The 123,629-nt window shown below is 40.9% G+C and overlaps 1 protein-coding gene across 1 annotated transcript; it reads right to left on the bottom strand.

Annotated features, from left to right (window-relative positions):
• Positions 1-25,452: 25,452 nt before the first annotated feature.
• st6galnac3 (ST6 (alpha-N-acetyl-neuraminyl-2,3-beta-galactosyl-1,3)-N-acetylgalactosaminide alpha-2,6-sialyltransferase 3) lies at positions 25,453-112,364 on the bottom strand. The gene is made up of 5 exons (XM_047590448.1): positions 112,095-112,364; positions 78,981-79,175; positions 70,857-71,266; positions 30,007-30,114; positions 25,453-27,424 (listed from the first exon to the last, which is right to left on the bottom strand). Exons 1-5 carry the CDS (start codon positions 112,110-112,112, stop codon positions 27,235-27,237), a joined length of 921 nt encoding a protein of 306 aa, XP_047446404.1. The 5' UTR covers positions 112,113-112,364; the 3' UTR covers positions 25,453-27,234.
• Between the last annotated feature and the right edge of the window lie 11,265 nt (positions 112,365-123,629).

Here is a 123,629-nt window from a genome sequence, read left to right as displayed (position 1 = left end):
TGAATCCACATCACTTATTTCAGTGGCAGACAGGTTTATATTGTATATTGTATAGTGTGTGTGTGTGCGTGCGTGTGTGTGTGTGTGTGTGTGCGTGTGTGTGTGTGTGTGTGTGTGTGTGTGTGTGTGTGTGTGTGTGTGTGTGTGTTACAGGTGGAGTCTTCTCCAGACTCACGCATTAGCGTCACAGTAGCTCAATAGCTGGACATTTTTATGGTTTACAGCCACAACGCTTCTTAAAAGTTTAGAACTGTGCAGCTTTAACCTCTGAGCGGAGCCGTTGAAGTGATGCATGTTGTGTTTTAAAGCAGCAGAAAGACACGTGTAGCATCAATATTAATGCTCTTAACACAGAGATAACTTAAAAAGAAAAGAAAAAAAATCACAAGGCTTCACTGAACTTCTAAAGGAGAGAAAACAACCAACTACACCAGAAAGACTTTTTTAGGACGCGGGCATTACAATCAAAAGGACTTTTATGTTGGAATAGAATTTAAAGCATAGTCTGATGTATTGTTTATTTTGCACCTCTGTGTGTTACTGTGTGTTTACTTTGAAAAGCAGCTATTGTTGTTATTCTTCTTACATGTTGACTTGTTGGAAGTTGAAACAAATGTGTCCAGTTTGTGGATGATACTTCTAAACTACACAGACATTTTCAGGACATGTCTTAGGAAATAATCCTAAATTTACATAGTAATTTCAAATGCGATGATGCAGACCCCGAAAACAAAAGTATATCCTTAAAAGAGACATCCAGATATTCCCAGATGAATTCAGTATGCTAATACTAATACATAAATATGCAGTACACACACACACACAAAAAATAAATCCCAAATTCGTGAGATAAGAGAAACATAAAATACCACAAAAAAAGAGAAGTGGAAACAAAATTGTAGCATCACGTTAGCAATGGATCCGCCTGTAATAAGATGGCGGTGGAACAAGCCTGTCAGATTCATCCATGCTGCTGCTGTTGAACCCTCACAGGAGGTCAGAGCTCCTCAATTACAGCCTGAGCTCTGGATTAAGTGAAAGCAGCACCCAGTCCTGCCCATTGATTAACAGCTCAGAGATGTTTGCTAGGTGCCTGTGCAGCACAAGTCTTGGAAAGTAAAGTGAAATGTACAAAATGATTGTAAAGTAAAGCGTGCAGTTGGCAAAAAAACAAAACAAAAAAAAAAAACAGGATGCAGTGCAGTCGAGTCCTGGAGGTTTAGTTAAAAGTCTTCTGCAGCTTGTACCAACTGAATGGAGGAGACAGGATTCACATCCAGACAGAAGTTTAAAAAGTACACGATTTACAACACTGTTAACGGGTCAGAAGGAGGAAGTATTTTAAAGTTTATTTCTTGTATAGATCGGACAGAAATAATTTAAGTGATGAACATGATGACTGATTAAAGGAAAGAGAACCTCAAAGTAAAGTTTCATAAAGAGAAGAGTGAGCTTACAAAAAAAGTTAATTACAAAAGTCCCAAATGAAAGACAAAGCGTAAGATATTTAATTTTCTTATACACTGTCATTGGTTCTTATGAATATCTGAGATATGCTAAAACACCAGTATTATTCATTTATGTTTTACCATCATATTACCCTTAAATTTTCTAACACTTCTTATCATTGGGTTCAATTGGAACCCAACTGGAGTTTTAAAAAAAAATGTATATGTGTGAGGTATTTGTTTGTTGACTACCTATATAGCTCTTTAAATAAAATAAATAAAAATAATAACAATAATAAAATTTTAAAAAATCACCCCACCCTACATATCCATCCAGAATACCCACATGACTACAGATCACCATAAAATCTCACCAATTCACATTAAACAGGATATGTTCAAGTGGCTTGAAATCATTTCTAAGTACACATTCTTGTTATCTGTAACATCTGGTTTGAAAAACTACTATCACAGCTATTATCATGAATAATAACATTACGTTGGGGCCAGCGTCTGTGACAGTGTCCCCGTTAAATTAGGAAAAGTCATTAAATGTGAAGCAAAAAAGAAAAAGAAAAGTTTATCATATATTTAGAGATATTAAACATTGAATGTGAAGGATAATATGAGGGTTAAACAAATATTATTCAAATAGCCATGCATAGTAATCCTGTGAACGTGTTTTGTAACTGCCCTCATCATTTGTTTATGTAGAACCTAGAACAAGTCAGTGAGCTTTAGTTAAAGTTTGATTAAATTCAAAACAAATCCCTCATCCTGAACAACTTTTTCAATTTTGTTGTCTTCTCCCACTCTCGACTATAATCCATAGTATATAATATAATCCATAGCCGTAGTGCACCAGTGGCACAGGATAACACTGTAGTGGAAGTCTGGTCAGGTTTAAACAAAAAAAAAAAAAACTTGGGAAAGAAAATGGTTTAGGTAAAGATAATGAACCTCTCGCATTAATAAACACAAAACCAGTGTTATGGATTTTATTCGACTGAAAATTGTCTAATGCTTTCTTGACCCATCCATCCACCCCAACCTCCACCCACTGCTGCTTTTAGCTGCATTTCCGCTAAAACATGAGAGAGCATCCCATAACATTTCTTAACAACTTTGAGATATCACATTTTAACCAAAGTAATTTTTTGTGTGTGTACATGACGAAACAAAGCAGCTTTAACAAAGATTTAATGTCGTAGGATTCCTTCTGTGGCTTCACGCTGCTTTTATTGAAACTTCTTTTCAGTCCATAGGTTTGTAGTGATGCCGCAGAACTGAATCAGGCAACACCATGTAGTGTATTTTATGGACGCTGTCTAGAAGAGACTTGTTGGGTGTAAAACAATCGCCGGTTCCTGCAGTGAATGACGACTTTTAACAGCTGACCTGTTTTTTTTCCCCCATCATAGTTAAAGTGTCCTGGAGCCCACCACCACAATAAATCCAAAATAAATCCAAGCAGAAACATGTGGGGAAGAAAACTGAAGCCAACGAGAAAGTAGTTGTTCAAATGGCCCCTTGATGCATCGAGTCAATCACAATAGACGTCCACTTTATAATGTCAAACAAATATGTACGATTGACTTTTTGGTCAATTATAGTTAACTTTACAATTTATTACAACAGTACAAGGATGAGTGTTCTTATAAGTTCCTTATTAGGTACACCTTCCTTGCTAGTAAAAGTTTGGTCCCCCTTTTGCCTTCAGAACTGCCTTAATTCTTGGTGTCATACTTTCAACAAGGTGTTGGAAACATTCCTCAGAGATTTTGGTCCATATTGACATGATAGTGTCACACAGTTGCTGCAGATTTGTCGCCTGCACATCTATGATGAGAATCTCCCGTTCCACCACATCTCAAAGAAGAAACCATGTTCAAGAAACCAGTTTGAGATGATATGAGCTTTGTGACATGGTGCATTATCCTGCTGGAAGTAGCCGTCAGAAGATGGGTCCACTGTGGTCATAAAGGGATGGACATGGTCAGCAACAATACTCAGGTAGGCTGTGGCATTTAAACCATGCTCAGTTTGTAGTAAGGAGCCCAAAGTGTCCCAAGAAAACATCCCCCACACCATCACACCACCACCAGCATCCTGAACCACTGATACAAGGCAGGATGGATCCATGCTTTCATGTTGTTTACGCCAAATTCTGACCCTGACATCTGAATGTCTCAGCTGAAATTGAGACTCGTCAGACTGGGCAACGTTTTTCCAATCTTCTATTGTCTAATTCTGGTGAGCCTGTGTGAACTGTAGTCTCAGTTTCCTGTTCTTAGCTGACAGGAGTGGCCCCCGGTGTGGTCTTCTGCTGCTGTAGCCCATCTTCTTCAAGGTTGGACGTGCCGCTCACTGGATATTTTCTCTTTTTCAGACCATTCTCTATAAACCCTAGAGATGGTTGTGCGTGTAAATCCCAGTAGATCAGCAGTTTCTGAAACACTCAGACCAGCCTGTCTGGCAACAACAACCAGACCACGTTCAAAGTCACTTAAATCCCCTTTCTTCCTCATTCTGATGCTCAGTTTAAACTTCATCAAGTTGTCTTGATCACCTCTACATGAATAAATGCACTGAATTGCAGTCATGTAATTGACTGATTAGCAATTTGTGTTAACATGCAACTGAACAGGCATAAAGTTCACCTCAGTCTATTTTTAGATCAGTCGAGATTTAGGCGGATTCATTCACGGGTAAAATGGCTCGAGCCAAAGCCCTCTTCAAGGATCCTACGAATCTTTTGTCCATAAATCATGTCTCAGTTTTCCAATAATCAGCTTGAACTAACAACTTATGTGATCCTTCCCCGCTGTAAATATGACAAGTGCATATGGGATTGACTCAAGATAAACTACAGCAGCGTTCACTGCGGTGTGGGAACATGTCAGCTAGTGCAGCAGTGCGGCTGACTGATGTCTATTTAATATCTTTTGGACAACAGTGGAGCTCTGCGGCACAGAGGAAGAGTCTATATCTGGCTTTAGCTACACACATGGCACTTGTTGGATTTGATCTTTGTTTGGATACATTTACGTACGTGGATTATCATTTAACGTGTTAGTGTGGCGGAAGGATGTGACCAGTCTCCATGACTGCAGCTTTGTGCCCACAGCCCGCACGACACAAAGCACCAAATCCAGTACAAAGCATTAACTCTAGAGTGGAGCTGCTGCATGTTTCACCCTCATTTTGCCCGTGATTGTGTATAATCTTCTTAGGAGAAAAAGAAGAAAAAAACAGGTTCCTATGGGAGACGCAAGAGAGACTTCCCCGAAGCAATAACTCACATATGTGTTGCCATCAGAGTCACTGGGGAATAATGTGCAACAACACATTGTAGGATCAACAACAGAATATAAGAAACAACATTTTGGGCTATTGTGAAGTGTGCACTCATTGTAGGGTTTGTGGATCTCTAAATGTCCTGTACATTCAGGAAATTTGGCAATATTTTACAGGTTCATTATTTTACTCCGCAGCTTTTTTTCCCACACAGCTGTTGTTAATTTCTGGTCACAGTCCAGATAACACCGGTGACACGGCTCGGAAATATTCCCCGACCATTTCAGAGCAGCTTCCTGAGGCTTAAAAGAGAACACAGTCTGTGTTTACGTTCACATCTCCTCCCGGGAAACAAGACAGAAGTGCAACAAAAGTCTAAACAAGCACTTAGCAGAAAACAGGACTTCTACATGGCAACACCTCCACTCTAATTCCCCCAGAGAAGCTTTTTATCTACGGTCCCTCAACAGGAGCCCACAAACAAAATTGGAAGCCGGAAAATAATCCGAATACACAGTACAATACAAGCATGAGTCTGATCCGTCCTCACGGATGCATTATTATTATTCTGGTAATTAACACTTCAAAAAGAATTTAAATGTTTCCATCTTACTCTGATTAATACAGCCTGAATGTTTTCCAGTGTTGTTAGAAGTCACATCTGCTTGTTTTAACGTATTTTCCCATAAAGTCAGCTCTTGTCATTTTGCTTGTCAGAATTCAGAAACCCACAACTTTAAATAAATAACTGAACAATAATAATAATAATAAAAACAAGATTCTCTGTGGGTATTCGTGAGGGGCCAGAACAGATCGCTGCTCTGTGGGTGGCTCAGCTCTATATATTCTTAGCGCGACCGTTCGGGCCGTGAGCGGTCATACAAATTTAAAGCGCAATCGCCATGGAAGCGATCTAGCACGCCAACAGCAGCAGGAGCAGGTTGATTGATTGTAATGGTCCTCGTAACACTGAGGTTATGGAACAGCCTGAGCGCCAGGGCCAACTCGATGATGATGATGATGATGATAATGGTGATGATGGTGATGGCGAGGCTGCATATGAGAGGAGCGTGCGGACAGCGGTGGATGCTGCTGATCAGCAGGTGCGTGCCGCCACCAACTTGTAGGCCATTACATGCTTGATTGTTTTATATTCCTCCCTTTAATGTTGCTCCTAATCCGCTGCAGATCCGTCTCCGGCCTGTGATTTACAAGAGAAAGCCGCTCCCCGTGGTGCTGCAGGACGGGGACCTTGACAAGGGAATCTCACTGGCTTTTTGTCCTTTCCATAATTAGAGAGTACATCCAATTCACCCCGTTCATTACCCCTGGGCCCAGTGACAAATGATGAGCGGGCCTGTTTTAATGCAGGCTCACTGGCTGTCCCGTTCAGGGTGACTGAGCAACAGTGCATACAAGAGGATGAGAGATGCATTCACAAGACGTTAAGCGGGAATTCTTCTGACGTCCCACTTAGGGAATAGCTGAAGACTGAAGACAAATGAAGGGATATATGTGTTACTTTGAATGTTCAGGCACATTTATTATAAACAACATGCACTCAGATGTGCCATGTTAGGACGGAGCAAGCTGCGGCTGATTTAAAGCAGGAGGTTTGAGGCCATTTAACCAAAAGACGCGACCATCACCATCACACTCCACAAGACGGATTCAAAAAATAAACAATGGCAGCATGAGGTCAGAGGAGCAGCGGCAACATCATCAACAATCCTACTCCTCTACAGGCCACTAAGCCCCGGCAATCCACAGGAGGCCTCTAAATAACAAACACACACATACGTATTGCTATTATCGCTTACCAGTACATTTCATTTACAAAAGCTGTTACATACTCCTCCAGAAGAAAGGAGTTTGCTCTGGGTCCTCGGAGTTACTGCTGCGGGTCGTGAAATTTTGTTGTTGGCCAGCAATTATTCTGTGACTAGTTAATGCAGGAAAAGCAGAAGTTTTAGCAGGCTCTCTGTAAGCTACCAGATGTTAATATTCACTGTGTGACCCAGTGTTTCCTGGATAGAGTTCGGCATGCTGTGTGTGGGTGCATTTAAAATAAAAAAATCATGGAATCACTATATAACCCAAAATATATTCTAAACTTTGAACTCATCACAGTAACCATCTTTAGATGATTTAACATGTGAACACACTTGTGACAGTCTTTCTTTCTAAAACGGAAATCAGATATTTTTCAGAGACTTCTTCCCAGTTTTGTGGACGAAGTTCCCAGAAATGTGTGTCACTTGTAGCTTTCCTTTCACTCTTCTGTCCAGTTCATCACAAACCAGCTCCATGGGGTTAAAGTCTACACACTGGGCTATGATCCACTCCATGTTTTCAAGCTTTCCACCTTGTTTTTATCCTGAGGTAGTTCTGGTACAGCTTGGACTAAGGTCATTATCTTGCTGTAGGATGAAACCCTGACCAACTATACCAGAAGATAGATAAAGTGCATTTATTAGTGTTTAAATACATTTTTGCTTGAGTCCAACATATTGAAGCAAATTGATAAATGGAGGCAGAAGATGTTATCTCTCAGTCTGAAATGCTCACGTTCAGCTGCACACACTCTCAAGCTTATCTCTTTGATGAGCTATCTATCATTGGTGCCCGCATTACCCACAATGCAACTTGAGACGGCAAGACATAGATGGCATTATGTAAATAACGACTAATGTTGCTAGCCTCAGTAAATGTTCAGTGGAGGAAAGAACGTTAAAGTTATGTGACAACTTTTTCCACATTCGTAGACCTTCATAGGTAAAATCATTCCCCGTCTGAGGGTCTAAAACCTGGCCTTGGTCCTTTAAATGGGATTTGTGGAAGGTAAAAATGAAACGCACAGTTGGAGTTTGACCTCTTCCATCACAGCAGGAATGTGAGGTTGGCTCTTTGTGTGATAAACACATTGTTAACAGGATAATAACAGCTGACAGGCCATTAGAGGGGAAATGAATGGATTGTATTAACAGATGGGACAAAAAAAATGAAGCCTATTCATGTTGGACTGCAGGTAAATTAGAAAACAGATAGGATTTCCAGGACTGGTTTCAATTAAAGGACATCAATCACCAGGACTACTCTCATGAAAATAACTAGAAGCCCTAACAATATTTAATCCTGCCCCTTTAGCCAGTAAATTACAGTCATTACACAGCAATCTGTTCACTTGGTATCTATTTACTGTTAGTGTAACAGGGCTAGGACATTGACCACGAGGGGATTCATTTGTTTTCCATATTTGTTGAAAGTGGATGCATCCAGAATAGGGTGATGGGTGTCCTTTGCTCTGAGCTGGCCTTTAATTAAATTGCTCCCTCAGGCATGATGGAAGAAGGAATCTAGTTTCAGGGGTGACTGGTCCATGGGTAAAAAGAGAGACCCGCCGCTTTGTGAAGGCCCAACTTTGTTGTGTATCTCGGCTGGAGGCGAGACAAACTCTTTGAGTTGGACTTATCGAGATGTGAAAGGAGTTCTCTTGTGATGCATCAGTGCCACCCCTCCACTTTGGCATCCTACAAAACTCAAGGTACACACTGAGGGTATATAGTGTATATTTTTCATCCTCTTGATCTCTAAAAGCCCCGTAGGGATTTTGCTTTGCAGCCACATGGTCCACAAACCAACTGAAAACAACAGAAAAACCTGTTTCTGAAAGGAAAATGGCTACAAGCAGGAACAAGTTGTTCTTTTTCTTGGGGAATACTGAAAACTTAAGGCATCTAAAATTGTAACAATGAGAAAGCAGATTTCTCTACATGTGCTGGTTTCATATGTATGCAGATGATACAATTTTGTACATACGTATGTGGTAGTTAGCTTTTCATATTTAAATGGGAATAAGATAGATTAGACTTGTTCAATTGCTTGTTAACACAAATAGCTAATCATCCTGTCACATGGCTGCAATTCAATGCATTTAGGCATGTAGAGGAGAAGACACCTTGCTGAAGTTCAAACCGAACATCAGAATAGGGAAGAGAGGGGATTTAAGAAACTTCGAACGTGGTATGGTTGTTGGTGCCAGACGGGCTGAGTATTTCAGAAACTGATGATCTACTGGGACTTCAATTCACAACCATCTCTAGGATTTACAGAGAATGGTCTGAAAAAGAGAAAATATCCAGTGAGCGGCAGTTGTGTGGACGAAAATGTCTTGTTGATGTGAGAGGTCAGAGGAGAATGGGCAGACTGGTTGGAGACGATAGAAAGACAACAGTAACACGAATAACCACTGGTTACAACCAAGGAATGTATAATACCATCTCTGAACGCACAACACGTCCAACCTTGAAGAAGATGGGCTACAGCAGCAGAAGACCACACCGGGGGGCCACTCCTGTCAACTAAGAACAGGAAACTGAGACTACAGTTTACACAAACTCACCAACACTGGGCAATAGAAGATCGGAAAAACGTTGCCTGGTCTGATGAGTCTCGATTTCAGCTGCAACATTCAGATGTCAGGGTCAGATTTTGGCGTAAACAACATGAAAGCATGGATCCATCCTGCCTTGTATCAATGGTTCAGGATGATGGTGGTGTAATGGTGTGGGGGATGTTTTCTTGGGACACTTTGGGCTCCTTACTACAAACTGAGCATGGTTTAAATGCCACAGCCTACCTGAGTATTGTTACTGACCATGTCCGTCCCTTTATGACCACAGTGGACCATCTTCTGACGGCTACTTCCAGCAGGATAATGCACCATGTCACAAAGCTCATATCATCTCAAACTGGTTCCTTGACCATGACAATGAGTTCACTGTACTCCAATGGCCTCCACAGTCACCAGATCTCAATCCAACAGATAGAGCACCTTTGGGATGTGGTGGAACGGGAGATCCTTATCATTGATGTGCAGCCGACAAATCTGCAGTAACTGTGTGATGTTATCATGTCAATATGGACCAAAATCTCCAAGTTTCCAACACCTTGTTGAAAGTATGACACTAAGAATTAAGACAGTTCTGAAGATAAAAGGGGGTCCAACCTTTTACCAGCAAGGTGTACCTAATAAAGTGGCCGTTGAGTATAATTAAGGAGGCCGTACTGTTATTGTTACCATCGCTTTGGTAGAAGAAACTAAAAACATTATGTTTTGCTCATTTATTCAAGACTCTACAGTGTGAAACATCTTGTGGTGCATAGCGACATTTTGGAAAACTGAATTCTTCCTTCCTTAATCAGGAAGCATCCTGTTTAGCTGACCATATTTGGTATTCCAGACTAGCTCAGACGTTAATTTCTGTTGTAATTGTTCTACATGATTCATGTTACTTCTTATACACAGTAACATTCATTCTCTAGTTGATCGCATCCACACAAAGACCCTAACCTGTGATGAGGCGTCACAAGGCGATCTTTCTCCTTTTCTCTTCTACCCTGGATTCTCTTTTTCTGCTTAGGCAGCATTGTGAGGCGTAATAGATGCCTATTGCTGCTACTTTTATTGCTTATTTCAGCTGTAGTGCACAACGGTTTTTAACCCAGTTCAGCTGGAGAGCAGCAGTTTTCTTCCTCCCTGTTAAACCCCACCTGGATATAATGCAACCCTTCACAAAAAGTTACCTCACTCGATGCCATTAACGTGTCCATCCTCTGGTTCCAGCTAATGGAAATTCATATTTGGTTTAAAGTGCCTTTTTCAAAGCACTGCACTAATGGCCCGTTCTCTCAGCCCCTTCCATTTGAATCTAAAGGAAAATTTCCACTTGATGGTTGGTGGTTGGGAGGCAGATTAGGTTGTGTCCAAGGTAATTTCAACACTCAGAGACTTTCTCTCCATCCTAGTTTCTCTGCGAACGGAACAACCTGGTCTCCGTCCAAGTCAGGAGATTGGAGGACAGACTCAAATAAATTAAGCCGTCCATTCTCCTCTCTAGTTCCACTCCCCAGTAATAACCGGCTGAAGTACAGGCCAGGAGCTTGTCTGCCTCTTTGGCTGACAATTGGTTTGGCAGAGTGAGTAATGGCTAATTAACTTCCTGAATATCATTGTTTATCTGACTTTATGATCTGACCGCGTGCCAGTTCGTCTGCCCGTGTGTCGTCGGTGAGTCTCTGTCAAAGCAGAGGGAGGACGGGGGGGGGTGGGGTCTGCTACTGACGTTAGCGCAAACCCACCAGATGCTCTGGCTTTAAGCTCTGCGCTTCAGTGCTGGCTGCGTGCCACTGCTCCTGCCTCACTAGGCTAATGTAAATGCACTGTCTCATCATCCGGGCCCTCGGGGAGGCACACTCGTCTGCCCCGACATGCTCGCTCTCGCTGTGGGAGAAACGAGTGGGCCGGATGCCAGGGAAAGCTTCCTAGGTGACGTGGGAGTCGCTGGAGGTCAGGCAGCAGTGAAGGACTTCAAAACACAGAGTCTGGAGACATTTATAACGTCGTATAACGGAGCGCAGAAGCCAAGGTGGCTCTCCAAACGGCAGGTGTTCTTTCAGGAACACTTAGTACTGAAATGAGTCACTCAGGATTTAAAAAATGTCGAATCTTCTTAACTTCACTGAACTCTCTCTGACTCAGAAATCGTGTCACCTCACCGGAGTAAACATTCCCATGGATGAGTATTAGGGCCACTCATGAGAAAAAAAACATTAGAGGAGGTAGAATTTTTTTTCATCGTGCACTTCGAGAAAAAAAGTTAAAATTTCAAGAAAATACGAAAAAGTCAAGAGAATTCATAGAGTAGACCTTCAGACTTGTTAGATTATTGAGTTTAATTAATAAGTAATATCAAGAATTTAAGATTGTATTGTGATTGTTGCATGTCAGCAGTGGCCTGGATATTGTCACACACTGTTGCCTTGTCTGTTGAGGATAAACTCCGAGGCTCAGGAGCGTGTCCCCATCCGGCCATAGAGTCCTGAAGCCGGGCACAGACGCACTGTGGTCCCACAGTTTATACAAACCGGCGGTACCATCTGTACTCATGGAGAACGTGAGGTCTTTGGCAGGATGAGCCTGAGCCTCCGAGTTTACGTCCCTCCCTCAGCGGACAAGGCAACAGTGTGTGACAATATCCAGACAGCCCAATTTTTTTTTCTAGAAATTTCAACTTTTTTTTTACTTTTTTTTCTCAAAGTGCATGATGAAATGGGTTCTCAGGGGTGACCCCAATACTATTCCATATATTCCTGCTTTCCTCTTAATAGTAGAATATTCAGTTATTATACCTTTATCTTTACTGAACCATATTTCTCAGACAGGAGGAAATTAGTTTGTGTTTACATGGCGTGTCCATATTTCCCCCAAGTAAATGTTATTAGAGTTCGAACAGTCTTTCTCATATACACTTATCAGGCATCAAGTAGTGTCATTGCTATGGGGTGGGGGTGTCTGGTCTGGTCTAGGTGGATGCTACATGTCTAAGTAACATCCACCATTCATCCAGTCTAAAGGTTTCCCAGCAGAACATTGAATTATCACAAGACGGTCAGTGTTATTTACTTCTATTGCCAGTGGTTTTAATGTTGTGGCTGATTGGTGTACATCTAGTACTGTGCAGTCATGATGGTACTTTTCATTGTATTTGTCCTGATTTCAATCTAACTGAGATCTCTGGCTTCAGTGGAGTACAATGGTAGTCAATACAGTTTTAAATATTTTTTTTTTTGGAAACTCATAATTGACGATCAAACTGGAACAAACAGATGACACCTCACTGTTTGTAAACGATAAACTAACAAAATGAGTAGCGTATATACAATTAAAGACCAACCAAATGACCATAAAACGTTTAAAATGTGCACCATCAGCACAATAAAACTGGCCATTTTTATTTTTATGGTAAAATATTAGCAGCAGTCCCAATAAAACTGCTGCCAAAACATTATCTCCGCTATATATTGCATCTGTGTGCTGTGATTTGGCTCTAGCAGCAAAAAAAAAAAAAAAGCTTTAACTTCTTCTCTTTTCCAACAAAGGGAATCAGTTCCTGCCAATCGTCATAAAAGCGGAGGTGTCATTTTTTTTCTTTTTTTTTTAAACATGTCATCATATTTTGTTCAGGATCACGGTGCAGATGTGCCAACTTGTCATGGATGTTCACATAGCTGCACGGAGTTGTGAGACAGATAGACAGCAGCAAACCCTTTCATTGCTCTGCACGTTTATTTTTCTTATTTTTCAGGGGTTGGAAGTATTCTTGCTTGATGTGTGATTGGTTTGGACAGATGTAATTTTCGGGAGGCTTTTCAAAGCTCCTCTGCCTCTGCGGTGCGAGAATCCCCAACCGAGATCAGTGCTCTCTCTCTCCGAAGGATTGGACGGACGAGCTCAGCATTCACGGCGGGTTTCTGAGGCAGGAGTGATAACTTAGCTCATATATAATATTTGGTTAGGAGGAGAACAACGGGTGCATGTGGCTGTGCTGCAATCTTACTTTGCTTCAGGGCTAAAAAGCTGCTGTGGTTGGCAGCATATTTCCAGCAGAGCAGGGATTCATCAAACTGTCAGTGGATTCCAAAAAATTTTCACCAAGTTGGCGAGTCGGTGAAATCTTTCATGTCGTCAGCTGCCTGCCGTGGCTGCAAATGCGCTGAGAACGTCTCCCCTCGCGGCCTGTAAAACCAACAGTCAGATGATTGGAGGTGGCTCTCCTCGGCGGCTTCACATCCGCGACAGCCGCGGCCGGCTAAGCCGCTGTTGTCTAACTTTAGGCTCAAGGTGTGAAAATCGAGTGATGCGAGCAGAGGTTCGTCCAGGTGTCATTTCCTACGGGCTGGAACGCGATCCAGAGAACAACTACGGACTTTTCACGTGCAACAATCCAAGGCGAGACTCAGTGAGTGGTTGCGCTTTAATGACGTAGTTTGTCATGTTGGCTAAAACGCTTTCTTGCAGAGAACCAGACAGATGCATCAATATCATTCTTGTGCTCACAGTGTGGCGCTAGCAATTAGCTAGGGTTAGCATGGAGCCTAGAAGCAAAGGTCTGTCCAGAGTTAATAATTAACACCCTCCCCACTGCCTGTAAAAGCATCACTCAGATGTTGGAGGCAGTTCTTTTTCACATCGACCTTTACTTGCAGAGCTGCAGTGGTTTGCAAAGGTTTGTGAAAATGTGTGTCTCTAACAGGACTACTAACTTGTCCAAGGTGTATTGTACGCAATAACCCACTCAGTGTTAGGTAGTTATATGCGTATCCGTACTGAGATATCGATGGCTCCGATACCAGATATTCATGCAGTAAAATCGATTCTCAGATAAGTATATCGATACTTTTGATACCTCAGTAATTTGAGGTAATATATATCATTAACACAGTAGAACGTATTGAGTTGTGGCAACACAACAAACCTTGTGAAACACCTCAGGTTAAACCACAACGCAGAATTCAAGACATTTGTGGTGAGGAAGACAGAAGAGGAGAGAAAAGAGTCAGAATTAAGATGCAAGTTTTCAGTTTCATAATAGTTCCTAATAATTAACCAATATACCACAAGATACCACAATATACTTCCGAGTTTAAAATAAATAAATAATTCTAATGTCTTGTATTCTTTATCAAACTATGATTTGAAATGCACTACATTTTTAGATTTAACATACACATCAGGTGTATTTATCCAAAGTATCAGTATTGGATTGGTATCGGCGATCGAAAAGGAAACTGGTGGTATCGAACATCTGTAGCATTAGGAAGGTGGTCGTAATGTTCTGCCTGATCGGTGCACTTCCCCACATATTCAGTTCAGTACGTACATGCTCCCACTACAGGATGGTCTTTGCACCATATATTGTGTCCCTGTATAATTCATAAGTGTCGAATTACTCCCTTCACTTGTTGATCATTCACACTTCATGTCCCGTCTCTTCTCCTTCAGTTTTGCTATATCAAACACAGATTCAGATTCAGATTCACGCAATAATTCAGCATTGCGTTTAGTGTATAAAGCTGTAGTTTTAATTGTCACCTGGCTCATTAGCTGTGCAGTCTCACTCTCATCAGGAACTGTTTTCTCTACATGAACAACCAAAAACTACAAACACCTAGTGGGCACTGGAGGATAAAGTAGCATTTAACAGAAAGCTGTTTGATCAGAAGTTGCTGTCATGACGACTTTCAGAATGTTTTTTTTGTAATTGTGTTTCCTGTTTCTTCTTTGTAGGTTTGTTTCTTGCTTTACTTCTCGTGTGTTCTCTCTATTGATTGTTTTTATGATTGGTTTGCTCCTCTCTCAGTCTCACATACGCCTCATTAGTGTCAGTATGTGTATATACACTGATCAGGCATAACATTATGACCGCCTGCGTTATATTGTGTAGGTCTTGTGGCTCCAAAACAAGAAACCCAGCGACTAGCTAATGCGTAGCTATAATGGTAACATTATATTATATACTTTTTTTTTCTCATTTTCTCATAAAACGTTAATATTAGGGACATTTTCGGCGACATCTTTAGCCCAAAGGACAGGTCATCCAAAGAAAATGGGGAGACCTGGTCACTCTACATTATGAGGTACATCCCCCTGCCCTTAGCAGTCGGTAACTCAACTAAAGCTAAAAAGAACTGACGAGCATCCAGGCTTTTATATGATTTTAGACCAGCAACTGAATGGGGACACACTGTTTGTGACATAGTGGGACAGATGGTGAGGACTGAACTCGGGCCGACTGGGCGATTAGTCAGGTCCGTGAACACGTCCATTGGAAGGAGGTATGGTTAACCCTGCTATCACGATCTTCTCCAAATATCGCTCTTTGTGCCATCCCACAAGGTGACTCACTCCTACGGAAGAGTATTAGTGCCACCCATGAGAAAAAAAAATAGAGGAGGTAGAGTTTTTTTCATCATGCACTTAAGAAAAGACATTTTTTGAGGAAAAAAGTCAAAATTTCCAGAAAAAAAAATAGAAAGTAGACTTTTAAACCAGAAATTGTATTTCAACGTTTTTCTCGAAATTTCACCTTTTTTCTCAAAGTGCGTGATGAAAAAGAAAATCTACCTCCTCTAAATTTTTTCTCATGGGTGACCCTCTTCCATACACAACTGCACAACATTATTCTGACTATTGGTGGCCATTGCTTAAATTTAAAATTTAAAATTGTTCCTGGTCTATCACTCTCTGCCGTCCATCGTCACGTGATAATTGTGACGTGTTTGCAAAGGGTCAAGAATCAAATGTCATGACATCAGATTTAACTAGTAAATTGTTGCTGCTCGGGAGGCTTCAACTGAAGACTGTGGAGAAAGTAGGAAGCGGAGGGGGGAACCCTAACCCCGTGAGTATGAAAATGAAGCTCTGAGGAGCATTTATTTCCGTAGCCACCTTGAAAGCAGCCGACCCCTCCCAGCAGAGCATTTGACAGCGCAGTCAATCACGGCGCTGACTCTCATCCACCAGCACTTCGTTGGCATAAAAACTGTAAATGCACATAAAATGAATAAAGAAAACTCGCGGCTAATGCATTTGCAGGGATAATAAACATGCATCAAAGGAGGGGATGACTGATTGAGGTGAGAGACGGGAGGCTTTCCAGAGATGAGACCTTTTAGAACAATTCAATTACCTCCAGGCCCACAGGAAATGTAAGATGTTATAAACGTTGATTACATCAAGGTTGATGAAAGAATGAGACGAGATCGTTGTAAACAAGGACACTAACTGAAACACTGTGTTGCCCTTTGGTCATATATTACACAATCTCTGACGCAAATTAGTTCTTTCTAGCTTTAAAGTGGTTAAATCATTGCATGGAAATGTGCAACTAGTATACGGGATTTACTGTAGCCGTGCATGACAATGCTGAGATTAATTTTGCCAGTGCCGCAGCTGCAATTAGTCACAGCTGAATGTTTTCTGTTGCCTCAGATAATCTGAAAATCGTTGACATTTAGTGCCAGCCCGCTCGCTTTATCAGTCAGACGCTCCTGATTCCTGACAGGCTCGATATGCTCTGAGAAAGTGAAGAAGACAGCAGGAGGATGGGCAACTACTGGAGGAGGTGGGTGCGATCAATATAAACATGAGGTAATTAGTGTAGCACTCATATTTCTTTAGGGAGGTGGGCGTAAAAAAAAAAAAGAAAAATGAAAAAAACATGGTGATCAAAGTGATGTCTGCTCCATGGAAGTCATTAATGAGGCACCAGAGCAGCTACAGGGAAATATTGTTAAAGAGTCTTTAAGAAACCTGCGCAGAATTAATTAAAACACAATACACGCCTCCATCTTTCACACCATTCGCGTTGTTATAAATCACCTGAAAAGTTAGCGAGCTGGGAAGAAAAAAAAAAAAAGAGGTCCGACTGCTCCAACGCCGACTCCCGCAGCTCATTTCTGCTTCAGACTGGACACAGTTTGTTGGCCGGGGCCTGGAAACCAGTGAAATACACCAATTAACAGGGAAACAAAAAAAAAACAAGTGCAGCGCCAAGTGGACGAGTCCAAAAAGCGTGACGCTCATTTGGTTCTCGTGAAACATGCAAATGAGTGGTGACAGTGATGCAAACATTTGAGGGCACAAACAAATAAACAAACAAACAAACAAACACAAACCGCGTGAGCCCGACTCAGCTGGGGCTCAGCGCTCCGGGGAACAGGATGTTATGATGTGTTTTGACTTGATGTCTCACGCACGCACGCACACACACATACACCTGACTAATTGGCTGCATCTGTCAACAAACAACAAGACGGTCATTAGTGCAACAGATCAGTAAAACACGGAGAAGATACGGCCGGACTGAATTAAGTGTGAGAAACAGAGATTATTAGGTCCAGTTATTTATTTAAAAACAGCTCTCAGATCCAGTTACAGATTTCATCTCATGCAAATGCAGATTTATACAGACGCTTGTAGTGCTTGCAGACTTCAACAGGCTCTCCACGGTAACATTTACCAGGGAACGACGCACAGGCTGCAGATGATTATTGTATATCGAAACTGTAAGTAGCACAGAGAGTGCTATATAGGTTAACTTGCGTGCCCGGAGTTCAATGGACCATTATACAGCTAGAAAGTAAAAGAAATTGTTGTCTCTTCATTTAGTTTGTCCATTTAGTTTTTGTGCAACACCTTTCATTCACCACTAAACTTGAAAGGAAGCTTTGATATTTTTGAATTTTACTTTTTGCAGGTAATATAGATCCAGTTTAGCTGGAATCTGAGCTTTTTCGCAACCCTTGCTCTCATTAAATATTATTTATCGGTGCACTTCCACTACTGACCAGAGAATACAGTTGTGATACATTGACGGTAGGGTGGCGCTGTTGAGCTTCTGCCAGCTCAGACCCTGTGCGGTGAAGAAGACCAGCAGCGAGTGAGAGGTATGTAGATGGAGCCTGGGGCTTTACTTGGTGGATTATCTGTTTTACTATGGACGGAGCTCCGCACCGATGGACACACAAACAAACAGGGGCTTGCCAGAATAAAAGTGGGGCTAGCGTGGTTGCTACTACACGGTGGAGAGTGGAACTAAATAGCGTTGCTAAGTTAGCATGCTGAGGCCATGTTAAACATGCTGCTGTTATTTGGCTGACTGACTCTTTCCGTGTGTCTCTATGTGTATGTTAACAGACTGGTGTTGTGTAGCTGTAGTGGTGTTGTCATTTATATTTTAGTTTAGTTTTCTGTTCCCACGTGCCCCACGTGCTACCATGGAACTGTAGGCTAACTGATTAGCCTGTTCTCTGCTAACAGGTACAGCGTTATTGTCTCTTTGTGTAAGAATCCCTGTTAATATATTTTTTCTATAGTCCTCCAATGCTCCAGAAGCTGCTCTGCTACTCTACCGATACCATGAACGCACAACCAAGAGACTGAATGACTACCTTCTTGATGCCAGTTCAGCTATGACATTGGTAAGTAAGTGCAAAAATAAATAAATCAGAAAACAGAAATAAAATAGACTGGTCCACCAATACATGAATAATTTTTATTGATAGTCTTTATTTTGCACATGCATGCTAGATATACCCATATATACAACATATTGAGCTTCAGAGTTAACATTTTGGCCCACGACCCTCCCCCCGATTCAATTTATGCCCTCCACTGGGAACAATTTGGGCACCCCTGGTATAGATGGAACAGTTTCCTTTTATGGCACTAGCTGTTAGCTAGGTTTTGGCACGTAATTTAGCTCGCAGCGTTGGACTGAGAAACCACCAATGTGTTTATTCTAACATGAGAAATGAAATTGTTTTAGGCTGCGATGCAAGAGAAACGGAGCAGCGCGGAGAAAAGGAAAAAGTTCCACTTACCCTCTTTCCTTCATCTTTCATTTTCTTTCCCCCATCCTTCGCATTTCATAATTACCAACACAACTGTCCCTGGGCTGCGATAATGGTACACGCCGCGGCACCATCTGGCCCTGGAGAGCACGTCCTCCCGCAAATACGTTCCAGAGGTCAAACACTCTGCAAGAACAAATTTGCAAACACGAAATTGGAAGTATTTCCAGTTGTCTCGTTGACCTTGCACGGCTAAGCTCCGCGCATAACAGAAAACACTAATATGTGCCAGCTGCCAGCAAAACAAAAGGTGAAGGCGGGGGGGGGGACAACACATAAGTACGTAAGTGGTCAGGCTGGAATTTAATTGAGTTCTCATGCAATCGGTGCAGCCGATGTGAAAATGATTGTTCCTCTCTTTACAAGGTGATGCAGCTTGAAAAAGTTTTTTTTTTTTTTACGGTTTACCAAACGACTCATTAGTTTCTCTGTTGTTGTAAGCTTGTGCAAATTACACCCCCTCCATTACTCCCGCTGCTCAGGAAAGCGAGCTCCATGTTCAGATCCACCCAGCGCTTCTAAGAAACGGACGGACTTCAGAGCTCTCGCTTACTTACTTATTAGTCAATATATCAGCCACGTTGGTACAGCGAGGCTTTCGGAAAAGAGACTGAAGAGCCTGATGACGTGATGTGGTCAGCCCTGAGTATGGACCTTGGTTAGTACAACTTACTTAGTACAATGGAGCTGAAGATCTGTAAGAAAATCGCGGGTGCTCGTCCGTCTCCTTGTTGTCTGTCTCTTCGTTTAATCTCCACGATGCTGAGAATCAGAGTTTCGTGAAGGTCGGACCATTGGGACTTGTTCTTGTTCCGCTTGTTCTTCTGGCTGAAGACGTTCTGGAGACTTTTCGTCCTGCTGTAGCATGAAATTGCGACTCCCTGTTGGTATCAGGTAGTGGATTAAGTTTTTTTTTTGTGCAGGGTTGTGTACGTTCATGCCTGCACTAATGAGGCTGAATTAGTCCTGCGGGGGTGGAGATACCGGTCAACTCAGGAAAACAGAAAACAACTAAAACTTTGAGTGAATAAATAAAACGGAGCGACGCACGTTCCCTGTGCCGTGAATTATTCAGATAAATACTACAAACGGCCATGTTGAAGTGGAAACTTTTATCATGTGTCTTTATATAGTCCTACTATAGCAGTACTACAGTGTTTACTGTTGTCTGAGGTCTCTCTAAAGGAGCTTTACCAAGCGTGAGAACATTTTTATAATTACGCAGGGTTATCTGAGGTTTAGAGCGAGCTCCTCCTCACTCCTCCAAATAATGTTTACATAGTCCTGAATGTTTGTAAAGGAACTGTAATTTCTCCACATGTTCACTCACAGCCAAAACATTCAGGTCTGATAATGACGTTTAAAATAACGGTTTGGCTGATCCCAGTGTTTCAGTTTGTTTATGTACGTATCTGTTCTTTCTCCTTCTGTGCCAGATGAAAACAACAAATATAAATAAGAAATAACTCCCTGTTTTTAAAGTCTTTCGGCTCATCACCACACTATCTGCGAATGAGCCCGAATTCTGTCACATAGATTTATGAAGCAGCCGTTTTTGACAAATATTCCTTTTATGCGAAATAACCGTCTGCTATAAAACTACCTACTTATCTAAAACAGCCATTTCCTGCCCAACACAACAGGAAGGATTTCTGCTCAACACAGTCAAATCAATTAGAATGGCAAGAATTAATAACTAATAAATACAGAAATAGGGTTATCTGTTGGGTCGCATGACTGCAAATGAGCAGATTACAATAAAAAAACACACACACCTCATATCACCTCAGGATTTTTCTGTTTTATCAAAGCCTGGTGAACCATCGAGTGGGTGAGATCATTTTCTTAATTTGCAGGTATAAAATCATAATCTTGCATTGCAAAGCGTATCTGCTGCAGGAAATAAGAGGTATGAGAATGTATGAATGTAGGAGAGGGGTATGAAAAAGATGCTTATCCCGTAGCATTATGGAAAAATGCAGGATTTTGTGGTTATTTCATCATGACAACTCAGCGTATTGTTTTTAAAAGCCTGTCGTTAACAGTACGAGCCCCTGAAAGTCACTGCAGCGGCCCTTCAATTTTCCGTCTTGATACTTTATTCATTACATGGACATTAAAACCACCAATGTGCGCATTATTATTTCAAGCCCGTGCTCATTTATGCGGAGGTTACATAAAAACCTGAAGTCAGACGGAGCTGTCTGGACTCTCTGCTTCTCCTCCGATGCTTTAAAAATCTCATGAGACGCGAGATTTAAGACGACAGCTCCTCTCTGGCTCCATTCATATAACATGAACACGCTTCAGGATCCTTATACTCACGTGCTGCTCACTCGGTTCGGTATAGAAAGAAGCCACATGGAGAAGTTTTACGTTTGTGTTTTAATTTCCAAAAAGACACAGAAGACAACGTTTACATCAGTAAAAATAAGAACATTCACAATATGTCTAAGATTAGCTAAGATGTAGACGGCGAATGACACGAGAATACACGTAATTACTATTAGTTTTTAAGAAAATCTACATTTCAGTGACCTGCATTAATCCATGCAGCATATTGGATGTTACTTTACCACCGCTAAGAGGAGCATGTTAGCGTAAATGACCTTTATTGTAACAACTTCAGTGATAAATTACATTCAATGCAACTCAAACACACCCAAAGTTACATGTTTCACAAGGACACTTGACCTGAAACTGAAAAGGAAAGTGCTTCACAACACAAAATAACCGTAAGACGTGCACACAGGGAAAACAGGTGATGCAACGGTGAATTCCTTCAGTGTTAAGAAAAGCACTTTGAGAAAAATGGCAACCACAGTGAGGAGGGAATGAATAAAACTGCCACATAAAGAACTGAAGAGGAATCAGCCGGCTGCCGGAAAATCTCAACTTCTTCAAAATGCGAACTCTCGGCTCCGAACTAGACAGTAATTACCTTGACTGATCACAGCGGGACAAACAAAGTGATGAGAGCATCCCTCGCCAACCAATAATTAGATTCACACCTTTGTTCTGCTCACCTTGAGACCCGGACGTTTCAATCAGGCCTCAGTTTTTAAGGGAGCTCACCTTCAGTTGGCTTTGTAACTTTAACGTTTGTTTTTCTTTTTTTTCCCCCCCTCCATTTGCATATATATATACAGCGAGCTACAAAGAGAAAACCTTTCAGGACGGATAAAAGCTTTTTTCCTCGAGCGAACTACGCGGCTCAGATAACGACATCTGGCCACGATGAGTAGAACCTGTGTACGAAAACAAAAGAGGCAAATTTAAAAAATTTAGAGCAAATATGCTGTCGAGATATTCCATTTAGAGGACACGTTTACTGTGAGAACAAAACCCACTGAATGCGAGAGTGGGAGAGTGGGAGGCAAAAAAAAAAAAACCCTTTCAACGAGGGCATTTTTTCAACTCGGCAAATGCACTTTTTATGTTCTGGTGGAAATGAAGATGAGAAGATATTTTCCTATCAGTACAGTATATATGAAGCTAGATAATGAGCCGTTAGCTTAGCTTAGCAGAAAGACACAGCCTGGTTGTGGGCGTCAATCTCCCTAGGTGGTCCGTGTAGGTACTGCAGGGGGTCACACAATCTTTGGTTGATTAGACATTTTATATATAGATATATATATTTAAATTTCCCCCCACAAATTGAAATTTCTTTAAATACACATTATCCAACATATTTTAGTAAATAGTAGGGATATCTTAATATTGAATACAAAATGATAATAATAATGTATATTTATATATAGCACTCGGCTGAGTTTAATATAGAACACATATAGTAGGTAGGGGGTCACTTCTTAATCTCTCCATCAGTCCTTGGCCTAAAAAACGTTGAAGATCTGTGATCTAAGAGGTGGATTGTGTTAACGATTTGAGACCTTTCCGCCTTGATATAAATTAAACTTAACCTAAAAAATGTTCATTCATGAATGGAGAAATTAACTAAGTAGACCAAAACTTTTTTCTGCACAGGGCTGTAAATTCAATTTAACGTGGACGTCTGAGGATTGACTCACTTCTGGAGCCAAGTGGCCAATTGAGGAACTGCAGTTTTACGCACCTCCTTGTTAGCATAATCTACTAGCCTCGTCTAGCATTAGACGTATATTGAGGCAATCGCTACTAGAACCATGGTTACTGTTTCCCAGTCTTTGTGCTAAGCTAAGCTAAGCTAACTAGCTGCTGGTTGCACCCAACAAGAAAATGTAGCCTGGATGTAACCAGACTCAATTCGGGGCATTTTTAACTGATGCAGAGAAGAAAATACTTTGATAATCTGGATAATCCTCCAACCAATCAGAGCCATTTTGTCGTAAACTAATTGATCTCCAGATGCTCAGATGACGTGCATGTATGACTACATCGCAGTTACTCCTCTGCCCAAACCGTCCAAACAACGTGACTGACCTGACAAATCTTCACAGCAGCACAATCGCATCCCAGTGGAGAGTCTCCATCATTTGCCTCCAACTCTGCCCACGTTATTTCTCATGACGTGACTACGGCTGCATCATCCTGTGAGCCACCAGATGATTCACGGGAGCTTAGAAGAAAGCGCATTCTCCATAATATACTGTGGAGTGCATCCTTGAGTGTTCATCCAGTGTGTTCCAGCTGAGAACAATGGAACGTTTGTTGCTCAGGCCTGAAGCAGCCAAAACAAATACTGCACACGAACCGCGAATAAAATAAAAATAAAGGCAACTGTTATTAAATTAAAAACACGCCACAAAGAGGAGGATGTATGATGAGCAGAAGTGATGTAGTACGCTGTTTCAACTTGTGAGTAAACACTTTAAAACAAATCATATTCTTTAAAACACACACACAAAAAAAACAGTTGTTATTCCAGAACAACATTCTCATCTCTGTGTGAAGCGCTTTTTCAGTGTGTAGTGGAGGTAAAACCAAGCTGCCAGGCGACTGCACAATCACAGGCTGAGAGGAGACGTATGAATGATGCACGGTAATCATGAAACACGCACGGCATAATGTATGAATCTCTCTCCGTTTTCACTCGGCAGCAGAAAAGAATTCCCAGCTTCTTCCTGTAACCTAATGCTTTACAGGATAAATCATGCGCTTTGATCCGCGGCCGCTCACGATGCTGGTGGGGGGGTGGGGGGGCCATGCCTCTGACCCCGCCTGTGTTGAGGCCGCCACCTATCCGAGGAGCTACATCGGGTGGAATTTAAAACAGGGCGTTCGTACATTTCTCTGATGCTCTTGTCTCTGAGCGCGCACCGACTGACAGGGTGACAAATGGAATATTGAGTTTTGATTGCTGGGACAAATCCTGATTTCCTTCCCCTGAGGCGAAAGCAGAGGAGCACAGAGGGGAAGGTCTGTTGTTGATTTGCAGGTCAAAATTTATCAACGTCTGAGCTAAAACTGGGCTAAAATTAAATTGATGAAATACACAAGGGGGCTTTCAGTCACACTGTCTTCACCGGAGGAAGCAGTAACACAGACTGATGTGTTGGAAAGTTCAGTCTTGATTATGAAGACACTAGTGTGACGAATAGACGCTCCCACTACAGTTTTAGAAACGCAAATAACTTAGCTCGAGGAGTAAACAGAAGAACTGACAAATCAGGTAAACTGAAAATATAATAAACAACAACAGCGGAGACTGATCGTGTTCATATTTTACCGCTTTAGCAACAGCGAATTTGCAGCGTAGTCGCAAAGGACGAACCTTTCAATCACACGTCCCCGAAGCAGCAACATCCGGCTGAAGTAAAAAGTGGACTGTGTTCGGTTTATAACACCTCCTATCGCTCTGGAGTCTTCACTGGTGCCGTACGAGGGAGGAAGCGTGGGTTTGTTAAGCCGTGTGGTTAAACCACACAATGCACCGCGGAGTGCAACGTGAGTGTGAATACGACCTGGCGTGCAAGAAAACTCCACGATACCTCAGCCACATCTTCTTGGTGTTTATAAGTGACTGAGAGATGAGGAGAAAAAGTTCTTTCTTCTTCTTATTTTTTGCTTTGAGCACAACACTCTTCACATCACTCACTCGTAGACAAGTTAAGACAAGTCGCGCACACGGCTGAAAAACAAGTGTTTCCGAATGTGTGAATTCAGATTAGTACCTGTGGAGGTTTCACTGATGTTCAGCACAAACCTCAGTCAGAAAGTTTCTACTTTAGACTCATTGAGAAGAAAAGAGTTACAAATAGACAATATATACCAATCAGGCATAACATTATGACCACCTTCCTAATATTGTTTAGATCTCCCTTTGTGCCTCCAAAACAGTTGTGACTCATCAGAGAATGGACATGGGTCTTCTGAGGGTGTCCTGGTAACAGGATGTTGTTAGTGGGGGGGTCTTTGGGTCCTATGGGTTGAGGGGAGGGGCCACTGTGGATCAGCCCATATATACTTGATCAGTTTAGTGAATTTGGAGGCCATTGCTATGGGGTGGGGGTGTCTGGTCTGGTCTAGGTGGGTGGTAACATCCACATAAATGCCAGGTCTAAGAGTTTCCCAGCAGAACACTGTATTGTCACACAATGTTATTCTGTTATTCTCTATACCTGTCAGTGGTCATAATGTTAAGCATAATGTAGGTAGGACCTGTGTGATCTGAGTTTAGCCTGGTTTCCAGATATTTCTTTGACATTTTTGATGCTTTTATTTCAGCCCAGTTTCAACCAATAACTCCTGACCTACAAATCACCGTATCAGTGTTGACAGAGAAACCGTAGCTCCTCGGCCAGCGGACAGCGCTCTGCAGCAGACTGCAGTATATTACAGATCTTCAGAGACCCCGCGCATCAAGTCGCATGAATTAGAAGACGTCTTTGAGTCCTTCCAGTCCTTCCCCCTGGCCCGTGGCTCTGAGCAGGACACTAATCACAGCTTCGGGGGTGGGGCTTGGGGAGTCGCGGTCACAGATACAACATCTCAGCCCTCAAACAGCAACCGGCCAACCTACACACCTCACTAATTATTCCTCCCCGACCCACCGACCCGACCAGAACAGAACAGATGCATTCAAACATAACGGCCCGAGCCAGGAGACACGAGCACCGCACCCAGAGACAAATGGTACGAAGCGTTCACACAGTGATACTTTACAGAAAGAGGCACAAAGCTTGATGAGAATACCATAGAGGAAGTGAAAGCACCTTCCTCCGCGTCTATACAACAAATTGCAGAGTATTGCAGGCACAGAATGATAATAGAATACAATTAACTTCAAATGGTTTCACCGCACACATAAATCTGTCCCTCCGCAGGGTCACAAACGACTTGACTCCCTCCGCAAAGATGGAGTTTTTAATTGCACACCGCTCTATGTGTTATGATGCTCACATCGTCAATGGCACATTGATCAAAAGAGTTATTTCTGCAGACTGAATTAACAAAGCATCCGCACATCAAGCCAACGCCACAACGTGTCCCTCAAAACTCAATTTCACAGCATTATACATGGAGAGGAACAGCTGACATCTTTAGGTTGTGTGAGTCAACACACGGCGACGAAGCAATGAAGCTGATTAGCGCGTAGACTGCTGGTTTACTCGTTTTTTTTTTGTTTTTTTGCGCGCTTGTGTTTTCTTTTTCAAATGACCTCTTTGAACGGAGCTGAGTAAATTGAAACCGACAGAGCATCTGCCTATGATACTCCCTCAGTCAGAGATGAAGGCCTGAATGATACTCGTTAGAGATTAATTACAGCCTGACAGGCGACAGACAGGCAGAGGAAACGGAGCAGACGAGCTCGTCAGGTGTCCGACGTGACTCTCCCCTGCTACGGTCCGGAAAGAAAATGTAAATTCAGCCTCTGTGATGTACTGAGCCACTGAGGTCACTGCGAGACGACGGACGCTCGTTTCTTCTCCGGCTTCTCTTTGCTGGACTCACAGAGCAGCAAAAAGGATCGATTAGTCGGTGCAGAGCAGCGAGCCGTGCACATTCTTAAGCTCTGAGATCCAGGAGAAGAGGGCTTCATATTCAAGAAGCAGCAGATGGGCCGCGGTTGGTCAAACATTAATGGGAATTTGCTTGATTCAGTGGTCTGATTCTGAAGGCTCCACCTGAGGCCAACCAGGACTTGACAAACGTTTAGTAATAGATATGGAGGGACATTTGTGCCAGAATGGATGCTCGTGTTCGTTAGTGTCAGCGTGGAGGTTCGTCGGGTCTCTGGTTGTTTGTGACAGTGACAGTGAGGATAATATTCCCTTTGCTGCGTCAGCCAGGGTCACGACAGCTGCCACAGCGGGTTGAAGAACTTGATGGCGTGAGACTTGGCCCACTTGGAGAAAACGGACTTCTCCGTGATGAAGCGGTGTCCGCCGTAGGGGGCGCTCTCGTGGAGGAGGTACTCGGCACACTCGTCCCGGCTGCCCGCCTCGTAGTAGTGGTAGGGGACCTTTCTGAGACCCTCCGTCCTAAAGGGAAGTGGAAAGGACAGTTAATTGGAAAGAAATAGTTGTATCCCTAGACGTGATCTGATGAACTGAGCAGTTGAGTCTGGTCCAAGCAGCAACATCTGGGGCTACGTACAAAACACCGTAGACTAAAGTACGTGGCTGCTTTATTCGTTGGTGGTCCATTTTTGAACTAGGAGCAACGCGAGGTCAGTCACTCAAAAGTCTGAACGCTACAAAGTTGAAAATCAGAAAGTGTGAATAAAATGAGCTCAACAATATCTGCATCACCAGAGTTACGTGTTGCTTTTAAATATTAGAATAATCTTCAGTTTGTGCAGTTGGACAATAAACTTGTCTCTGCAGCTCAGTAAACAACCTATTAAATGAAGACACTGTTCTGAATCGACCTCAACCCATTTCTTCTTTCTAATGAGTCATAAACAGATAACGATCTTTCTGCAATAACTTAATGTGGGCCAATACATCTGCTGACTAAATGTATCTGTCCAGCTTCCATGCACACTTGTCTGTTGTTGGTTCTAGACCACTACAGTAACCAGACTTTCCCAGTTGGTTGTGGATCAGCTGCATGCACGGCGTGCACCTCTGGGATAAAGTCGGCCGCCGCTGCGAGCCAAGTCACGCTTTATGCTGTGTCTAAACGGGAGTAAATCACTGCAGTCTGTCGTGGAAAAGAACAGAAAGTAAAAGCAGTGGATTGGTGTTTGTCTGCTTCTCAGTTTACAAGCGTTTTATCGGTTAAAGAAGGTGATTGATTGCTTCCCATTACTCCTGGAAAAACCTCTCAAATATCACTAAAACATCTTTAATCGCGTATTTATTTACTTTTTAATATAAAAGTTTATCGCGAAGGTGCAATGAAATACTTTTTTTCTCATTTCCCCGTCACTGGAGACGATGCAGGGGGTCATGTGACCAGTTCATTTGAAGTCCATCTTCCTTAAACTCTTGTGTGATGAGAATTTAAGAGGGATACTGTGAGACTAGAATTTGCAAGAGTTACAGCTCATTCACAAAACACCTTTCAATAGAAACACGTACAAAGAGCAATTAAAGAAATATCGCTTCTATTTACTTCTATGTTAATCTACTCTCATTAATACTTAAGGCTACTGTAAATATATATATAATATATTTTTAATGGAATAATATAATGTTTAAATCTCACTGAAGCAGGTGCATTCTCAAATTTCTTCCAGACAGTTTAGGATAACTTGTGTGCTTTGATTCACGACATCTTTCAAGGGTTTGAACTGTTGAAAGTTTCCCCTCGGCAGCAGACATTAGATAAATAACACAACATCGTGAGCGAAGCTACATCTGGAAACATGCAGCCAGCTTTGCAATGTACAGTTAAACCTCTCTGACCTGAATTTCACGATGAGTCACTCGGTTTTAGTGTTTGCATTAAGAGGAACGAGGAATCAATATAAGCAGGCGGCAGCACGGAGAGGTTCCTCGTGCTCTCCGCTGCTGGCCTGTAATGGCGAGCGACATCTTTATGAGATGACGAGTGGAACAATAGCACGGAGAGAATGAACGTGGACAGGAGAGAAACAGCCACCGCGGCGTCCAGCGGCTCCACAGCAAGGAAACGGCCGCGGCCGTCTGCCAGCCTCCGGTAATGCCCACAGCCCAATCATCGCCTCTCTTCTGTGTCACACGGTGGGGCGCGCCACCGTTAACAAATAAATTCAATTTCACCCTCTCTGCGGGACCTGTTGAAGCTCCATTACCAAACAACCGCTGAGGTCAATTCTGACTACAGCTCTGAATATCGCCACACAAAACTTCACTTTTTCTTGGTGAGTGGGAGCATCCAGATTCAGAAAGTGCTTTGTGCAACACTAAATTGTCAATTCGGAGGCTCAACGGAACACAATATCCCCCTGTCAATGAGAGACAGGCAGCGAGAGAAAACTGCCCCTTAACTGCCTCGTCGAATCATAAAATCCTCCGTGCTGGTTGAATTATCGCTCCTCTCTGCCGTGTGTCTGGGGCTGTTTTTATTTGAGCCCCTGCTGTGCTCAGGAAACACAGAGGATAAAAGGCAGGATTTTGGCCGCGCATTAGGTAAAAAGTGTTTGGAGTTTCGGGGGATAGAGAGATCAGGTAGAGCCGCGAAGCTCATCAAGGCTGAAATGACTCGAGACCGAGCAACCGTGCCTGAAGCAACTGCATCTTTGTTTGTCGTCCCTCCTTTGGCCAAACGGTAATCACTCACCCAGGAGTCACGGAGGAGACGGCGGGGCCGATATACTGTATACGAATAAAACTCGAAGCTGGAGCCGCAGCCCAGCCACCCACCGTGACACAGACTCTGCAGCCCGCTGGGTATTCTAGGCAGGAAAACATAATGGTATTCACACCGCAGAGGACCCAATATGGATTTCAGCACAGGAATCCAGCCATTAAATCCAAACGGAGATATTGGAAATGTAACAGCACTGTCCGCCTTTACAGGAGGCTGTGATTGGCCGGCGCTCAAGTAAATGTGGATGTTATTTTCGAAGTTTTGCAGGAACATCTGGATATTTCATTTTTCATTTTTCCGAGGGGCGTGATCGTCGGTGTCTTACTTGCAGTAGGTGTCATTTATCATGCCGTAGATGTGGATCTCTTTGCACATGTCCATGGCGAGGATGAGGGTGAACCAACCGGTGCTGAGGTACGAGCCGGACTGTATCCTGCAAACACACAAAAGTCAGAGCTTTTTACTGTAAAAATTCATTAGCATAAAGTTCTCGGAAGTCATTAGTATGAAATTAGAAACATCGGCAGAGTCTGAAGGACGCCGCTTCTCTGACCTCCGCACTCTTTGCTCTTGTGCGCTTGTAATGCAGATGATCTGGGAACTGAAATTATTCTAACAGATATTGTAGATCGCTCTGATCTGATCCTCAGGTCAAATGTAAATTCAAATGCATCTGCAGAGGAGCGAGACGGTCCTGAGATACGTAACCATATGTCAAGTTTCACAAGAGTAATAGGTCGTAACAGTAATACTTAGGTGTACGTATATAAAAACCTAATTGGGTCCAACAGCTCTCCACAACAAGAGCGCTCGCCCCCTGTGAGCGAAGCAAGAACCTGGCGAACCAATCAGCGCTCATAATCCTTCCACCAACACCGGACCAGAAGTGTGTGAGTTATGACCTATCAAAGAAAATGAATGAACCCTTTGATCATTCTCCAACACAGGACGCGGTGCTGAGATGCATCTTGACTCGAGGTTTAGCAAAGACGTCTGAAGTGGGTCGTGAAGGCAACACCCCCCGCCAGCCTCCGCTCAGCAGGGGGCGCCGCGCTCCCCGAGGGCCCTGCCGCTCAGCAGCGCACAACACCACCAGGAGCCTTAGACCTTGAGTAAATGAAATACAGCGCACAGCGTGATACTGATAATGATGCAGAAGAAATAAATAAATAAAGAGTGATGTGGTATCGGTATGAAGGAACGCAGGTGTATAGTCATAAAACCAGCCTTTTACGTTAAAAATAAATGTGAGATCTGACAAAGAGATATATTTTTTTTTTTTACTATTGATTCATTTTCAGATTGTTTAGTTTGTTTATAAAACTATAAAGAAAGAAGTGAAAAGTCCATAGAGAACTTGTCTTAAATGACAGACAGACATTCAGTTCAATATCATGTCGTACAAAGCAGAGCAAACAATCTTACAATTACAAGATGGAATTTATACTTTAAAATGACTAAAAGGATTTAAAATTTACTGAATAGCAGGAAAATAATGGAATTTCAATGTTAAGTTTTACTGTTAATTAGTACATTTGTAAAATCTTTCATTCATCTCCATTATTCAGAGTCCTTATTCATAATGAGTTTTATAATAATTTTAAATGACACATAAAATTAAGGTGAAAATAAGGAAGTGGTTCCCAGAATTAAACACAAAAAAAGAGCAAAGAGGTGACAGATTAAAATAAAACCAGTCAGGAGTCAGTCGCTGTCCAGGGTGCTGATTGTGAAACAGACCAGACTGTTCCAGGATCAGCACCCTGGACAGCGACTGCCCTTCATGACTCGTTATGATGTTTAAAGTTGATGTTGAAACAGCGTCAGAAAGGTGGTAAAATTCTGGAGGTTGAAGCTTGTGCTGCTGTTAAACTGGATTTATTTAAATATCAGAAAAAAGTAAAAAGTGCTATAGAGTTACTCACAACCCAACGAGAAACGTTCAGTTCAATATGAACATAATAATATTCATTATTTAGAGCCCAGTTTCATAAGAAGTTATGAATATGGCTATAAAAACAAATACTGTATATCATAATATGTATGGAGATAATATTTAGTGCATGATTGTTATATTTCTCACTTGTGTACTTATTGAGTGTGAGCGTATACAGTGGAAACTACACATTAATCCTTATAATATAGGTCTGTTTTGCAACGTGTATGAAATAAAATTGCGTAAGAATCTTTTATACTAACAGGAAATAACAACATGCAGGCACTGGATTTGTAGGCCAAACAAACAAACTCAAATAAAACAGTTTTATCTATTTCCTGCTTTGTACATCAGTAGTTTATATACTAACGTTTTTGAGTCAGCGTCTAAATTACCCTCTAACACCGGGGTTTTATTAAAAAAAGGACTAAAAGCTTGGAAGTATTTTGTTTGCTGAAGGGTGAAAATAGCGAGTAGCTCATGATTCATGAGGTATTTGCCCCTAAAGACAAAAGAAAAGGTAGAAAAGCACTGATTCGCTGTGCATGCGCTTATTTAAAGCAACAAACTATTGATGTTGGTATTTTAAAGTTGTGGAGCTTTGAGCTTTTCAGTAACAAAGTCAGGATACAGTTCAGCACAGTTTCCACTCGGCTTGTTTCTGGTATCGCTGAGTTTAGTGGGATTAACGTACAGTATGGATTCAGAGGGAGAATCAATGCGTCTCAGATGATTCCCTGAACACGCACAGCTGAACACATGAGAACATTTATCAGCTGATCACATCCAGACGCCTCCAAACAGATGCTCCCTTTACCACCTCATATCAGCACCATGAAAGCATTAAATCTTCACTTTAAGAGTAAAAATCTGTTAAATATATAATGAATGCAGATTTGAATGCTAACTAGAGGTTACGTTTCCAAGCTATTCTAGTAGTGTGAAGTATTTTTATATGAATAAAGACTAATTCTATCCTGCTGCTCATGATGTCTGTCATGGCACCTCCACGTTGCCAACGGTCTGTTTTTCATATTTCAAATCATATACAATTACAGATGTAGATGTTACTCAACCAAATAAAGACGGTGGAGGCGGAGGATGCTGCTCAGCTTGCTGCGAGAGAGGCAAACCGCCTGAAACCCTATGGATTTGTGCTTCAAAGCTGCGTCCAAAGTTCTGCATTTGGGTTTAAAATTTTGACCTTTTAGTAAATAACCTCACACCGGCGGGTGACTGCTCTGTAAAGATGCCACGTGTGAGGCAGGTTCAGAGTCAGCCTTACTTCTGTTACCGGGGGCCAGTGGTTTTGTTGCGGTTTTTATAGATCTGAAAAAGAGACAGATGATTCCGTAATGTGGGGGTGATTCACATCTGACACTAACTTAAAATGATTCCAGAGCAAACACATGCAATATTAAATGAAAGAGGGGTCAAATCAGCACCTGGGAGATACGCTGACATACTGTAGGTTTTACAGTGAAAGAGGAAACAAGGTAAGGTGGGAATTCTAGGATGTCATGTAGAGATCGACCGATAAGGAATTTCTAGGGCTGATACGGATTTTTATTTTTTATATCAGCTTTGGCCTGTCAGTTTTTCTGAGCCGATATTTTTCTCCCTCCATGTACATGATAAAAATGACATAATGATAACAAATGTAACAAGATTTATTGAACTCAAAGGATATTTAACTCTCTTATCCATACTGTCCATGGTATCCATGGTTTCTAGTTTTAATCAGACATTAAAAAGCAGCATATATCAACTATTCCACTGTCAAATTCCAGATGTTCACGGTGCCCAGAGGCTGAACTGTCCTGACTCTGGTGAATCTCTTCACTTCCTCTACCTGATTCCTTGAAAGACAAACAACCGTTTACATTCACGTCCACGTCTACGGGCTATTTAGAATCACCAGTGACCTGACAAGGACCTGGAGGAAACACAAGGACACAGGAACTGTCCCCTCGTGGCCTGAAGGCAGCTGTGAACATGAGCGCCGATCAAACACTTTTAGGCACGTTATCAGGTGCTTAAAGTGTGTCTAATGCATGAAGCACTGACAGACAGATAGCTTGGCTTCAAGCCTTGATATAGTTCCACACGTGAGTTACATATTAAGAAAATCACCACCTCTACTGTTTTCATGAATAGAGAAATGAGCTATTTCTTGTTTGTACCAGCCTGTAAACATGTTTGCTTCTCCTGGACGTTTTAAGGTGGAGCTCTATGATGATTGACTTTGCTTTAGGAGCGATTAGAGGCGCTGTGATTTTTGGCACGTTGGCTTCATTTTTTAAACGCAGAGCTCGTAGCTTGGCTTCAGATAGTCAGCGAGCTCTTGGCTGTGGACTCTTATTAATCTCGTCCTCCAAAGTATTGTTTTTTTTTGTATTTTTTTTTGGCTTAAAAATACTAATTAGAAAAGAGCTCTGGCAGACCCTTAAAAACACACAAAATTTGACAGCCAATAATAAAATGTAATATGCAATTCAGAGGACTATAAAACATTCATTACGAGGGTCAGAACCTCAATATCCAGCGCTCTCACTGGCTACAAAAACCAACACTTGGATTTTGATTCATTGCTCCATTGGTTGATTAAATAGGAGCGGACCCTCCAACACTGACATGCACTCCCATCTATCTATTATGTGACGAACCCAAACAAGCTGGAATCAATTCAGAACCCAATCAGCATCTAAACTAGATAGCCTAAGACGCATTAAAAAAAATGTGCAGAAAGAAGTTTCGCTTTTCGGGTTTCGGGTATTCCAACAAACTCCCTCTCTCTGTCACACACGCACACGCACACGCTGGGGTTGTGGGGAGGTGAAATTACAAAAAATGCAATTTGTTGTAATAAAGGAGTGGAGGAGCACAGACGGGAAATGGCACATTATCACTGATACACAGCTCGGCAGCTCTCAGCCGTCAGAGCTGTCAACACATCACTATTACCCTGCATTATTCATTAGCCATTTGCCACTCGCAGCAGCGGACACACAAATGCAGCACACATGCACCGCATCCCCAGTCGAGAGGCTGGATGTCCTGGAGCAAAAAAAAAGGCCCCAGCTGGAATAAATACAAGGAGGGTGGGATCCGCCGACCTGATAACTAACGTGGCAAAGTAGATGTCTGGAGGAAGAGACGCAAAGAGAAGGACTGAAAGAATTAAAGGTCTACGACGTGTTTACCTTTGACAATTACAATGGAGCGACTCTGCAGAAAGGATGCTGTTATTGTGTGGCCAATTTAAAAGAGAGATAAGGTACGGTGTGAAGCGGCTCTGGCAGGCGACAAATAACATCTAGAGCCCGAGGACAGGGGGAATGCAATTTGCTTGTTTTGTTAAAGCACAAAAACAGAGTCCTTTACTTAAAGACGGCAAACAAAATGTGTCATGAGGTCTGGCTCGACAGGGCCCGAGTCTTTTTAGTCCCCGCTGAGAAAGCTTTCTTCAAAATGAAACAATAAATTGCGCGGGGACACAAACAAAGCAGGACATCGAGTAAAGAGACAACATTCACATGAAATCCTCAACTTTTTTCCTACTCTCCAACGCGAACCGGAGACGAGTCGAGGCGGGAACGACTGGGACCGACGTGAAGGGTGATTGAGAAATTAAGTCTGAAGCTTTGAGCAGGGTCGAAATAAGTAATCCTCTAAATCTGACTGAGCTGCAGCTTGTTGTGCTGTACCTGCCAAGTATCAGAGGCTGTAAGGAGTGGGATCAGCGAGAGCCTCCTTCTACCTACGACTGTTCAATAACTCGCGCTTGACATTCACAGCGGGGGAGCTGTCCACGCGTGACAGAAAATCCACACTGACGACGACTCGCTAGAGCCGCGCTCCATAATGCCACCGCAAGTTCTACAAACATGACGTGACACCTGTGTGAAAGTACAGCTCGGCTCTATTGGGTGAAGTCGATCCTTCATTTACAGAGGAAATCATTTAAATCAATCAAAAAAAAAAAAAAAAAGTAAATGATGCAGCATTAGACAAATTCATACAGTCACAGTGTCATGGCTGCTTGTGGTGGTTTTATTGTATGTTCATTAGACACAGCTCAGAGTTCAGCTTAACACTGAAGATTTAAAGGACTAACGTGCCTACAGACAAAATGTAAAGCTACACCCACCAGCAGCCAATTAGAGGGTACGTACGTGACATCACAGCTAGCTGACGTCTCCATGGTTACGGCCACCAAGTGGTAAAAAGTTACAGCTGAGCATGGAGATTAGCAGCATTAGTTTGAATCACAGGCTTTAATAGCATCTAAACTGTAAAATGAATTTAAAAAAAGTTTTGATTTGTTTTGACAGATTTGAAAAACAGATGGAGATATATTTTTCTCTGAATCCCAAAAAGAGAAGTAAATGGATCGCTGCGTTAGAAGAAACAACTTTTGGTTCACATTTAGTGTCAATATATGTTGTATTTTTTAATCAAGTCATACCTTAAGTTACTTCTTAAGTTACGTCCTGGAGGGCTGTCAGATAAGTTTGTCGATGTTGTTGTTGTAGTTACGGCCGACAGTAACTATTTCAGTAACTATTTTAACGTCCGGTCGGATGCTACAGTATTTTATAGCTACTTACTTATTTAGCTACATTTATCATATCTGAAATTACCTAAAACCAACTGAAACTGAGGCTGATCCATCGTATGGATCATTGTCGAGTCCCACTGTCCTCAATTTGATCAGATAATCCACATTTTTTCCCTGCTTAGCTGTATTTACAACCACATTTCACCATGTTTTTGCCACTCAGGGGGCGTGGCCTCAGGCAGTGGTGATGTCAGTACGTACCCTCGACCGCACTTCCTCCAGACTCACTCACATTTTTTGTTTAATTACCTGCTCTACCTCCACCAGTGACAAAGAAATGTTTGATTATATACTGTACTCATTATATGTGTGTATACATATATATATATATTTTTTTTTTCACAACTCTCACAGACCCATGGGAACGTTGGCATAGCAACTACCAGTTGCCATTGTGTCACATCCTGTTTCTATAGCATCAAATAACTAAACTGGAACTAAACTTATACAAACAATTGACACTTGAACATACTACCCTTGAAAACGTCTTATAGCTCACAACTTGTCACAGGAAACCAACAGCAGCTCTGATAAAGCTTCTCGTACACTACGAGCACCTAACACAAGAAAAGGTTCGAGTGGATCAGCAACTTTAAAGACTCGTCCAGAGCCAGAAATAGTTGAACATCGTTGGGTGGCGAGTCAAGGAAAATGTTAAATTAATACCAGTTTAACATGCTCCTTCATTCGCAGCTTTTATTATATTCCTTTTGTGATTATTGCATGTAATTTCTCATTCTTTCCATTCATTTGGCTAAAACATATCTAGGCGTGGGTTAAAAATGACTTTTTTTTTTCGTTGTCTAGACTTTACGTAACCCAGTCAGTGTGAATAGTTTGGCAAAAGTTCAATCAGAGAAATCAGCACCCGGCAACATTCTTGTCTGTAAACACTTCAGATAACTCTTCCTTCTTTCCTCTGTGCACACCGCGTTATTTATTGAATCTTATTCAAACCAAAAGCCCATTAAGATATCACATGTTGTCTCCTTCACAAGAAAAGCCTGTAATCTTAAAATCAACTCACTTCCCAATAATCCAGCAGGTCTTAAATCTGAGGTACCCTTGTTTTTTTAAACAATAATAATAATAATAAAAACTGATTTTAGCCTCGACATCTAGACATCTTTTGATTTGCAAATCAGAAAAAATCATTCTGAGGAGCAGTGCAGAGATTTTTTACTCTGAGTGTCTCATTTTATCCATCTTTAAATGTTCTGTTTTTATAAAGCCCATACTAGCATTAATGCAGGATCAGTGCAGAACCTCCTGTTCCTCTCAACCAGGTCAGCGTGTGCTCCTCATGGAGAGACCCCCACCTTCCCACGTCTGTCCGTCCTCTATCAAGTTACTTCAGAACCAATCTGGTGAGAGTATTTCATCAGATTGTCACCTTCCTCCCCGAGAAGAGGGCCGGCATTATATCAGACATCTATCTCTCTCTTAATCTCTTTCCCTCCCTCTTTTCTGTCTGGCTCAATGAAATTGCCACTCGAGCTGAGCTTTACACATATATTGTGTGTGCGTGGTGGGGAGGGGGGGGGTCTACAAGTACCACCCAACTGGTGCACGGCAACACAAAGCTATTTCACCGGAGGACCTCTTCACTACACGTGCGGCTTTGAAACCGATGAGCAGCCGACACCGGCGTATTCGCCTCAGTCCCTGTCCTCCCTCATCCACGTCTTCTTTTTCTCAGCAGGATGTAGCCCGATGCAAATGAGAGTTTTGTTATTAATTGATTACTTCACACGGCAATAAGCCGCGAGACAAGCGGCTGCGTTCGCCCATGGGCGAGTTCTGTGTAGAGCAGCAACACGCCCCGTCTTTCGCTCTGTCTCCGGAGCAGCTGAGCAGCCCCTGGGATGAAACAGTGACAAATCCCGAGCAGAGCCGCGGGGTGAAAACAAGGTTTTTTTTTTTGTAACATTTTTCTTTTTACACAGACCACAGAACACGGCAATTTATTTTAACGAAAGGAATGAACAATGCGGCTGTGCAGGCTTTCTGAGGCGCCTCTTAATTCTGCCGGGAGGCAGTGTTGAAGCCTCGGGGATGACCTCAACAACCTGCATTATGAAAAAGACTATTTGCTTCCTTTAATTCTAATATAGTCGGCTTTTGTGTGCAACACTATTAATAATCAGGAAGAGAATTTCGGCCCTCGGAGAAAAGAAGCTCCATCTTTTGTTTGTGTGATGTCAGGACAGACAGAGCCGGTAATTCATTTTCAATCTGCTTTTGTCTTTTTCTTTATCTGCGGTGACTCTCTGACTCACAGCTAAGTCTGAACTCATTTCTGGCTCCGTTTTAATCTGCTTGAAAATGGATGTAAATTGTTTGTCTGGTTTCAGCCGTACTTCAGTGCAGCTGAAATATCAACTAGTGGATGGACTGCTATAAAATGTCCCTTCAGAATGAATCTGAAATCACTTTAAAGTTCCTTTCTCCTGCTATTCAGCACCTGCATCATCATAGTCTTAATTACTTCTTAATAACTTATGTATAAGCCTCTGTATTTTGTACAGGTTTAGCATTCACTCTGAACCATAATATGACTGCAGGGATGATGCACTACAACCTCCGCCCACTGTACAAAAGACCACCAAGTCACCAGGCTATCACAAACAACCATTTGTGCTCACACTCACACCTAGCGTCAATTTATGGTCACTAATCAGCCTTGCTAGCATGTCTTTGGATAGTGGGAGGAAACCGGAGTAGGGAAAACATGCAAACATCCCCCTGAGTGACAAAAACATGGTGAAATGTATCAGTAAATACAGCGAGGCTGAGAAAAATGTGGATTATCAGATCAAACCTGGACTCGACAATGATCCATACGATGGATTAGCCTCAGTTTCAGAACGTAACTTAAGAAGTAACTTTGAGTCTGACTTCATCAAAAAATACAGCATGAATTAATATAACCTGACACTAAATGTGAACCTCAACACCAGGTTTCTGTGCCTGGATTCCAGCCGTTTCTTCTAATGCGGCGATCCGTTTACTTCTCTTCTGTTTGTCAGTCAGAGATATCTGCACATATATATCTTTGTTTTTCACAGCTCTTGATCTTGTCGTGTCTTGAACCGCTGTACATACTTGTTAATTTCTGTGGTTGTTAGCACTGAACATCCTGGGTTTTAATCTCTCGGCCGCCTGCAGCCTTTGTGGGTGGAGTTTGCCTGTTCTCCCTGTGTCTGCGTGGGTTTTCTCCAGGTGCTCTGGCCTCCTCCCATCGTCCATAGAAACGCTCGTTAGCATTACTGGTGATTCTAAATTGGCCGTGGGTGTGAGTGTGAATGGCCCCAGTCGGCCCTTTGGATTCAAACCCAGAGCCCCTCCAAAGACAACAGAAAATTAATGAATGAATATGAGCTCTGACGCACTGACATTTTGCTGTGATATATTGTACAGGTCAACACTGAGACAGCTAAGGTACGGCAGGTGAAAATCTGAACCTCTCGCTCTCTAGTGCTCAGGACATTTTCCATTTTCTTGCTGGGTTATGAATGCTTGAATAACCGTTCCTCAAGAATGTGATAATGTTTCATTGTGGAATTGCATTCTGTGAAGTAAGGCACCGTGCTAACTATTAAATAGCCATGCAGCGTGGGCTCCAGACAAGGTCCACTGATTTATGGTGTAATATAAAACAGCACTCAATCAAGTTCGTAGTTTAATTATGTGAAGTTATTTTTCCATTTTCTTCTCTGCATTTAAGTAGTGCATATATCTGTGGAGTACATGATCTATCTATTCAGTGTTTTTTTTTTTATTTTATTTTTTAAAAAAAGTTTCAAGGCAACAAAACAGCCGTTCCACTTGGCCAACATCGTGAAAATTGACATTCAAATGTCTCTCAATTGAACAAAAGTACAAATAGTCTTATCTGAATGTCTTTTCTTGAGGTTTTATTGGACTTTTCCTTTTTCCTTTCAGGGTCATTCTAAAATTTGAAACTCGCCATGTTCCACTTCATTTTTCCAAGGAGTGTAATTACGTTAAGCAGGAGCCAAACACGTCCACTTCAAGGGGGCAGATTGTGACTTTAAATAGTTTAAATAGTTTAAATATAAACAAAGAAATGCTTCAGCAGTCACATAACACTTTCTGACTTCACCAGTAGTTCTGAAGAAATAATAATAATAATACTACTAATGCATTGGTTTTATATATTTTATATAGCGCTTTATCATTAATCAGAATCAGAATTACTTGATTGATCCCAGGGGGAAATTACTTTTCGTTACAGCAGCTCCAACCCAAAGTGCAACAGTGTTTAGAACAAAGAAGAATAAGTAAGAGACAATAAGAATAAGTAAGAGAATGTAAAAATTAAAGGAAATATATATGTAACAATATGTAGAAGTATAAGTGAAGTGAACCTGTGTTCTGAGTTATTGCTCTACAGAGATAAATTATTACACATGGTGAGAAATATATAAGGAAACATATACAAGTGTATGAAAATAAGGAAGTTATGCATGTGTTATTGCACAATCTCAGGGTCAGTATATTTATAAACATGGATTACAGTTATAAACATTATTGCACATAGATGCTCAAAGCACATACAATTGCATTATTCATTCACTCACACAGTTACCGACCACCAAACATCACTCACTTACAGTCATACACCAGTGAAGTACACACTGGGAGCAAGGTGGGTTAAGTGTCTTGCCCAAGGACACAACGACGGGCAGACTTTTCCATCTACTTTTCTATAACCACAGATGTTTTCAAAAGACTCAGCGAATACACGCAGTCTTTCACTGAAGGACCGAGCGCCTATGAGCTAAAAACACGGCGCTAACAGAGAATTCAACATGTGCAACTCCAGAGAGAGTTGTACATATATATATATATATATGTGTGTGTGTGTGTGTGTGTGTCGATATCCCAGTTCAGTCAACCTTTAATTACGTTTCACAGATGTTCTTTCATCAAACATCTTTAATGTTATTATTTCATTTGTGACTCATACAGAGTTCGTTTAGAGATACAACCTGAGCCAAATTTATTATGTCTATTTCCACCAATTTCTGTCCTAGTCAATTTCTGATTAGATCATTTTTAATTATTACAAGATAATAAAATGTGTTGTGTTTTTTTGAATGAAAGTGCGTAATAATATTGTTTGTGAGCATCTGGGAGTCCTCAATTATGTCTAAATATATGGCTAAAAATGTTTCTCTTATTATAGAGAAACCCCATGAAAACTATGTATGTATACACACTTTATAATACACAATAAATACACACTTTATTATCTTTACTGTACTCATCCCTACACCTTGGAATCCATCCAAATAATCAGAGAAACTCTGCAAAACTTCAGTGCAGATTTTGGGCCAAACTGGAAAGGAAATAAACAAACAAAACCATGCTCCCAAATTACTAATGACAAGAAGCTTTAGCTGATAAATAATAGTCATATATCATGTCATATCATTATTTACATTAATTTAAATATCGGTATGTATAGCATACCCGTGCAAAACAAACACTATCACAAAATAATTTCGAAAATGAATGACACTGGTTATTATGCTTCACATAACAACCAACGTCATAATATACAACAACAGCAACAACAACAAAAAAAAATAACAAATATGTATGCCTATATCATCAAGGACAAAGACAATTATGTGCAATAGGCAAAGTAACATGTGACATAACGTGCCCAAGATGAAATCCCATCAGAGCCATACTTAGTGGTGCAATAAACAAAGTGACCCCCGTTAATCATACAGACCTCAATCATACAATTTACACTGCAGTGGAAACGACCTTGGTGAAAAAGAGCGGCTGGTGATATTAGCTAGTTCAATATTCTTTTTCCATTTTGAAATTTTGTCTCTCTCTCTTTCCAGTGACCCCCTTTCCACTATTTCCTGTTCACACTCAATCTCTGCTCATGTTTTTATCTCTTCTATCCACGTTTTCTCTCTCCGACCCTTTCAACCCTCCCTTTCCCCCCTCGCTCGGCTCATCCCACTGTTTTTTTCTGCCCTGACCCTCATGTTCCCAGCCTTCAACTCTCCAACGAGTTAATAGCCTTGTAGTTCTCCTAAAGCAGATGTCAGCGTGAGCACAGCGAGGGGACAGAGGACATTGGGCTGATAAAAACGTACAAAGAGGCGCTGAACTCCCAGTGTGGAGGCTGACGTCCCAGCAAACAGCCAACAGTTGTGTCATTGCTCTGACATTTTGCACAGAGGATTTTCTAAAGTGAAGCAGCACTGACTAGCAAATCCACTAGAGTCAAATTATGCTCCGTTCCATTGTTGATGACCAGTCGGGGAAAAAAGCCATGATACAATGAAAATATCACCACAGACCAGCAGAGATGTATTGTTAACTTCCCCTGGAGTGCCCCAGAAAAATGTCAGAGCTTCAAAGCCTGCTGCTTTTCAGCTACGCTGTCATGATTCCTCAGCCTTTTTTAAATGTGAGGTCCTACTTTGCTTGTGAAGTACAATGTCTGCCTAATGTCATAATAATCAGCTCCAACAACAAACTTCTCGGTCAGCTTTAAAGGTTGTTGCAGTTGACTGATATTTTCCGGAGGAGAAAAAGTTAGAAAAAAAAAAAAAAACCTGTCAACTCAGTCGAACTTGGGAGCGCCACAGTAAAATATGCCTCATTAACCACATGAGGTGGTGCAAAAGTAAAAATGACAGATTTATCGTGGCACAGATTCTGACCTTTTTTTTCTTTTAGGTTTGTCTGATGTTTTGTGATGAAATTACTTGCATGTCTTCATCTGAAGGTCCTTGATGCGTCCTCAGCTATTCAATTATTAAACCAAAAGTATTTCAACAGAGCTTTAGCATTGTGTGCATGTACAGTGTGTGCACAATGCTAGCGCTGAAGACAAGTTGCTAAGACTAGGTAGCTGTTAGACCTCTGCTTAGCTGAACACATTTCTGATTTGATTAATATCATCCGGCGCTGCACCCATGGCAACAACTGACTGATTGAGATAAATATGGACGCGCAAATTATGCTCGGAGTTGGGTTCCAATAATATTCTCCTGCTCAACAAAATACATATAACCACTAACGGCCGTCTCACTATATCTGTTTTGTGTCCTTGTTAGTTTTCATTACTCTAAAGATATCTATAGAAACACATTCATTTGTGGCTTGTTTCTTCCCCTCGTAGTTCTGTTCTGACAGAAATGAGGCTGTTATGAGATCATTATCAGTAACATGTGACAGATGACGTGGTCATTGTTTAACTGTAATGAAACTGTTATTGGTGTGATTCATTCATTCATTTGCATTAACTACTGGTCCTCTGGAGCAGTGGGATGAGCGGAGCGAGAGGGGAAAGGAGGGTTGAAAGGGTCAGAGAGAGAAAATGTGGATAGATTATCAGGTTTGAGCAATTAATTGAGTTCATCTACCAATGGAATGAGAGTAACGCAGCTTCTCCAAACTAATATCACTAGCCAATCAGAAGTAGGGTGGGGGTGGGTCTTCTCAGAAATTACTGCTTCCAAAATAAAATAAAAAGCTGCTGCACATACTTTAATGTTCAGAAAACGGTGACAATACACCAAACTTAGTTTTTGAGTTTTGAGTTGGAAATACGGAATTTACGAATTTTCATGAAGGCATCAACTACGCAGCGTTTTTCATAAAAGTCCCTGTTGTCAGAGAGATGGAGAGTAAATTTATGAAGTTAGGAGAACGTGTCCCAACTACAAACAAAGACTCAAAAACAATAAAAATAATAATAACTAATATTAAATGTTAGTAGGTAAATTTTGCAATTTAGAGTTTTTTTTATTTTTTTATTTTTAATTTCCCTCTGGGAAAAAAAAGTTCAGGCTCTGTGGGGGCTCCGCTTTTCTTACATACAAGTAGGGTGGGGGAGCTCCAAGGAAAAAAGGTTGGGAACCATTGCTCTGGAGGATCGGGGGAGGATCACTGTACACACATTGATGTGCATGCGTTCAGACGACGACTTCACTTTGTCATAATCAGTCATATAATCATCCGTTCATTTATCCATTGCATGAATTAACTGTAATGAATTGTAACCGCTTGTCCTTGTTGATGGAGCTTATCCCAGCTGTCACTGGGTGAGAGGTGTGGTACATCCTGGACTAGTCTCCATTTTATCTAACACGGAGAGACACAACCGTTCAAACTCACACTTACGGCCAATTCAGAATGACCAACGAACCTAACAAGCGCGTCTTTGGACAGTGGGAAGAAGCCGCAGTTGTTGGACTACTTATTGGTTCTTGAGTTTATTTATCTTCTCATGTTGCTCTAAAACAGTGAATGGAACAGAAGAAGAAAGTGAAGCTGCAGCATCTTTTGATTTGCGCTCCCCTGCAGACTCGGGATCCATGCTGCCGTGTTCACCGACCCTGGATGTGGAGAGCAAACATCACCTCAACTTGCTCTACACTTGCAACATTTATCCCTTGTCATGTTTACAGGAGAGAAAAAGAAAAAAGAAAAAAACAAACATAAACGCCCAGATGACCGACCAGATGGTGCTTAATGGCCACAGCCAAAAAGAAACATATTTCCAGCCTCGCTCTGCCTCCGTCCTGCGTTCTCCCGACGCTCCTTCCCCTCCTCTGACATGCACGGAGCTCGCGGTGAGGGGGTTTCCACTGATCTCCTCGTCTCCGCCTGGCAAGCAGCACTTTAATAATTCTCTTAGAGCTGAAGAAGGCATCTGATGCTTTTATGCCTACCACCACCCCAGCAGTTTTCTCTCATTAATTTCACAGCACCCCAGCAAGTCTGAGGCAAAGACTTTGAGGAGAAGACAACACACTTACATCTTAATCCATGTCTTTTTTAGGTCTGAGGTGAATGTGTCTGGGCTGTTTGTTTTACAAGAAACCTTTCTTCCCATAAGTCCCGGGGCAAAATGAATGCATAATTATATCCCACCTACCTCATAGATGGCATTAAACCCTTGATATAATTCATAAATCCCTTCCATGAGATTAAATTCATGCTGCATACAGCGTTGACAATAAATCTTAATTAACGCTGTCTGGTGCGCTGTCTGGTGCATTACCTTTGATAAAAAAAAAAGTCTCATAAACTCTTTGAAAGTAATTGACATTATTAAAAAAAAATATTCCTAGCTTTCTATAGCCCCAAGGGGGGAAGAAGATAATAGTTTCACCATAGGAGGAAAGTGATGTGTGTATGATGGTGTAATGTTGTTTCCATTTATGCCTTTAATTGAGTTCACCTCGCTGCACTCCGATGCCTCAAAAAGTGAGTCAGCGTCAAAAGCGTGTCTGTCTGCGCTGATAGTTGTTTCGCACAATTACCGCCCACAGATAATTTCGCTTTTCTCAGTCTCACTCTGGCAAATACTTCAAAGCAAATCCCCCATCGCCCAAAAAAATAAAATAAATAAATAAATAAATAAATGTCTCCGGAAACAACAAGGCATATTTCAAACCGACTGTATAACCTCTTCTCCTCATTTTGAAAGACAAAGCCAGATTAGTTAACTATAGCTCCGCAGAGAATCAAAGCGCCACACACGCGCGCTCAGCTTATTTTTCTGTTACATTTTAGGCCGTTTAGAGGCGCCGTGCTAATCCTCTGTGTCACACAATGAGCAGAACAGCACATTCCTCCTTGGGTTTAACTCATTTTAGTATTTTTAGTTATCAATAGCTCGCTCCGTGTGCCAGCGCTCTGTTTTTCTCAGTAATCAGAGTGTGCGTTAAATTCTAATGTGGGGGAAAGGCCACTGATGGATGCTTAACCCCTTTTCTGCAGTGTGTGGAAGTCTACGGCTAATTTACATGTAGAACGAGGCGCTCATTAATCTAAACAAAAGCCTGTAACGTGCAACACGCGGCTCTGAAGATTATCAGCATATTTATGTAAAATGGGAAGTTTGTAAATGCTTTTTTAATAAGTCAAAATGTCTCACAAACTCTTGTTTATATTACAGCTGAGTGCCACAAAGAAATCATGACTTTTTTTGTTCTTTTTGTTTTTTATATTCTCTAATGTGTTTAAAAAGGGCAAATGCAATTTAATCCATTAACAATCGTTCTGTATTGCATGAATAAGAAGTTACTAAGCAACAAATACACATTTAAAGTTTAACACGGGTTGTCAAACATACGGCCTGCGGGCCAAAGCCGGCCCACCAGAGGGTCCAATATGGCTGCGTTAAGAATTTGCAAAGTGTGAAAATTATGCTAATTTATACTATTGTGTAGTGTTGTGCAGGGACTTTACAGATATTTATACTTGTGCACTCCTCAGTCTGACTCTGCAAAAACTTAGTCAAACTAAAACAAAGGGGTGAAAATCTGGCTTTATTTATAGGTTACTTTGCTATAATGTTACTGATCCGACCTGCTTGAAATCAAATTGGTCCGTATCTGGCCCCTGAACAACAATGAATTTAACACCCCTGGTTTAAGAAGTAGTACTTAGCGAACTGGTAACAACACCAGGCTCAACAGTGACGATGCTAACGTGCACCATTCATTGGTTAAGCACAGAATACCATTGAAATTGTCTTAAGTTTAAACTAAAATATGGGAATTAATCCTCAAGGGAACGCGGAAGATTTGTGACATCAGTGTAACCAGGGCTTAAACCCGCCAAATGGTGGTGAATTTCAGCGGTGGCGAGTAGCACAGCCACTTCCACTAGGCTTCATTTTATAAACATTTTTTAACTGTAGTTTTCTCAAATGGCTTCTGAAATAATAAACAAAATGCAAAGTGAGACTACGACACTACAACTTCCATCAGCACTGCGTGCACACAGTGTTCGCTCATTGGTCCATTCGTGACCGACGTCTCTGTAGTCAGTTCTCTGGGTAGAACATGGTTGTGAAGTGGTGGAGTGATAATGTGAATAAAAAGCTGAAGATGGAACGCAGGATGGAAAGACAAAGGAAAAGAAAACCCTGTTTAATGAAAATTAGAACATGGCTCTCTTGAACACTCGATTCTGATAGCGAATCGCCAATTTTCAACCGTGATTATTTCTTAATGGACCTCCACTAGCAACCAACAGCGAAACCAACACCTAACCTTAACTCACTTAATAACTACGAAAATGGAGTTTCCAAATATAACATTTAATTTATTTGAGAAGAAAACACTGGCTACATGGCTGAAGAATAACGTGTCCCTGGTAAAGAAAAAGAAAAGAAAAGAAAAGAACAGGTAAGAGAGGCGAAAACAAGCTAGGATGTTAGTTTTTTCAGAGCTGAATACTTGATAATGACCTGTAGTGTTAAATATTTATTGATGTGTGTGTACAAGGGTCATTACATTTTTTTTTTTTTAAAGATATTTTTGGGACTTTTGCACCTGTATTAGATAGGGACAGCAGAAGGAAGGCAGGAATCAAACCCACGCTGCAATGAGGATCATAATTTCCCAACAACAAAATTGTGACTTGTGAAAATGCTGAGTGGCTAGAATGTAACTGAGATTTCTACTCGGGTAAGTGAACAATTTAACCTCATCGCAGCACTAAACCTTAAGATGGAGAGATGGAAAGAGACCATCATCATCATCATCAGGATTTATCCTCAGACAACTATGAATTAAACTAAATTTAATCCATTCAACGGCGTAATAGAAAACAACCTCATATGTGAAATATATCGCACAGCCTCTGTTTTGATATTTCAGTCCAAATAAATCCAAACTCCTGCTAGAATGTAAGCAGTCATGAGGGGAGCAGGTGTCAGAGTCATCTGGATGTATCAGTCATAATGTATGCGCTCTCCGATACGAGCCACTCGTGGGCTGGTGGTGCATATGCACTCCGGTGTCATGGCAACAGGCCACCTGTCAACCAGCAACCTTCCCACAACCCACCTGTCACCTGCCAGGAGCCGAGGAGCAACGCAAACGCTGTGGGTGGCAGGTTTGGATTTTAATTGACTGAGAGGGAAAATGGAAAAGTTGCAACAGAAATGACAAAAGAATTTTTTTTTTTTTTAAATGTCTGCTATGCTTCACCAAATCCTGAATGTGAGAGACCCTGGTTAAATATTGGCGTAGCAAGGATTTTCATTTCCTTTTCATTTGCCCGTAGAGCTCAATCATAACATCGATTTTTGCTGCTTTTCTTGCTTGAATTGCGTGGAACAGCGTGCATCCAATTCCCTGAAGTCAGCATACATCTTCAGAGCCGCGGGCCCTGCACTGCTGGTATTTCTATTCTTGCTCTTTCACAACGAAGCGTCAGAACCTGAATTTCAACCGGATTCTGACATGACTGTGTTTGTTTTTGTTTCGGACTGTCGGATAGAGGGAAAACATCACGGCTCCGGTCCATCCAGAGTTCTGGTCAACAACTTTGGACAAGTCTGCAAAGTGGAAACAACTAGAAAAAGGCGGCATGAGCGCGAACTGCACAATATTTAAGTCAGAAAGAGGCCAAATCGATGAATTGGTTGCGCGCCTCGACCAACCAGTCTAGATGCACACGCTTGGCCATTAAAGCTGAGTCTGTAGCCGTAGACAGAGCTCCACACGAAGGGAGAATCTCTAGTGTGTCCCCAAGATTTGTGTCACCAATTCAGTATCTGACTAAATATGAAATATCTTAACAATCTCTCTTTCTGTTCCTGAGTTATGGAGTTTAATAATCACCTGGAAAAGTGTTTCTGCTCGACGCTGTAAGTCCACGGTAAGGTTGTCTCTGACATTCTGTACATGAAATGTCATCTCTGGTAATTAACGTATTGCTTTTTGAGTTACGGGCAGATACGATCTGTGCCACCTTTGACCGCTGGAATCTAATATTGTTACTGTTGAGTGGATTTGGCCTGAGTGAACGTTTGTGCTCTCGAGGCGTTCCTCCTGAGGGAGACTTCTTTTGACAAAGCAGTGTCGAAAAACCTTTTTCGGGCTCATAAAATGTCTGGGAGTCATAACTCAAGTCTGCAGACATGCTTTTATTTCTCTAAGCCTCAGTGAACACACTTGTTTATTTATCAGGTAGTCAAATAGACTTGTTGAGTGTTTCTGTATCACTAACAAATGAAGAATCTACAATTAGAACAGTGAAAATTAATTAATCCATAAAAAGGAATTTCAAGAAAGCAAAAAATCCTTGTGTTAATGAAATACATCTTATATTTTGTTCAAAGACAAGAACTTGGTGCTAATTTTAATACTATATTTAACTTATATACTTATATAATGTTTTGCTTCTTTCTAAAAAAAAATTTCTGCAGTGTAGCAGCTTTCTGAGGTTATGATGCTTAGAGCCATATGTTTACATGCCAATTTGCACATAAAAATAATAATAATAATAATGCTAACACTAATGCTAAGTAATGTTTACAATGTCAGCAATGCTAATATTTGCTAATTAGCATTAATTGAACAATGCAATGCTACCTCCCTGTGTCTTTGGTCTGATTCTAAATTGGCCATAGGTGTGAGTGTGAATGGTTTCTGTCCCTCTGCGTTAGTCCTGAGATAAACTGGAGACCTGTCCATAGTGTTCCCCCCCGCTGGGATAATCTCCAGCCCCCCTACAACACTCTAGAGCAGTGGAGTCAAACTTTTTTTTTTTTTTTAGCTCAGGGGCCACATTGAGAACCAGTAAAGTAACAGCATAACAACCTATAAGTAACAACAACTTCAGATTATTTCCATTTTATTTAGTGTTTTAAGTGTCTTGCACAAGGTGGACAGACGGACAAGAGGGATAGGACAGAATTGAATTGAACCGCCAACCTTTCAGCTTTTGGACAACTGCTCTACTTCCTGAGAAATTACATCTATCTTTCTAAAACGGTGGACAAATGAGCGGTTATGTAATTTTTTCACTTTGCAAATTCATGCTGTGGGCCAGATTAGACCCTCTGGTGGGCTGCTTTTGGCCCCGGGGCCTTATGTTTGACTGCTCTAGTGGATAAGTGGTTCTAGAAGATGAAGAAAAAAATAAAAATTAAATGAACTGACTAATACATAAAGACAGACAACCATTCATACTCACACCTTTGGCCAATTTAGAAGTACCCAGACAGAACCCAGGCAGACACAGAGAGAACATGCAAAAAGAAAGGCCCCAGTAAAACCCAGAACCTTCTTGCTGTGAGTGCAACACCACTGTTCAACTCTTGATCATTGACCTAAAACAGTGGTGGTAGTGGATTTTATGGGACCACACTGAAGCATAGTAATCCTTTGACCCAAATGCTAACATGCTAAGAATCTCAAAATGACATCGCTAACATTTTATTCCTGAGCAAGTAAACGTGTTTACAATATAATCTTATTTATCGTGCTGATATGCTAATGTTTGCTAATTAGCACAAAGTATGCTAATGTTCAGTCTGGATCGAGTTTGATGCTCCCAGTTTCACTAAAAATAACATTTTCTGCTTTTATATCTTTTGAGACACACAAACGGTGGCCACACTTGTACTGGTTTCTAAAACTGACTAGATAAAAACTTGTTAAATGAAATAAATTGGCTAACAAAATTATTAAAAAAAGGGAAAATAGGTGTAAGCTGGAGCTCTAACAATATAAAAAAAAGAAAAACACCGTCCTTTTCATGGTGAAATGAGTTTTAAATGTTACTCACACGGTTCATAGAACAATACCTTGTTGTGAAGAAACCCAGACTTCATGGTTGATAAGCCCATTAGTCGTCCTCTTATCAGACAAAACGCCTCGAGCAAAAGAATCCTGTCATTACCCATGACCTGAGCCAAAACCTTCACTCACAGCTTCACAGGAGAACACAGCGTTTGTTTTGGTGTAAAAAAAAAAAAAGAAAAGAAAGAAAAGAGTCTGATTTCTGTATTATTCAAAGTGAATAAGAAGCATCTTGGAAATTAACACCTTATGCCAGTGGAGAGGTTTATCTTAACCAGTTTCAGTCGGCGACATTAGGGAACAGGCTTTTACAGCTCACAGCCCTTTTTCCCTCAAAGAGAAGTTAAAGCCTGGCAGAGTTAGCAGCGTGTTTCACTCGCTGGCTACATCACGGCCTCTGTGCATCTATTCTATTCACAGCCAAAAAAACATCTGTGGAGATTTATTTAGAGGAAAAAAAGCAGAATAATAAATGTCTGAAGGTCAGAGGAGGTGAGCGGGAGATTGAATAGGTTTGTCAAAAGTGCGCCATTTTTTTTTTTATGGCTGGAACAAAGAGCAGAGACACAGTGTGACACGAGTGTCAGACTCCGATAGCTCCACAGCCTATTCAACATGTTAATGGGATGCCTGTCCAAGATCGGGGGAGTAAAAACCAAGGATTAGCAAAACAGATGAGGACCAACTTAAGAGATTTCTCCAGGGACAGAGATCAAGACAAAGACCTCAGATCCAGAATTACACACAGAACTGCTGATTATCATTGATTTGAAGCTCAATAATCAATTAATCTCACCCGTACTGCTGAATAATTTAGAGCAGGCTCCTCGAAGACGTCACACCTGAGAGAACTTCACGATAGGGTGTAATGCCAGTAACCGGGGTACTATTAAGCTTTCCCCGGCCGCTGCTTAAGACCCACTGGGTCGGGCTCTTTTACAGTAAAGACGATTTACGGCGGCTCACAAAGGAATGCGATACGACCTTAATGTGTAACCCGCTCCGTTTGCTCCCGGTTTTACAGGATTCTTACAGCACACGCTGCCGTGATTTCACATTTCCATGTTCACTGCAGCACATTATGACGAGGGTAAATGATGCCGCACACAAATCAGAAATCTGAAAGGTGTGACAGATGTAATAATGAAGTGATTATTCTTTGTTTGACACATTTACACAAGGCCAGGCCGTGTGTAGATACAATTTCCATATCAAATACGGATTCCGCGTATATATTCATGTGCGAGAACACAGTGCTTCATTTGTGTACTCGTCGATGTAGGACAGACCAGAGGAAAAGATAATGTATAAGGTGAGAGGGAGAATTGCAGGTGGTCTTAAAACAATGGAGGACGGTCTGGCCCACTCAGCACAGTCAATCTTTGGAGGCAATTAAGGACCTTTAAAACCTTTACAGGCTGCAGTTTCCACTCGTCTGAGTCATAATACCACTTAAAAAGAGGTTCTTTATGATTCCAGACCTTTTTTCGTCTTCTGTGTCACAGTAATTCAGTGAGAGTTGTCAGTGCATAGAAAGGTACATTACAAACAAGGACTGGTAATACTTAGTTCGGCATACTTTTAATGCAAAGAGGCTCAAAGGCTGAAACTAAAAGGACTCAAGACGTAGCCCCTGATAATTCACTTCATCCACGGTAACATTGTGGTAAACTATAGGTCCATGAGTTTGTTTCAAACAGAGTTTTATAAACAGGCATTTTGATTAACTTCTAAAGTATGCTTGGTCCAGAATAGATAAAAAGAAAATACCCCAAAGATGTTGAAATGCTCCTAACGTGTATGACACACCAAACCATCATCAGAAAAATACCACCAACAAAGGCGTCATGTCGCATCTGACTGGACCAAAAGGAAGAGCTGCAGTTAGATCTGAGGCTAGGAAGCTAGGAAGAGTCATTAATTCCAGTTTATTCATTATAGGCGATCGTGTTGTGAAAATATTTTGTGTATTTGAGTGTTCGGATGAGATGGAGATGAAACAGGAAGAGCCTTCCGAGCTCTCTCTGACTGTCTCTCATTCCGACGCAGATTCAACATTCAAAGGTCCCACTTTAATAAATGCCAAATAAAGTCGCGGCAAATACATGAGAAATATGTCACCGTGTGCAGCTTTCTTTCTTTCCGTCTTTGGTAAAACAAATATCTTAGGGTTTTCTAACAAATCGAGACACGATGTGACGTGTAGATCACGATTAGCAGATTTGCTAACTTTAAAATTGCAGGGAAACGTTCATTGGTTAGGAAATAATTTGGTAATATTAGACATTTAACGGTGTAATTTCTGTGTTTACTTCAAAACTATTTTATTCTTTGGGTTCAAAGGAGAGAATACTTTCAGTATGTGAACTTTCGAGTCTAAAATACAACAGTTTCCACTTGAAACACGTCTTAAACCTTCTCCCCACGGGATTAGTTTTACCTGGGGATCTCAGGTCATTTGTAATAATCAAGGAGGACGTCTATGATCTCAATCCCATGGAAATGGTCCATGTCCGTGATGTGTAAAGTAAAAATTACACCGCAAATTACCTGACACATAATTCCCCTAACACAGAAGTCCTTTGATAATACTAACCAGTGCGAATCGACACCTCTGTAATTTCGGGGTGAGTTTTTACTTTTTTGAGACTTGTATTTGATTTGCTGCTTTTTTTTCTCTCTTGTCACTTAATAATTATGAAGAGTGTGACATAAACCAAAGTTTGGACAGATGTTAGAGTACAAAGTCGAGGTGTCGCTGAGCTATACACCCGTTTAGACAAATGAAACCATTAAATCAATCATTAATGTGTTCATGGTCAAAGGTGGAGCTGATTTAAATACTGACAAGTTGTTGATAATTTCTTCCCTGGGATAAATAGTATCAAAAATCTATTTTTATCATCCATTATAATTTTCAAAGTAATTAAAACGGTCTCTGATGCGGTGGGGTGAGATGGAAAGTAGCAGAGCCACAACGACGGAACATGAATTTGAGTAAAACACAGAGTTTGCTTATCCCGTGTGAATGAATCACATGAAACTCAGATGTAGTGGGTAAAATATAAAGGAGGTCGTGCAAATAGGACTAATAACTTGTAAAGGAACATTTCCCTGCAGCTGTTTGAATGCATGTGATAGACTGGTGACCTGTCCAGGACACTCACAGCCCTGTAAAGGATAAGCAGTAAGAGATAATGAATAATGAATGTTTGCACCATGCTGCACCACTAATGGCACAGCGTAATTTGACGCACATTAAAGCGAGGCATGTCTCGACATCACCGAGGCTCAAAGAGCATCTGACCGGAAAGTAAAGCGCCCCAATTCCACACTGGACGTCTCTCGGCCGGGATTACTGTGATTTGAGTGTCTGTGCGTTTAAAAAGCGAAAAACAAAATACGAAAGCGGCATGTTGGCTGATGGGAAAAAAAAACAAAAAAAAAACACATACACAACACAATGAGAGCTGGTGTTTGTCAAGCAAAGAAAACAGATGAATTATTATTTGTCACTGGCAGAGAAACTCTCAGAATAGCCGGGCACTGCTCTGTTTGCAGAGATGAGGGCTCGACAATTTTACTAGCAGATTCTAATGCTGCTGCCAAGAGGTGATTGCTTCCCTTTTCACACAGTGTGTTGTACAACTATAATCTGAAGTGACTAGTTCACATCCAATTTAGGGCTGAACACATAGCAGAGCATCACTGACAGGATGCATTACAGCTGATGCTGCGCAGAGTATTATGGCCCCACTCATTCTTCTTGCTTAGGACACTGATGGGAGATCCATCTTAGTCCGGCCCTCGACAGTAAGTGCATTACTCGACATCACGCAGGGAGTGTTGTCTCAAATTGCACTGCAGGCCTTGCGTTTTATGGCTTGGCCTGTTTTGCAGATTGCTTGATTGCGGCTGCACAGCACAGTGAGCCAGCGAGAGCGAACAAACAAAGTGTGCAGCCGGCCAAAACATCAGAGAAAAGCTTGTTTAAGTTGTACGCTGTTAGAGGATCCATGAGACATGTGAGAGCATGTTATCTGGTCTGCTGAGAGACTTAGGATTCTGCACCTGCCGCAGTTAAAATGTCAAACGCCGGCCAGGGAAAGGAGAAGGAGGAGGAGGAGGAGGAGGAGGGCAAGTGGTAAAAATTTACAGCGGTACACCTGTGAAATATTCTCACGCCTGACCACAGCGCGCCGTATTTCACACACACTCACCTTCACGGCAAAAACACCCGGCTCCTGCGCGAAACACGAAACGCCGCCCGCCAACCGGGCCGAGAGTCGCGTTAATTGCTTTTATTCGCAGCAGTGATTCGGACAAAATCACGACCCCGCCTGTGCACACGTATGGCCGTCTGTGGACCTGATTAATGCGAGCACAGAAAATATTTGCAAACCATTAGCCTCGCCAGGACGACACATTCTCCTTTGCACGGCACACAACGAGAGTATTTAATAAAAAAATAATTCGAAAGATCTAATTTAAAATAGAAAAGGAGGCAGCACTTCTGATGACAACCCCCAAGTAAAAAACACATTTTGATTTATTTTATTGTCGCTGTATTATCACACCAGAGCCCTTGTGAAAATGCTTATGGAAAGCATACAGTAAACAAGAAGCTGTGAGACTAGAGACACTGCTGCACAGCCTTAATACGAACTGACACACTGTGACGCTCTGTGTTATGAGGCTATTTTATCCCTTTAGGGTGTTATTTTCTGAAGCCACGCAGGCATTTGATCTAATAAGGCTTATTAGATCAGGCCAGCCTTGCTACGTGACTAGCGGTGCAGGTGTGCGTTCTAGAGATTTTGCCCAGTGGAGCGCGTTCAGTCGCCGCGAAGCAGAGCAGAAAATGCGTTTTCAGTTTTCGTGGCTGCGGGGCTAACCCTCACGTCTACCCGCGCTGGCTGCCGGCCGACTGGTAGAATCACTAATTCATGCAAGCTGGACATGATTCTGTTAGCGACCAATGCAGAGAGACTTTACCCAAGAAGCAGGGAAGCTTCTATAAAAGGAGGAACGGGCACATGTGTGTCAGGTTTGAGACAGAATTGACTTGAAAGTAAAAGTCATACGCCGCTTTTTTCTGCTACAGAAAAATCTAATTAAATCTGAATCTAGCCCCTAAAAATAGGGGTCTGTGTTAACATGACAATGCCCGAGCACAAGCTCCTTAAAGAAATGGTTTTCTTTATGGTTTGTTGTGGAAGGGCACTCGGCTAAACTCAAAAAGCAACGCATCTTAATTAGGTTTATATTTAAATGTGAGGGATGAACAGCAGATTTAAAACTACTCAGGGAAAATATTTAATCCTTTAATTTAGATTTTTAGAGCAACAGCGTGCACCGTTGTTACCTAACTGGAATATAATAATCATGTAATCGTTCATCTCTTTGTCGTGAGAAAGTCACGCTGAGGAGAAAGTTTGCAACAGAAACATTTTCATTCACATTCACAGGGCATGTCAGCTTCAGCTATCGAGCAGAAATAAGTGCAGGTTACAAATCTGCACCGTAACCACTTAATGCACGAGTGTGCTCAGACCAGCTTCAGAGTCAGGTCTCAGTAATGCTCATGTGTCTGAATGGGAACAAACCTCTTGTGGAAATCCCTCCTGGAGATCAGAGGCTGGTGCAGCAGCATATTAATGTCGTGTATTTGACACGGAGAGAGAAAAGTAAGGGAACAACTTTATACTGTAAAACGTGATCTGGTCTTGAACAGAAACTATTTCGATGAATCCTTTAAGACCTTAACATCCGCTGGTGGATAAAAAAAAGGGAAAGAAAAAGTTTGCTGTATTTGAACTACCGTAACTCACCAATGGGCAAAATTCACAGTGTGACTGAGAAGTTGTGGTTTCTATAAAAAAATAAAAATAAAAATAAATAAATAATGAATAGAGAGCTGTTTGGTGGAATTTGCTGGTGAAGATGAAGTTAGTTAAACCCTCGAGATGTCACGAAGGTTTTCCAGACAAAAGCACAACTTCCCAGTGTTCTGTGAATTACGGTAGTTTAAAAAACGTGTGATTTAATGGATCGCCGACAATCAGTTTGGAAGGGTTAATAAAATACAGCCATAACATTATGACCACTGACCGTCTTGTGATAATACAACGTCCTACTGGGAAACTTTTGGACCTGGCGTTCATTCATGTGGATGTTAATTAGAAATGTAGCACCCACCTAGACCAGACCAGACCAGACCAGACCAGACCAGACCAGACACCCCCAAAACATAGCAGTGACACTCACACTGGATGTCAGCAGCAAGATGCGTCCCTGACACAGACACACAAATGCTTTAGGAACAACTAAAATGCACTAGATCCCAACCTGATCAAGCATCTATGGGATGATCCTTAAAGGCCCCTCGCCTCAACCCACAGGACCCAAAGACCCCGGCTAACAACATTCAGGACACCCGAGTTAACTCACACTCTCTTTGCGCGGTTGCTTCTTGATTGAATATTAAATGGGATCCTTGACGGTGCTTCTTGGCTGGGACAGCTCGTCATCTTTAGCAGAAAACTAACATATCAGGGTGATACCAGAAATGAAGCTGAAGCTGAAGCTCAGCGATGAAGCAAAAACAATGAATCTGGTCGGTTGAAACAGCTAAATGACAACAGTCAATAATAAAACCACTAAAACTCACTTTCTGACAAAGGTTTTAGATTTTTAAAGAGCAAAGATCACAGGAGCTGTGAGTAAAACTGCTGCTTATCACAGAGGACACAAGGATTTTTGCCTTTTTGACATTCTGAATGAAAATCCATCGGCCAAAATCCAGCATCCCTTCCCCCCGCTAACAGTTTTGCTACCATCATCAAAGTGTCATTACATCATTAGGATAAAAATGCAAATGGCCTTCAAGGAAGACTGCACTTCGCCTTCAGCTGACACTTTGCTTTTCATCCACCGACAGACGCCTCATTTCTCTCTCAGATGGGGTCACGAGAACACGGAGTGTGCCGAGCCGCCGATCCCCCCCCCCCACTCTTCCGTCCGGAGGCGACACTCTGATGACTTTCCCCCGTTCCTCTTGAATCGGCCGCCTCTGACCCGACGAACAGCCACCCAGAACGCAGAGTTATTTGTGTCTCGGGGTTTCCAGTGGCTTCATTTAATAAGATAATTTCACAGCAATTACAAGCTTTAAACGCAGAAATGTAATGTCATTACACGCTTGCTCAGTTACAAATCCTTGGTTTGGACAGGGCGCTGCGTGCTCAGCGCTTGATTTTTAGGGTTGAACATAGTGGAAATCATAGCTTTATGCGGAGAAAACACGACGAATCCTCCTGCTCTCTTTACTCTTTAAAGGGTCGTCGTGATAAGCGCGAAATTACAGCTACGTGGCGATGCAGCAGACACCACCGCTGTGCTTCAATCTCCTACGTGAACCCACCACAGCAGTTCTGCTATCTGCTTCTCTTGACATCCGGAACACAAAGCAATTACAGACACAGTCACGTACACCTGTAAACACAAGACTGCGCACCGCTCGACAGTTATTGACATTGAAGCCAGCGACTGCTCTCAATCACATCAGCGCACGGATTTCATCGACAAATTTCATCACATTCCTTCATTTTCAGTTGGAATATTTCTTCTTTATCTGACACATTTTAGAGCTACATTTTTTTTTTTTTTTTTTATGAAAGCACAATGAAGTGACAAAGAGGAGACTACCACCTCTGTACGGTGAAATTAGATTTTCTATCAAATGATACAACAAATAAGGCTTTTTGTAAACAAGTGGAAGCATTTCATCAACACATATTCTCAAAGTAACAGCCACAACATTAAAACCACTGACAGGAAGTAAATAACATTGATCATCTTGTGACAATTCACTGTTCTTCTGGGAAACTTTTGGACCTGACGTTCATTCATGTGGATGTTACTTAAACATGTAGCACCCACCTAGACCAGACCAGACCAGACACCCCCACCGAGGTGAACCAAGAAAATGAATGTCCTCCCCACCTTTGTCATGTACGTACTTTGTTCGTTCTGAGCTTAATAGAGGGTATGGACGTGATGTCACAGCGAGCAGACGTCTCCATGGTTACAGCCACTGAGTAGCAAAAAGTGATGGTTGAATGTGAAGATTAGCAGCATTAGTTTGAATCACGGGCTTTAATAGCACCCAAATTGTACCATTAATTTAAAAAAGGTGAAGAGCTGTTGTGCGACTGACTGAACCAACAGATTTGAAAAGCAGACGGAGAGATATTTTTTACAGATATCTGCCAAAGAAAAGAGAAGTGAATGGATCGCTGCATTATTACGAAGAAACAACTGGAATCCAGACACAGAAACCTGGTGTTGTGGTTCACATTTAGTGTCAGGTAATATTAATTCATGCTGTATTTTTTGATGAAGTCATACTTTAAGTTACTTCTTAAGTCACGTTGTGGAGGGCTGTCAGATAAGTTACTGAATGTTGTTGTTTTGACGTAGTTACGGCCGACAGTAACTATTTCAGTTCCAATAATAAATAGCAATAAAACAATATTAATATTTGTGATCACTCTTCGTCATCCTTTTAACATCTGGTCAGACACTACAGTGTTGTATGGCTAACGTTACTTCTCAGTAAATCTCTTAGTGTTAGCATCTTTTATTTAGCCACATTGATCATAATGAAATGACTAAAAACTAACTTAAACGAACTGAAACTGAGGCTAATCCACTTCTCCAAATCCATGCCACTTTGTGTGGGTTTGGTTGAGTCCACTTTCCTTTAATTTGATCTGATAATCCACATGTGATCGTTTTAGACCAATATGGTGCCGCATCCAGTAAACAAATCCAATACGCCGGCCTACATGGATCCAAAGAGTACCGACGAATATGAGGTAAACACTCTTGAAAGTCCTAAAAATCGAACAAACGTGTTCATAAACAGCATTTAACAACAATGTGATTTTCCACTTACACGGTGGCATTCTTACTTAACCTCCTGAGACCCAAAGTTTTGTTTTCAACACATTTTTAATTTCTCCAACATACTGTATTTGTAGAACCTAAGAAGTATAAAAACTGAGCACCATCTTTGAGCAGGAAGTCCTCATATGTGGCCACAGGGATTTCATTGTGTAATACAATAAAGTCACCAATGTGCATGAAATGTGTAAAACTATTTCAATACCTGAACATTACTGTGTAAAAACAGGATTGCAAACAATGAAGTCCTAACGTCCTCAAATGGGTACTTGCTCATTAGCGACGTTGAAGCTCGTCGTGGATAGAATTTCTTAAATTTACACATGAACGAAGAAGTTTCAACAATATAATACGATCAAGTTTTGTACCTTGTCCACTTTTGTCCTGTGATCAGCTGTAGAATGAATGAATGTATTGTCCCATTGCAACCGCTAGATTTTAGACAAAAGCGTCCACTTATGAGGACAACAGGTCTAAATGGAGCAAACTAAGCTGCAACAGACCTAAAGCTGACGTCCCCCCCCCCCCCCACCAGGAGGTTAAGCAGGATGCAGCCTGATACAGGCATACATTCAAAAACAGTTTAGGAACAACAAAAAAAAAACAAAAAACAAAAACAAAAAGGTGTTGACCTATTCAATCAAATGAATTCAGTAAATACAATCACTCAGCTACCTTCTTGTTCCTGCAATTACAATCTGCATAAAATTACACTTGACAACAACAACAAAAAAAACTTGTTTACTTGCCAACATTTGAGGAATTAGCATGTCTCGTTTGAAGCAGGCGTATAACAAGCGTCAGAACAAAAGCTCGGGAACGAACTCGTTTCATCTAGAAACCGACGTGAAAAATCCACATCACGCTTTTAGGTAGAATTTAACTCTTTGACTTTGTTTGCTTTCTTTTCTAAAATGGAAAACAAGCGCTTTCTAGATTTCTTAACTGGAGACAAAGATGCAGAATCCAGATCTGATGCAGTCTAGTTGTTTTCCCCCATGGGTCTTAGTTTAATAATGATTGTGTGTCAATTGGCCTGATAACTAAGTGGATCTGAGGTGGCCCAGGCATGTACAGGCTCTGCTCGTTTTCAATTATTATATTTTTCATTTTCCTAAAGCATTTAAAAAGATTTAATTCGCTCCTTGAACATTTGTTATTAATATGATGCTGCGGACCTGAAAACTAACATCATGCATCCCTCTCAGCTGGGGACTGTTCGAGTGGAGCACATTTCGGTCGAGTGTAATTATACTCTAATCTATTCAGATCGTGTCTCTCTACTTTGTTTTATTTAATTACTTTATCCCCCAACGGGTTAGGGTCCAACTCAGAAGACTACTACTTCACACTGGCTCAGTTCAAACCAACTGAAGCTGCTGCACAACCTGGAAAAAGTCAAAAGCAGCACCAGCTGAGATTACATGAATGTATTTTGATTTCTATTCAGCGTAGCTCAATTAAAGCCTTTAAGTATGATTAAGTGTCAAACTAGAGCCAATACTCAGACTTCATTAGGTTTATTAGGTGTACAATGTAGCCAGCTCCTTCACAGGAAATTAAAAAAAAAGATCGTATTTCAGGTTGTTGAAGCGTTTACACGTACGAGAGCTTTTTATTCCAATGAGTCGCCGTCGGCTTTTAAACCAGAAAATACACCCTCAACTCCTGAAAATCCCTTTGAGAGATTTCTCCTGTTCATTCTGTTCATGGCAGCTTCACATGTCGGGTTGAAGAGCTGTTCACATTAACAAATATTGAGCAGAATCTCTTAGACTGTGGATTATAACACAGAAGCTGTCAAACTGAATGGTGTTTCATTTGAAACTATTTTAGGATGAGTAAGCGCTGACTGCCAGGGGTGCTTACACTCATATGAAGTGGACGGCCGGGGATTATGAAGCATGATTACACAGCCGTGACATTCACGCTAATAAAAACAGATTAATATAAAATTCTCCACGTGTCTGGAGGCCCACAAGAGGGGAGCGTGTCTTATTAAGTTCATCTGAGATAAGAGTGACTCACTACATGGTGAATTGCAGATGAAACATTTTTTTTTTATCAACCAACCAACAGATAAAATATCAACGTTTTGTTTGTCTTCTATCAAACTTATGACTCCCTGTATTTTTGCCAGTGCTTCTTTAAATTAGAAAATCCCCTTTTAATTACAGGCTACACACTCTGGTTGTTATCTTTTAACAACCGCATCAAAACAAAAAATAGTTCTCCACAAATCAACCTCTGCAACCTGAGATGTCTTCTCATTTTAATATGACATCTCAGCTGTAGTTCATTGAGAAAGAGGTTGATACTTTAAACTATCGTAGGTGAAATCAAGTCTTCTAATTTCAAGCCGTAAAGGTCAGCGTGGAGTTCTTGACGATGAGCTTCTGACTAACATTTTAATTAGCAGGTACGACACCGACTAGTTGCCAATGACGTCACTAATAAAAACACAGTAGAAAGTGATGCTTTGCAACAATGAAATCTATATTCTTGACCTCAATACATATGCTCCGAATGGACAGCTCATGTGATACATGGTGTGAGCTGCAGATACGTATAAACTGTATAAATATACAGTCACAGCTTACATGCAATGGAGAAAATCGAATAACTGACGGAAACACGTCCTCCTCCTCCACACTAGGTGGCGATATCTTGTCAGTGGATTAATACCATGTTAATACGGCCCCCTTTCCTATTACATCATATAATAATCCAGAGACGTTCATGCGGCAGGCCACATTTCAAAGAACAAGGGACGGATAGTAGTACAGCTTTTGTAATCTTCGACATAATGTGCGTGCTACTTAAAATACACGTTTCTAGGAGCTTCTACCATGTTGCTGCTCAGGTGGTTCTTCTACCAGCTCTGTTTACCTTCTTCTTCTTTCTTGGATGTTTTGTTCCGGGGTCATACTCCAGCGCAATGGTTGCGGAGCTTGTACACACGCGTTGTCCAGTTAAAGTCCTATTAAGCGTACACATGCCAGAAAAAATCGATTTCCAATTGCGTTATCTGCGTGTCTTAATCAGATAAGGAGATTTTAGTCGGTTAACATGTAACGGTTAAGTGTTAACATGTGTAAACATGTACTTAAGTTCTCCACTTTGGATTCTTCAAGACGGATCAAGGCAATAATAATAGTCTTTTTTTTCATGTGCATGTAAAAAACTTAGATGGGATAGTGTATCCAGGTTAAGTATTAACCTTGACAATGAAATTGACCATCAACTTGTTGATGTGCAGCCTCGCGGGACATTTAGTGAACTTGTTAACTGACGGTCATTGAAAGGATTTAAACCGTTCCTCCGCTTGCGTTAGTGGATGTCCTTCCTTTTCAGATGAGTGTGCGCTGCAGTAGTACATTTGTTGTACCTCGGGACTGACTTACAGATTCTGCATGTCACAGTTTTTCCAAACACTTGATGAACCACTGCTAGTTTGCAAAAACAATAACACACTGAGCTCCTCACCTGTCTTCTCTGAGAGGTCCATGCTGTTGTTATAATGTGACCAGTGACTAGCCCACATTTATTTATTTATTTTTATTTCACCTCTTTTTAACCAGATAAAACGACCCATTTAGATTAAGACCTCTTTCACAAGGCTGGTCTGGCCAAGAAAGGCAGCAGCACACGTTCCACAGATAACACACAAACAACAACCATCACGAAATAAATATTAAAGCAGAAATGCAAACCGTTTCGTAGAAACAAAATGCAGGAGTGGTGACTTCAGTAACCATTTGAAAACACGGGCACTGCTGAATGGATTCCCATTGTCTGTCTCTTAGAATAGAGTGAAAGGCCTCAAATGAGAGAAGTTCAGACATTTTCTGTTCTAAAACTAAAAGCTTTTTTTCCCCCCAATGCAGTCTAAACTCCAGGAACAGCTAGGTGCAAAATGCCATTAGATCTTAAGGTGTAATGGCTTTTAGTTCTCTGAAGAAAACAACATAAATAGTCAGGAACAAAACCTAAGTCATCCATTGTATAAATCATCTTACATTTAAAGAAGAAAAGCCAGCGTTAGCATCAACGATGCTTTAACCGTCATGGCACAGCAGCAAACCCACTAGTCGACCAGTCTGTACAACTCTACTACTACTACTAGGTGCAACAGGGGTTATGCATACGATTATATAATTACACAGAATGTATTTTCTTTTTGTTTAAATACCTGATGATTGTGAGCTTACATGGGTTAATCCTGGGTTAATGGGTATGATCCTGAACAACATCTGTGTCTTCTTATTTGAGATTTTTGATTAATTAAATATAAAACTGGATGTGTTGCAGAATGACAGGGGAAATGTAAACTAAGCCACACAGAAGAAATTGTATTCAGAAACACTTGTATTCTGTTATGACTGGAGGTCAGTCTATGGACATGAACTGCAGAGTTATATTTTTGCTTTATTTCCATCTCAGCTAAACTTTTAGGTGCTGTTTTCCTACATAAATGTCCTCATACCCTCGTCTGACCTGAAGGCCGCGTCCAACCATTTGATGGACAGCTGTGTCGATAAGCGTCTGTGACCCTAGTTTAATTGGCGTGTCCCGCACCGTTGCTGCTAGACGGACCTCTGTCCACAGCTTTTCTGCTGACTCAGCATGTTGGACTGTGCATCGTTGAGAGCGCTCACACTTTATTGGTTGTTCTACTCAGATAACCAGCGTGAAACAAAGTAACAAAACTAAAGATGAAGTTCAAAGGGCACACATAGGGCTGGGCGGTACAACGATCCATACACAATACCGGTATATATTTTTAGTTAATATGAATTTTTAATGTACCAACATACCAGTGTATTTGATTACACAGCATTTGGAACATACTGTTTCAGACCATTTTCAATGTAGCGCTTCAAGACACTCAAAACACTGGAGCGACTGTGTCACTGTGAGGTGAAGATGGAAAAGGTCCAAAAAATGAAGCGGCAGAACGAGAAGACTTGTGCCAAAAAAAAAAAAAAGTGCTGTGTTGGTTGTTTGGGGGTTTTTTTTAGGGTGACCAACTCGTCCCCAGTTTCTGGGGACTGTCCCTGTTTTGGATGACCTGTCCCTCGGCAAAAGTTGTCCCCAACAGTGTCCCAAATTTTGAAGGTTGCATACAGACTACAATTATTACGGCAGCTGGTCGCGTTGCTATTGACATTACAGACATAGCAGTTAAAATACGTTTGAATATAAATAAATATGTCAAAAATAAATTAACCGCATTTGTCCCTGTTTCTTCATTTCATCTTCATCACATTTATTTATTGTTTTTTTCAATCTCAAAGCTGTAAATGTCCCCAGATTTCCACATGAGCAGGGAGTCCTAATGCTATGCAAACCGGTTTTACTACTAATGTGGGATTATTCTACAATATTTACTCATCATGACAGTAAAATAGTCCATCCTTAGTCAATCTACTGCATTAATTCTAGGGATGGTCTGATCCGATCCACCGGATCGGTATCAAGTCGGATATCGGATTTTTATATCAGGACCCGTCCGATCTGATCCAGCCCAAACTAATTAAACTTTGTTTAATTAAAATTGTTTTTCTTCGATTACAGTGTTTTAATGACCGTGAGAAGCCAGAATCGCATTCGCATTGAAAACTCGTTGAATCGTCCAGCCCTAACTTTACACTAACGGAGGAGAAAAGTCGAACAGCTGAATGCAACGTTTGCAAAACGAGTGTCTCATGGGTTGTTCTGTTTTTGTTTTGGTGCAACAAGTCAGGTGTATATAGCCGAGAGTTTTTTTGTTTTGATTGTGTGTCTTAAGAAGCCATGTGTAACTTCTACCTACATTATTCTAGTGGAGATGCTTATTATTATTTTATGTTAATTCATAAAATTATTTATTGCAGCTTTGCAATGTCATTGAGGTATAATGTGACTTTTCTGTTCATACACTGAAATTATTTAATTTAATATAAATATTTGCACCAAGTTTTATTTTATATCAAACACTAGAACGGTGCAGCTGGTGCAGTGTTTACGAATGCTGTTAAAAGCTATGTGAGCTTTAAGTTTTAATGAAGTCACAGCATAACTTCAGCTGTGGTCACATATTTCTTTTCTTTCTTTTGGGGCTTCGAGGCTGCAGTATCGGTATTAGATGCAAAAAAGTGGTATCGAGCCATCTCTAATTAATTCCTCTCTCAACCTGATTATGCATGAAAAAAATAAATAAATAAATACCGTGAGCTTCCAAGCTAATCGTAACTATTCGTAAGGTATAACTGGTTTCCCCTTTTGAATTATGAATACAGACTACTGCCACCTGCTGGTGTGAAGAGTTATTTCTTTTCACGTCGTTGCAGAACGTATGAAGCAGCTGGATAGTGGCCTTGGTCTCTGTGGTGCATAGTTCAAATGCAAATCTTTTGGCCTAGACACAGGCGACGTCTGGCAGCATCACAGTCGGGCTTCGGTTCTTTGATGCCAGTTTGTTGTGTCCAGTCCTTAAATATAGTTCTGGATAAATCATGTGTGTGAGCACGAGTGGGATCAGCTCGAGATTTACATGACAAACATTTCTTATTACCGCGTATACGAACTAAAAGCATCTGTTGCACACGTGGGACGAATCAAATCAAATCAGATGCACAAGCAAATCGGCAGAAATCTTTAGGAATCAGCGGCGTGCTGTGAGTTGTCAGTTACCCGCAGACTCTTCCAATCCCCATGACAGAAAGCTTTGGAGAGAGCAAGTCTCAGATGCTGTTTTTTTTTTTCTTCTTTTTCTTTTGAAGCACACAGTTGCCTTAAAGTCAAAATCACACTTGCTCTGTTTGCATGGTTGTGAAATGCCAAGGATTTTAAGGTGACATCTTATCATCTGTCAAAGCCATAACAAAACTTCTTCTTGCCGGATATGTGGATCAAGTGAAAGGAACAGATTCACTCAGCCAACAGCGCCACAACTAGAAAACATTACAAGAGTTTTATGCTGGTCAAAATGCATCATTACAGTCTTAAAAATAAATCGAAAAAGACTGAAAAACGTTCAAACTTTACTTGGTAGTTTGCAAAACATATGGTTAAAAGTAGTTAAAGGGATGCAACACTCACGTGACAGACTAGGAATAGGCCTTTCAAAACAAAACACGCAGAAACGAGAGCGAAATAAAACCAAATTGTCAGTTGTACAAAACGACAAACACCATTTAAAAAAAGAAGGAATTACATTTTAAGTGAATTTTGCAGGAATTGTGCTTAAAACAACCCTCAGCCTCTCAAAAAGCAAAAGTCATACATTATTTACTGAGTAATCAGTTGATTTCTGATTTGGGTCTTGCTCATTTTTAATTAAAATATTCTCCCGAGGTGAATTATCTCATAGACGGCAAAATCTTGAGTGCGGATCGTGGCACATTCATCAGATGCTGGTTAGTCGATTTTAAAGGTTTGGACGCAAACATCAACAAATACATTCAGGAGCTTTACTACATAGAGCTTAACATTAACATAATCAATAAACATGATTCATTCATTAATTTTCTGTAAGCGTTTGCGGGTTCCATCCTGGACGGGTCGTTTTATATTTATATTTATTCATTTTAATTGAAATGGCAACTAATACTGGGGGATCCTCAGTGGACTAATTTGCTTCCTCTGCACTGTACTTTTTCCACAGACATTATAAACCATTAAATCCTTGGCTGTGTTACAATAACCTAAAAAAAAAAACTATGCTGCACAAGTTTGTGGATGTAAACAAAGAAATCCTGTAAAGGTTCAGACGTGACCTACATTCTCACACTGGAGAGGATTACTGTAAATAACTCACACGATCGCACAATGAAGGAATGTGTCACACCTGTGAAGGCGAGAACATCCTTATCCACCTATATGTATGTATATATATATATATGTGTGTGTGTGTGTGTGCAGTGAAGGAGCAGCTGGCTGGGAGGCACAGACCCAGGTCACACAGGCCCAGGTGGCAGTGCTATAAAGTGACAGCGTGATTAAAGTCCTGTGTCGTCGCAGGGTCTGTTATCTACCGCCGCTAACAGGGCTGCGCCGATACGCTCCGACAGCTGGCGACTGCAGCTCAGGAGGTAGAGCTGATGAAAGGAAGAGATTCGACACGGGCAACTTTCAGCCGCAGTGCACAGTTACATGAATCATATGTTCAAAATGACCGTCGATTACACTAACATCCAAGTTTTTTTTTTTTTTTTTAATATATTATCATAGACTTTCTGAATGGAAAAACACGTGCTCTGTAGGAGACGTCTTCAACATTTTTCAGGTCAAGGACCCCAAACTGATTAAGTTTAGGTTAAGTTGGGACCCCTTACCTACTATATGTGTTCTCTATTAAACTAAATTAAATTTAATAAAATGTGTTGGATTCATGTTAATGTGTATTTAAAGAAATTTACATTTTTTGGTTGCAACTTGTACGCGATGACATTAAAATTCTTTTATTATAGAAACATGTTGTAAGACAAAACATTTTTATTTCTCTGAAGGTAATTCTGCAATTTTTTAAAGAAAATGCATTTTGATTGGGGTCTGAATTCAATTTTGTCATATTGACTTGAGCCAAAGCTTCCAGTCTTTACCGCAGAATGTAGAAATATGGACAACGTCTCTCCACTTTCTTCCACTGGCCAAACCAACTTTATTTTCCCGGGGATACGGGCAGAGCCACGCGGAGCCGTGATATCGATGACCTGCCCACACTTCCACCAGACTCACTCGCATTTTCGTTCAATTAATACTTGACTCTGCCACTAGCCACTTTGTGCGGGCTGAATTTTATAAACATTTGTTAATTGTAGTTTTCTCAAACGGCACCTGAAACAATAAATGAAATGCTAAGTGACTGTACGACACTACAACTCCCATGAGCACTGTGTGCGTACGGTGTTTGGTCAGTGGTCCATTCGTGACTGATGATACATTAGTAAAGCGGTGGAGCGATAATGTGGAGACATATTAAAGGTGTCAGAAAACCCAGGGAGGAGACAAACAACAATCAACTGAAAAGTTGAAGATAAAATGCAGGATGGGGAGACAAAGAGGTGACTGGTAGTGACCATTATGTCACATCCTGTTTCTATAGCGTCAAAAAACGAAAAAAAAAAGAAAAAACTACCCAAAAACTGGCACTTGAACATGCATCAACTAACAAAAAAAAATAGTTTGACATTTAGTGTTTTAGTTTGGCACAAGTCCCACCCACTAACATCGAGGGGGTGGAGCTTATGACCTATACTGCAGCCAGACACCAGGGGGAGCTCTACTTGCTTTGGCTCCATTTTTGATGAGCATTTCGCAGTCCATCTTTTCACAGTCCATGGTCTTTTAACAGCACTCTCCGGTCCTCTTCACAACATCGTTCTTACCTCTTTTTGACCTCTTGACTTAAATCAGCTTGACTGCGGTGATCATTACCGTAGCTCCTTTTAGATCATCATAACCCCTCCACATCCAATTCTCCCACGGTTTAATTTCCTCACCTCTGTCCAGCAGTGACTGATCTTCCTGACACAACGTTTGAATTACCGGCTCGGTCGGCCGGAGGATCAGTCGGTGCTGACGACGTTCTTCCCCTTGATCAAGTAAGCGAGTCGGGAGCTGCGGTGGCGCGCCTCTGCGGCTGCTCGCGGCAATCTGGATAATTAGAGTTGTGTTCGATCACTGTTCCATCTCCGCCGAGCTGATGATTATCCCTGCACCACGCAGCGCGACAGCAGAACCTGGCAACGCGCACGCAAATAACCACGCGGAGGCACCTGAGCTGCTGCTGCTGTGTTTTTGAGAGCGTCTCATTAGATATTAATGAATATAGTTTGCAAGGACACGCAAAGAAAAAATAAATTGACAGCGTTTTCTTGTTCTCTGCCGTGCACGGCTTAGCCACAGAGTTGTATTACCGTCTTATCTCGACATAAAGACAGCAGTGATTCCCTCCTCTCCCTCTGATTATATTCAAATACAACGTGTTGCTGCTGCTTTTCAGGCTAATTTAGAAGCTGTTTCCATGGACACTAATCACGGCTCAGTATTTAAAGTTGTTTAAGTCAAAAAAAAAAATAAAAAAGATGAACAGGCAGAGACGGGAATACACAGACAACCCTCTCAGTGCTCATTACAAAGTCATTGGATGTGGTTCGTCGTTACACCTCGACTTTGGCCTGTGTTACCAATCAGTAATGATTGAAGCGCCGCCTCCCACCCTGGAGCATTATGTCCTGTAATGAGATTCTTCTCCCCCCAGCATCCCTCCCTAATCCCGCCGCCTCTATCTGTGCTTCGTCGGCCTCCGAACCGCTGAGCCAAGCTGAACGCGGACACTCTACATGAAATTCGGTGTTAACTCCACCATCCCGAATAAGAGCGAGACAATGGAGCTGAAATGGAATGGATGCTACGCCTATTACCGGACATGTTAATCCTCTTAAAGAAGCTAAGAGAGGTCTTGATGACGTGAGAGAGGCGGGAGTGTAGTATAGTCAAAGAAACGAGGTTCATCCAAAAACAATCATTACTAGTTTTCTTTGGGGGATTGATAGATGAAGAAATAAGCCGGTGGGCCATTTTACCACAAAAATGAACTATAATCACAAAGTCAACACTGATCTGCGGCTTGAGCCACTTGCTCTTTTTGGAAATTCAGATTATGCCAAGATGCTGTCAGCGAACTTGTAAGACCATCGGCATCTGGGGTACTTAGAAAGACTGCCAGGCTCATGCTACTGCATTAACCGGATTTTCCCCAGACCAGTATTTTGGCTGATGTCTACTACAACTCAGGCAGCGCATCCTTCTGAGACTCCTCGTAACAGCTCATTAAAAAAAAAAGGAAAAAAGGCCTCTAGTGCCGTGTAGAACGTCTTTGGAGGCAAAGTTAAGTGACTCGCTTTGATGGAGCCTCATGAAAGCAACGAGCAGACCATCGACATCTATAAGACTGATGTTATAGCGGCGAACAGAAAAGTCGGTGTCTAAGGAGTGACTGGCAGGTCTGACAGAATTCAGCGGTGCCGCGTCAAAAAAAGGACTGGACTCACCTGTCTTTCCCCGTCTCCTTCTTGAAGACCATGTCGCAGTAGTTCATCCTGTCCTCGGTGGTGACGTAGATGCGAGCGTGGGGGTAGTTCTCTGACGCCTGCCGCAGCATGTTGTACACGATGCCCTTCCCGTCCTTCCTCATGTTCCTCAGCGGCCCCCACACCACGTAGACGGTGTCGTTGCCCTGGCCGAAGAAGTACTGGGGCTTCTGCAGCAGCAGGGGGACGCTGGTGTGGGAGACGACCCTCAGGGTGGTGCGGCGGCCCACGTCGTGCTCGAACCCTCGCGTGGGCGCGTTGTTCATGCGCCAGATGCAGGGGGAGCGGTCGATCTGCGGGCCCGCGCCCTGCCCCAGCATCTGGCCGGAGCTGGACACGATGCTGCACAGCTCGCAGTTCAGCTTCAGGGGCTGTGGGAGGGACAGCGACGCAGTTACAACGAGTCTCCCTCCATTTACGCTCTTTACTAGGAGATTAGAGGTGAGTTATGCTTCCTGTAGCCCCCAAACAAACATTTAAACACATACAACGATCAGGCACAACATTATGACCACCTTCCTAATACTGTGTATGTCTCCCCTCAGAGAATGGACATGGACCATGAGTTGAGGTGAGGGACCTCTGTGGATCATCCCAGAGTTAGTCAGGCTGCATCCTGCTGCTCCCATGAGGGAGCGTCATTGCTCTGGGGTGGGGGTACCTGGTCTGGTCTATGTGGGTGCTACATGTCTACATCATCAGGGGTCTTCAACCTTTTTCAGGCCAAGGACCCCCAAACTGATGGAGACATTAAGTAGGGACCCCCTCCCTACGATTTGTGTTCCATATTAAACTCAACATGTGCAACAGTAGAGTTGTGGGGAAAAATTAAAAAAAATGTATAAAGAATGTCTCATCAACTAAAGATTTGACGACCCCCTTGCAGTACCTCCGCGGACCCTTTAGGGGTCGTGGACTCTCTGTTGAACACCAATGATCTACATGAACATCAGGTCCAAAAGTTTCCCAGCAGAAAACTGACTTGTTACAAGATGGCGAATGTTACTTAATCTTCTGTCAGTGGTTTTAATGTTGTGGCTGGATGCACCATTTAACCATTGGCTGTTCAGAATAACCTCAAGTGTCAACTCAAGTCTTTCAGTCGTTAGTTTTCCAGTAAGTTCGCCCTCAAGTGCACATTTCCACATTGTATCCAGTCCCCAGTTTCAGGTTTACTGTTCTAGTTAAAGGAACAATAAGCAATCTATAACTTTGATCAATTCCTATCAGTGCCGCTTCAGCAGGACCGTGGCACAGTTCATACAGCACTGCCATGGGAAATCTAGATAATGAGAACAGAGACCAGGGAAAGGAAATATATCACCGTGCAAAATACTGCAGTGCTTTACCACCAGCTCCTGTAGGCTGAGAATGAGGCCTTTTATCCTCCTCGTACGTCCTCCATCACGGAGGACGTAAAGCTGCAAGAAGGTTTGCAGGAAAAAAATAATATATCGTAAGACTATACACTTTAGACTAGATCAATCATTGAGCCACTGATCGAGCTAATGGCCATCGACTCTTTCGAGTACTGGAGGATTTGTGTTGAGAGACAAAAGGAAATCTTAAAAAGTATAATGTCCTTTTTATTAAAGATAAAAATCACATTAAGGCCTTTTCTGCTGAAACAACTGGCTAAAAGTTTGTTACTTTCCACTGCTTAAATAGTATAATTTAAAATTAATACTGAGCTGAAGTGTTTTTCTTCTACATCGTCTCAGGTTACAGTTTATGTGATACCTTATATGTGTTCAATAATATTATCAAAGTGATGTTTTGGCAAGGGGTCTGTGTGGTTAGAACATTAAATAAAAAGCATTTTGTAATTATTTATTTATTAAAAAAAAAAAAAAAAAAGTCGGCCAGGTTTTACGGCCTCCTATAATTTTCTTTCCTTCTTAAGATTGATGTCACGCTGCCCAGAAGTAACATAGATTAAGTTAATTAAATACGGGACCTCAGAGGTTACAACTGCCAATGATACAGAGTAGAGCAGTAAAGAAGTTACGTCATTTATCTTATTTTTTTTTTTTTATATATCTTATTATGCTTTACTGGAGGAGGGGGATTTGTAATGAATCTTCAATAAGAGCACTTAGCTTTGAAAAAAAAAAAAAAAAGCCCCTCTTTGAATCCGAAATGGAAGATTTTCCTAATTGAAGCTTGGTTTGTTTTGATGAGATTAAACTTACTTAAGTGAATGAATGCACGACGAAGTTAGAAAAGAAAAAAGCAGCATGTCTTGACTAAGCCCCGCTCATCATTTGCTTAATGGAGGATAACTGAAAAGTCGCCGGTTTGAATGCAGATTGAATTTTTTGCTGAAACTCTTTCTTGCGTGTCAGTCAACAAACAACACATGGACCATGACATGGTTAATTCTATTAAAACTATTTGGCTAACCACCACTCACAACTCATTGTTTCAACTTACACAAAATCAACCGCTTAAAAAAAAAACAAGAACCAATATAAAAGTGTTGATTTTCTGTTTTTTTACAGACAATAAGTCAAACGTAAATTACTCTGAGCTTAGCGTGCTGTTATTGCTTCCCCTCTCATGTATGGATTCGATTAGGGGGTTAAGGAATGATCTGCGGACCCGGGCTGGTAGCTTTGCATTAACGGGGTGGTTGAGACACACATCGACACAGCCCTGAGCTGTCAGCGCCTCGTCCATCATCTGCGGCTCCCCTCGGCCCAGCTCATAACTCCATCACGCCTTTCAGCACACACAGATTGGCCGGGCTCTGCGGGGAACGCCGGCTGGCTAACTGCATGTGAGACGTAGCTGTGGCTTGTGGCTGGAAAGCGGTCGAACAGATGAACCCCTGAGCAAAGGACATAATCCACCGCTGCTGCAGCTATTTAGAACAGGTTTTTAATCAAACTGTACGAAGCACGGAATTGATAAAAAACTGTATTTTCTGAATTAAAAGCAGTTAATTTAAAAACAAATCTAATATAATTTACACATATTAAACTTAATATAAAAATCTTACAGGATCCCTTTTATTCAGCGTGCACTAGACTCCAGCTCCCAACAAATCAATGAATCATATGTCCTGTAAATCAATAAAATGTTACGGCCTCCTCCTCGGAGCAGCTGTGATTCATGTTACAGTTTCGTGTTCACGACGGAGCCATTTCGCCATAATCGCAAACAGAGTGCACTTTTATAATCCCAATAATTCTGGCTCTCCGATAAGAACAAAATCTACCCTGCAAAGGCCCAGATTTCAATGAATGAGTGTGTTCGAAAACATAGTGGGTTATTTATTTATTTATTTGTTTTAAAACGAGACCTGGCCATCGTTAAATCACGGCACTGGGGTGTGAACCTAACCTTGACGTTCATTAAAACGCTGTAAATGCGATTAATTAATAAGAAATAATTATTTCATTAAAGTGCCAACTATCTACAGGTAGGATGTCTCTCTGGGGCTTAGTCCTTCTACTTAAAAATTAATTGATTAGCTGTAGCCGTGCATGGGAAAAAGTGTTTGAACCTAGTGTTGGTGGAGAAATGTAATGTTTATGTGCAACATGACAGCAACAAGAATAAAAAGTTACAAATACTTGAACCTAATTTCAAAAGCTCTTTTTTCTTTAAAAACACCTAACAAATTTGTGACATAGTCATACTAAGCAAATGTTAGAGTGCTAACAAGCTAAATGCTAATGCTAAATTATTGCAACCTCCCAAATCGTGTACACAAAATGCGGGACAGTCAAGAGTAAACATGAGTAGGAAGTTGTGAGAAAGCGGCTGCTAGGCAACTCTAACACTACATAACAACTTTTCTTCTCAACTCACATAGCACTGTCAATGCATGCGCACATGTTGACGTTGGTCTTGAAGACTACCTGGCATCCATACCAGCAGGTGGTAGCTATCTGTGTTCATTATTCAAAAGTGGAAACCTAAAGTGCTGCTGTTAGCTGGGAGGCTAGGAAGCTAAGACTACTGCAAATGTGCTACAGAGTTGGCCTCTCCTGAGTCACGCTGTTAGTTGGTTTATAGTTTATCCCTTCTAGATGATCATGTTAGCGTGAAAATAGTTGTGTATTTGAAAGTGATTGCGTGGCTGTAGCTCAGCTGGGGTTCACAAAGCTGAGGGTTAGCGGTTCGATCCTCAGTACACGGACCACGTGTTGAAATGTCCTTGAGCGGAGTTGAGTTGCTCCCAGTGTGTGTGGGGGCGAAAACATACTTTTATTGGAGAGTCTTTCCTGGTTTTGATTTGAGCATTTGTGTGTGTTGTATTACCTTTGTCTTATGCACCTGTTTTTATTGCAGTTTTGTGTTTTTGTGAAGCTCTTTGTGATGTTGGCATTGTCCTTGATGTCCTCAATCAAGACACTGAACTTTGAGTTGCTCCATGTGTCTGTCAATGTGTGTGATTGTGTGAATGAATGGGTAGAAGTGTCATTGTGACTGTAAAGGTCTTCGAGCACCACTAGGTAGAAAAAAGTACTATATAAATAAAAGACCATTTAGCAATGAAGAGATGAAAAAGCCTTTGAACTAATGGTCGACTAATTCCTTCAATGATTCAAGGGTGAAGGATTCAACTGAACTGTCTGAAAAGCTACAGCCTGGTACGGAAGAGAATTTGTGTCACCCATGAGAAAAGAAAATGAGAAGAGGTAGATTTCTTTTCATCATGCACTTCGAGAATAAAGTCTAATTTTTGAGAAATGAGTATCATCCTTATTCATGGCGAACGTGAGATCTTTGGCAGGATGGATGAACTGTGTGCACTTCTTGGGACCCGCAGGGAGCAGTGTTTGTGTTTTGCGGAGACCTGGCTTCATGTGACTTCCGGGACCACAGTGCGTCTGTGCCCAAATAGGGACATGCTCATGAGCCTCGGAGTTCACGTCCCACCCTCAGCGGACAAGGCAACAGTGTGAGACAATATCCAGGCCACTATTCACATGCAACAGTCCAATATAATATATCAGCAATATGGCTGAAAAATAGGGTTAGGGTTATTCACAATACAACTTTAAATTCTTAATATTAATTATTAATTAAGCCCCAATACTCTTCTACAGAGTATCGTTTGAAGGTTGACTTTTTTCTCAAAATTTTGACTTTTTTGCTCAAATGTGTATTTCAACTTTTTTCTCAAAATTTCAACTTTTTTCACGAAATTTCAACTTTTTTTTGCAAAATTTCATATTTTTTCCCGAAATTTCAACTTTTTTCTCAAAATTGCATTTTGACTTTTTTTCTCGAAATTTAAACTTTTTTTCTCAAAATTTCCCCAATGCTCTTCCACAGAGTACCGTTTAAAGGTCTGCTTTTTTTCTTGAAATTTCATCTTTTTTTCCTCTCATTTTTGTTTTCTCATGGGTGGCCCAAATACTCTTGCGTACACTGGTACCAGCGACACAGGAAACGCCTGAAAAAAACAGGATTGCAGATTCTCAACAGTGGCCAAAACTAGCCAACAGTCAACCATCGGCTTGGTGCGTCACAGCCTTAAGTCTTTAGTGACTGACAAAAAGATTTAAGGTTCACTGTTTAGAAACAAGGAGCTAATTGAAAGGCATTTAAAAATAATGGACATTTGATCCACTGATGCAAGACATCCTAAACTGTTATGATCATTCACATTATCCACAAAGGGATCCAAAAATAGAAACCCATCCTCCCATGTTGGCTATTGTGTATTTTTCCAAGGACCTTAATTTACAATGTTAAGGTGAAAATGAAAACATTGAGTTTGTCTCTAAGACTGTGATAGACTGGAGGCATGAATGTAAAGTGCCACAAGACAAATGTTTTCTATTTCTCCTGAAAAGCAGAGTGGGGATCATTTATCACACATGGAGACAGACTCAATCAAATGAGCAAAATAAGGCAGGCCATTCCCATGCGGCCGGGTTATGCATTAAACATGCTTGCGAGAGGTTTCTAACACCTCAAATGACACCCTGGCTGTGGATCATGCAAGATTGCCTCACAGTCCGTTATATTACGGAATTTTAAGGTGTTGCTGCAGGCGTAACAGAGGCTGACAGCTTGCACAGCAGGCTTTCACTCCGGACGTTATCACTTACGACAACCGGAACAGGAGCATCACCTTGACCAGACTTCCACAACTCTGTCCACACTTCGTCAGAAAAATTTCAGGAGGAACGCTTTTGACACTCGTGTTCCAGCCAATCACTGCTCTTTCTGATTTAGAGAAATCACTTGTGAGGGAATTTGAGCCAAAAAGAGGCCTAATTCTGCAGAAGCTGCCAGTCCTTTCCAATAATTTGCATATATCTCCGTGGGGAGAGGGCAGTGATTTAGGCAGGCTTGTCTGGAGGCAGAAGGAGGTGCAGACGTAGAGATTGGTGTATGGCGTGATTGCCTCTGGGCCCGTGTTGTGTGGATGAAACTCTCTGGAGGCGGAAGATGACGCTCCGCATTAATCTACCAATATCAGCTTGCTGAATATGAGGCATCCACTTCTCATGAAGGGTTCAGTAGCGGTTGCATGTCCAAATCTAGACCTAAAACTGAAAGCACACACTTTGAATCCTCGTTCCACGTCAGCTGCAAATGTTGCACGCAAGAATGATGATTTTCTTGTGTGACTAACCAATATCCAGCCGTACATTTCAGTGGGCTGTCTCACCAAACAACAAACATGCAGTTGCTTGTTTTTTTTTACATTTTGATGTGCAGGGAATTAAAAGGCTTTGATATTTCAATTTCCATAAATTGTGCTGGGAATATAACAGCACAGAGCTGTTTGAAGGCAGAAGAATAGGATCACCGACATGGCTTTTTGGAATTACAAAGAAATAATGCACACAAGAGACCACAAACTGGCATTTTCTGGTCCAGCACAGAGAACGTGGTATAATAAACTAAGAAAATCCTTAAGGTGTTGCGTTTGTGAGAGCACAACCTTCATTATGGAGGTGAAGCTGTGCATTGAGAGGTTGATGCTAATAGATGGTTACAGAATATGAATGCACCATAAAAGAAATAAGAACTGACGTACGCACTACGACAAAAGTAAAAAGCATGAGAGGGTAATGCTTTCATCAAAGACCTCAGTGGAAAAAAGGGGCTTCACAGAGGAAGCAATTTGAAAAGAAAACCTTCACAAAACGAAGCTAATGTTGGACACATTAGAGCAACAGAATCACAATTGTGAATAACCGTGAGCATTATTTGTAATCAGCTTTTAGTCACTTTGCATTGATCCCCTGAACTGTGACTTCTTATACTAATGCTAATGCTAACCGCTAGCTAACGCAACATTAGTTATGTTTTTCAGGGGGGTCCAAGCTCCACAGTGGTTCCACTCACTTCTTGTAATATCTTTGTTGGAAAGGCTAAATGTTAACATTCTTCTATTGAAAAATCTTGCTCATGTCCATTCTCAATTAGGTCCATGTAAATGTCTGTCCTTTGCACGGTGGGCAGTCCAGTCATTCAGCGAGGGATGGACGAATTGACAAATTACGATCAGTGTTATGCTAACCACCATTTACAGGCTATTGTGTTTGAGATGTTTTGCCTCCAGTTAAGACCCGCCCCTCAAAAAAACATTGCATTGTTTACAAACTGTGAAGGGGTCTATAGTGCAGCTAAATGATTTAAACAAGCGATAATCTACAAATACAACAATATCATATTACTCCTTGTTGTCTTTGGCACAGTGGGCTTTCTGTTGTTACCACATCCAGCAGTTGATGGATGCACCAAGAAAACAAAACAATACTCCTACCAAGAGTAATGTCTTTTTCAAACATAAAATGATTTGCTCTTTGACATTGGTTTTTGTTTGCAGTGAGATGGTGTCTAGTGGACATCCAGGCTCTGGTTGTCTAGGCAAATCTCTTTCTAGTGTATTGATGGAGCTATAGAAAGCTAAGAAAATACCCTCTGCTCCATCTGGTTTCACCTGATCCTCCAAGCCACATGATACAGACACCATCACTTTAATTGGCTGACACCTCAAATTTGAGATTGTTACATTTGTAGTCATGTTCAAAGTTTTTTTCCACTACCGTTGAGTTTCATTAATATTAATGTAATGCGACTCGGAGGTGTGATGTGTTTGTTCCTCACCTCCTGCTTGGGGATGCTGACGTAACCCAGGTGAGGCTTGAAGGCCTTGTACGGATGCTTGGAGAATATCCAGTGGCTGCTGAACGTCTCCCCAAACACAGGCTGCAGGAGGAAGTAGGGCTTCTCCGAGTAGTTCACCACCACCACGAACAGCGACACTGCCACGATCAGACTGGTGGCGATCAACGACTTCCTCTGTGGAGACAGAGAGAGAGCATATTCATTACAAGTCTTACTAATGCACAGAAATCATATACTGAATGTACTACATGGTGGAAAAGGCCTAAACGTGGCCTTTTAGTGTTATTACTGGTTTAAAAGCTTAACCTGAATGATGAAAAAGGTAGACACAATGAAAATAAAATAAAACAGGTCACTCATCCTTTATTTCACATATAAAGAAACATTATTGGGATATAGATCTATGTAAAGTATATTAGAATAAATCACATTACATAAACTGCACACATCATTTTCACTCTGAAATATATGTGCCATACCTGGTCTGATCTTTTAATGAGCTGAGCTACCGTAACCAAGTCATTTTTCTCATGGATCAATAAAGTTTGTCTAAGTCCAAAGCCCCCCAAAGTCAGACTTTCTACTTAAAAAGTCGTAGAATCCTCACTACCTCTGAGTTGAGTTTCCAAGATGGCCGCCCTGTGTGTAAACAGTAATTAGAAGCTCCTGTAATATTCAATTTATTAGCACTTCTGATTAGTTTTTGTTGCATTAAATTGGTAGTACAGACAGTATTTTCCCACAGACATATGTTGAAATGCTTTTATAATGTATTTTTTCATGAGTTATATGGGACATACAAGCCCATGTTGCGCTAACAACGGCTAAAAACAACACCCCGGAAAAAACAAAACAAAGTCAAACACCATTGTGGAAAACTGTGATTAACAGTGTATTTATTTAATATATACTTTTATAAATTGTAGATTTCATCACAGTAAATTACCTGTTCCATTTACAATTTGTGTAACTTAAGTATCCTTAATTTAGTTTAACATTCTATGTAAATATTACACCAAGTTTCCACCAAAGGCAAGAGCTTTCATGGATGCGGCCATCTTGTTTTCCCATAACTTCTGTGAGTGGAACGCCGATAATTCGAGTGTGACCTCATTCCCAGCTTCAACTTGCAATGATCACATGCAAATATGATAAAAAATTCACCCAGTAGTTTAATTTTACTGTGGCGTAGCCATTTGGATTTCATTCTGTGGCTCTAGACACACTACTATCCAAAAACCAATCTGAGCTACAAACTATGTGATGTATGGGCTTCTCAGCAAATGCTTTAAACACTGTTAACTGTTTGTCCTTGATCATTAGTTATTTCAACAGATGATACAACAGACTCTAAACATCTTACTTCATACTCCTTCGATGCTGCTGTTCATATGATTTGATTGACCAGACAGATCTTCACCTGAGCTAATCAGTTCCAATAGGAGCAACTCCACCCCACTAATATTTTAGTTTTTGTCTTTAGGCTTGCTTCCAGGCGTGTTTTAATTAGATCTTTGATACATCTGTTGCATTTTGAGGACTTAAAAAGTCATGGGGAGGACATATCTTAACTGTCCCTCTGAGAAAACCCCTGCAAAATTCATAAAAGTGCATTTTCCTAAAGCAACCTCTTCCTTCCACTTCAGATACTGTACGTATTAAACGATCTCTCTGAAGTCCTCCTTCTCCTTAGATAGTCAATTGGCAGAGATTAACACTTCATCTCTGCTCACGCACAATTTGGCTCTCCACTTTTTCATCAATTTATTTTGAAGTGGTGCAGCTTTGTGGACAGATGTTGGTCGGTCGAACAGTTTTGGTCCAGACCATAGATTGTATATAAACACGGACAACCTGTCACCACTTCCTCGCATTGGCCAAACAGACGCTATTTTCCCAGGGATGTGGATGATGCCATCTGGAAGTTTGAAGCCAGAACGGAGCTATATGGAGCTGTGATATCGATGTACACTTCCCTTATTTATTTATTTATTTTTTCCCAACTCTCACAGTCCCACAGCATGGTTTACAGTTGGCATGGCAACTGGTGGTTGCCATTTATGTCTGTTTCTATAGAATCGAATAACCGAAACGAAACTTAGCTGAAAAAATTACACTTGCACAGTTTTAGTGTTGTAAATTGGCCCAAGTCCCGAAAAATATGAAGTCTCTGCAGATCCTTTTTTTCATTTATGTGAACAGCCTTATACAACGCTGTCATCACCCCTCGCCTCCCAACCCTCTGGCCCCCGACGTCTCATAACAACATTAATGGTGGATTACAGACTTGTGATGGTGCTGCATCAGATATTGACCCTTGCTGGGTGGCTGGGCCCAATATATGCTGTTGTTTCGCCTCTACTATGAGCTAAGAATGATGATACGGCGTGCAAGGTTGATGCACACGCTCCGCATTTCTTCTTCTCCTTTTGGTCTCTAGCAGAATTAGCTCCACGCACAGACCTTGGACATGTACTACTATGGATCAACATTTACGGAGAAATACTTAACACAACACTGAGGAAAACCGGATCGTTTTCGTACGTATGGACATGACCCAAAGTTTCCGGTTCAACCTAAAACGTCTTAAAGCCAATTTGATGAATTCCCATGAAATTATGCGACTTTCATGGTTCCCAGACTTAGACAGTAACTTCACAAGCGAACGTTTCTGGTCAGAGTAAAATATATTGACAGCTAAATAATAAACTGCAGTGACATTCAGTAGAGACATTTCATTTACCGACACCAGTGGACATAACTGTGCATAAATACAATAATCTATTATGTTTCAGTATTTCAGACGGGGGGAAAAAAAAGAAAATAAAAAAAGACAACAGCTGGGACGGCATTGTTTCATTCACTGCAAAACAGGAAAAATTATCATCTGGAGGTAAGAGGTATCAGGCCCGGGGAGAAACGTTTGGGAGTGATGAATAATGGATATGAGATGGAGGACGAGGAAAGGTCTCGCAGAGTAAATGTGATTGGCAGGGGAGAGCTGGAGATCAATGCACAGACGAGAGAAAGAATCAGACCGGGGCTGAAATAAAAAAAAAAAAAAAATACTTTACAGCTACAACATCTCAGAGCCTGAGGTGATGATAGATTTCGGCAGAGCCAGAGATGTTTTATTTTCTTCTCCCCCCTTTTTTTTTTTTTTTTTTTCCAGGAAACTTCAATAACGTGCTGCTAATCTAACAGACAAGTCCGGTGGGACAATCCGAATCTTTGGGAAGGTGGTGTTTCACAGATTCTTTGAAGTAATCTGATGGTGAGGAGATTGGGTGTGGCGTGCGGTAATGGCGAAGCCCCCGCTGCCAAAGTGCCTGCACCACCACGAGCTCTGATCTCCAACATCAAACGTCCCGAGGGAGACGCCCGAGGCTTTTCTTCTTACGGGCGAGATCAAACATATGGCGTGCGGTGGGGGTGAGAAAGACGGTGACCATTTGCCGCCCTGACGAGCCTATCGCATCTTACCAGTTGCATGTGTGTTACATCACGCATCATTTCACAGCATTACTGCCCATCTTTGATCACAAACAGAGGGGTCCTGGCTTTGATCTCGTGCGGAAGAGCACACAGAGGTCCGACGGGAACTTCTCCTTTTCCACACTATTTTACAAAATAATAGATACCAGTTTCCTGAAAGGACAGTCCGTCTGTTCTATGTCATACAAAAACATGTTTTTTTTTTCTGAAGATGTGCTGTAATAGCCAGTTATCAGGGGTTCATTACGGAGCAGGAGAGTTCTTCAGGAGGAGAGAAGAAAAAAAAAAAACAAAAAACAACACTCCATCCTCGTCTGCAGAGCTGCAACATCCATCGGCTCTCATGAGGACAATGAGAAAATGAGAAAATTTCCGTGTCCGCTTCAACCTCAATCTGGCCACAAATCACGGGGGAAATGATGTGTCAGAGTCTGCAGGCGATTGGAGGACTCGGCGTGGGCGTCACGGGGCGCTGAACCTCCACTAGCTTGGTGCGCGAGACTCCTCTCTCGCGTTCGCTCATCCATCAGGGCGATCACTAGCCCGGCCCGTTGAGGCGTGTGACACGGAGGTTGAAAGGCTCTGCGTCGAGGAAGGAGTACAGCCGCGGAGCAGGGACCATTAACAAAAGCGGAGAGGCGGCACAGCGGCTGTGGAGTTTCAAACATTAGCGCGCCGGTCAATGCTAAAACATTTCGCTCGTAGAATATGACGACCTTGTTTCCATCGGATCAAACGATGGTGGCCATTAACTGCAGCGCCACTTACGGCTGAAGCTTTCATTTACCGCACACACGGGCTGAAAGCTTCGAGGGGAGTATTTTTAAAGGTGCTAAAACGCACTCAGAGGCCGCATCGATCTCAGTTTGCCGACAGACTGTGTCGGTTCGTTGGGACCGGGGACACGAGAGAGAGCCATCATTTTCCCCCCAGTCTCTCCTGCAGCGAGAGGCCGTGACCAGATTACATGTGAGAAACTAGCATAAGTGTGGTTACTTGTGTAGAAACTGAGACACAGAAAGTTGCGTAATGAATAATACATCTACTCCAGTGTAATAGAGAGGACTTCCAGTTGAGTATTTCCATTTTAAATGATTTGATGGTAATCTCCAACATGACATTGTACTTTCACGCCACCGCATTTATCTGACAGCTTTAGTTCTGTTGCTTATAATGTAGATGCATAATAACTGTATTGGCTCCATCTCTACTAACTACAGCGTTAATGGTGTTTACCTAATATCCATCAGTGATAATGATATTGCAGTAATATCATGCATTAAACTTGTTTATAAAGCCTGCAAGCATTTCACTCAGCCTATTGGAACAGACAGGCTGAGTTTCTACACTGAAAGCTAAAAGACACATAAAGTGTTTTTTTTTATTATTGACTTCCACACTAAGAAATATGATTAATCACGATTAAATATCATTCATTTTTAATCTGTGTTAATAGCGTGCACTGCACAGCAAACTGAGTATTTTGACATATCATCGTTAAAATGTTCATGTGATTGTACAGGTTCATATAATATACTCATAAAAATACTGAAGCTGTGTGATGTGTATTTTCGAGCTATGGTCGTCTGTTCAAAAGCACTAAATCTCAAAAAGTATAAAAGTCACAGCTAAGTCATTTGTATATACAGTATAACATATAAATTTGTGTATCTTACAAACTGAATCACTAGCAATGGTTAGAAAATGGGTACAAAATGAGAAATTAAGTATTTTATGTCTATTACTTCGTTACAACGCCAGTCAAAGGGTTAATGAATATCACATAAACCAACTGTGTGCACAAATGTGAGTCCTAATTTGTCTATTTCTATAAAAATTCTATATTTAGTTTAGAAAATGACTGGCTCCATTACCTTTAGCTTGGGCTAACAGTCGCCCAAAGACCACACAAGAGACTGGGTTTAGTTTTAATGACACTTCATACAACTTTTCCCCCAGAACCCCAAAATCTTATTCAGCCACATCTCTTTACTTTATTTTATTTGTTGAATTTTTGCTTCTGTGACGTTGAGTGGACTCCATGTTTGACTTGATCGTTGAATATTGAATCCTGTGGTGTTTTGTGTCACTATACGTTACCAAAATGTCTGCGACTGTAGTCGTAACTTTGACTAATATCAGAGAGTATAAATACATATAGCACAGCCAGGATGACAGTATACTTATAAAATGTATTTTCCTAATAACACATTTTACTTAAATAACAGTGGATTCTTCAGAGTTCTACTGTAAAAGATGTGAACACTACGTTACAACCCATCTCCATAATAATTTCCCTCCTTAATGTACCAAATAGGTAATAAATATGTGCATTTCAGAATAATCAGAGAGTAGTGCTCAATTCACTTGTGTGAAGAATGAAATTTCAAAGCAAATTAGCTGTTTATTTCCTCATGCATACTGCACAATCAAAATTTCACCTCCATCAGGCTCTACCTGGGCATGAAGAGAATACAATTCCCCACAAAGAATAATGCTCCAGCTCAGTAAACAACAGGACCACACTGTAGTTCAATCCAAAAAGCTAATCACAACGAGTATTGGCATAATGAGAGGCTCAACCTGGAGAAAATAGCTCATGAAAAAACATATCTGGTAGCTATTCTCGAGTGTCTCCTGAGCAAAAGGAAAAAAAAAAAAAATGAAAATTACATTTGCAATGCAAAAACGCTACCTCCCTGGTACCTGATTCTTGCCACCACGGTCCAGCGAGCAGTTAAAATCCAATTTCAATTAAGGCGTTTGAGAAAATATTTACGGAGTCACTCTCTCACTCTTCCCCCTTCTCTCTTTTTAAGGCTTAATGTTGCTCTCCAAAGCAATAAGACAGCAGCATAAACAAAGAGCCACTCCAGAGACTGAAACCGGGTCCGCACACATTACTCCATCCACACGCCATATTTCCAGCAACGGTTTCACTTCAGAAGTCATCCAAGTACTAGATAACAAACTATTCTTCTCCCGGAGGATGAAGAGGGAGCATCTTTGCAGCCGGGAACACGGTCACGCACAATTTCCCATTCAAATTTCACCCAGAGGAGCTGTGACTGGGCCCAGGCACCGAGGAGGAGCAATAATACAATTTGTAGACGTTATTGCAGATGAATTAGGTTCGCGGCGAAAAGATTTATTTCATTCATGAGTTATTTATGCGAATCATTTGGTTTTTTAATCATTGCATGTGCATATTTTTTTTATATACTCCTTGCATCAGGTGTCATAAAACGCATTTCAAGTACAAGAGCATTATTTTTTCTGACATTTGTTGATAATATACTTTTGTTTTAAATGTAAAACTTAAAATCTAACTCTGGGGGTATTTTCACTTCTTGCGTAAAGGATTTAAATAACTCAAGAGGAGGAGCAGCTAACATTAGCAAGTAAATACTGCATAAAACATTGATCATATATAAAGATGGACAAACCCTCATGACATAAACTATAGGATATATAAAGCGAGCTGACATATGGCAGCGCCTGACTCCTGGCTAAAGTCCGGGCTAAATCAAAAATAGTCAAAGAAGTGGAGTGAGACTGGAGTTAAGAAAGTAATCCACGGAAACACTGATAACAGCCATAGAAACTAAAACTGTGTTGTACCATGCTGTGAAGTGGGACATTTTAGATGGAGGTCTATGGGGACTGGCTCACTTTTGGAGTCAGCCTCAAGTGGCCATTCGAGGAACTGCAATTTATGTCACTTTCGCAACTTAGAGCCATTGACAGCATTACTTAGTAAAAGTTAAAACTGTATGTATAGAGTTTCATTGGCCAAACCGACGAGATTTCCCGGGGATACAGGTGCCATCTCGCAACTTTGAGTCAGAGTCTGCACATAACGGTTCCAGAGCAGAGCCACGAAAACGACGACCATGACCACACTTCATCCAGACTCACTCACATTTAATTATCACATTTAATTAATAGAACACTCTGCTTTACCTCCACAAATGACGTGGAAATGTTGGATTATACACTGTACTTTTTAAAAAAAGAAAAATATTTTCACAACCTTCACAACAGCGTTTTACAAAGCAGTTGGCATGGCAACTGGTGGGCGCCATTATGTCACATCCTGTTTCTATTGCGCCAAATGAATAAAACAGAACTTTGAGAACAAATAATTGAGACTTGAACATGCATCAAAAATAAATAAATAAATAAATTTGATGTGTATTTTAGTTCGGCCCAAGGCCCATCCACTAACATGGAGGAGGTGGAGCTCATGACTTATTACTTGAGCCAGGCACCAGGGGGAGCTCTACTTGCTTTGGCTTCACTTTAGAGGAGCAGTTGTGATTTACACCAGCACTCTGTAGTCTGTCCGTTCACAATTCAATATTGTTTCTTTACTGTAGCAAACAGGTGCTAACAGGCCAGATTTAAACTGTGACAGCAGCTAGGAGGCTACAAAAAAAAAAAAAAAAGAAGAAGTAGATTTTAAATTTAAAAGTGTTAAAGAAACATGTTGTTAATATTATGGTTATTATTATTATCTGACAGTTCATCTATGCTTCATAAGGGTAAATATTAAACTATAATAGGTTATGAATATAAATGAGTAAACAGTGAATTATATACAGCACATACTGTTCACTGTATAAAGCTTCAGCAAATGTCAGCCCTTTAAGTTTCTTATATGCATTAATAAATTAATGTAGGATTAAAATAACAGAACAAGCTGTATACTTGCACACATGCAGCACTGAGAGTTCAGCGCTCACTGGGGGGCTGCTGATCCCGGCAGAGCCCAGCAGAGGGGGCAGTCAACTCACACAGCTGTCATGTGGCAAACATACGGGAGCAGAAGAGCCTCGGCTGCAGCCTTGAATCTTTAAAAAAAAAAGGGATGTGTTCTCCACACTGAGCCTCTGTGGTGTGGAGAAACCCTCCAAACACTCGCTAGTTTAGTTCCAGCACGTTTAATCCGGCAGCAAGTGCTCAATCCTCTGACTGAACTCCAGAGCAGCAACGCGCAACGTTACTCTGCAAATTATAAACAATGCATCTCATTTATTTACATTTTACTGCGCTGTCATGATCCTTTTTATCATTCTCCGAAATAAATCATGTTTGGTTGTAACTTGTTAGCAGCAGCTGGAGCATAACAACTCCATAAGATTTTTTTACATTTACTACAGTTTTAAAAGTCTCCTCACTGATGCTCAGTTTGGTTCTGAGCAGCGCAAGTATTTTTTTAAACAGTATTAAAAAATAGTCAATTATCAGATGGTCAATTCAATTTTTAATTGAGCAAAACTGTCTATAATAAAATGATCGCTGCTACTCTCACCTACAATCATGAAATATCCTTGTAGGCTATATGTTCCCATGCTACTACTGAATGTTGACATGATCAAAGTGATTAAGTTTATTTATTTATCAGGTCGTTAATTTGCTGAAACAGCCTAAATTAGACTTGTTATCTGAGAGGCTTTAATAAAGATCCAGAGCAGCTACTGGGCGGACACTACTTGAGACTTTATTAGGTTTTAAATTAGTTTTGCCTCAATTAAAGGGTAATTTTACCGCAGCTACTGTTCATTCAAGTCCATCAGCTCGACTGCTCAAACATGTTTTAAACCTTTTAGAAATCTAATGATTAGCTCAGCTCTCTTTTTGAGAGTCTATAATTCCTGCTCATAGATTTTTTTCTGAAGGAGCCATTACAGCAGCAGCCATGATTTCTCTAAACCGGCAGAGAGGATGATTATATGAGATGTGCATTAGCAGAAGTAAGAAGCTGTTCCCCGCTGCCATGTGTCTTTTATAACTGCAGTCCACGTGTTCATGCCGTGCAAATGAAACATCGGTGATACGAGCAGAGCGCTTCCGTACAGGAGAATAACAAAATGTCCCGACGCTTCCTCTTTCTCAATGATATGAAGCAAATCCTTCAATCCAGGTCAAATTAACACTAATCTTCCCTGCTGGCATGAAACTGGATTACTGCGACGCAGAGGTTCAGGAAGAATCTTGGTTTGTTTGTTTGTTTTTTTATGTGTTAGAGTCTGGCATTAATAAGGAGGAAACACATGTAGGATTGATAAAAACCTTAACACTGCAAATCCCATTCTGCACCATTAGACGTACATGTGTGTGTGTGCGAGTTCACTCGTGTGCGTCACCGCAACAGGAAGTCAGTCGAAACCCATTTTACTAATGCATATCTGATATCAAATGGAACATAATCCCCACAAGTACAAAAAAAAAAGAAAAAGGGGGGATTAAACACTCCACCATATTCACTTCCCCCGTCTGGATGCAGCAAACTTTCAGGTCGAGAGGGGGAGGAAAATAAAAAAAATAAAAAAAAACTGGTGCCATATGTTCACAGAGACATTCTGGTGACGCTCTCTGCTCCGCTGCGTAGGCTGGCGCTCGCCCGCTGGAGAAAGTGAAGAATTTGTCAAAGTGAAAAGAAAAAAAAAAATCTTCGTGTCATCTCTGAGAAGCCGAATCCCAGAATATCTGTGTGAGCAGAATGAGTCTACCTGTCAGGAACAAAGCGTGTCGAGGTTTTATGTTTGACTGTGAGGCTCCGCGCTGCCATAAAGACTTCCTCGCAGCACTTTGTTTCTCCCTCAATACGACCACTTCCTTTCATTTCATGATGTTCTGCTGAAGGTCACGGCACACGTGAACAACGTAAACCAGAAAACTTTTACTTTTTCCAATCTTGTAAATGTATTTATTGCACTGCATTTATTTTAAAGTATATATCGAGCTCATTTTATAGCACCCTGATGCCGCCTAGCGTGCCGTAGCCACGTAGAGTTTTCCAAGTTGGTAACAAGCTGGAGGGATTTGCAGCTGGTGAAGGCTACGAAATAACAGCCAACAGAGGTGGTCATGTTACGTCACTGAACTGGAAACTGTTTTGCTGTGTCCAGTGTGGAGCAAGCTGCAAAGTTTGGGGGGTAAAAAAAAAAAAAAAAGCTTATTAAAACTGAATATAGCAGCACGACAAATGAAATAACAGCCTGCAGCAGTGAAAAGGGGATGAAATGAGATTCCAGCTCCAAAACCACAACCGCCGCCTCACTTTCAGTGTCACCGCGTATGACAAGGCAGGGCGTTGATGGGAGGTAATTACAGAATTGTTAGCATTTCATATCAGGAACAAATTCATTCTTTCATTTCATTTCTGTAACCGCTTGTCCTCTGGAGGGTCGCGGGGGGGGGAGGAGACTGGAGCTTATCCCAGCTGTCAGGAAAAATTACACCGTGAAAAACCTGCGTTTGTAAAGATGATGAAAACAATTCATGAGTATAAACCCTCCGATATTTTGCAGAGGCAACGTTACAAGGAGAAGATTGGAAAAGGAATTGTTTTACACAACGGATGTCTAGACGCGTAGATGTAGTCGATGCTGTTCTTGTGTTTTTCTTCTCCTCGGCAGCGCCACTGCTAAATAATTTAGTCGCTAGTTTCAGAATATTAATGGATGATTAGTAAAACAGAATATAATTGCAGTACGGGCGGGGCGGGGCTTAGCTGGAGGCAAAACATCTCAAGCAGTGTAGCTTGTAAACGGCGGTTAGCATGTTTCAAGAGACTGAAAAATTATTTTAGAGGGAATATACTAATACACTCACTCCCTGAGACCGTGAGTGTTTGTTTAAATAGTTGACTCTGACTGATGGGACTGTATTCACCGGCCCCTGCACTCTCACTCACTGGATGGACGATTTGATCAAAGGAGGACACAGAGAGGACGAAGTCTGTTCTGTCTTTATCAAGTGAAGCGTCTCCAACAAAGATATTACAAGTAGAACCTCTGTGGAGGGTAACGTAGTAAAGGCAACTTCTGCTTGGACAACCCTGAAACACGCAATTAATATTGAGTTAGCAAGCAGTTAGCATTAGCATAAATATGTATCAAGAATCCTTGAAATAATGATTAACTTAATGTTATTTCAGTCACAATTTAGTCTAACCACAGCGCTATCCAAGCTGAAACTGAAGATGCAATACATATTAATCTTATCTGATATCAAATCAGAGAGTTGTTGATGTTTGTCTCACTCCAATAGTTGCTTTTGATCGTGTTCAACCAAAGTTGTCTACGACTGGCAGTGGCCAAAGTGTTAGTGTTTTTGCTTTTTCAGTTTTGGCACCAAAAAAAATACAGCAAGAAATACAACATTTTCCCGGTTGACAGTGACAGTGTTCGCCTCAAGCTTCCCTCTGTTTTGCCTCCAGCTAACGTTGTGACGTCACAGTGACGTCGGCCATGAAGGCCAATAAAAAAGCAACAAGGCACAGTTCATTTTTTACTGGAAGGAAACTGATCCCAGTCCTTGTTGCTTTGTGACCCATGAAACATGCAACAAATCAAGGATGAGCACAGAGAAGGGTCAACAAATCAAATCAATCTCGCCTCCAAAATCCTATGTTCTGTCTTAAAAATCCAAAAATGTTATTCTAGACAACCCTTCCCTTTTTTTTTTTACCATAATATTAAAAAAAAAGTTTGGAAAAGAGTGCCAGCTATTTTGGACCTGTGATTTGTGTGGATGTTACTTAGACATGTAGCACCCACCTAGACCAGACCAGACACCCCCACCCCACAGCAATGACACTCCCTGATGGGAGCAGCCTGACACAGACACACACACAAAAACTCATGATCAAGTATCCTCTGTCTCCATCCACCCTCAGAAGACTCATGTCCATCCCCTGATGAGTCGTAACAGTTTTCGGAGACAAGGGAGACTTATCACACAACATTAGGTCATAATGTTACGCCTGATTGGTGTACACTGTACAGTATATACTGGTGTTTAATTCTAAGTCACATTATATAGTTCAGTGTGTGTTTTTTCAGACTTTGTTGAGTGTTTCTGCTAAAAAACTGAATTGTGTTGTTTTTGGTGGAATTCATCTGTCACATCTAAAGCCATCACGTAAATCCAGTCTGTGGACATGTGTTAGTCCATATACACAGTATATGTACACAGTATATGGATATATGGATTAACACATAGCACATATGGATTATAGGCTGGAGACCTGTCCAGTGTGTACCCCGGCTCTGGCCCGATGACAGCTGGGATAGGCTCCAACAACCACCGCCACCATAGTGACGATAAGCACTAGTAGAAGATGAGATGAGACATATGGAGACGTCTTTCTGATCTTCAGAATGGATTTAAAGCCGGGCAGCTTATAGAAATGTTCCTAGATGAACACAGAGTAAAACAGAAGGACCTGAAAACTTGAAATTATCCTCATCTTTAATTAAACTGATTTTCTAACTACCTTACTGATCATTTAAAACAATTTGTGTCTTTGGTATTTTTACTCTCAGTGATTAATCTCTCATGAAAGTCGTTTCTGTTTTTTTTTTTTTTTTCCCAATCAGGTATTCATTTAATCAACTAATCATTCCAGCAGTGATTTGTCTAAATTCAGCTCCTAATCACTGACAACTGTGGTGGTAGTGGAATAAATAAATAAATAAATAAATGTTAAGTGAACACGACGGGAAGTAAAAGTCCTGGATTTTGTGTGAGTAGTTTCACTTTCTAATAACATTAGGAGGTGATAGCACTCATTGCAGAATAACACAGAATGCAATACTTATATATTATGTTAATTTTAACTATATCAATTCAGTGTCCATTCGTAGGGAGGTAACACACACCGATCTTGGGGACAAATCTAAATTTCACCAATTTATTCGGCCAAACCATGCGCTAACGTTGATAAAAACATTTTAACATTTGAAACTTTTATTGTAAGAAACTCAAATTCAAATTCAAATTCAATGTTTGTTAAACAATGAAATTTGATCATATGACTTTTTTAGCCAATCACCTGCGAGTTCCTGTATATAGATGACATGATACGTACGTGATCTCCATTTTCTTTCCTTTCATGTTTTGATGACGGAAACGTTGTGGTTTGACGTGGACGAATAAATTGGTGAAATTGAGATTTGTTAATCTGAACTACATCAAAAGATGTCAGGTTAGTAGTTAATACATGTGGCTAAGGTGTGCATGTGCATGTGAGTGTGAGGGTCAGACTGTTAGTCTGTGAAGGATGCACAAAAGCATCTAGTTGGGTGGAACATGTCTAAGTAACATCCACATTAATACCAGGTCTGGAAGTTTCCCAGCGGAACATTGAATTGTCCCAAGATGGTCAGTGGTCATAATGTTGTGGCAGATCTATGTACATGAAGAGGCCAGCTGATAAGATGTCAAACTACAGACCAACACTTCAGCAAATAATAATTAAAGGCTCATTTAAAGTGTATATTTCAGTATTCTATTGTATTATCAAGAATATGACGTGAGTCTAAAAATATTTGTAAATATTTTATGAAACAAGATCTAAATGTATTCCACATAACAAGTGCTACATATTTAATGAGTGTGCTTGTTGCTTTGTCCGGTTAAGATAAGAATCCAACGCTGGGTTAGTTTCTGCAGAAAGCTGACATTAATCTGTACCTTTGTCTATATTTCAGGGTGTATTTGTAAAAAAGCTTTATCGATGCAGATTTTCAAGCAGCATAGGACGCCTATTTGTAAAAAAGAAAAAGCAGAAACTGATTTATGATTTCAAAATGACAGCCATACATCAACATAAATTAAGAGAAGAAAGTGCATCAAGTATTTATCGCTGTCATTTGGCTCCTGTTGAGTCTCTTAACCCCTCAAAGCTCTTCTGTGTCGTCCTGCTGTGATTTAAATGGCACAGGGCCGGATTATGCATCGTTTCAAAGCACAAATCCTGACGTTTCAGGCGGCGTCGACAATCTCGTGACACAAACACCGCGGCACAAATAAGTTTGGCACTTTTGTAAAAGCGGAGCACGCATTAAAAATAAAGTTTTATTCGTCGATGTGGTAAAGGCCTGATGAAAGAGTGAAAAAAATGTTTAAAAAGTGAATATTAAAGCCTTAACTCTCGAATCAACAGATGAGCCTGTGCGTCACAATCACATGACCAATTTAAGACGACGCAGCAGCAAGACGCAGCGTCACTGAGTCTTAATTACAATGTTTGTAGAAAGTGCTCACTTTCTAGTTATTTCTAGTTTTTAAATTGTGTTAGGCCTGGTAAAACTAGACTTATCATAAATAATTTACGCCACACTTCTTCCTGAATATTGCCGTCATATTGATGCACAGTGAAAAGCAAAACACTAGCAAACTTAAAAAAAACAAGCAAAAACAAATACATGACTCCCCCTTTACTATTGGTGGAAAATGCATCCATCACCCAATCAGGAAATGACTTGTCACTGGTTGCTAAGGATAGTTCTGTAAATGGTTGTAAATAGCTGTAATAAAAAATGTGACGCATTTCCGGCATTTTGATGTAAATAGTTATAAATAACTGTGTTTGCTAATTTTGTACATAAGCTTTTGAAATTTACACTTTAGATTCGCAAGTTATAAAAACTGTTCGTTAAACATGTTCGTGGATTTCACAGAGAAAAATGTAATTTTTTCCTACTCGGATTTTATGGTTTTAGTGTGATTTTAGGTCCAACGTGTTAATACAGTTTGTCAAAATGATGAAATAATGAGACGGATGAGGCTGTTCTGAAAAGAACGATATCAAACAAGGCAATGTAAACAGTTTTTAAAATGAAATATGAAGGTAAAACCGAAAGTAGTCGAAAATTGCCAATTATGGTCTGGACTCCAGACCATAATAACATATGATAATGTGAATATGATGATAATAACATATGTTTTGAACTACAACATACAGCGCCTTGGGTACTTTTATTAAAGTTCTTCTTCTTCTCCTTCTTCTTCTTCTTCTTCTTCTTCTTCAACTACTAATGAACTGCAGATGAAGACCTATGGAGGCACAGTAACTCCACCTGCTCCAGTAACTCACTTGTTCTTCAGGGTGAAGAGATATTGACCAAACCTTCGCTGCCCTGCGATATCTATAACCTCATTGTCGAGGGTTATTTTTAGAGAGCGCATCAAGCCAAGTCCTCGGAAAATGACGTCTGCTGCTCACTTACGACAAGAGCCATTTCACAGCAGCTTCATCCTTGGGCGATATCGGCGCTGGAGAGGCCAGACTACCGGCCAAGGACAAAATTACTTTACAGCAGCGCATCGGCTGATCTCCATCCGCCGCAGACGTCCTCAATCCAGGCCACAAGTCAGGACTGAAATCAGTTTACAGGAGAAACTTTCAAACGCAATTAAATGCAACAAGAACACAATGAGCTGCAGCTTAGAATTCAGCACTTTACAGCAGAATAGCAATTATTGTCTCTGTCTCTTTGTGTTTGAAGTGGCGAAGGCAGGAGGGGGGGGTGGGTTGAGAAAAACATCGACCAGAGAAAATCCATTTCAATTTGCCAAATGCCAGTGCAGGATTACTGACATTTAGCAACTGATATTTTCCCCCAGAAACTCAATAGCATCCATCCCATAACGGCGTAATAGAGACTCCTCTCATTGATAGTGATTACACACGGCACGACGGCTCTCGCCGAGAAATCTGAGTAATATATCAAAAGTACAAACTGCGCAGACGTCTGAGGAACGTGGAGAGGATCAGACAGATGCGGTACATCAACTGCAGGACGGAGGAACAAACACATTTCCGCCTCCGCTTGATTTAATAGACGTCCGGCCGCTGCTCAGACTTTCAGTCCGACACAGAAACGTCTCCTCGTCGCTGACAGAGACGCATCGACTTTTCAAGTGGATCAGCGCTAAAGGAGTCCAGCCCTGCAAGAGATGACGGCCGAGACACTCGACTGAGGAAACTAATGCAAACCAACTTCATCCAGAGCTGAAAATACAAGACGATGAATGAACCGACTACGTAAGTATGTTCATCCATTTGTTATCACACACAGGTAATATTTACTGTGCTCACAATCTGCTTGTATGCTAACACCTGCTAACTGGCAATAAACACAAAGCACAGCTGCATCTGATTCATCCAACAGTTGATGAAATAATTAGGACTTAAACTCAACCATGAATGACTCATGTTTAAATCAACTAAATATTTAGTGATGAGCCTTTATTAAAAAAAAAAAAAGGCAATATTCATACTAAGCAGTTTGTCTTCCTAATATTGTGTAGGTCTCCATTGTGACTCATCGGAGACTGAACATGGGTCTTTCTAAGGGTCCTGAATGTTGTTGGTGGTTGAGGGGAGGGATTATTTTCTTCTCCTACAAGTGGTTTTAAGTGACAAAGATTGCAGTTTCTCAAATGGCCACTTGAGGCAAAAGTGAGTTACCGTAATAACTCTAATAGTGGCCTGTATTCAACTAATAGCCGAGTCTCTTATAATGTGGTTTACACAAACAAATAAAGGCCGGCAGTGCGCTAGTCAGCTAGTTATAGTTGTAGTAACACACAGGTACCACAGATGGCGGTAGCTACATTTGAAGTCCCGCATGAACCCAAAATACTGTCAAAGCAACAGAGAGCTTTAGCAGCGTGGCGCAAACAAGAGAATTTGACGTGAACTTCACAAAGAAAGTTTTAAAATATTTAGAGCAAAACAGAGCAAAGGAAGTTGCTTTAAATGCTTTAATATCGACCCACAAAGAATAAGTTGTTCTGACACCGGGACGGTTACCCTCTGGTACGCTGTGGACATTTAAGATGCAGTAAATGTTTCATGTGTGTATCGTACCGTTTAAAAACCTCGTCAATTTTCCCCCAATAAATGGACCCTGTTTATTTTTCAGAGTTGAAACTGATTCAGTGGTGTTGTTTATTCGTTCGTCCGTTCTGACCGACCGCGCTTAAGCGTTTATTAATCCTGCCCGGCTGCGGTGTATCTGCTAAAGTGAGAAATAAAATAGCAGAGTAAATGGTAGGAAAACCTTGAGCAAATACAGTACGTACCAGCATGAAACAAAGGGAATTAGAAATAGAAATAAAAAAAGAGATGGAAATAAAAAAAAGAAATAATAAAAGCCTTCCTCCAAAAATGGACCTGGCCACTATTAGAGGAAATACGGTAATACTCAAACGTCCAACTTTACAGCACAAATAAACATGTTTACAGCCTGGTACTGATTTAGCTGAACACTGTTTATGACTTTCTGTACATAGCTATTAAATAAATAGAGTTATTAAATAATAACAAATTAAAACGCTGCGTATGAATAAGGGTGTGGCTGCTTCAAGTAACAGGTGGATACAATCAGAGTTTATTAGTTTTTGCTTCGTCTCCACTCACTCTCCATCTCTTGGTCCATTTTTTAATGAACCGGAAATTAGTCGTGCACTGCCAAGATGGCCGACAATGCCACACTGAGGTTGTTGTGCTATTTAGAAATCATACCAATGCAGAAATGTAACATATTACATCTTTAAGTGCTCCATCGTTTGACCTTCAGCAGTGATGTGTGTTCCTGTTTGTCTTTCTTAAACAAAATGAATGTAAATGAAATGAAGCTTCACTTATGGCTAATGCTGATTTCCTGTTCAACATCCCGAGCCACCAGGAAAGACGGATGTGGAGGAATTTGCTCTTATCTCGCTGAGCTGCAGAACAAACAGCGTGTGTTGGATCGGATAAAGCACGTGTTGCTTTTAGGACATGCTTCACTCTGAAGCGTTTACGGCCTCGGTTTTATTCTGGAGGAGAAAATCAGCCGCTTTGTATTCGGCAGCAGAAATTTCTCATAGCCTCCTAACAATGAATGCATCCATTCATGCACGTGTTTTTTTTGTTATTTTTTTTTTCAACACCAATCCTCTTAGATTGTGAAGCTGCTCCATGAGCTTAAACCACAGGATTGTGAAACTTCAGCGGAGCAACTGCTGCACACGATAAACAAACCAGCCAGGTGAATCGAAGGCCACCGAACGCCACCGCTCTGCGGCGCAGGCGGGGAGGGGGGGGGTTCCCTCTGCAAAAAAAAATAACAATACAATTTGCAGAGTCGATCCCGCCCGAGCCTCTGCAGCGCTGCTGCTGCATTGTGTTGGCAAATCCGACGGACAGGAGAGTGTTGGCGTTCGCCGCGTGTGGGCCGAGGCCGCGGAGGCGCGGCGGTGTCGGGAGTCGGCGACCAAAGCGGCGGCAAACATCTGCGGTCGCCAGGAAGATCAGTAAGAAGCCAAAGAACAAACACGGACGCGCAAAGCCAACACAAAACCAGGCGGTGAAAACAAAGCGGGAGAGCAGTGAGCCTCGCTGAGCAGATGCAGCTTTACCCAGAGTGCACGGTGACATTTTGAAGCGATGCCCACTTCTTTTTTTTTTTTAATAATGACTAGAAAGTTCTAGGGCACAGCCTAAAAGCACACAGTGGATAATATTTCACTAAGAAAATTGACTGGACTTTATTTAAAGCCCCCACTTAACCGCCAGGGTTTATTTGTGTCCGTCTATCTGCCTCCCAGGGCTGGTGCTCAGATCACCGCCGGCCTTCCACTGGGAATAGTAACAGCGGCGCTGCAGCCTTTTATTAGCTCGGCTCGGTCAAGAGCCTTCAGGAAATAGCTTATAAGGTGACCAGTCCAGTCTGCCACTGAGCACATCACCGCCTTTATAGAACCGCTTCAACAGGAGAGGAGCTGAGGCAAAGTCAGGGCATCCTTCAAACATATCCCAATGAATGAGTATCCGTGTGTCGCCCGCGATTCTGCACCGGGATGGAAATAAATCCTAACATGTCAGGACAATAAATTAAGCTAAAAAGCCGGTCTGGAGGGAGCGGGCGTGGCGCGCGGCTCGCAGTCGGACTACACTAATGCAATTACAGGGATTTTCTGCTCGCTGAGAGGCTCAGTTCAAGGGCGGAGCGCGGAGAGCCGAAGGGCGAGCCGCTCGGAATCAGCTGCTTCCGAGGAACGGCGGCCAAGTCTGATCTCGCCTCCTCGCTGTCTTGAAAAGCAGCGGAGAAAAAAAACGTGTAGGATTACAGAAGCAGCAGCAGCAGCAGCAGGTTATTCCGAAGGCTACCACGCTAAGTTTACACTCTCGCATAATTACTGTGTTTGCACCTTCCCACATGCAGCTGGGTCAGGAACAAATGAGCACCGCTGGAGCTAAATAGCATTCAGTGTTTTTACTTAAGGACACTTCACTTGAATCATTCCTCCACTAAAAACCACAATCTTCCCACTTAGTCCGGCGCCTCTTCCTGCCCCGCTGATTCTGTTTCTGTCATCCGGGCACCATTTATAAGCCACATCCAAGTCTGTGGAGATCGTAACTCCTTATCAAACATAGCCTCTGCTGATCTGCCTCTTGTGGGGCTTTGGATCTCCCCCGTGTGCCAGTGGCCGGTCAGGCCCTGCCAAGAGCACAACGAGCTCTAAGGCCTTGCCAAGCGTACAATGTGCAGAGGGGGGACTTGCCAAATGTAATCCAGCAATAGTGAAACACGCTCAAATGAGTCCAACTGGCCCGAGGTCGTTTCTGTAACTACATCAACGTTCAGAAACAAACAGAAAGCGCTGAAGGCGCGAACGCTCCGGAAAGTCGAGAAATGTGACCAACAACTAATAAAAGTGCTGAAAGTGCATCAGGGGACGAAAGAGCAGCAAAGGAGCGGAGCGAACTATAAATACACAAACGTTCTGTTTGGCTCCGTTCGTCACGTTAACTGAGTTTACATCATAAACCCTGAAGATGGACCCCTTCTTCTTGGAGTTCGCTTCAAAACACACAGAGAATTTGGCAAGATTTATAACATCTACTCATCATTTCCTCAAACACTCGGTTTATTATTTCATTCATACGACAATAGGAAGCAGTGAATGTGTGCAATGATAGTGTGCTACTACTGTTTTTAATCTGATGAAGATAAAAGACTGAGTTTACTATGATGTAAATAATAATTATTCTATTATCAATAGTCCATCATCGTCATCCACTTTTTGTTTAAACTCATCAGTCGCTGCTTCCAGCTTCTCAAATCTGTGAACTGGTTATAGTTTTAGTAGTTTTTTAATATTTGTTAAAAGGACAAAAAAAAAAGAAATGTGACGACACTATTTCTGGTCACTTTACAGATAACATAATTTCAGTTGTCATCTAACGTGATCAAACTGGTTAGCCCTCATCAATACTCACAATATACACCGATCAGCCATAACATTATGACCCACTGCAAGAGAAGTAAATAACACTCACGTTGGTGCTTTCTATTATTATTGTTTTCCTACTGTTTTAATGCTTTTATTGCTTTTAATTGTGTCATGTTTCCTGCTCTTATTTTATCCACGTGAAGCATTTTCTCAGGGCTGTAGCTGCTGTTTGAAGTGCTACATAAATAAAGTTGAGTTGAGTTGTGATAATTCAGTGTTCTGCAGGGAATCTTTTGGACTCTGTGGATGTTACTTAGACATGTAGCACCCACCTAGACCAGACCAGACCAGACACCCCCACTACCCCACAGCAATGACACAGCAGGATGCAGCCTGACACAGACGCACAAAAACGCTTTAGGAACAACTTAAAATTAAAAAAAAAAAAAACACGAAGAGCAGCACAAGGTGTTGACTTGGCCTCCAGGATCATGATCAAGTATCTGTGGGGTGATCCACAGAGCCCCCTCCCCTCCACCCACAGGACCAAACGACCTTCTATAATAATACAATCAGCAAGTCGCAAAGGCTGCAAATTAATAATACACGTAATGCTGCGTGAGTTTATTGATCATTTTAATGGTAATGAACGACTCTGAATGATTTTTGGACTTGATTAAATAATGTGCATTAATAAATCTACTAAATCTGTGCTGAAAACTGTTTGGAAGAGCAGTTAAAACCTTTTCTTCTCACCTGTTAATGCTTGTGCACATTTTAAACCTATTACACAGAAGCTTGATTTTAAATTAAACTAATTGTAATATCACGTTAATGGTTCCACCTTAATGTCGGTTTTTCAGATTTGCATCTTTTCATAGTTTTTTTATCTTTATTAATTAAATATCTGCGCAATTAAATGTGACGGAAAAGGACAATTAAAGACACCTTGGGCAAACCGTAAGGAAATAATACCCACTGCACTGATTGCGTTCTGATTATGCACACGTCCACAGAACTCATCAGAAACACACACACGTCTCAGCAGTAGCAGGTGGTTCGGACTACGTCATCCTTCATGCACACACAGCGTGCCCATCCGGTGTTTGTCATTTCCACGCGCTGCTGTTAAGTTGGCGAGCGGTTTCCTGGATCGCGCCCTAACCCACGAGTCCATAGTTCTTCCCGGGAACCATCCGTGCCGAATGATGCCATCTGACCACCGGCGGTCTGGCGTCTTGGCAGCTCAGTCTCTGACTCACAAACCAAAACGAGGGGCGTCCGCTCCCTCGCTCGCTCTGTCTCCATCTACAGGAGTTCGAGTCCCAGTGGAGAGTGAAGCGTTAAAAAGGCCGGTCTCAAACCTGGGACAGCGTGGGAACCTTTAAGACCGTGTCCCTGAGAGAACGTGCTGCTTGTGCCGCGGACGGATCAGACAGGTGAAGCTGATACAGCAACAACCGCTGAGGCTGGACGGTAATCTGACAGTTATCTTCTCAAAGACACAGAGGGAAACACTGATAGTAGCACAAGCAGCAGAGGAGAGAAGGCACAAGAGTAAACAGAAACACAAGCTGTTAGGAATCAGTCCGGAGCAGCTTGGCTCGGTTCGTGGAATCTGACAAAGACGCCGCTGATGGATGAAAAGATAGAGCTGAGACCTTCTGTTGATGTGCTGACAATCAGATAATTACTTAAGCTTCAAGTAAGAGGAGGGTTTCTCCCTTTTATTTGATTAAAACTTTGGATTTATTGACAGTCAATCTCATGAAATAAGAGCTGACTGTAACTGAGATGGAGTCTTTTGATTTTTTTTTTTTTTTTTATTTCTCCCAGAACAAGTATCCTTGAAGGATTTGGGTGATTTTTTTTTTTTTTTTTTTTTTTTGTGCTGCTTGGAAGCAGCTTGTTGTGACTAATGAAATCTGAAATGTAATATATATTTTCTAACCCAAAGCCGAATACTAGAAATTTCTAATTAAACCTCCAGTATCTATATTTGTACCATTTGGGTCTTTTGGAGTCCAAAGTAAAATCTGTAATAAGTCCTAATATCATACTTTAGAGTGATTAGATTTTATTTTTGTCATCAAAGACAAATAATCCCATCAAGCCTCAGACTTAATCAGATAATAGGGAAGCAATTTATCTTCCACATGAAGCCTCACAGCTTGAACCAAAGCCCCTAGATTAGTTTTATCTCACTAAATTTTTCCATGCTAATTCTATGACTTTTTTTTAAATCTACATATATATTTTAAATTCCCATGTGCAAACTTTCACTAGTTACCCTGAGCCTGATTTTACCAGGATGTAGTCTGTGTCGAACTGAACGTTTCATGTCTTTTTTTCAGACCTTTGTTTTAAGTTAAATCCTAAATGGAGCTGAATTAGAAATTAAGATGGTGATGGGTCGTAAATAAAACGTCTCAGGATCTGGAGAACTTTCTTTATAATCTATTATGAAACATAATAGATTATTAAATTTATGCACATTTATGTCGACTGGTGCCAGTAAATGGAAAACCAAAGTCACCGGGGTCCACGAACGTCTCTACTAGTTGTCCAGACAGGAAACTCTGTCTCTCTGTAGCCAAATATTCTGATTACAATCGGTTTAGAAGCCCGAGCTGCATGAAAATGCTCCATATAAACACCTCAGTCTGAATAAACAGGCCCAAACCAAATGAAACTGCATTGGGTTTCACAGTGGCAGAATATTCCTTTTCCCAAACCGATCTAAAGTCATGTAAACTGTGAATCTGAATGAAGTCAGGCTCCGTTCGGTCTGGGCGTTGCTCAGTCTTGACGTAAATGGGCGGTGACGTTTCCTCATCTGGTCCAAGGAGAGTTTGTTTTTAATAATAACAACTGTGAAGAACTAGGCATTGAACTGAATTCACTGAACATAAATTAAAGCCGGGATAGACTGAAGCTTGGGAAAATATTCAGAACCGCTGGAAAACCTTGAACGCTAAACAACACAATAGAAACGCACAAACTTTCTGAATCAAGCCGCTGCTTTTACAATAAAGCTGTAAAAACAATAGCAACTCCTGCTGATTAGACGAGAGACCTCCATCTTTGAGTCACGTGACATTTTCATCAATCCGTCCCGATTCAAAGTAGAGGTGCATGTAAACATCAGACCAGAACAGTGACCTCTCGTCGAAACAGTCGACCTGAAACCTAAAACCGGAATGAGAAAAAAGTCTCATGTAAATCCGACTCGTGTTAGACTGGAGACCTGCCCAGGCTCCACCCAATGACAGCTGTGATAGGCTCCAACCCCCCCACCCTCCAGAGAACAAGCGGTTATAGAAAATGAATGAATGAATTACTATTCTCAGCTGGGAGAATCTGCATACTGTTCCAGTGTACATCTTTTTTATTTGAGGCATGTGAAGTTGGTTCTGTTGGGACGTCCAAGGACGTATAATACTGACTTAGAAGCAGGAGAGGTTTTTTTTTTTTTTTTCCCCACTGATGCCTTTCACTCAGGACAATGAGTCATTTAGAGACAAAAGCTTAATCTCTAACAATCCTTCTACCTAATGAAGGTTTTTAAAGTGGAGCCTTGAATTGTCTGCCGCCCGCAGGGCTCAGTACGTTCATTTAGCGGCAGCTTGGAGCAATATATTAACTGTGAAACACTGATTAAAATGTCTGTTCTAACTAAAGAAGGAACAATATAGAGTCTAAACATTAATCAATTTGTGTCTCGCCATGACTGCCTTCACTGAAGAACACGAGTTCACAGTGCCAGAAAAAAAAAATAAAAAACTGCTCTATGTGATTAATGTGAACCAGAATCTAATCAGATCATCTACTTCACATGGAGTTCCTGTGGTGGATGTATGAAGACATCTGAGTTTTTTTTTTCCTCATTAAAACGCAAAACTGTGAACCAAGGTCAAGTTGTCATGTTGCCTAAATACTAAGCTGATGCCAAAGCTTTACAAAAAATGTAACTGGAGAAGGTGATGTGTGGAGATGTTTGGTGTTTAGAGTGACCAGGGGCAAGTCACAGGAAACCAAAAGCATGGAAACGGAAACACACCTCAAACTTATGGAAACGTGGATCTGGATCTGTACAGGGAACCCAGTCATTACGGCTCAGTCCATCAAAATATAGACATGTATTCATTTTTAGTGGCTCCTCCTGGGCAACAATAGTAACACTGTTTCATTAATGACCTAGATGACCCGTTCAATGAGCACTGTCAGTTTACACCAATCACAGCATGACAATAAATAACATTGACCATCTTGAAACAATTCACTGTTCTGCTGGGAAACCTTTGGACCTGGTCTTAGACATGTAGCACCCACCTAAACCAAACCAGACACCCCCCCAACCCATAACAATGACACTCCTTGACAGCACAAGATGTTGACCTGGCCTCTAAATTCACTAGATCCCTAAAACTGATCGAGAATCTGTGGGATGCACTGGATCTAGCCTGATCCATGGGGTGGACCTGCAGCACAGCTTGATGCTGACTGGATTATAGTCAGAGGATAAAATGACAGTGACAATCATTGACAGCTAGACAAATTCTGTGGTTGAATAAGGAATAAACGACAACTTCTCTCTCAGTTTTACCCCAGAACAAGGCCTTCATCAGGGACATCAAGACAAAAGACTTTTTAAATAATGTATAACGTCAACAAGTCAACCTTGGTACCAGGTGAAGTCAGACCAGACATACTGTTTTTTCCCCCCAGTACCAAGCTCCGTAAGTTTTATGTTTTGAAGAGCTTCTGTTCCCCTTTTCAAAATCAGTCAATAACTGCAACATTAATCTTCACATTGTAAAGAAAATGCCACTAAATGCTCTATTGTAGTAATTAAAATGTGCTTCCTTGGACGCCTAAAAGAACAAAGACCTGATTCTCTCCTGTACGAATTCTCATTCTGTCTGCCTCTTTTCTCATAATTAAAGTATAAAACTTCAACCTTGACATTATAGCTCCTTCGTGAAAGTATGTACAGTATTAATAGGGGTTATGGCCCAGAGGTCTTTTGTGCATGACATGTAATTTAATGCTTTTGACCGTGAGTGCAATTACAGTGGAACTTAATTTGTAGGCTGTCATATCACCTCTGTCATTAAAATCTACATGTCTTTTCTTTGTGTTTTGTGGAATAAGGAGACTAAAAAAGAAAAAAGGCCAGCGGTGGCTCGTGTCGACAGAGTTCAAGCGAACCCGAACTGGCAGAGCAGCACACGATTAAGCGCTTCAGGATTAGACACTACCTGAACACGACCGACGACACGAAGTTAGATCAAGTAAAGCCTCCCCAGATGCTGATAAGATCCCTTGTTTGAGCAAAGGGTCAACCGCTGGCCCAGTTACTACTACGACTGCTACACTTTGGATTAACGCCAGATCTGGAGGGAGGTTATCGCCCTTGGTTACCGCCCTGAAGAAGCTAACCTTCAGCTTTTGCAGTACTGTGTGCCTGCATGTGAGTGTTTGCACAACAGATGTAGGTTACATTACCATAATAAAGCAGCCACGCGTTTAAATGGCACTCTGTTGGCCTTAAAAGGGTCCAGAGAATGGGACGAAAAGGCTTTCTTTTGGGACATGGAAGAGGATTCAGCTAAACTTCAACCTGAAATAGGACTTTCCTCAATTCGTGTGCAAAGATATGTAAACTATGATAGTATAACTGTGTTATTATTTGTGGATCTCGTGATCGCGACCTTTAAAAATGTCACTGTATCAGTATTAAAGGAGTAACCTGTAGATATTTATCAGCTGAATCTGCGGATCAACTCAACTTTACACAGCTTCATAATGAGATTCAGTTCATTGTTTTAAAAGTCTAAATAAAGCTTTACGACTCTGGCCAACTCTCGCTGCTTGCTTATTGTTGTTTGTTTGGTGTTAGACTGTGTACTAACACCAAATGACAGGATACTTTCTTTTTAAAGTAGGTAGAGACCAAAAACAGAGCTAAACATTGTTGAATATTGGAGTTACATACCTCAGGTGGCCAGAAACACAACTCTAAATGTATGATAATGTTGCTCTGTGTTAGTATGAAACACAAACAAGCAGTAGCTATTGCTAGTATGAGCTAATAGCTCTTGGCCTTTGCAACTTAAAGGACCAGTGTCTAGAATTTATCTAGGATCCAAATTAACTATTGTGTATTGATTAGGTGTGAATATTTGAGGTTTTCCTTATCTCAGACTGCGACACGTTAGCTAAAATGTCTGTATATGTCATGTCTGTATAAAAATGTTTGTATATCTCACTGGATTGTAGATTTGACTGTACATTTTTGGGTAATTTTTTACTAACTCATTCTTATTGTTATTTTTAGATTATTTTACTTTAATTTTTATTCTTATTGCTATGTTTATGTTTGGTTCGTACATGTTTTTTCAGATCTCGGGGCTCTTGAACAAAATAATTTCCCTGAAGCGATCAATAAGTGATCTTGAATCTTGAATCATATCTAAACAGGGAGTGGGTTCTCTTCTACAAAGTCTGCCATGTTTCTACAGAAGTCCAGACTGGACAAACCCCACGCTCGGTCTAGAAACAACCTTTCAAGTTTTTAGTGTCAGACATCGCACGTTTCTTCCACACACTTGAAGATAAAGGACTGACAAAGGGGTATTTGACTGTTGCAATCTGCCACTTCACCACTAGATGGCAGAAACTCACACACTCTGGACCTTTAAGAGATGATACTCAATGGTACTGATAATATAAAATCAACTGTGAGATTAAAAGGTTCTTCCAAGAATCCTGTGTCGTCAGGTCACCAACAATTATAAAACTAAGAATATACCCAACAAATGTGTAAACCTCACATTCAAAAAAGGGAAAAGATAAAAGGAGAGAATGACACAAAGAGAAATCTGAGCATGGGTTTGATAAGAGTTTGAATAAAAAACCAGCGTATCAGCCTCATTCAACATCCTGTTGGTGCCCTGTTCTTTCTCTAAAACTGTGACGGGGCACTTTTTATCAGCCACATGGGACAGTGAGGAGGAGGGGGGGGCATTCATCCCCGAAACTCTAAAGAACTGGGACGCTCAATTCAGCGTCTGTTCGTGTGTGCATGCATTAGTTAATTTGAAATCTCCTTCCTGTGTGTGTGTGTGTGTGTGTGTGTGTGTTTTTTGTTTTGTTTTCTGCAGGTGCATACCCACATGACCCCGTCACTAGAACTCGCTGCTCTGGTCTTGTTCTGCCATACGTGGTTAGGACGAACAGCAGCATCGGCGTCTTCTGCTGCGACGTGATGCGGAGCTGTTCCTGTTAAGAACTGTTAAGGAAGGAGGACAACAGCGGCAGCCTTTCCCAGCTCAGGCACAGCTCTTCACGGATGAACTCACTCCAATTAAAACACAAGCTAACAAAGGGGGGGAGCCCTGCGTGTCAGATCTCGCTGCAGGCTTCTCTTAGGAGCAAAATAAATAAAAAATAAACTCAGTTAGAAACCATACTTGGGCAGGTTGGTGGGTAGAGAAACATATATGTGTGCACTCGTGGACCGCATGTATGAGTACTCACACAGATTCACGCGGTTTATACAAAAACAAGTTTCATTAATGTTGGATTATGCAGAAAAAGCTCTGGAAGTAAAACGTCTGATGCGTTTCCCAAATTACAGACAAATGCAGGCAGTTAAAAAGGGTCAAACGGGGTCTCTGGAAGAACAGTGCGCTAACGTTTTTAATTGTCCTCTTAAAACTCTGCAGCTAAAAGCTTAGAGGTATTTGGTTTGTTAAACTCCTACGTACAAAACTGTGTGGAGCACATCGCGATTTACCAAGTGTGTTGCTATGCAGACAGAAAAAGGTGAAAAGGTGAGTGCATTCCTATTAGATACTGGAGTATTATTGTGGTCTGTGGTACTGACGTCTTAATGTTCAGGCTGTGTAGATTGTGACGCTTTGTGCTTTCAAATCATCCAGTTTATAGAATTTGGATGAGTCATGTTTTACCTTGGTCTCCTTTAACACTCCAGTGAGTGTTTAAAGGACAGTTCTGGATCATTTCCAGTGAATGCAACACAAAAGGTGTTGGTAGTTTTGCACTCTTCGCCAACTCTGCAGATTTGATAAACATGCTCAATGTCAATAAGGTGAAAAGAAAAGAGAAAAGACAGTATGTTAACTCTGTTAGAATACGTATAAACCTACTTTATGTGCAGGGTATGTCGTTTTGTTTCTACTTCACAAGCAGACAACTGCTCGTTGCAGTTGCTGAACAAACAACAATCCACGGCCTCACACATGTAAACCAACCAGTGTACACAGATGAATCATTAGGTCAGTTGGAAAGCATCCCAGACACACTTAGCAATGTCCTTCCTAGGTGGTTAATAGGGCACTAACTGAAAGTGTTTTTGTGATTTTTTTTTTTTTTTTTTTTTTTATATATAGGACATTTTCAAAAATTTTTCACTTTTGTGTAGAACATCGAGGCCAATCAAGTTACCATATGTGGTTCCTTGTCCTTAAAAGACCTACTGCGGGACCTAGACGGTGTAACCTATGAACACAGACAATGCTAGTGTGAGGGATTTATATTTGTGCACTTGTCAGCCTGGTTCGCTCTGTAACAGCACCCCTCCCAAACTCTTTTTGGTCAGTCGGGTTAATCTACTTCCTGCATCACTTTCAACAACGGCGACTGAAACTTTTTACACGAGTCGTACGAATATCTGTACCACCAAACCTCCTCAGTTAACAGATTTAATCAATCAATTAGAGAACAGCTGAGATGGACTAAAGCGGAAATGCGCAACAACCGAGCATATTTATGTGTAGGTCAGTGCTGGGATCTACGTACGGGCCTTCTCTCTTGCCGTAGCTTCTGCATCAGTCTAACGCAATAAGTCTAAACCGCCTTTATCACATGAGGCAACACATAGCTACTTCTTCATGGTACCTAATAAAACAGTTGTGCTCAGAGTTGGTGCAGAGGTGGACCTGGTAGACCACATTTGACCTGAGAATGTTTCCTCGATCTTCTCTGATTGGCTTGAATGAAAATGACATGCTTCTAAACCTTGCGGAGAGACACCAGGACACAATCTAAAATGTGTGCAGAAGTTAGCAAATATGGTTCCTTGGCCTCTATCAGTGCTCAAAATACGAAACAAAATAAAATGGTTTATCTTCTGCTCAGGTGGAAAACTCTGCGTGTGTACTGTAAGTTAATGATGACATTCATGGAATATGTTACCCTGTCGTAGCCAAATGGAGAGACTCCAGACTAACTCTTCACCTGGACGGTGGAAGTTGGTGCACTGAATTTTGCCAGTGTAAAGAGGAAGGTTGTGGCAGAAGACAACACCAGAATAATGACAAGAAACATTATGTTTTCCATTATAACACTGTGCTTTGACTGGTGGTCTTTTAAGCACACAACACTTCTTGATGGGGCCTGATTGGAGAAGCAACTATTTATTTTCATGCCCACAGAACTAATGGACGCAAACACATCATTTGCAATTTAAATGTTTTTTTTTTCCTCTTTAAATCCATCAAAGAGGAAACGAAATAACAAGAAGAAAATCCTCTAAATCCCTTAATAGCAAAGACTCACAAAAGGCTGGAGGCAGCAGGAAAGCAGAGGAACAAAGAGCATCTACCCGCACATGTTACAAACATGTGGGAGCGAAGTCACGAGAAACAAGCTGAGGTGTAGCTAGAGGAAAGCGTGACGCTGAAGGTTAACGGATTTGTCAGCAGCACCTCCAGCCAGCAGACCGATAAATAATAAGACGGGGATTTATGTACCTAACGGCCTCTAACGTCATTTTTTTTTTTTTTTTTCCTACTGACAAGAAACAAGAGCACCGGTGTCATTTAATTTAAAGTTACAGCTCATTTACCCCTGTCCACTTCCAGTTTACATTTCCCTCAGCCACTCTGCAATCTGTACCGTGTAATTATACTTTGTGTTTTTTCCCCCCTCCTGTTTTTCAAACATATTAATATTATACGGCGTCAAATCTAGTGTGAAATTAACTGCTGTCTCTTGGTAACAAAAAGTTGTTTGGGGCGTTAATGGAGTGACTTGTTGTTGAAAGATTTGTTTCCAAACAACGGTGAAGGAGGCGGAGGAGGAGGGATGTTAGATGACTGACAGCTACAAAAAGGGCTTTAGATAGAATAAAAAAATCAATGTGACAACAAAATTTTTGATTCCAGCTTAAGTTTGCATTTTCTACATATTCAGAGTTTTTAGGATCAAACTTTAAACTTGTTTTTCTGTTTGTTTTTTGGAGTTTAGCTTAGTTTTTTGTCCGTTAAATGCGAAAGCACGATAACTTTTTCTCCCAATTATAGAGTCACTGCTAAACTGGTTAATCCATTAGCTGCTAAACTAGTTCATGCGTCTCATCTGTAAAGTTTGCTGCTCTTTGTTGTCTTGAAAACTAAACTTCTCTGCATATGAAACTCGCTGCGACATGTGAGTACGTTCCTTTTTAACTACAAACACAGTTTGAACCAGTCAACGATTTCTTGATTTAACATGTATCAGATACATAAGCAGGATCTGATCTAGTAAATCTAAGTAAATAATCAGTGAGTAATTTAAGGCTCCGTGAATTTTTTGGTATTTCAAGGTTGCTTCTAAAACCTGAAACTAAAGCTGTTGAAACTTACTGTAATTTAATCTTTATTTTTTCAAATCCAAACATGAAAAATACAAAAAATGGAGACTTTCTTTTATTCTGTGGTCTAAAACTATCAACGTGCATGATTTAAAAAATAAAACTAAAAGCAAAATAAAAGCTGAAAATATCTTCTATCTGCTGGTAGGAACCAAATATGAAAGATAAAAAAAATTAACCTTTATTTTATTCTGTGGTCTAAAATTAACGTGATTTAAAAAAATAAAAGTGAAACAAGTCAAAAAGTAGTAGTGGGAATTACTGGTAGTAGCCTCCATTTGGAAATGACACTGTTCTCATTATGTTCACCACTAAATAAACCCGGTTCTTCTCCAGATTCAGAAGACAACCACTCAAAGGTAAATTAAGATGCATAACATGCGTCACAAAGTCTAAAATTACATCTGTATCTTGTTGTAAAGTCACATCCATGGTCACTGACTGCTGTGCACAACTTCTTCTTCTTCTGGATCATCGTCTTCTTCTTCTTCACTTACAAAAAGTTCTTCTTTTATATGAATCAAATAACACGTTTATTCCTTTAGTTCTGTTTCCGTTTTCTTTTTTCATACATTTAAGAGCGAAAGGTAAATATACTTGTTTAGCATTTTTGCCTTTTAAGCAGAAAGTCAAATAAACTCAGAGTCTAAAACCAAAGTTAAAATACACAACAGCACACAGGCCGAGTCACTATGATCACAGCGACCTCAGCCACACCGGATTTCTTTTATCGCATGATGCAACTTGTCCGAAGTCATTTGTGTAGTTAAGAGCTAAACAACGTGAGAGAACTGCATATGAGACGTATGTACTGTGATACAAAAATCACTGCCAGAGTGCTCACAGGTTTTACATGTGGGGAGTCATGTGATGTTTTATCCAAACTTGAAAGAACTATATACTCGCTTTCACAGGAAATGAATTCTCTGACGCATTAGTGGTACGTTTCTCTGCTTTGTGTCAACACAAACTGAGTTTTACGTTATTCTGAAGCAAACTGGTTAAATTTTCTCTGCTAACAGCTGATTTTCTGCTTTTCTTCCATTTACACCTTTGTAAACTGAATAAATTAGATTAGAAAAGAACAAGACATTGCCACTAGTTTCTCACAAGTTAGACAAAAAAAAAAGTTAGATTGCCAACAATTTTAACAATGATAAAGCAAATATTTAAGTTTTTGTGAGGTAAGTTGATAGGAAATAAGTTATATCAATGGAATAATGGACAAGTTTCACTATTTTACGACATTTTACAGTCAAAACGATGAATCGATTCCAGTGAGGATTGAATCGATTTATTGAACAGTAACATCATGCTGCTTCCCTTTGCAAAATACGTTAAATGATGGCCAAACACCAACTCTGGGAGACTGTGATGGTCGTTTTTCACCATTTTCTGACAAGATTTTATTTATTTTTTTTGTGCAACATATTGACTTAACCCTGACTTTTATTCTGGCTTGGAGAGACAGATGTGTTAACTTTCCCCTCACCTGGCCATGCAGTAAAGGATGTTGTGTGCACAGCTGGGCTGGCTGGCTTTCTTCCTGTCTGCCTTTTCATTTATAATAATAAAAAAAATGTAATAAACAATCAAAATAAACTGAAAGCTAAATGCAAACCCTGGGGTCTGGTTTCCCCTCATGTGCACAATCCAAATTAAGTCCAAAAACAACAACAACAACAACAGCAGCAGCAGCAGCAGCAGCAGACAACAGGAGGGTTAATTACCTCCGCGGAGCATCACCGGGCCAGGCTCACATTTCTCCACACATCTGCTGCAACACACACGGGAGGAGAGCCGGCCACGTCTCCCTTAAATGCTTTTTCCTCGCGTGTGTGTGTGTGTGTGAGTGTGTGTGTTTTCTTCCTGTCAGCAACGTATATGAGACAGAAAGCCCCCAATGCTCTTACCTTCCACATCCAGGCCATTCTTATTTCTACGCAGACAATGGAGGACCGCTCGCTCTCTTCAGCCCCAAAACGCGCTCACCGCCTCCGTCTGCCTCAATTCACGTCTTCATCACAAGGGGAGACGCGGGTGCGTGGCGGTAAAACGCGTGAATCGGCTCCATAAACGCTGGAGTGTCCCGTTATTCGTCTCCTCTCTCGGTTTAGTTTTTTTTTTTTTTTTTTTTTTTTCCCACACTGGAGCTGCTGGGACCTGAAACCGACGCTGCGCTGTGATTGGTCAGCCGAGACGCAGAGCTCCGCCCCCCATTTCTGCGTCATGTGACCGGCGCAGATTTCCTGACTCCGGCTCCACGGATGTATTTACACTCACGTTATTTTTTTTTAAGACGAAAATACCAAACGGCGTGTGTTATTAAGTGTTAGAATAATGTTGTAAATATAATCTGATATATTCCAAGACTTCATGTGTGCAGTATATCACCAATTGCTACCAGTTCATTTAATACTAGTTCATTAGATGTGATAATAAATATCTTTTAACAAAGAATCAAGCATCTTTACTGTCATTACGAAAATATACACTCTCTGGCCAAAAAAAAAAAAAAAAAAGTCCTCTCCTATTGGTTAATTACTCTGTGGGTGGTTTTCTTTCAGCTAGCAACAAGTTATTTAACCCCGACTGATGCAACGAGTAGCTTCTCAGTTCTTAAACAACCATGTGGAAAGGCACATCCTGCGCTGGTGAAAAAGATGTCAGTCTGTTTGAGAAGGGTCAAATCAATGGCATGCATCAAGGAGAGAAAACATTCAAGGAGACTGAAGCAGAAACTACTAAAACTGGGTCCAATGCATTATTAAAAACTGGAAGGATGGTGGGGAACCATCGTCTTTGAGGAAGAAATGTGGTCGGAATTTTTTTTTTTTTTGATTGTTATGGGCGATCACATCAGAAAAAAACAACAGTAGAACTCAGGGACATGTATAATAGTGAAAGAAAGAGGAGTTCCACACGTATAATGTGAAGGGAACTCAAGGGACTGGGACTGAACAGCTGTGAAACCTTAAGAAAACCACTCATCAGTGGGTCTAACCAATAAAAAAAGGCTTTAATTTACTAGGTCATAAGTATTACTGTAAAGTAAAAAAGCTCCTCCCTGACTCTGACAGTTCAAGTGTGTTGGGATTCGGCCACACTGCTGCCAAGTTTTGTTCCTCCTCCTCCTTCTTTACCTCCTCTGTGCACGAGGCAGATGATAATTAGCTGTTTGGTGGTTTGGGAATTGAAAACAATACATGCAGTCAGTCAACAAGAACAATGAATGTGACAAAATGTGGCATCATTTTAGTCACTCTCTTTACATAAGGTTGCGGGAAGTCGGCAGTGTTTTTAGTAAACATCAGCGATATGAAGCACTTCTGAAGAAGACATTTAACAGCATGAGGTATTAAACTGCCCTAGTTATAGTACAGTACACATCATTCTAGTGTTGTCTGGTTTTCCTGCAATTTTTGTCAGACTGATAAAGTGTGTTTGGGTGTTTGTTGCATCTGTTGTTTTTCTTTTTTTAGTCAAAGAAATCCTGCCTGAGATTTTATTTAATCTGCTCGGGTGTGGAAATAAACTCAGAGCTGCAGATACATTTTCTCCAAGTGCAAACTTCAGCTGAATGCGTAAGTGTTTTGCAGTGAACATTTACTTCCAAGATTTGTATTCAGGTTTGCAGTGGAGAAACTCTGTTGAATTGTTGAAGAGTGAAATACATTAGGGTTTTGTGATTTTTCTAATTGCATCTGAGAAAATCCCAGCAAACTGAGGTCAGCTGATACTGTTCAGGGTCACGCGAGGACTCGAGTGACGTCTGCGTGACTCCAGAGGATGGAGGAAACCACATCACCCAAAGAAACAGAGGCAGATGCAGCAATGATATAGATGACAGCTAATGATGTGACATGAGTGGTGTCTGAGGACATCATTGAGTTTAATGATCACATTTTTATTGTTCATGGAGAATATTTCCGTATTAGTGCTCTTTACCATCCTCTTTACTGCAGATCTGTGCTGCAATTTAGAACCTGACTCATTTTCAATTAAGGAAAACAGCCTCCTCCTTCATTTCTGAAGAAACACAGATGTTTGCAGGAGTTGAGTTCGTGATTTTTGCTCATGCATTAAAGGTTTTAAGGAGCGGTCGTACCAACATGCTGACATCCAAGTTCAGAGTTCACATTTGCTGACGTTTTCAGGATTGGTAGGTGGTACCAATCGCAACGACAACACGCTGGGAGTCTCTCTGCTGTGGTCCCACATACACTGGTCAAAATAAAGACAACCTGCCTTTCAGGATGATGAAAAAATGAGACAGTGGTAAGTATGAATATGTGCTACATTAAAAGTAGATATTTCCACATTTGTCCCAGTCTCACCAAGCATCAGAAAAGTTCAGTGTTCAATGCACAACAACAGCTAACGCTGGTTAGACAGTGGACCAGCTTGAAGCTTTTAAACTCTTGAGACATCGATTTGAATTTGTTTGAGAGGTGGATTATAAAATGAAGACATGTTTGTGAGTTGCCAATAGTTGTGTACTCAAAACACTGTACCTGCAATACGTTAGTACTGCCAACGACAGTGTTAATTTCTCCTATCAGTATGTGTTTGTTGTTAACATTGTTGCTAACATTGATGAAACCCACATCCTGCTGTCAGTAAATAACCTTATTCTCCACGGTGCCTTTTGCCTGGACCCCCAGACGGTCTAGAAACAGCCCTGGATGGAGGTGAATGGTTAATATATTGTAATTAAGTTGTACAGAGTTGTTTTCATAATTGTCTAATATTTCTGAGGAAAGTATTGATATTCCCAGCAACAACATTCTTTCATTATACCTTTGCATTTCCTACATAAGCAACCTGGCAGTTAGCTTGTTAACCCCCTGGAGTCGACGGATGAGACGGAGCGTCCAAATCACACGACCAATTTAAGACGACGTACCACCAAGACGCCTACTTCAAACTATACACCTGTGCTGACAGGCCAAGTAAAACCAGACGTTTTTTTAAAAATGCACGGGAGAAGCAGTAAAAAGGAAATCGCCAGCCAGCTTCAAATGCTTGAAAGCAAAAAATTAAAATAAATAAATAAAAATAAAACATGAATGAACTTTTTCCTACTCATATTTTAGTTTTAGTGTGGTTTTAGGTCCAATGTGTTAATACAGTTTGTCAAAATGAAAAAAAAATTTTAAAATTAAAAGAATGATACCAATGTAAACCATTTTTAAGATGAAACATAAAGGCAAAACCAAGCGTAGTCAAAAACGGCCAATTCTGGATAACTGATTGTATAACTAGATACTAAGAATTGCCTACTAGCTGTGTTAACACAAACAAGTTCATTAAGCTTGTTGTATGCACGGCTCCAGATGGATTTAAAGGCATTAATAGGTGGAGATCAGGAGGTTAATGATGAACCTTCAGATGAGTCACATTAACTTAAACAGACGCTCATTTCTGTACCTTCTCTCAACATTTTGTTTACGGTTGTGCACCATCTAATAAAACATTACTGAAAAGGAAAAATAAAGCTATTCAAGATAACAAACTTGTTAAGAATCCGTCGCATAGTTGTTGTTTTTTTCTGATAACGAATAATCGCTGCCCAAGGGTTTCACGCAGTTTAAAAAATAAATAAATAAATGAAAACTTCCTGTGATTCTTGTCTGATAACGTCTGCTCTTTGTTGAAAAGTTTTTACTCCAACTAAAGAGTTTTAAAAAACTGAGGCAACACATCTAGACGAAAAAATAGCTTTCACTATCAAACAATGCTTTTTGTCCCACTGTGGATTTAGTTTTTTAGCACTTTATTATAGCTCAAATATGTCAATGTGTGTTAATTCTACAACAAAAATAGCATTTCAGTTCAGTTTTTCTTGCTAAAAGATGAATAAAAATAGTCAATATTAAAAAAATAATAGTTTTTCCAGCATTTATCACATGTTTCTTTCCTGAAAGAAGAAAGCTTAAATATATTGTATGGGCCATTTAAAACATACCAAGGACACAAACAGAAACTCTGGCAATGCAACAATTTACAGTTTAACCTTTTTTGACACTTATTTGGAAGAACTGATTTGATTTGTGATTATGATTTTTGTGTGTTTTGACAGAAACTATCTGAGACGCCGGTAGAAACCCCGCAAACTTCCCGTCTGTCGTCTCCATCGTGTTATTCGGATGCTGCCTTTGTGTCCCCTCTGCCTGTATGGGAGCCTGTAATTGAGTTCAGCTGCAGGCTGCCTCCCCGCCAGATGACATGATACCTTGAGTAAATAGAAATTTTCTGAGATGTCAGTCTTGTTTGTAAATAATAATAAAAAAAAACTAATCTAATTTTTTTTTCCTACACAAAAATATTTGATATACACCAGCTGTAATTACAGACACACAAACAAAAATGAATCGGAGGTACAAAGAAGCGCAACATATAAACCACTGCCGGCAGACCTCACTACTTTTGATTAGCCGTTACCACACTGAATACAGTTTCTCAGTTATTTTCAGCAGGTGTGAAGCAGGTTCCCTTTGCCAAATCGATAGCTCTTCTGGGGTCATCGCCAAATCTCCCTCTTTTCTCTTTTAAAGCTTATCAAACAGAGCGTGGGGGGAAAAAAGTAATCCTAAAACTCAGAATGCCACAGAACGGATTAAATTCTCAGCGCAGTGAGAGTAACTCGTGAAGTGAATTGAAAGTCAAGGTTGTTTGCATCTGAAATGACCTCTGGATGACTGAGAGGCTTGTGAGTCTGATACTTTCTGGATGTGATAAGGAGCGTCCAGTCCCAGGGGGAGCCGAGGACGGCGACATGACTTTCTCAGCTTTGCTCCGTGGATCTAATTATACACAGATTTACCTGCAACAATCACTTGGACATTGTCCAGTTTTGGCACAGGCCTCGTGTGTACTATATATATACACCCTCTGCTAATTGTCTTGGTGTACTGCTTTGCCCTTGGATTGCTTAACGTGAAACGTCCATTCACAACACACTCAAAACTCAGTGGGAATTTTATGTTGTTCACTGAGTGTTTTGTTTATTGCGTTGACAGTTAGCCACTGTGAGCGCATCACATGTTAAAATCCTGCGTAGACTTAGTTTATGTGGATTTGGGACACAGCTTAAGAGTCAGCATGCTAGCAGCTCTGCAAATCTACAGTAGTGGCGCCCTGAGCTAAATGCTAATAACGACATGCAGGCGTGTTTCTAATGCCATCTGAAATTCTGCAGTAAATTTAAATTGTAGATGACACAGATATTTTATTAACAATGTTATATTCATGTATATATACATTTCAAATATATTTATTACTTTTATAAACACCTGACCTCAAGCTGTGACTAGAGAATCAACTGTCAATGCTAACAAGCTAGTTTAATGTACTAGTAACTCTGATAAGCTACTAACTCAGTGCTGCCCTGAAATAAAACAGATAATAGACTTAGATATGCTCGCAATGTCAATGCTAACAAGCTAGTTTAATGTCAGTCATCTTAGTTTTAGTGTTAGCATGAGCATACTTGAAAAATACAGTACACTAGCAGTTCTGTAAAGCTTTATAATCAAGAACAGCGGTGCCCTGAGCTAATTGCTAACATCACTGAGCAAATATGATCACAATAGCAACACAGACAAGTTGGTTTAATGTCTTTTATCCTAGTTTTATTGTTTGCGTGCTGATATTTGCCAGTTATACTGCCATGAAGAGTGGTGCCCTGAGCTAGATGCTAGCATCTAGTGTAGCTTACTTCCCATTATCTAAAGTAAAGTAAAGTTATGTAGTCATACATAGTGGTGCCCCGAGTTAAACATCACTAAGCAAACAAGCTGACATTGTGTTCATCATCTGAGAGTGGTAGCATGCTAAGATATTAATATTGTCCAATACATGAATGTCATTATTTTCATTTTATGGCAACGATGCGGAAGACATCAACCAGTTGTATTTAAACCTCTCAGGACCATGTCTTTACCAAATTTTAACTATAAAAATCCATTCCACACAGTTAAAATAAAATAAAATCTTAGTTTAATGGTAGGCAAAAGGAAAAGTCAGGAGATTAGTAAAGTCAACGCGATTCATCTATATATTAATCAATATTTCTCTTAGTTCAAATAAATTTCACAAAAAAGTATCACAACTGAAAGTAATTTTATGGAGTTCCTGTTTAAAGACAGTGGGCACATGTAAAAACTTTCGATTCATTATGCGATTAAAAGGTGTGAAAACCAAGTTGAACCATACTTGTATTAACCACTGCAGTGTGTTAGTTTAAAGTTAAAATGTCTGTTGTTATAATAAAATGTGTGAAAGTGGATAACACAGACGTCCTACGAGCCACACTAGACTGCTCGGAGCAAACGTTGCCCTGGGGTTCTTTTAACGATTTTTCTCTCATCGGCTAAGAATCTAAAAATGTGCACAGAAGATCAGCTCAGACTTTGTTTTTCCTCTGTGAGCTTTTGTCTAAAAATACCGGACGCCACGCTGTGAAGCAGCAGAGCTCTGATTTCATTTTCAGAGAACCCGTGTCCATTAGTTTGATGAGAAAAGTCGGCGTTGGTCTGGTTCCCAGGCTTCAGTCCAGGGAAACCAGTAAGTGGACGCCCGAGTGATGACGCTTCTCTATGAAACCCTCCTCCTCTGCTGACAGACACAAACACAAAGACACAGATGGAGGTTCCCAGCTGATGGAGACGAGTCTGACTATGAACTCTTTGCCACAAAGATGCAAACCAGGAGGTGAGGCAGGTCTAATACTGATAGGTTTACGACCTTTATTTCCCTTCGGAGAAGTTGTTTATAGACGCTTCTCATCCTCTGAGACTCTACTGAGATGTCTTCTTTTGACTGGGCGTCTTCAGACTGGTGTCTCCTGTCCCTTTATTCAGTGAAGAAGATGTTTTTCTGTCTTTATGTGTCTCTCTCCCGATGCTCTTGCACTGAATCCTTCGGAATAATCAGAATAATCATAATGAAGAATTGGACAACCGTCAAGGTGGGGAGGAGGAGTAGGAGCAGAAAGAAGAACAGGGAAGGAAGAGAAGAAGAAGCACAAAAAGAAAGAAGAGGAGTTGAGCAGGAAGCACAAAAAGGGAAGAAGACAAAAGAAGGAAGAAGAAGAAGAAATTAAGAAAGCAAAAATAAGAGAAGTTGAAGAAGAAGCTAAGATGAGAAGGAACCGCAAAAAGGAAGCGAGAAGAAAGAAGAAGAAATAAAAAAAATAAGAAGAAATAAATTAGAAAAAGAAGAAAAGAAGCTGAGAAAGCGGCACAAAAAATGAAGAAGATGTTGTCCTTTGTTCACAGCTTCTTTTCATCCTCAAATTCTGGAAGACGAGAGAAGAAATAAAAATGAGAAATAAAGAAAGAAGGTTGAAGAAAAAGAAGAAGAAGGAGGGGAGGAAGTTGAAGAAAAGAAAGGAAGATGATGAACCTGACTAAACGTGTCTGCTGCGTGCAACAACTTTAATGCGGAAAATGAAGTCAGTTGATGTAACTGTAGAAGATCAGGAGGTGAAGGCTGCACTGAAAGAACAACAAACCCTTGACGCCAAAGTTTCCTCGAGTGGGCATCAAGGAGAAAAATATCGGCGTTTGATGACCAGCTCACAGTCACACGTTGCACACATGACCTTAGCGAACACAACCAAGAGCTCCCCTCTCCTAAAAAGTTGGCGATTTATACATTTCGACAAAGATACTGGCCACACATCTTCCAGATGAATACTTATTAAGAGCCCGACCTCAGAGTAAAAGCAGCTGACCTTTTTCATTTTCGCCCTTGAGTAACTTCTCAATTAACTTCTAATGAACCGTTTAGAATTTAGCAGCAACCCGATCGTTCCTAGCTTTCTGGAGGAGTTATCATCGCTCTGTGACCTGAATAAAACGGAACTCAAGCAGCATTTTCACACAAGCGAAGCATTCGAGAAGATCAGATCGCCTCCAGCTACAGAAACGGTGGATAAGCTGCTGCGCCGTGTTCCTCTCCGCTTCCAAGGCGACTTACGAGGATGAATCATTTTGACTCGCTACGACAGATCTTGTCTCTCCTGCCACTGAGAAGAAGCATAATGTGAAGTCTAATCAGAGTCTTTTTGTGGATGTTGTGCTGTTTTGTTCACGTATGAATGAGTCATATTAGAACACAAGGTTTATTTGTATTAATTAATGAGTAAACGAGGGACATCGGTCCTAAAACGATAACTAGTTTCCCCTGTTTGTTATGTGTTAATAGTAGAGACACTGTCAGGCGTAGGGGGTGGGCACTGATAAGATTTTATTGATACCGACGCCACTATCAATTCGGCTTATCGATCCGATTCTTTATCGATTCTCTTATCAATTCCTCCTGTGAATTTCTGGTCTACAAAAAGTAGGCATTCATGGTTTCGCCTAAACAACAGCAATTTTATTATTGAGTTATTGAGATGAGAGCTTGTGTAAGAAAACAAATAGGAAATCGGTCACTGGATCCTCACTAGAACTGCTCTGCTGATACTTAGGGATAAGGCTAAGGGAGATGGCACTGAGCATCACGTGATGTAAAGATTCTTCTTCTTTTGTTTTATGGTGGTTGGGAAACAACTTTTAGGTGCATTACAGCCGCCATCTGGACTGGGATGTAAAGATTCGGCATGAAAAGTATCGATAAGGGGAACTGAAGCATGAAGGCTAACGATATCAATCAACTGGTATTGGTATGATCTCAACAAACATTAATGGTTCTCAGGTACTTCCAGTAGTTTATATGCTGACGTTAAAGTCCTATGATAAATATACTCTTGAACTGCATATTCAGTTGTACCCACATCCCACTTGGAGTAACTGTGTCAAATATAAATGGACAAATGAAAGTAATCATACTTACTTTGTCATGTTTCCTTTGCAGGCAGGTCTGGAGCCCACGGACATCACCAAACGAGAGGGTCCCTCCTTTCTGTTAAGGTGAAATATAGATGTATTATCTGGTCTTTCTAATGGTGAGGTATTTGACTGGTCTTGTGAATGAATGCGTTTGCATGCACGTGAAAAAAAAAAACGAATTATTACCTTAATCGAACAATAACAGGAGAACTTAAGTACATGTAAACACGTTACTCCGATTAAAATCGGAGTTCTCATTATCCGATTAAGACCCAGATAATCCGATTGAAATACGATTTTCTCCGGCATGTAAACAGTGAATTGCATTTTTCAATCGGATGATGCGTGTGCGCATGCTCCACTACTGCTGTTACCGGAACAAAAACATCCAAGAAAGCTGATCGCGGTAGAAGAACCGTCATATCTTACCTGCACCAGAAGTAGCGCGCACATTACGTATGAGATCAAAAAATGTAGTATTATCCGTCTGGTTGTTTTTTGAAATGCCGATCTGGCGCATGAACGACTCGTTTATTGCGTGACATAATAGATCAACCGGAAAGGGAGCCGTATTAACCCGCTGAAAAGACACGTGTCGCCACCTAGTGTGGAGGAGGAGGAGGACAGTTATTCGGTTTTCTCCGCTGCATGTAAACTGGGACAAGGACTGTACTCAGAAAGTCGAATTTCGAGTTTCGATTAAGCTCTGCATTGTCATTACACACCAATTAGCCATAACATTATGACCACTGACAGCTGAAGTGAATAACATCGACTATCTGAGTCAATATTATAATTGAGGGACTTTTGAAGACCATGAGATATAGCTTGCATACATTTTTTTAATGCTCATTATGATCATATCTTTACAAAATCCATATTTAGTCATTATGATAACATTCACTTATTAATAAAAATGACTAGATATCACTAAAATGTCCCTAAATAACCATCTGAATTTCAATAACAACCACCTTCCAATTGGCTAAACACTAATAAAATTAGCTTATTTATGGTTGTGTTCTTTTTGTTAAGCTGAGATAATCATGACAGATATTTCTTTTTGGCAATATATAGAATTGTATATGGTAAGAAATCACTTTCAGCTAAGTTAACGGTTGCAAACACATTACATTACACCATCAATATTCTTCCTCCTCTTTCTTAGTTGTTTAATATAAAGTAGTGTGAATTTATGTCAACAGTGTTCCTACAATACTTTCAATTTTGATTTACTCAACTGTATATATAATATTTAGAGGAATCTTTCTGTAAAAATGCCATGTGGTGATTGGTTCAAGGCGACCATGTTGATTTTAGGCCTAAAAACAGCCAAAATGTGATCAACTTTGATACCTGTCAACTTCTTTAAGCTCAAAAAGTCCCACAATTATATATTGGCCCATGTCCATTCACTGTTGAGTCACAGGAAGGAAGGTGGTCATAATGTTATGCCTGATCGGTGTACATAGTACAATGATAGTAGTGGCAGACTGTGAGGGATTAATCTATCTCCTGGAGGGTGTTATTCATTTGGCTGGATGTTGTGAAGGGTTTATATTTTGGACCAAAACTTTCTTTTTGTGGCATGAGGCTGTTACAGACCCTGGATGTTCTACCTCATCCTAGAGGTATTTATTTATTTATTTATTTATTTTTGCAATGTCCTGGATGGAAGGCAATGACATGTTAATGAACCCTTCTGCTGTCCTCACAGCTCTCTGCACCGACTTGTTTAGGTCTGCAGAGAGGAGGATTATCATAAAAAAAAATGTAATTAAATTAAAAAAAAGGACCCTGTGGTCATCCCAACACCACTTTTTAAGAAGCGTGTTTGTTTGGGCTCACAGCGACAGCTTTTTAAATTCATATGCCACACTTGGAAACAACTCCAGGCTGTTTACCTGCTTAATTGGTGAAGAAATAATGAAGGAATAACCCACATCTGTCCATGAAGCAGCTTCGGAGTCAATCACGAGCCCTTGAAAGCGGGGAGACTGCGCATGAAAATGGTCCAATTAGGATGTGCAAGCACTCAAACTGAAGCCGAGGCATTATATAACTTAAGTATGTTTTGATGAAGGAGAAGAAATCTGTCAGTGTCCAAACTTATATGGACCAAAGTGTAATCTATTTCCCCATAATTACATCAAACTAATGGGACAGAACATGATCAGGATAATTATCAGGTTTTTATTAGTTCAGCAGCATTTAGCAACAACTGTCATTAAATTAAACAACATTTAATTAAATTATCCTTAATGTAAGAGGCACTAATTATCTTCACTAATTACATTAATCACGTCTATCTGAGAAGTCTGATCTAATCTTGTTTCTGTAGCTTGAATATAAATATATAGTTTAAAATGTCACGAAAATATCACATTGAAAGTGTGAAAAGTTTTAACTTTTGTTACTGATGACTCTGTACTTAGTAAATATGTATTTTCTGTCGAAGTATTCATGAAAACAAATTCAGCGATCAGGTTCTCAGACAACATCATATTCAGTCTGCTGTGGCCTCAAGGCCAAGGATGAACTTTTTCCAAAAACCACATGTCTTAGGTGAAATCCAGACCAGCAAAATAAATAAATAAATAAATAAAT

The sequence above is a fragment of the Mugil cephalus genome, chromosome 7, assembly GCF_022458985.1.
Source record: "Mugil cephalus isolate CIBA_MC_2020 chromosome 7, CIBA_Mcephalus_1.1, whole genome shotgun sequence".
In the NCBI taxonomy this organism is placed as follows: Eukaryota; Metazoa; Chordata; class Actinopteri; order Mugiliformes; family Mugilidae; genus Mugil; species Mugil cephalus.
Note: the sequence above shows the minus strand (reverse complement) of the source record. Positions and strands in the feature narration are given on the sequence as shown.

Bases quoted from the DNA above. Each gene is read 5' to 3' on its own strand.
- st6galnac3 (XM_047590448.1), bottom strand. The intron at 71,267-78,980 runs GTGAGGAACAAA...TCCCTCCCACAG, and splicing joins TCAGCATCCCCAAGCAGGAG to CCCCTGAAGCTGAACTGCGA. The intron at 27,425-30,006 runs GTAAGACACCGA...ACTTCCCTTTAG, and splicing joins ATAAATGACACCTACTGCAA to GACGGAGGGTCTCAGAAAGG.